Raw genomic sequence first — 111,997 nt, forward strand, 5'->3', positions numbered from 1 at the left:
GCCATCGCTGTTGCCATCTCCTCCTCCACCTGTTTAATTTGTTTAAAAACTCATTAAGTTAAAAAAATACAAAGAGGTATTGAGAGAAAAATGAACACAAATGACTCGATTTCACCAACCAGTTATTCCCCCTCTAATATTCTTTAAGAAACAGATGTGGCACGTGTCCCCCATGTGCTCTGGGTACAGAGACTCCCGGACCCCCACCCTGCCAGCTGCTCTCCAGAGGTAAACCCTGTTTATGATTTCCCATAATTCCTTCTAGAAAATGTTTTGCTCCTACTCCAGCATGTGTGTGTGCGTGTGTGTGTGTGTGTGTGTGTGTGTGTGTGTGTTCTTTTTATTTTCCCCGAAGGAATCCTAATAACAGCCTTCATGTATTCCCCATTCTTGTCTCAAGCCATGGTGGTGTTTTTGTGGGCATAACGCCCACATCACTTGTTGCCAGCTTGAATTTCTCCTCTGGGTTCCAGACCTACATATTCAACTGCCTGGTTGGCATCTCCATTTGGGTGGCTTCCAGAGCCTCACACTTTTTTTGGGGGGGGGGGGGTGGTGTCTAGCATCTTCCCTCACAAACCGGCTCCACCTCTTACTTCTCCCGGCTCCGCCCACCCCTGTTTCCCCAAAAGGCTCTACCCCTCACCCAGGCTAGCAGCCTGAGAGTCACCCCTGAAAGACTAACGTCACCTGTAGTCTGTCTCCGAGTCCAGGATGTACTCAGGTCATAGAGCCCCGTGCTTCAGATTCCTGGGGAGTTCTTGTTAAGTGATAGTATCTGCTGGTGGTCAGAGCCCTTCCTGGCACACAGTATCCTCTCAGCAAATGCTGGCGGTGGTTATTAGTGTTACCCATGACCCCTCCCTTGCCCAACAACCTATATTCAGTCAGTCACCCGCGACTGTCCATTCTCTCAGCCTCCTGGCCAGCCTCCCCCAGTCCTCACCAGCCCCTCCGTTCTGTTCTGCGCTTGGTATCTGGTGTGATCCTAAATCCACACTGTCACTCCCCTGGCTTAGGGCACAGCAGAGATCCAGCAGGAATGTCCCAGCCGTTTATGACCAGTGTCTTTTCTGATTGGTTGGTGCCCGGCTGAACTGGCCCGTCATATTTTTGACGGGCCCGAGGTTCTGTGCAGTCCGCCACCAGCCTCCTCACCAACCTCTTCTCTCTTTGGTCCCTTATGGTTCATATTTCAACTGGAGCCAACATCTTACATGTCTCCAAACAGGACACTTTCTCCCTAACCTCTGGGCTTTCACACATACTGTTCCCTGGCCTGAAGCTCTTCCTTCCCTCCTCCCCACCTGGCTAATTCCTACTTACCCGTCAGGCCATGCTCCGGAAAGACCCTCGCTCATCCTGCTCCCATAACAGCCTCTTGTAAAGTTGATCACACGCGCAATTTCTTGGTGAGGGGTTTCTCTCCATTTCTGGCTTAAAATTCATTCTTGCCTATGGTTTTCCTACCACGAAAATGCAAGCCATCCAGGGGGCGAGAGGCCTTTCACCCAGTTTACGGCTGTGTGCTCAGCTCCTGGCACCGAGGAGGGCATGCAGAAAACATTTGTTGATTCACTTATTAACTCAGCCACTCAACAAATATTTGTCAATCACCTTTCTGCGCCAGGTACACCGGTGAATCAAACCGTCGTGAATTCCTATCCCTGTGAAGCATATGTGCGAGTGAAGAGAGAGGCCCAACAATAAGGACGCTAAATAAGAAAACTGTGTGTTAGAAAGTGATAAACGCTATGAAAAATCAGGAGACGGGAGAAGGGGGTTGGCAGAGCCTTGGAGAGGGGCTGCAATTTTAGATGGAGTGATATTGGAACAAAGATATTAAAATGGTTGGGGAGGGAGCCCCGCAGATGTCTAGGGAAGCACATTCCAGGCAGAAGGAACAGCCAAGGCAAAGGCTGTCAGGCAGGAGCACGTCGGCTGTGCTCAAGGAACACCCAAAAGGCCAGTGGGCTGGAGCAGAGAGAGGGAGAGGGGGGGGGGGGGGTGGTGAGGCCAAAGAAGCCGGGGGCTCAGATCCTGTAAGGCCTTGTAGAAATGCTGGCTTTTATTCTCAGAGAAATGAGAGCCATTTCTTTTGACAGCTTTACTGAGATATAATTTACATACTATAAAATTCACTTGTTGTAAGCATACAATTCAGTGATTTTTAGTAAATTACAGAGTGGTGCAGCCGCCATCACTATCCAGCTTTAATGTTTATTTTACCCCAGAAAGATCCTTTATGCCCATCCGCCGTCCGTCTCCATTCCCACTGCCGGCCCCCGCCAACCACTCATCGGTTTTCTCTATATATAGTTTTGCCTTTTCTGGACATTTTACATAAACAAAGTCATATAATATGTGCTTTTTTTTTTCCATCTAGCTTTCTTCATTGAGTATAATGGTTTTTGAGATGTGTTCATATTATAGCATATATCAGCAGTGTGTTCCTTTTTATTGCTTAATAGTATTCCGTTGTGTGGACATATGTTTTCGTTTCTCTTGGGGAGATACCTAGGAGTGGAATTGCTGGGTCATATGGTAAATTTATGTTTCACTTTTAAAGAAACTACCAAACTGTTTTCCAAATGGGCTGCCATGTGGAGAATAGTCTACAGCGGAGCAGGAATGGAAGCTGAGAGACCAGTTGTTTAATTAACATAATTAATTAAATAAACCCATTGGGTTCGAAGAGGAAGGAGTTAGGATTGTCACCAGGTTGGCACCAAAGACCCTCATGGGGAACCCAGGCCAAGGAACCCCCACCTGCAAACCCAGCCTTCCCAGCTCCCGAAGGCTCAGAAGGCCTGTCTCACCCCCACCCCGCCCTCCGCACCACCCAACCCCCAGACAGCTTCCACGCAGCCGAAGCGTGAAAATCCCCAGTTTGGAGAAGAATCAGCATCAAGCATGACTGTTCGAAGCTACTGAGCCCTCTCCCCTCAGGGAGATGACAAAATTTTCTTTGCAATTAAAATTCCTTTGAAACTGGGACCCCGGAAAATGCAGAGGAGAAAGCCTTTTAAACCAGGGGAAATACTCTTCTTAGCAATTACCATGTGTGCATTTCAACAAAAGCAGTTTCTCCTCCCCCCTCCTTGGGAACTGCCCCTGCCTGGGTTCTGCCTCTGCATTCACAGAGGGCCCAAGGGCCTCCCTTGGCTTTCAAAACTTTTCCATGGCTAGTCCTTGCTTCTCTGCCCACTCTTAGCTCTTAGATTCTTCATACATTCCAGCCTTCACTTCAGGCGATTACTTACAATGTGACTTCTTGTGAGTCCTCCCTTCCCAACCCAATGGCTCTTCCACTAAGACGCAAGTCCAGCCCTAACCGGTTTGGCTCAGTGGATAGAGCGTCGGCCTGCGGACTGAAAGGTCCCAGGTTTGATTCTGGTCAAGGGCATGTACCTTGGTTGCGGCACATCCCCAGTAGGGGGCGTGTAGGAGGCAGCTGATCGATGTTTCTAATTATCCGTCTCCCTTCCTCTCTGTAAAAATCAATAAAATATATATATATTTTTAAAAAGACACAAGTCCATCTTTGTGCTCACTCTAGTCCTCTCCACTACCTCTGACCATTGTCCCTCCCCACCTCACAGGGCTTTTTCTGTCCTCTGAGCTCACAGCTCAGCCTCTCTGCACAGCTCACTGGACTCTGACCACAGTGCTTTGTTAGAATCTTGGCCTGGGAATCTGATGTCCAATGCATTAGGAAGAGCAGGGATGTTGGAGACCTGGGTTCACTTCATTCAATCCACAAATATTCATTGAGCCATACATCTGCTAAACCCTAGGGATTAGCAATTTCTATGCTTAGAAATAGGAGGCTACGTTTTTTGGACCAACACTTCAGCTGAAAAGAGCTAAGACTGCTGGATAAAATAGAAAAAGCATCTTATTAAAGCATCAAAGAGCTGACAAGTAGGCTGTTTGTAAGGAATTACCAGGAATTATTAGGTCAAAACTGAAGGGAAAACAGAAACCCAGAGAAGTTAAAGAACATGGAATCTGCTTTTGTCCTGAGGGTGTTTGCTGAACTTGGAGATTTTGAATTTGTTTTTGATGATCTCACAGCAAAAAGGGAATCAAAATCAAAGTCCATGGCCTGCAAACAGTATGCAATCAAGTAGGAGACCCTCGATGAAATAGGTTGGGACTCCAGAGGACTTCACCCTTAGGGTAAGGGTGAACCAAAGGTAACCCAGTCTTGAATCATGGATTGGCAGCCTCATCCACACTACTTGAGTATGTCAGGAAACCTCAAGCCTTGAATTCCTTTTTTCATCTTCAACCTTGAATTTTGTTTAAATTTTGTCCAAAACAATAACCCCACAGCCAAGTGCAAATCCTTGTTAGGAGAAAATACCTTCATCCTGGGCTTGCAAATCTTCCTAAACAAATAAATAATCCAGGAACAATGGCCAACACACAGTCAAAGATAACCAGACATTCCAGAAAACAATGAGCTAAGCACTAGAGGTATATTGTAAGCAAACAAATGACATCCCTTGCTTCATGGGGCTTCATGGGCCTTGTATCAAGGCCACTAAGAACCCCTGCATTGCCCAGCAGAGTCACTTCTCCGTCTTTAGTTTACTTGCCTCTCAGCAGCTTATAACATGTTGACCTCTAGTTCCGCTCTTGGTTTCCATGACACTGCAGTCTCTTGGATGGCCTCCAACCTCTCTGGCAGTTTCTTCTCAGTCTTTCTGCTTCCTTCTCCTCCTCTATTTCATCTTGACGTTGGAATGCCCCAAGGATCACTTCTGGGCCTGCCCTCTATCTCTCCCCAAGTGATCTCATTCATTTCCTCAGCATTAAATATCACCTACAAGCTGATGAACCTCAGATTTATATCCCCTCTCCTTGGAATTCCAGACTATGGCATCCAACTGCTGTGCCGAGCTGGCACGGCCATGAGTGAACCTGAGAGGGGGCGGTGAAGGATGGAGAAAAGACAGACAAGAGCACAAAGCTGGGACTAGGTGGGAACGCTGCCTCTCTGATGGAGAGACAGTACCATGGCCTGCAAGCCGAGTCTTTATTTTATAGCCAGATTCCACGAGGCAAAGTAAGGGCATGGTCAAGATGTTTACAATGTTCTTGCGGGTTTCGAATCTATTCAATTACATGCACCTGATCAAGCTTTGTTTACTTGCTGCACCTCCCGAAGCCTATTATCACTCAGCCACTTGGGGCCACAGGTTCGGACCATAAGGTCAAGCTTACAACTATAGCCTTTGGCTATAATTGTGCTGGGACTTGCACGTGGCTTTGCCACGAGAGGATCGTGCCCTCTCATTAGTCCCAGGCTTGAACCTGTCCGAACGCTGTAGCCGCTTGCCACAACTGCCTGCTACACATCTCTGCTTTCATGTCTCGTGAATGTCTTAAACATAACATACCTGAGAAGGTATTCTTGTTTCCTCCCCCAACCTTTCCTCCCCTAATTCACTCCATAATGGTGTCACACCATCCAGTGTCAAGTCAAAAATCTGAGTCATCCTGAATCCCTGGTTTGAATTCGGGTAGTGATAGACATGATCCATAGTAGTCAACGTAGAGAGTTATTTAAGAATTAAAGTGAACTAGACCTAATAGATTGTCCATTGTGGGATGCAGGGTTGAGAGCTGTCAAGCATGACTTCCAGCCTCTGGTTGGACCATCTGACAGATATGGTCAGTGAGATGGGCACCCTAGAGAAAAGGCAAGTTTTGAGGAAGAAGAGCATACGTTTGACTTTGGATATGTTGGGTTGGAGGTTTCCCAGAGGCATCTGAGTGGGGGTGTTGAGGGGATAACACCTGAGCTTCAGAAGAGAGGTTGAGACTAAGTTTGGGAGTTACCATAGTATTGATAGTCATTGAAGCCATTGGCATGGCTGAGATTGCCCAGGAAAGACTGAGGAGTTTGTAGGTGGGATAGGGGAGGATGAGCCTACAAAAGAGCTACAGAAGGCATTATTAGAGCAGTAGGAAAAAAAACCAGTTGTCTAGTTTTGTGCTTCAAATGCTGCTGAGAGGTTGAGGATAAGGAAGAGTGGAGAACATCCATTGAGTGTAGCAAGATGGCAGTCATCGGTGACCTCTGTGAGCCATCTTGATGCCGTATTGGGGATGAAAGCCAGGTGGCAGTGGGTTGAGAGAGTGGGGGCAAATAGAAGAGATAGTGAGTGCAATCAGTCTTCGGAGAAGTTCTGCTGTTAAGAGAAGGGGCTGGGAGCTGTCAGGAGGTATGTGCTTCTTTTCTGTTTTGTTTTGTTTTGTTTTTTTAAGATGGAGTCTACATGAGCACATGCCAATTCTGATGCTCAGGAGCCCATTAGAGAGAGGTGAAGGTCACGCAGGAGAAGGAACAATCTATAGTGTGAGTTATCTCGGATGCCAGAAGGTGTCCGCGGGCTCCTGAGCGCAGATAGGGGACTGTCCTCAGACAAGAGGAGGGACATTTTCTCTGTGGCAAAGGGCGAGAATGGAGGCCGGACACAGATGTGTTTCCTCATCTATAAAATGGGGATAATAGTGCGTGCTTCAGGCGTTGGGGTAGGGATTTGATGAATGGATGCTGATAATGGGCTCAGCCCAGGGTGATAATCACAGGTGGTAAAAGCTCTACAAACAGCAGCTGCTGTTATTATCTTTCATTCTCACAGCTCTGATCCACTCTCACTTGTGGATCATAATAATCAAGCCTCACCTGGTTACAGCACTTGATTCTATCCAGAGGATTACTTTCGCATTCGTCATCTACCCGAGCCTCACAATAAACCTGGGAAGATTTATTTTCCCCGTCTTATGGACGAGAACACTGAGGCTCAGAGAGGGGAAGCGCCTTGACCAAGGTCACACAGCCGGTAGCAGGAGAGTCGGGAGTCCAGTCCAGGTCCCCCTCCCAAGCCCACGCTCTCCCATGCCTTCTCCGTAGAGGCGGATGCAGAGTGCAGCCTCCCCACCCCTGTGCGGCCCCTGCGGTACAGCCGGTATGTGATCTCCATTTTCCTCAATATTCGCAGTGTCCCCTGGATAAAGGGATGGAGGGATCCCAGACTAGAAGCTATAGCTTTAAATTCAGGAAGGAGGGGATTACGGTTTGCACAAGGTGCTTGCCTTCTTGTTCCAGCCTGAGGCGGGAGATTAGGGAAGAAGTTGCCCTACCTGCCAGCTCCCTTGCTTGTCAGGAGAGAGAATAAAAGCCTGCCAGCAGTTGCTGCCTATCTGTCACCCAGACAGGGCCCTGCTCCGTCTTGGGGGACAATTTGGCCAAACGAGTTTGCAGTCTGCAGCCCCAGCTGTTCTGACCTAAGGATGTAAGACCCGTGAGGAATATTCTCTCCCTCCATTCTCCCATCTATTCCAGCAAAACTAGGTCATAATGAGTGTTCCCACCTCCAAGTAAGACCTAGCTTCTACCCAAGGTGCTCAATATGGCCGCACCCTCCTTTCTACCCGCTTCCCCATCTCCCTTACCCCCTCACTGCATCCACTTGCACCCTGAATATGTCTTCCTCCAAAACTCAGCTCAAGCAGTTCCCTCAATCTGGCATTCCCTTCCCCCTTCGCTCTATGTGGTGAGCCCCTACTCACTTTTCCAGGAGCAGTTCAAGTGTCACCTGCTGCAGGAAGCCCTACTGACTCCCTGAGATAAAATCAAGCCTTTATTGAGCACCTACTATGTGTTGGTCCCTGGGTTAGGCTCTGGGGTATAGCTATGCATCAGATCCTGGCCCTGACTCCAGAGGTTCAGGATTGCAATCCAGGAGGAAGAAGTGACCAAGCTGGAGGCCCCTTGGGGATGTGGATGGGAAGCTGCAGAGGAAATGGGTAGTGATAACTCCTGATGGGCAGGCTTGGGGCAGGGCAACTGCTGACCTCTGGCCCCAGACCCAAGAACACAAGTGACAGGCAGTTTCCCTGGCCGCCCTCATGTCTCCCTGGTTTGTTAACTTGTCTTGAGTGTCTTCTGTCTGCACATCTAAACAAGACACATGGGCTGGAGGGAGACAGCATGGAGCAGGGGAAGCACTGAGTTAGGAGCATGGCTGTGGATAATAATAATCAAGCCTCACCGGTTACAGCACTTGATTCTATCCGGATTGCCTGTGTGACGTTGGGCAAGGCACCTGACCTCTCTGTACCCTATCTCCTCCACAGAATGTTAACAGAACTAAGACCTGCCTCATTTGGGTTGCTCGTAAATTAAGTGGACTATACATGTGAGATGCTCAGGATGGTGGTACCAAGCATTCAATAGAAGTTAGCTATTTTATTACTATGTATTAATTTACTTGGCAGAAGATTTGGGTCCATTATCAGCTCCCCTGTTCACTAGGAAAATTCATCCCCTCTCTGAGCCTGTCTCCATCAGAAAATGAGGCAAGTAGTAGATTTCCAGCTCTGATATTCAGGGACAGGAATGACTGGGGGTGGGCAATTGTAAGGTGGTGGGGAATGATATAAGAAAGAACCCCATGGCAAGGATATGGAGAAAAGGGAACCCTCGTGCACTGCTGGTGGGAATGCAGATTGGTGTAGCCACTGTGGAGAACAGTATGGAGGTTCCTCAAAAAATTAAAAATGGGACTGCCGTTTGAACCAGTGATCCCACTTCTGGGAATATAGCCTGAGAAATCAGAAACACCAATTAGAAAGAATATATGCACCCCTATGTTCATTGCAGTGTAATTAATGATAACTAAGATCTGGAAACAGCCCAAGTGCCCATCGGTAGATGCGTGGATAAAAGAGCTGTGGTACACTACACAATGGAATGCTACGGGGCTGTAAAAAAGAAGGAGCTCTTGTCCTTTGAGCAGGCGTCCTCAAACTACGGCCCGCGGGCCACATGCGGGTGTTTTTGCTGTTTTGTTTTTTTACTTCAAAATAAGATATGTGCAGTGTGCATAGGAATTTGTTCATAGTTTTTTTAAAACTATAGTCCGGCCCTCCAACGGTCTGAGGGACAGTGAACTGGCCCCCTGTTTAAAAAGTTTGAGGACCCCTGCCTTTGAGACAGCATGGAGGGTATTATGCTAAGGAAAATAAGCCAGTCAGAGAAAGACATGATCTTACTTATATGTAGAATCTAATGAACAACATAAACTGGCAAACAAAATAGGTCTAGAGGGATGGATGCATGGGACAGAATAACTGACCTCTGGTTGGGGGACAGGAAGAGATTAACCAAAGAACATACATGTATATATGCATAACCCATGGACACAGACCACAGTGTGGGGAAGGCCTGGGGTGGGGCGGGGGTTGGGGGACAAAAAGGGAGGAAATGGGAGACATCTGTAATACTGTCAACAATAAAAAAGAGGAAGAAGGAAAGAAAGAAAAGAAGAGGGAGAGACCCAGGGCAGAGCTGGGCACTGAGCAGGAAGGAGAACCCCACAGCCTGTAGTGTCGATGAACCTCAGAAGGTCCGTTTGTAGAAGGGAGTTAGCAGCTGCATCATGGAGGACCTTCAATGACAAAACCACGCTTCTGAGGGATGACAGGGCTGGACCAATTATTCACAGATTGTGTCCAATCACTAGAGAGATAATGGGCCCTCTGCAGAGGCAGTGACCTCCCCATCACTGGAGGAATGCACGCAGAGGTTGAGGCCCAAGAGAGAATTCAGACATCAGCTGGGTGGACCAAGGCCTTAGGGGGTCTGAAACCCTCCAAGAGACTCTAAAACCCTCCAAAAGCAGCAGTTGGAGGAAGAGGCAGTGGCTTAAATGGGACTTAAGTGCTCCGGCCCTGAAATCAGCTGCTTCCTCCGTGTGTGACCTTGGAGGTTGACCTTGGCCCCGGTTTGCCCATCTACAACGTGGGGCTGATGACAGTGTCTGCTTCATGTTGAGTGTGAGGAATAGATGTGACAGCATCGACACGCTTGTTATCGCTGGGGTTACTATCACCTCTCTGCCTTGGCCTCCGGAAACCCCTCCCTCTGTCTTAGCCTCTCCTCTCTCCCATCCTAGGAGGAAATGGACACACTGGAGTCTGGGGCTCACGAGGCTCCAGCCCAAAGCCTCCCAGAGGAGCTTGCCATGGTTACCAGCCTGAAAGGAGAGGCCATAAATCCTGGGCCTGGGTGGCGGGAGGGAGCGAACCCGTCTGAGGGGCGGGAAGTGGGGCAGCTAAGTGGAATTGAATCTTATTTAAGGAGGAGGCCCACGCCTTCCCGGGGTCTGTAATTTACTGCGAGGTTGACAACATGAAAGCAGAATTTTCAGTGGCATAATCGCTTGGACCTCAGGGAACCGTGGGAGATGAGCTGCGAGGCAGGCGGTGGCAGCCAGGCTTTCAGCCGAGATCCCGGAGCTGATCGGCTGTGATCACAGCAGGTGGCAGCCAGGGGCACAGGGCTCAGAGCAGGGGCCAGGGCCTGGCTCGCTAAGCCCAGGGCTCAGGCCTCAGCTTGTCTGCTGTCGTCTCCAGGGCCAAGGTCAGGCCCTGATTTTTCCAGCAGATTTTATGTAGTGGAGCATGCTGCCCGCTCTGAGACGGCTGTGACAGTGGCTGCGGACAGCCCTCAGCCGACCCCTTCTCCGGGATTGCACTCAGCCAGAGTGAGCTGTCTCAAGCAGGGCACGCCCCCTGGATGGGGTGAGGGTAACCTGGTTGGGGAGGGGTCTGGAAGCTGCAGGATTCAAAGGCTGGGCCCCTTGCCTCAAACGTGGGGCCTGGAAGCTGCAGAGCGCCCCCCTGGGACCAGCTGAGGCCTCACAGCTCAGCCTCTCCCTCTGCACAGCCCTGCCTCCCTCGCCCCTTCCATGGTGTGGCCCAGCCTCTTCTCAGTGAACCCCTGGCAGGCAGGTCTCTGTCCAGGAACCTTTTCCAGGGAGCCAGATGGAAGGCCTCCCATCACCAGGAAGCTGCTGTTGTTAATCCTCACTGGAGGATATTTTTCCATTGATTTTTATTTTTATTTTTGTGGTTTGTTTGTTTGTTTTTTATAGAGAGTGGAAAGGAGAGGGAGACACACAGAGAGAGAAACATCAATATGAGAGAGACACGTCGATTGGTTCCTTCCACACGTGCCTGACCAGGGCCAGGGATCAAACCTGCATCTGAGGTACATGACCTTGACTGGAATTGAACCTGGGACCCTTCCATCTGCAGCCGATGCTCTATCCACTGAGCCAAGCCAGCTAGGGCAGGAGGCTTGTTTTAAAGCAGCATTTGCGTGTCATGCTGGGTTAGGGTCACAAAGCCTTCCCTGATGGGGAGACTGAGGCCCAGAGAAGGAGCCCATGATGTCAGGGGCAGAAGCAGGGATGCCAGACTCCAGCCCACTAGTCCAGCTCCTCCATTTTACAGATGGGAAGACCAAGGCCCAGAGGGTTGGGGAGGGGTGTGATTCACCATCTATGACAAGGTGCAGGGCAGAGGAGGTAATGAAGGCAGTGTGCTGGGGTGAAAGCTCACAGCTTTGGAGTTGGATCCCAGCCACGTGGTCCTGGGCCTCTGTTTTTCATCAGTCACTGGAGAGACTACCAGACAGGCCCATCTCAGGAGGATGGCGTGAGGGTTGCCTAAAATAATGACAGTAAGACCTCTCGCTGGCTGTGTGTGGAAGGAGCGCTTCACATACCTCTTGATGAATCACTATGAAGACGGATCGCTCATAGCAGGGGCCCAGTGCTTGATCTCCGTTTTACAACTTCCTGACCTCCTAGTCTAGGGGCTCCCCGGCCGCATGGGAGTCTGCGAGGGAGCTCTTCCAGACTCGGGGCAGGCTCCGGGGCCAGACTTTCCTAGTTCGAGTCCTGGACTCCCACTTCCTGGCGGTCACCTTGGTGAGTTACTGTACCCCTCTGTGCCCCCGTTCCTTCATCTGTAAAATAAGAAGAATAAAACAGACCGTGACGCAGACGGAACAAGGTAATGCCTGTACAGTGCTTAGTGCTGTGGTTAACAAGCACAGCCTCTTCCTTTGAGCCCATCAGATGCATGAGTCTTGACACCAAGAAGCACCTATAAACGTGCCTGTTAGTATTATCATTGCTACTGAATCGGGGCTCCGGGGACCTGGGGACATGCGTTTTGAGCAAGTCCCCCTTGCGATGCTGCCCGCAGGACCCTGGTCCTCTGACAAGCCTCGGGAACCACGGTTTGACCTCCCATTGTACAGAAGCCCAGTGAGGGAGGGGTCTGGCCCAAGGTCACCCAGCATGGCTGGATCAGAGCCAAGCTTCAACCTGTCTCCTTGCCCTCCAGCCTAGAGAACTTTCTCCTGTACCGCAAAGGGACAGATTCCTAATGTCATCTGCTCAGGTTGCAATAAAAATTAACTACCCTGAATATGAGCATCATCAACGCAGCTCCAAGAGAAGGGACTAAGGGAGACAAGTGAAATGTGTCACACATGCTCCTGGGGTATCCACGCAGGCTCGTTAATGACTCTTTGGAGGGCCCCCACCCTCTTAGGACCGCCCCCCCCCCCAACCTGCTGGTGTTCTCTGCTGGGGCCTGGGTGAGACCTGATGCTCAAGACGGGTGCTCCACGAGACTTTGAGTGAGCAGGGCTGAGGGTGGGGCTTGGCCCTTGTCCAGCCCAAGTTCCCGTTTCCCTTCCCCACTCATTTGCGCATCTAACAGATGGCTGAAGGGCCACTGGAATGTGTTTTACCCTCTGGGGTAACGGTGAGGGGTGAGGCCTTCTCCCCAAGGTTGCTAAGGGCAAAGGGCTCTGCTGACGACCCCCAATCTCTGTCCCCAGGGATCCTCTGCACGGATAAGCTTTAATACACTCAAGTCCGGGGGACCCTCCCTCTGGCGGGAGCTATGTATTCCAGGAGCTGGGTCAGGGAAGAAGAGACCCAGGGGGGCATCCAAGAGCTAGAATTGAGAGCGTGTGTGTGTGTGTGTGTGTGTGTGGTGTGAGCAGATGCGGCAGACAGAACAATGGGAGACAGACCAACCAAGGAGTCAGAACAGGGGAGAAGAAGATGGAAGGAAAGGAAGAGACTGACTAGAAGGAAAAGCAGGAGACGGGGAAAGAAGAGGAAAAAGGAGAACGGATACAATAGATACATCAATTGTGGTGTAGTCATGCAATGGAATACAACACAGCAGTGAAAAGGAATGCATGCACGAACAAATCCCAATCTCAAAAGCATAATGCAAACAAGATGCAACAGAATGTATGCAATATGGTTCTAGCTATATCAAGCTCTAACACAAGCACGACTGTATTAATACTTTAGGAATGCATAACTATAAAGAAAGGCCAGGCAATGGGTAGCATCAAAGCCAGGATGGAGGGAAGCAGTGGGTTATGGTCAAGAAGGGACGTAGTGGGGCACCTCTGAAGAGGAACTGATTTTCAGTGTTTTGATCAAAGGGTGGATCCATGGGGTTCATCTTGTAATTATTTGTTAAACTCTGCATTTATGACTTATTCACTTTTCATTATGAATGTTGAATTTTACAATTCTAACTGATTACAAAAAAAAAAAAGTCCGGAAAGAGGAGGAAGGGGAGGGGAGGGGAGGGAGTCGTGAGAGGGAGAAGGGCCTCCTGGGGCTCTGCTTGGCTGGCAGCACAGCGGGCCCTGCCCCCCATTCGGCCACGTTTGTAAAATGGAATAAATATTGACACGGCCAGGATGGTATTCAATTTGTCCTGATCACTGGGCTGCGGTGAGTTCTGACAGGGCGCGGTGTAAAACAGCAGCTCGGGATGTAATTTCTACTGTCAACATGATGTACAGCGGGCTCTGCCTGCGGCACCAGCAGGCGGGCGGGGCGGGGGCAGGGCAGGGAGACAGGTACAGGCTGGGGGCACCTGGGGTGCAGGGCTCCAGGCGGGCCACCTCTGGGCAGGTGAGCAGTGGCAGCCAAGGATGTGCGTGTGTGTGTGTGCGTGTGTGTGTGTGCGCGCACACACACACACGCACATGCATACATGTGTGTGTTCATAACTTGCGTGGGAGGTCAGGCCCAGGAGCAGTGTCAAGAGGTGTTGCAGGAGGGACATGGTTCATGCTCAGAGCCAAGTGCAGGCTGTTCCTTCCCAGCAGCCACTAAGCACCTCCTTGCTTATCCTCATTGCCCTCCTCCTGCCGCAGCCTGTGTGAATGTCAGAGCCACCGCCAACTAGCTGTGTGACCTTGGGCAAGTCCTGCAACCTCTCTGAGCCACTGTCCCTTCTTCTGTAACAGAAATGTGAAATGTGTTGTGAGAATTCAGTCAGACCTTTGATATAAAGCGCCCTGCATGGAACTAAGTGTTACCTCTTACTATGAGCTAATTGGATGGCACCATGCCTGGCACACGGCAAAGGCGCTATAAATGTTACCTATCTCACTGACGCAGAATCGGCTCAGTATACGCAGCTTGCCTCCCTTTCCTCCTTCTCTGTTCCTTTGATCTGCCAAGGCTGTTCCCCAAAGGAACAAAGCTCGGGACAAACCCCACTGTGTCCCATTGCCCCAGCATTCTTATTCAAGTGAAATGGAGTTGTGAGGGGGTGACAAACACGTACCTTATGGGGCTATAATTGTGAGGCATAAGCAAGGCAAAGCACAGAGAGTGCTCGAACAGTGCCTGGCTCTGAGCAGGTGATCAGTCCATGTCAGCTAAGACCAGCACCCAAACGAGGGCGCCATTCTCGATGTCACTCCCCCTCATTCCCTACCTCTGATTCATCGCCAAGTCCTGTCCATTTTGCTTCCTAAATATATCAAACCTGTCATCTTTTCTCCTTCCCACAGCGGCCTTCCTGATCTGAGCCACCACCACTCTCTCTCCCAGACACTGCCACCACCTCCTCACTGGCCCCTGCCCTGCGAGTGGCGTCTGTTCTCTAAGTGGCAAGCACAGTGATCTCCTTAAAACACAAATCTGATCACCTCTCCTTTGCTAAAAACCCCTCAATGCCTTCCTACTGTTCTCGAGCCAAAATCTGAATCTGTAAGCCTCTTTGTAACAGCCGCTCCCCCTCACACTCTGAGCTCTGGCCCTCGAACTTTCAGTCCCTTGAGTGTGGCTTTGCACATTCCTTACCTGTTTCTCTCATCCTTTTGGTTTCAGTTCCAAAACCCTTTCTCAGGAAATTGCCCCTCACTGACCACACTCATCCCTCCCTAGTGAAGTGTGTCTCCTATTAAGTCTGGGGTCCCTGGTACTTTCTCTTTGTGGAACTTGGCCAGTTGGTAATTGTACATTTACTTGTGATGTTATTGGACTAATAAATGTATCCCCCTCTTGCGTGTGCTCACACACACGCGCACACACACACACACACACACACACACACACACACACACAGAATGGAAGGCCTTGGGGGCAGGGACTGCTACATCCTCAGCCTCTAACACAGTGCCGGCATACAGTAGGTGCTCAATAAATATTTGATGAGTCAATAAATGGAACAAGCAGGAGGAAGTGATACCAGAGAAAGACATTACAGTTGCAGTAACCAGGCAACTCCATCACCTGTCCTCCATCCATCCATCCATCCATCCATCCATCCATCCTTTTGTCCATTACTCACACATTCAGTAGCACGCACTCTGAGCACGGCATGGACGTGTGAGCTGAAGGCAGAGAGCAGCATGGAGGTGCTCACAGCCAGCACCTCCATGCTGGGTGCTGAGACCAAGCCCAGGGAGAGCATGGTTCTGAGCCATGGCTCGTGAGTGAGCTCACTGGGGTCATGGGGAGGAGGCAGAGAGACTAACGGAGGAGAGGGCAGTTGGCCTGGGCCCTGAGAGGCGGGTCAGGGTTAGAAGTGGGGCAGCAAGAGAGAAGGACATTCATGGCAGAGGGAACAGCAGGAGCAGAGGCCCCAAGGCATGACAGTAGTGAACAGTCTGTGGTCCCATCTGCCCAGAGAGATGGGTACATGAAAAGATGGGGTGACAAAAAGCACAGTGGGCAGGCCCACATCTTGCAGGGCCTTGAGCAGCCGTGTGGGTAGTGGCTGAAAGCACAGGCTTTGGCACTCCACAGCCCAGGATTCAAATCCTGGCTCCACAACTTACAACTTGTGTGACCTTGGGCAAGTCACATGAACTCTTTGTGCCTCAGTTTCCTCATCTGGAAAATGAGGGCAAATAACAGTACCCACTCAAAGGACTGTATGTGGAGTCATTGAGCGTGAAAAACCCTGTGCTGCTCTGAATGGTAACTAAGGAAGGCCAGGTCCAAATCTGGACTCTGTCTTGAAGCTGAAAGGGAGCCGGGAAGATTTTAAACAGGAGAACATTACAGATCAAGCTGGGCTGCGTGAAGGCACACCTGGCAGCATGCTCAGCATAGACGGGGCAAGACTGGGAGCCTCGGACCAGCCTTTGCAGGTGGGATAACCGTGTATATGGGCTGTGTATGGCCCCAGTCTGCACATCCCCTCTCCCCTGACCTCTCCCACCTTTGTCTCCCTGGGTAGGGGTTCAGCTACCAAGCTCATAAGCTTTGGCAGATATATCCTGACCGCACACACAGACACACTCAGAGATGTAAAGCCCATATGGAACAAGGCCCAAGCAGATACTCTACACTTACTGAGCACCTACTATGTGCAGGGAGTTGTTCTAGGTACTGGGATACAGTGCACATGTGTGCTGCCTCTACACACATCTCTAGTGATGCAAACACACACGTGCTCAGGTGCACATGTGCTTGTGCATGTTGAGGCACGCCCAGGTAGTGACTGGGGGCAGGGCAATGAGAGGAGAGCAGAGACAGGTGCCTCTGCCCAGCATCCCTCCAAACCTCCACAGATCCCACATGGGTCCATTCTGGCCTGGAGGGAGAAAGCATGTTCCCCCAGGGAGAAGGCAGCAGCCGAGCACAGTGAGCTCTGGGCTCAGGATCCAGCGGGCACAGTGCCCTTGGGGCTCAGATGGGACAGACAGGAGCCAGACTGCCAGGCACGGCTCCCACTGGCAGACCTGGGAGCCAGGTGAGCATGGAGACGTGACCTGTACGTGCCAAGCTAGTGTACAGGGAGGGAGTGAATGAACAAATGAATGAACAGATGAATGAACTGCCTCTTCCTGCATCACCCTCCCCCCCAGGCACCAGCTCAGCACCAGAGCAGGAGGCAACCACAGGGTAAGCCCTGCACAAGTCTTCACTCTGCTGGGATGAGGTGCACTCATGTTAGATAAATACATGACTGGATAAATGCATGACTGAGTAGACAAATATCTGTGAGCCCCTTTCACCTGGTCAAAATACTTTGCACATGTTATCCAGTAATATTTGTGATCAGAAATAATAATAATACCAAGAATCATTATCATTCCAGCAGCTAACATTTATTGCCAAACACTGAAGACTCCCTCACACACATCATCTCCTTTAGTTCTCACATTGGCCCTAGGAGGTGAGCACTGTTATCCCCGTTTTTCAGGTGAGAAAACTGAGGCTCAGAGAAATGGAGCCAATTACCAAGGTCACACATACAGTCAAACAGTGGAACTTGGACTCAAACCCTGGTCTGACTTTGGACCCCATCCCATGGTCTTAGGTCCCCTGAATGTTAAATTCTGCCCCAGAGATACAGCTAGGAAGATTATCAGGAAGTTGGCAGGAGGCAGGGAGGAGACGCTCCAGCTCTACCGTAAAGTCTCTCCTGCCTGGGGGTTCCTGTGCCCAACCCCTCTTCTTGGTCTTGGCAGAGAGAGAGGCTGGGAAACCAATGTGGAATGGCTAGGATAAGAAGCCCTTCCTTTGTCCCCAGGGAGACAGCCAAATGACAAAGGAGGGCCTGGAGCCACTGAGCTGGCAGTCAGACAGCCTTGGCAGCGGTGGTACCAGGGCACCGAGAAACCAAGAAAGGACATGCTGGCTATCCAGCCCAGTCTCTGGAAGGACACAGTGTGGGCAGTGGCGGTGATGCCCTGAGCATGGGCGGGGCCACAGCAAGTCGGCAAGGTTGGCAGCTGCCCGGTGACAGGGAAGACATGTTGCCCAAGCAGCTTCCCAGATCTGTCCGAGGCAGGACTGTCCTGAGTCCCTCACCGGCCCCAGCTCTGCGCGCGGCTCTGCCAGGTCTGTGCGGGAAGGAGTGGGGAGAGAGGGAAGAAGGAAGAGGCGTGGTCTCTGTCCTCTACAAGCTTCTCATCACAGATGACAGGGGCCCCAGAGGAAGACCCAGCCAGGTCTGAGGCCGCTCAGAGGAAAGAGAGGAAGAGTCTGTAGGAAGTGGGGCCTGAATCTTCAAGGCCCAGACTGGGTCATTTCAGTTGTCCAATAGCGTCATCAAGGACACAGATGGTCCATCTTTTCTTGGTAGGTTCCTTTGGCCTCTTGGAATGGCTCCCTTCATTGTCCCCAAATGGCTGCTGTAGCTCCAACTGTCACCTCCTCACACATGAAAAAGAAAAAAGTTTCTTCTCAAGACATCTCTTTTTAAAAAGTAGAAAACTTTTCCAGAAGCTTCCCAACAATTATCCCTTTATATTTCACTAGAGGCCCGGTGCACGAAATTCCTGCACTGTGGGGGGGGGGGCAGTCCCTCAGCCTGGCCTGCGCCCTCTCGCAATCCAGGAACCCCCGCGATTGATCGCCCTAAAGAGGTAAGCCCTGCCTACCCAACCAGGGCTCTGTGATGGATTGCCCCCACAGAGAAAGGCCCTGCCCACCCACCACAGTGCCACCGCAAGGTAGCCTGGTCCTCCCTCTTTGGGGTGATCGTGGAGCACCCTCCCCCCCCTCCCCCGTTTGATCGCCCTGTCAGCCAGGGGCCTGGGCCTCCCTCTGTGGGGCGATCATGGGGCAATGGTGGGGCCCCCGACCAATCACATTGCACCCTCCTTGGCTGGCCTGATGCCAGTGGGTGTCATAGCATGGTCATCCAGATGGTCGTTCCGCTGTTCAGCCATTCGGTCGATTTGCATATTATGCTTTTATTATTGTAGACTAGTGGCCCGATGCACGAATGAAGATTCGTGCAAGAATGGGCCTTCGTTCTCTGGGCTGCCAGCACCGCCTTCGCTCTGGCCCGAGCAGCCTTTCTGCTACGTCCCAGAGCCGCCTTTCTGCCTTCCCACACTGCCCAGAGGCCCGGAGCGGCTGGGGTGGTGCGGAATGCCTGCGTCGTTGCCATGGCGACGATGCAAGTGTTCCGCCCTGTGCTCTGAGCCTGTGTATGCAAATTAACCTGTCATCTTTGTTGGGTTAATTTGCATACTCGCTCCTGATTGGCTGGTGGGCATCGTGAAGGTACGGTCAATTAGCATGTTACTCTTTTATTAGGTAGATTGGCCAGAACTGTCACATGATACTTTCTAATCCAATCACTGGTGAGGAAAGGGGAATGGCTCTTATTGGTTTAGATTAATCATTGTTTACAATGGAGGGGCTGAGCACATGACTAAGCTGAGGTAGAATGAACTGAAAGGAGAAAGAAGGATGGGTGATGAATTGGCAGTTTGCCAGTCTTTTATGTTTCCCATCACTCTCTTTTACACACCACAAAAGTCAGGCTGTACTATTCAGTGCTCCTGTTCGTGCCCTGAGGTTTCCTCTGCTCATGCTCTGCTTTCCTCATGTAATTCCCTACCTCATCTCCCCATGTCCAATCCTCCTCACCTTTTAAGAATCACCTCATGTGCCCCTCTTCCAGGCAGCCCACCATGGTTACCCAGCTAGACACAAGCTCCTCTGAGTCCTTGTTCATGGTTTTCCTATACTTCCCATGTTTTCATACTTTATTTTGGTTGGTTTGTTTTTATATATTAGTTTCTCCTGTTCATCTGTGGGTGTGTGCATTTAATTCACGGGGCCTGGCACACAGTAGGTCTTCACTAGATGTTGGTCCACTGGGTAAATGGGTGACTTCAGAGATTTCTCTAATTAGAATCTGGTGACTTTGCCACAGGCCTTTTAAGAACAGGGCAGCAACCTTGGCTTATTAGAACACCAAACCTGCCCACGGCCCAGCACAGGGCTTGGCACACAGTAGGAGCTCAACAAATGTTAATTGAATAGATAAATAGGTAAATGGCACACACCAGGTATGTAGTAAATCCCAAATGAATGTTGCCACTCTCTATCGGGTGGGGAACGTCCCAAGAAATCATTTGGTCTGGCCCTGCCAAGGCATTAGGGGTGAGTTAATTAAATGTTCGACCAAATATAGCAGGCTAATTTTTAAGTTGATGATTTTGTATGGCCCACAACTGATGTATAAATATCCAAATGGCCCTTGGCAGAGAAAGGGTTCCCCACCCCTGCTGGATGGTGAGCTCCGGGAGGGAGGAATTATGTCTTCACATCTCTATCACCCCCAGAGTATCTCCTCCTTGTCTGGCCCAGAGTGGATGCCCTGTAAGGGTTTGTGGAATGAACGCATGTCTCCACCCTAGGCTGTGAGCACCTTGAGAGCAGGGATCACATCTGGCCTGCTTCCGGGCTGGTGAGCAGCACTTACACGTGGCGCTGCTGCCATGCATACGGACATGTGACATCACTAGCTGCTCAGTAGCCACCGCCCCAATTGCCTGAAGTCCATCCAACCCTGGTCACCCGACGCCCTGCCGCAGGGACCCCTGGTCATCCCCAGGTGCCAGCACCCAAAGGGGTGATCCCTGGCTCAGCAGGGGGCCTCTCAAACCTGCTTCTGCAGCCACGGTGGTTGGTGTCCATGCTGTACCGAGCTGTTGTATTTCCCATATTGTCCCTGCACATTGTGTGTACCCACCAGAGCAGCAGAGCCTCAGTGGGACCCAGAGCACAGCAGGTAATCGAGGACTTCCTGAAGGCTGACGCTGTAGGGAATTCTCCCTCGGGCTGTGTGGGAGCTGGGAGGCAGGTGAGCACAGCCCAGGTGGGGCCTGGAGCTGAGCCCTTCTTCTCAGATCCACTAGCAAAACGAGTAGCTTCGGGCAGCAGCACAGCAGAGCCTCACCTGTTCTGCTTGGGGGCTCAGGGTCCAGTGGTCCTTGGAGGATGGTGGCAGCCCTGTCACAGCCCCAAGGCAGGAGCGATGAGGAGGGTGGAGGAAGGGGTTCCGAGGTGGTGTCTTGCTCACTCATCCAATGCAGCTGGTAGCATTCCTTGGACACCAATGCGTGTCCTGCGCCTCGGTCCTGGCCCTCCCTGCTGGGTAGGGGTGGGAGCCAGGGAAGCAGGCAAAACAAACCTTGACAAATCCCTAGAGGGCCTGGCACCCACCCACACATGGGTCTCCACCACTTTCCTCCCAGTCTCTCTTGATCACACTGCAGTCAAAATGGCACACCCACCACTCCACCAAAATAGCTTTCATCAAGGCCACTAACGACCTCTGTGTTGCTAATGCGATGGCCAGTTCAAAGGCCGCATCCGACTTGATGTCTCGGGAGGGTGACCGTATAATTTATCATCCAAGCTGGGACTAAAAGGGGGTGGGACACTCTTAATAGTTATGCCAGACAACAGATGCAAAGTGGAACCGTCACAGGCAAAGCTGGACACCCAGTCCCCCACCTCACAGAGCACTCAACACAGCTGGTGACGTCCTTCCAGCCCTGTCCGCTGCTGGCGTCCAGGACAGCTCCTCTCTGCTCCCTCCCCGCCCCCGTCTCCTGCCATTTTCAGTTTCCTTCCCCCTTTCCTCCTCACCCCACTGCCCATGTCTATAAGCTGAGGTGCTGGGCCTCTTCATCTACGCTCACTCCTTGGTGAGCTCAGCCCGTCTCAGCTCCAAATACCACCCAAATCCCCAGATTCGTATCTGCAGCCAGGACCTCGCCCTTGAGCTCCTGACGGTCGGCTCTGTGGCCTGCTTGGCATTTGAATGTGGCATGTCCAAAACTTGATTGTAACATGACCAAACGAGTCCCTGGTCTCCTCAGATCCTCTCTGCCCGCCGTTGTCTTCCGCTGGGCAAAAGGAAACCCTGTCATTCCCATTGCTCAGGCTGCAGGCATGGTCACTTCTGACCCATTAACACATACTTCGGTTCAGCCTCACTTCTCAGCACCAGCACAGATCCCACTGGACCAAGCCACCATTACTTCTCACCTGAATTATTGAAATAACCCCCTCACCCCCATCCAGCTCCAGCCTCCCTCTGTTTTGAACACAGTAGCCAGCCAGAGTGATCTTTTACAACAGAAATCAGATCATGTCACTCCTTTGCTCAAACCCGCTTGGGGGTCCCATGTCACTTGCAGAAAAACCCAAAGGAGACCCTGCAGGTTCTGACGCCCACCTCCATCTCTCTAACCTCATCTGCTGTCCCCTGCACTCACTCCACTTCCACGGCCCCGTGCCTTTGCCGTTCCTCCTGCACGCCAAGCATTTGCTGACCCCGGGGCCTTTGCACTTGCGGTTCCCTCAGCCGGGAATGTGCACAGCTCCCTTCTTCCCTCCCTCCAGATCGCTGCTCAAATGTCATCTTAACCATGATGCCTTCCCTGACCACCTTATATAAATCCTCACTTACAACAGATGATTGAGAAAGAAAACCCCCCATGTCAGCATTTCCTATGCCCCTCGCCCTGCTTTGTTCTTCTCCATAGCTCTTAGCATCTACTGACATGTTATTCATTTATTTGTTTGTTACCTGTGTCCCTCTCTAGACTTTCAAGGTCAAGGACTCTTCCTGTTTCCACTGTTCCTAGAACAGCACAGAGGGGAAACTCACAAATAGCTGTGGAATGAGTGAATGAGCACCAGGCACACACACATGCACATACACATGCTGACATCTGTGATTGCAGGCACACGCCAGCATGCACATAGGAACCACATGAAGATACATGGACCTGAGGGCACATGGATTATAGGAGGTGAGGCTGCAGAGTGGGCAGGGCAAAAACCAACATTTACTGGTTTGTGCTGGGACTCGGTTTGTAATCCCATTTGGGATTAAACAACTATGTGGTCGGTTGAGACCTGCGGCCCAGAGAAGGCCACCAACATGCCCAGATCTCATGGTGAGGCCCAGCAGAGCCAAAGGCAGCGCAGGCTCCACAGCTGCATCCCCTGAACGACCCAGAACTGAACGTCAGGACTGGGTCCTGTCATTGACACCCACTCAGGAAAAGCGGCTGGAGCAGGAAAGGGAGGAAGGGAAGAGAGAGGAGGCCGAAGTGTCTGCGGCAGAGCTGTGCAGAGCGGTGAAGAGTTGGCAAAGGGCCAGGAAACCTGGCCAACACGCCCGAGGGAGGACCTGGTGGGCTGCGGCAGGAAGGCCTGAGTGGGAAGGAGAGATGGGGGCTGTGAGGGCCCCGCCCTCAGACCGTAGTGCGGGATGTTCCCTGTGCAAGGGCGCCTGGCCAGGGGGGCAGGTGGGGCTGAGATGCAGCCCCTTTATCCTGCCAAGCGTGTCCCCTGGCACCAGGCTGCATTCCCTCTGGAGGGCATCTTTTCCCATTCCCCAAAGGGTGCCATGCAACCTTGGACAACACTCTTGGACTTTGCCCCTTTCTAAAGTGGGCTTTGACCGCAAGCCTTTGCCCTAGGCAGCCCCCTTCCACAGAGCCCTCCCTCTCCTCCCCAGCACCCCAAATTCCATGTGTCCAAATCCTTCCTGTGCTTCCACATCATGAAATCCCCATTTGGCTATGTACCATTTCAGTCTCCTGTGGCTTTGTACAAAATTCCTCCAAGGGCTTCTCTAAACACAAGAAAATGGAAACTGCCTTCCCTCCTCCAGGTCCTGCCTGATCTGCCCCAGACCCCTCTCTCCTGCCTCGTCTTCAGCCACTCCCATGCTCTATACCAGCTACAGGGGCCTCCTTGCTGTTCCTCAGCTTGCTCCAGCCTCCGGATCTTTACCCAGGCTGTTCCCTCTGTGTGTGGAACTATTTTGTGCTCAGCTCCTCCTCATCCTTTGGGATCTGCTAAATGTCACCTCCTCTGAGAGGCCCTCCCTGATGTCCTGTAATATCACACCCACCCCAGCCCTTTCATCACTCTCCTCCCTTTTTCCTGCTTTATGTTCCTTCTTAACACTTATTACTCCCTGAAATTATGTTGTAGATTTCTTTCCTTCATTACCAGAAAATCAGCTCCATGAGGGCCAGGACTTTATAGTGTTTATTGCTTTGTCCCCAGTGCCCAGCACAGTGGCTGGCATCAGGGAGGTGCTGGTAAATATTTGTAGAAAGAGTAAATGAATAACAAAAGAAATGCATCTCTCTCCTGATATAAAGCTGATGGCATCTTGCTGTCTTTCACAGAGAAATTATTTTTAAAGTTGAATAAATGAATGAAATGGCATTTCTGTCTCCCCAGTGGTAGAATATGATAATGTTTGATGAATGAATGAATGATTGAATCTTAGTGTGGTACGTACCCCCTCCCCCTTGTAAAAGGTGCCACAAAGAAAAAAGAAGGAAGAGAGGGAAGAAGAGAGAACAACAACGGGTGCCTGCAAACACTGGGAGGTTTCCTCTGGTTTCCACCTCCTGCCCCCCCCCCCCCACTCCGCCCCGCAGCCCCCTTCCCATCAGCCCCTCCCCTCTGCATCCCTGCAGGGCTGTGATGAGCCCTGGAACTGCCTGACAGAGTCAGGGGAACAGTTCCCGCTGCACGCAGGGAAGTCATAAGCTCCAGGAAATGAAGGCTCCGGAGCAGTGCCTCCTCCTCACCCATAACTCCAGCCTCATTATGACCGTCCCAGGCCATAATGTGGAGAATCAGAGCCGGATCCCTGGAGGCCCCAGCACAGCCCCAGGACTCTGACAGGGGCCACCAAGGTGGGGGAGGGTCTGCCAACATGCCTTGGTTCTGTCATTTCGCCCAGGCCCCTCAGAGTTGGCAAGGGGAGCGGGGGGGGGGGCGGGGGGGAGAGATGGACAGGGGTGATGGGGATGCTCACAGCAGGGTCGCAGGGGGCCTGAAGGGAAGGAGGGGACAGGCTGCTCAGGACTCCTCCCCTCATCCCCACGGACTGGACTGTTGGTGTTTTCTCATTGTCATTGCCCTGAAATGCAGGTTTAACCCCTTGACTTCCAACAGATGACTCCCTACCTCAAAACCCCTCCCATAAAGAAATTCTGGAGCCACTACTGGGAAAGAGCACTGAGTAGTCACACATCCACAAAATGGGTACAAGACACCAACTTTCAGCTCTGACTCACATGAGTTAGTGAGTTAAAATAGTCAAGAGAATTGCCCACTGTGGCATCTGGTCCAAGGAGGTGACCTGAGTTTCTTCTGCCCCCCAAATTCCACCACTTCCTTTGTCCACGGGAGGACCTGGCTGGGGCCAGGTCAGTTCCTCCCACATCCTCTGCCCAGCCGCACACCTCATATGCCCAACGGGACTCCTCAAACTGGCCAAACTGCTGCACATTCCTTTGCTGGACGCCCAGGCCTTTCTTTCCACCCACTCAGGTGCCCCTTCCTCAAGAGGCAGCCCTGATTCCCTCCCACCCACCTGTCTCTTCCAGACACCTGTGCCCACTCTCTTCCCTGAGCCCTGTGAGTCTCAGGTTGCACTCCCTTTGATAGCCCTGATCACTCGCCACCTGGCGTTTAGGTTGTTATTGGGAGTCTTGTCCCCCATCCCACTAAACGGAGCTTCTGTATCTCTGTCCTAGCATCCTGCCCAAATCGGCCACAGAGTCAAAACTCAAGGGAACGGAGTTGTTGAACTGAGCTGACCTGGCGTGGGGAGAGGAGGAGGGGAATTGAGCCCCTCACCTCCACTCTTCTCGGTGCCTGAAATTCCTCCGTTAGAGCAGCGTTGCTGTCCCCTGTAAACACCCACATGAAGCTATTATTCATCATTATTGCTTGAGTAGGAGTTAGTCCCTCAGATCCTTGCTTGCCGAGAGCAGGATCTGATGGAGGGAGGGGAGGAGAGAGATGGATTGATCTGGGGCCTGCGCGCTGGTCCGGGAGAGAGGGGAGGAGGGGTGTCTGAGGCTCTGGGAAAGGGTTTCTGGGAGAATGTGGAGACACCAAAGGCAAGTTCAGAGGGGCTGTGACCCCCAAAGTCACATGAGGTGCCTCCAACAAGGCCCTGCGGGACCTGGGTGCCTCGCCCCTGAGGGGGGGGTGCGCAGGGACTCACATGAGATCCGAGGGGCCCCCTGGGCTCCGTTTGGGAAGGAATGACCTCTCCGAGCTGCCTGCCGTGGGAGGGCACCGAGGTGGGCGGCAGGCTGTGAGCCGGACTCTGTGCACCCAGGAGCCTGGTCCGGGAGCCCCTGAGGACCCCTTCTAGAAGGGCCTGCTCCTTCTCGGGGGTGAGGGGCTTAGCGGCTGGGCTGGGCTGGAGAGGCTCGGCCAGAGGCAGGGGAAGCAGCTCCTAAGGTCCCTGCTTAGCGGGTGGGCATGGGGCTGGTGGGGGACCCCTGAGAAGGAGCCGGCCAGGGGGCTGGAGAAAGGGGTGCGGGTGGGAGCTGGGAGAGGGAGGGGAGGGGAGAGGTGTGTGATGGGAGCTGAAAGGAAGGATTGGGGCTGGGGTGGGGGAGGAGGCAGGACTACCTCACTATGGTCCCAAGAAGGCAGGGCCCATATGGGTCTCCTTTGTGTAGTGTTTGTCCCCCTTGCACAGTGCCAGGCACACAGTAGGTGTGTAATTAGTACCTACGGACCAAATGTAGGCCCATCTGCCCTGCCCTCACATAGAGCCTCCTCTGATGGTCTCGTTTCTCTTACAGGCTCCTGGACGGGACGGCCCCGAGTCCTCTAAGGATCCTCGGATCTGCGGGCCCCAGCCGGCACCCCTCTGCGCAAGGAGCATGGCGCACACCGGACTCGGGAGCTGCGGAGGCACTGCCTGGTGACCCCGCCTCGGAGGCTCCAGGGGGGCGCGGGCGGGACCCTGGGGACCGTCCATGCCCAGGGTGCGGCCGCGCCCCCTCCCCCTCCAGCCGGGCGCCCCCCGCTGCTGGGTGGCGTTCAGGGGTGCCGGCCAGTCCGGGTGCCCCGTTGGGGGGCGGCGCCCCGGAGGCCTCGCTGAGGCCACCATGTGATGTGGCCCCGCTTGGTGGTGCCACCCGAGCTGCGTGCCTCTGGTCGTCCATGCTCCTGGGCCCCCGCGCAGGCCAAGCATGAGGCCGCGTCCCGATGGCCGGGCGCTGGCGGGAGCTGCGCTGCCGCCCGCGCTGCTGCTGTTGCTGCTCCTGCTGCCGCCGCCGCCGCCGCTGCTGGGGCGCCTGTGGGCGGCGGGCACGCCCGCGCCAGCCGCGCCTGGGGCTCCGCAGGAAGGTGCGCTGGGCACGGGCCGCGTGAAGCGCGGCTGGGTTTGGAACCAGTTCTTCGTGGTGGAGGAGTACACGGGCACGGAGCCCCTCTACGTGGGCAAGGTAAAGTGGGACCCTGCACCGCTGTCCCGGGCCCAGGACCCTGGAGACACCCCAATTCCCCTGCCCCCTAAGTGCCTGGTCTCAACTGCCTTAGCGGGGTGCTGCGGCGGGGGAGGGGGGGTACGTGGGAAGGGGGAGTGGGAGGGGGGAGGAGGCAGACACCAGGGTCCCGCACTCTCCTTTTCGTCCCTGCCCCACGCCCTTCTCTAGTCCCTCTTCCTTGGAGTCTTGGAGCACAGAGTGCTAGTGGGTGAGCCCAGTCCATCTTGGAGCTAGCTGTATCTAGAGTGTAGAAACACATTTGCCAGTCTGAACATCCCACACATACTCTCCCCACTCTGCTTAAAATTCTTCAAGCGCTTCCCATGCATTTGGGGACAAACCCACATTCCACCCCACTGACTACAAAGATTGGCTCCCCTCTCTGAGATTCAGCCCAGGGCCCTGGTGCCCCAAACACTCCTGACACACCTACACCCCCCCACCCCCCCCCCCACTTCCTAGGATGCCTCCCCTGAACTGCACCACCTGCTGCTCCTACTGATAACTGTGTACTCACACTCAGCTCTCTGCCCAATGGCCACTTCCTCAGAGAGGCCGCCCCTCCCACACCAGGCGAGGAGAGGTCCCTGTAGGTGACCATCCCTCCCTGTTCGGTGCCCTCCCACGTGAGGTATCTTTCCTTCATAGCACTTCATTATGCATGTGTTTGTTTGATTATGCATTTAATGTGCGTCTCTCCTCTTGGATTGTGTTTGTTTTGCTCCCCATTAAATCCCCAGTGCTTAATGCAGACATGGCTCACAAACCGTTGAATGAATGAATGAATGAATGAATGAAAGCTATTTTCTCAAACTCTGATGGTTAATGTGGCTGAAGATCTGTGCCCAAGGAGTATAAGGAGCTGAGGTCTTCGTTCCCCCATTCAATGCCTGAGCCTCTCATACTATTATGCTGGAGAGGCAGAGGCAAGTAAGATCCAGCCTCTGCCATTTGGGGGCTCCCCTGAGTGGCAGAGACAGCCTGGTGCCTAAAAAAACTTCACAGGGCAGCACCTGGCACCGAGTAGGCATTCAATAAATAGCATCGGTTGGCTGGCTTTATAGAGGAGAAAGCCCCTGAGCTGGGTTTTGATGTACAGGTAGGAGTTCATCAGCCTGCTGGGAAAGAGGCCATAGCCTGTGCAAAGGCTTGGAGTCCTGAAGGAGCCCAGCTTATTCGTCCTCTCAGTTTGGAGACTTGTCCGTAGCTGAGGTGTTGAGGTGGAGGGTGCTTGTAGGGCATGAAAAGCAGAGTGGTACCCAGGGAGGGTTCTCTGGCCTCTGCTAAGGCCAATCAGCTTTCCAGGAAGTTTTGGTCAGCAGAGATTCGGGGGGTGGGGAGGGACCAACTCTGGAGTTTCCTGTGTGTGGAGATATGGGTCTGAGAATTGGGAGACTGACCAGGCCGCTCAGTTCGGGGTTCAGGGTTCAGGGATCGGGAGCCTAGACAAGGACGGGAGGAAAGCCTTGGTAGCAATCTTTCAATTTGCCTGGCAGGAAACCCAGATTGCCTCCCCTCTTGACAGTCATCGCTGGCCCTTGGCTGCGTTCCCTCCCCATACAGGGGGCTGGAGTTGATCCGCGCAACTCAGCAAAGGAGGATCTGACAGATAGAGCTCAGAGAGGTTCCTGTCCTTGCTCAAGCCAACTAGTGGCAGAACCAATGGCTCCTGACTCCTAGCCAGGGCGGTGAAATGGTGGGTCTGGTAGCATGGGGTGAAGGGATGGGGAAAGAGGAACCGGTGCCGGCTAGACCATCGCTGATGGTGAGGCAGCCAAGAATACAGGCTTTGGAGCAGACACCCCTGACGCCGAGGCCTGGCTCTGCTAACCCGTGAACCACATTACCTTAAACAAGTCACTTCACCTCCCTAGACCTCAGTCCCTTCACCTGTGAGAGGGGGGCTAAGAGAGCTCAGCTTCCTAGGGTTGTTGAGAGGATTAAAGAAGCAAACTGGGAACATAAAGTGTTTTGCCTGCAGCCTGGTTGCTTGTCTATTGTTTTTTTTTGTTTTTTTTTTTATCTTTTCTATATGAAGCACTTAACTCTTGAACTGCAAGATAGAAATCATTGTTCCCTTATGTAGGCAAGGAAACCGAGGTTCAGAGAGGGCAGCGTCATAGAGGGGCCAAGTGGCTTGGCCAGGATTTGTTGTGTGTTGGAGGCCAGTCCCAGCTGGATTCTGCAAACCTCTCAGAAACCTCCAGGCCTGGGAGAAGGGCTTCGGGAAACCCCAGAGAGAAAGGGGAGGAGTCTGACACATCTGCCTAAATGTCAGTGGTGGTGGTCTCAGGCCCCCCCCCCCGCCCTGTTGTCTGCCCAGCAGCTGGGGCTCTGAGAAGGCCTCCCCAGCCCAGCTGCCCACATCCTGAAAAGATCAGAGAAACCGCTGACTCACCGCTGCATCCGTCCAGCCATACCGTCATCTCAGCGGCATGGGCCAAACCCCACCCATCTCTGAGAACCAGTTTGTCAGCGATGGGGGGGCCCTCGTAAGTTCCTTCATTATAAAATGGGGAAACTGAGGCCAGGGGCAGGGAATATCATGCCAAGGCCACAGCAGCACAATGACAGAATCAAGCCATGGACCAGATCTCCTGACACCGGCTCCTGGCCCCATGAGGTTTAACTATTCTGTATGAACGTCTATTATGATGCAGGCATTGTGCCCAGCCAGGGGGGTCTTCGTCTCACAGCCTCTCCCAGCGTCCCCGCTGCTGTCAGGACTTTTCATCCTCCCCCTTCCTCACCTGCAGCCAGAGCCCCTCCTCTCTTGCTTTCAAGGCCACCTCCAGAAAAGCACTCTGTGCAAGGAGGAAAGAGAACTTTCCATCTGTTGGCAAACAGTTGCCCAAAGCACACTTTCTTGTGGAAGGTGGTATAGTGTGTGGTTCCGGGGGGGCCAACGGGAGCCAGACTGCCAGAACTCAAACCCAAGCTCTGCCGCTGGTTATCCCTGACCGTCGGCACGTTGTTTAATGTATCTGTGCCTCAGTTTCCTTACCTGTTGAGTGAGGGCCTAGCCCCTCCTCAAATGGTTGTGATGAGGGTTCAGTGAGTCAGCATATGTCAAGATCCTGGCATGTGCTCAGTATGCACTTTTATCATCATAGGGCTCAGCCGATATTTCCCCGACATTGAGGAAACCATCTACACGGCCACTACGAACCCTGCTCTACACCCTGAAAGCCTCTTCGCCCCCTGATGTTCTGGTTTCTCACCAGAGCAGGGGCAGGTGGTCTCTAGCTCACTCCTCGCTCAAGGAATATGAGCTTGGGCTTTTAAAAACCCACCTGCCCCCTTTCTAGTCGAATCCCATGTTTGTACAAGTGGTCGTGTGCATGCATGCGCGCATGCGTGCGCACACACTCACACACACTCATGCTTACGCTCTCTCGCTCTTCAGGGAGAAAGGACTTCTCCACGGTTTCAGTTAATTCACTGCTTCCAGGTCCCCTGCCCCAGGGAGCCACTGGGAGCATCTGTCCTTGTCGAATTCCAAAGGTAGCTTAGCAACAGCACCATCTCCAGTGAACCCTGGCCCCAACCGTAACCTGTTTTACAACCGCCTCCTCCATCACTCACCGCCAGGCTCCTGTCAGCACCCGCAGGAAGCACTGGGCGCCGAGGTTGACACCAGAGCCCCACGCAGGCCGCTCCCTGTCCTGCCCCCTCGGCAGCCTCGCCCACCTCTTCCATTCACCTTCTCGCAAGACCCACCTTAAAGCAACCTCCCAGCATTTCCATACAATCTGGGTACGTTGACTAATCCCTTTTCCAAACTGTAATTTCCCCGGAGGCCTCTTGTCAGTTGCATGTGGATTTTGTAGGATTTTTAATTCTTTTTTTTAAAAAGCTAGAATTATGGGGTCAGCCCTTACGACCAGCTCCTGTGGGCGGTGAGATCTATTTTAGATATACGGCAGGATTAAAGTGGGACGGAGAGCAGATTTAATTAAGTTGCTAATATTTAAAGAAAATTGATGAACTCCTGGTTTACGAGTAGCACAGGCGTGAACAGACCCCTTATTCTGGGAGAGGCTTTTTATTTGATTTGCTTTCCGTTTAAATCCTGGACTCGTTTTATTTGCGTAGCTGCACTGTCCATTTAATTGTCTTTAATAAGGAAAACGTACCTCTGCTCGCATTTAATTTTGATTTAATTAGGAGGAAGTAATTAATGGCCTCATAAATCCTGTTTTTCAGCCTCCCCCCCGCCCCCGGGTGAGAAGCACTCACTCTTGTGTTTTTGTGTTGTTTATGATCTGAGGCAGGGATTGGGGAGAGGCAGTCTCCTCCCAGGCTATCCACACTGGATGCAGTGGAAAGAACCCAGGATGGGGAGTCCGACAGGCTGCCTCTTGTTAGCTGTGACCTTAGGTAGAATATGGGCCCTCCCTGAGCCTCAGTTTGCCAATCTATACAACGGGGAGAGAGTAATCTCTTAATTCACAAGATCGCTATGAGATATCAATGAGGTCATGGTCAAGGGTCTGGAAGTGTGCCCGGTGACTCCCCTCCCTAGTCTAGCTCGTGCGTGGCTGCGATTTAATGGAGTGATTGGACCTTCCAGAAAGCCCAGAAGACATCGGGGAAGTCTAATGACAGCTGTTTATTTCATTATTCATTTATTGAGTGTGTTTGGTGCTGTGCCCTGTGCCAGATGCTGGGGAGCTGGAAACAAAGCCATATGCTTGACCCTCAAGGAGCTCGAAATCTCACACTCTCATGTGCATGCACACTTACACACACAGACACATTCCACTTTCCCATCTACCTGTATTTTCTCTGCAGGCATTGTCAGGGCACTAGTGTGTGCCAGGCCTGGGGAGTTCAGACAGAGAGTAACCAGTTAGTCCATGCCCCTGAGGCCCATGACAGATGGGGAGACAGATGTGCAGCATTGAGTTGTTACAGAGGAGTGTGCATGGGACAGGGGACCTGGCAGGGTGAGGGTTCTGCAACCAAATTGGAGGGCATCTGAGAGGACTGACTGAAGGAGGAAACAAGCTGAGTTTAAAAGACTCCAAGCAGATATTGCATGATGGCCCCTGTATCTCCAAAGGGTCAGGATTTGAGCGACCCTCAAATCCTCCTGAGACTATAGGGTGGGGAAGGGAAAGGAAGTGAATTTGCATTGAGCACCTACTATGTGCCAGGAGCTTCCACATATGATCTTAAGAATCTTTGAAATCTATGGGAAGATTAAATCAGCCCAATGTACAGATGGGAAAACTGAGGCTCAGAGAAGGATTGCCTCTTACCCAGGGTTATGCAACAGGTCAGTGACAAAGCTGAAGCTGGCACCCAGCCAATCCTGAAGCCAAAGCTTGTCACCTTTCCTGACTTGTGATTCGAAGTCCTTTTCCAAATGACGAAATAGAGGCTCAGACTGAAGAGGCCACCAATGACTGTGGCCTGCCGAGTACAGGGCAAAAGACTGGCGTCCGGGCCTTCCCGCAAGCCGTGCAGCCCAGTGACTGCCCTGCAGCCCACTCCCTCCTCCTTTGCCCCTCTTCCTCAGCCAGAAACATTGTACGTGGACTCACCAGACCCCCAGAGGCTGCAGAGGGACCAACCTGTGCGTAGGAGTCAAACAGATCAGGGCCCATGTCAGTCTCTTCGCCTGGAAAGCGGGGTACATTTATGTACACCATGAAGTTAAATCCCATTACTGCGGAGGCCTGCAACACGTGTCTGACATGTAGGAGGTGACCAATAAGTGAGAGCACCATCCTCCAGCCTCCACTCCCAGCTGGAAGTCTTGAGAAATGTCCTCCTCGGGTAGGGCCCCGGGCACTCCCTCCCGCTCCACTGCAGAGCAGGGCCGGGGCAAGCAGGGCAGGCAGCCCAGACCAGCCCGAATCCTCAGCTCCTAGCTCCTGCCCAGGCCGACCAGCCCTGTCTGACTCTGCAGTCCCCAGTGGGTAGCCCCTGGGCCCCAGCGTGAACTCTGTGTCATTCTTCATGGAAAAACATTGATGACGTCACCTCTGAGTTCCACTGATCCCTGTCCGGGGTCTGAGTGAAAATGTCAAGGGCTGCAGGGACATGAGGCAGACCCAGGAGAAAGAAAGAGAAGAAAACAGCCATTTATAGTGTTTAGGTCATTACAGGTTCTCGTTTAAGCGTCACCACACCTGCACCGGGAGGGCTGGATCTGATTTCTCAGGGGAGGGGGGAACGGGCTCAGAGAGGTAACAGGAACAAGCCCGTGGTGGTCACAAGTCATGGGATCAGGAGCTGACTCCCCCTGTCTGTGCCTCAGTTTTCCTATCTGAGAAATGGAAGGATAATGGTGTTCCATGTGGCGGTGATGAAAACGAATAAGAGAATAGCTGTTCAGCATCCCCCCAAATGGTAAGGAACTATAGGCACACCTTGTTTTATTGCACTTCGCTTCCCAGATGCTGGTGTTGGTGGGTTTGTTGTTGTTGTTGTTTTACAAATTGGAGGCAAGACCCTTCACCAGCAAAAACAGATGACTTGCTTTATTGCGACACTCACTTTATTGTGGTGTCTGGAACCGAACCCGCAACGTCCCCGCGGTATGCCTGCATTCTGCACACTGCTCAGAAATGTTTGCTGAGGAAGTAAGCAGATGCCAGGTCTGACTGGAAAGTGGGTGCAGGCCCTCTCAGATGGAACAGGTCCACCCTCTCCTGTGGCCAGGTCCCCCGGGCCGATGTGGAGGAAAAGCATAAACAGCAACAGGAGAGACAGGTCTCCTCATCCCAGCACTGCCGATGATTCAGGGCCGCCGTTGTGAGATAATTTTATGGGGGGCATTAAACTGAGTTATGAGGTTTTTACAATCCAGCCACTTATGAGAAATCTATTAACAGTAACTGGACAGGAAGAAGGCTTCTTGGTGGAGCCCAGGACAGGCATTAATTGGGGCAATCTATAACAGGATGGGGACCCAGAAAGGTTCCACCAGCCGCCTCCATTTACTCCCCGCAATTTCTGCTGAGAATCAGCAGACTCGCCAAAAAGAGAGAGATGCCCATTAATCGGCTAATGAAATATGAAAATGTTTATGGGCCATTCAATCTTCCAAATGGCACTTCTATAATCCACCTTTCAGACACAGAGTCCCACCAGCAGAATTTATTCCCCGGCTCCTCCTGCGTGGCCCGGCTTTTCGTCCCCCTCTGTGATGACTTGATCCGGCACCTGTTATCCCACTGAGTGGGCTGGGGGACACGGGGTCCTGGCCAGAGAAGGGACTTGGGGGTTCTCTCCTTCACACCCCGTCTCTGTGGAAGCTCAGAGAGGAGTGGGGACCACCCAAGGTCACCAGCTTCCTGGGATGCGTTTTCTTCTGCTCAGCGCTGCCTCGGGGAGTGGAGCACGGGAGGGTGCGGACTTAGGCGTTTCTGTTTGGGCGAGCAGCCTGCTGGCTGGTGGCTTGCCCAGGAGATCTCCGTGCAGAGAGAAGAGCCTGGGATCTGGAGCCTCAGAGGGCCTGGACTACATCCCAGTTATATATAGCCAGCATTTTGTAATAACATAATAATACGATAGCGACCATTTACTGGACACTTATTATGTCTCAGGCAGGGCTGATTTTCAGTTCGCACAGGCCAGCGTGGTCGTGTGGCTGTGGAGACAGTGAGAAAGCTCCCTGCCTGCGGCAAACAGTCTCTCCTCTCCCTCGCCCCAGCTCCCTCAGCCCCTTGAACCTCTCTGATCCAGCAACCACGCGGTTCCTGCCTGGCCCAGCAGGGCCCTCCTGTGGTACCATTCCTTGGACAGTCCCCCTGCCATGCTGACTGTTAAATACTGTGTCATGTCTTGCCAGGCAGGTGCTAAGGGCCTTGTGTGATTTCAACTCACTATCCCCAACACCTGTAGGAGAGAGGTGCTATTACAATCCGTGTTACAGAGGAGGCAACTGAGGCCCAGGGAGGGGCAGTGGCCACACAGGGAGATACTGCTGCAGGCAAGGCCAGGCTGTAATGCCGCTCCTCCGCCCGGGCTCCTCCCTGGAGGCTTGAGGATGGAGTGAGAAGGCCAGGCTGTGGACCAGGCCAGTTCCTCCAAGGAGCACATCATCCCATTTCTCTAATTCTCTATGGGAAACTAAAAAAAAAAAAAAAAAAATCTATAATATCTGTAGCAAAACCTACTCAGGTACTATTTTTTTAAATAAAGAACCCTGAACTAGATAAATATGTAAATGGCTTAGCATGGTGCCTGGCACATAGTAAGTGCTCCTTCAATTTGCATCCCCCTTTCTCCTCTCTCCCTTTGTGTCCTGTCCCCATCCTGTGCCACGCCCTGAGGCTGGCTCTCCAGGGGTGAGTAAGAGGAGTAAGATAGGAGCCCTGACCTCTGGGGGCTCAGAGCCTAAGGAGATTGGACAGCAGCTTGGAATCATATTAGCAATGCAAACTGAGGCCCCACTCCCAGACCTACTGAGTCAGAATCTGCATTTTAACAAGATCCTCAGGTGATCTGCATGCACATGAGGTGGGAGAAACACGGGCTGCAGCCATCCCACAAGCTGAACATGATAATGATGGCTGATGTGCTGAACTGCAGAGATCATGGAAGGGGACGGGGACGGGGATCCAGAAAAGCGTAGGGAAGAGGCGGCATTGAAGGGAGCCTGCGGGAGGGGCAGAGCTTAAGTGAGCAGAGAAGTAAGGACAAAGTGCTCAAAGCAAGAGCCCGTTGGTGTGGAGGTGGCTCTGGAGTTCTTTGTCAAGGCAACGGGGAACCATGGGAGAGTTGCAAGCAGGGAAGGCTGAGAGTTCCAGCTGCAGAGCAAAAGGTGGATGATGGGGGCAGGGCTGGAGCAGGGAGAGCTGTGGAGGGCTGGTGAGGCCCAGACAGGGGTGAGGCATGGCTTCCCAGGACTGTGTTTTTACTGAAGGATGGGTGTGTTAAAGAAGGGACATGCTTAGGAACAGGCCCCTAGCGGGATTCCCAGGGGGAGGCCGAGAGGAGCTTCCTCCCCCACCTCCACCCTGTCTTCCTCCCTGCCTCTCCAGATCCACTCGGACTCCGACGAGGGTGACGGGGCCATCAAGTACACCATCTCAGGCGAGGGCGCGGGCACCATCTTCCTGATCGATGAGCTGACAGGTGACATCCATGCCATGGAGCGGTTGGACCGTGAGCAGAAAACCTTCTATACGCTGCGGGCCCAGGCTCGGGACCGTGCCACCAACCGCCTGCTGGAGCCCGAGTCCGAGTTCATCATCAAGGTGCAGGACATCAACGACAGCGAGCCCCGCTTCCTGCACGGCCCCTACATTGGCAGTGTGGCCGAGCTCTCCCCCACAGGTGGGCTGCGGGATCCTGGGGGGCCGGGGGCCGGGGCCGGGGTGAGGAGGGAGGGGAGCTGCCAGGTTCTGAGTGAGAGCCCGCTGTGGGGGGAGTAGCTGAATCTGTGGGGAGGAGCAGGAGCGACAGGATCTGCTACCCCAGGGCAAAGGGTACTGGTGTGAGCCAGGTGACCACACAGGCTCAGGCATAGACCTGGACAGTCACAGAGGCATGCATGCATGTGACCTCAGGCACATACATGGACATAGTCCCCACATGAACATGGGTCTCCATGTGGACTCAGAGACACACTCGGACATGGTCTTACACCCACACATAGACCCAGCCTCACGTACAAGCTCAGCTGTCCACCCGTACCCAGCCCTTCACCAGAGTTGAACTCCACACACACTGTACAGCCCTTGGTCCCCATCCCCACCCAGACGCAGGTACAGCAGGACACAGGTACACCTACAACCAAAGACAACGAGAGGGAGACACAGCCGAGACAAGGACCAGCCACACAACCAGGCACAGCCCAACACCCAACATAGCCACATACAACCCCACCCAGGGAACAGCCCTTTACACAGATGGAGCTTATGCACAGACACAGTCACCTACACAAACACAAGGAACAGCCACACCGAGTATTACCATCTGGGCCCACTCCACCAGAGGGTGGCTGTGGACAGGCCTGGCACAGCCGGGTGCAGCAGCATTCAGACAGCTCCCTTCACTGCCCTCAGGAGGCCCCAACGCACCAACATGCAGCCCCCTGGGGACACAGTTCACAGAGACGCTGAGCCCCCAACACAGGTTCAGGTGCATGTGCCTGGCAGGCTGCAAACACCCAGGGCGCTGGGTACGTGCGGAAAAGGGAGCACACACATCAGAAGTCCCACCTGCAGGAAGACCTCAGACTTGGCCACACCAGAAACGCGCATTTGCCCAGCAGGGAGCACTGACGCTAACGGTTGGATGGATCTGCCCTCTCCCTCCACGGGGCCCACATACAGTTGGCTGACCACCGAGGCTCCACGTGGCCTAGGGCTCCTCGTAAAGCCAGTAGCTGCCATCTCCTCCCCTACCGTGTTAACCTAAGCACCTGCCAGCCAGGCTGGGCCCGGAGCAGCGACCCTCGGTCCGAGACCCTGGCCCATCCCTGAGCGCTGTGGGCTCGGTGCTGCTTCTCTCTGGGCCTTCCAGCTCCACGGCTGCATGTCAGATGCCAGGGGTATTTGAGTTCTTGGAGGAAAGTGCAGTCAACCCCAGCTTCCCCAGATGGAGCTCAACTGGCAGATTGGCAGAGAATGAGCAGGCAGCCAGGAACTGAAGAGGGGGAAGTGAACCAGAGAAAATGATGGGCACAAAGGGGTGGTGGGAGAACAGGGAACAGTGAGGGTGTGGATGTGGGTGCCAGCAGGGATGCACACACACAGTAGGTCCACATGAGTGCCTGGTGTGCACATCCATGGCTGGTCAAATGGCACTTTAAGACCTGTGCACCCATGTGACGTGCTGTGTGTCTCTTTGAGTGTCTTCTTTCATTCATTTAAGAAATATGTGTGAGGATCTGCTATGTGCTAGGCATTGGGGACACAGCAATGAAAAGGCAGTCAAGCCTCCCTGCTCTCAGTAAGCAAATAAGCAAGTAAACGAACAGGTCTCTGATCTGGGAAGGCTTCTCTGAGGAGACGAATTGAGGCAGAGACCTGATGGAAAGCATGGGCCCTGGGGTAGAGCATGCCAGGCAGAGGGGACTGTACATGCAAAATCCCTGAGGAGAAGTGGAGCGGCAACCAGGTCTTGCAGCCATGTAGACCATAGTCAGGGCTTTGCCTTTTATGCTGAGCAAGCTGGGAAGTCAGCAAATGGGCTTGTTCAGAAGAGTGACATGATCTTAGTTTTAATAGGATTCCCTGGCTGTTCTGTGATGGTTAGGTGGGTGGGGGCGGGGGGGAGCGCGAAGAGGGAGAGGGGAGGGCAGAGGCAGAGTGGCCATTGAGGAGAATATTGCAATTACCTAGACAGGAAATGATGGTGGCATGGAACAAGGTGGTACCAGGGAGGGTATTGCAAAGAGGTCGACTTATGGATAGATTTTGAAAGTAGAGCTGAAAGCATTTGCTAATGGATCGAATGTGGGGTGTGAGAGAAAGAAAAGTCAAGGATGACTACTGAGATTTTGACCTGGGCAATTAAATAGATGGAATTTCCATTTACCCAGATGGAAGGGGCAGATTTGGAGGGTGGAGGGAGACCAGGAGTTTGGTTTCAGACGTGCAAAGTTGGAAGCACTCATTAGCTAACCAAGTGGAGATCTTGAAAAAGGCAGTTCAATATACAGGCTCAGTGAGAGGTCTGGGCTGCAGAGATAAATCTGGAAGTCGTCAGTAACAAAGACCCCCTGGACTCTCAGAGCCCAATGAGTACTTAGAAATCAGTTTTGCAAACGGGGGAAACTGAGGCTCAGAGGGGCAGTAATGTGTCCAAGGTCACACAGCAAGTCAAAGGTGGCTCAAGCCCCTGACTTCCCAGGTCCAGCAGCTCCTACTACTGGATTCAAACTCTGGCCAGGAAGGTATATGGCCCTGTCGCTCTTCACCCAAAACTGACCTGCTCGTTCCCAAATGGAAAAGACCATAAAGGAGGCTGGAGAAGGAAGCAGGAGCCATATCCCAAGGACCTGAGGGAAGCACGGAGCCTGGGAAGGCTTAAGCAAGAAAGTAACACGGGCAGACTTGCATTCTAGACAGCTCCCCAGCTGCTGTGTGGAGAATGGATGGGGATGGTGGGTGGGGGCTCCAGAGGGAGGCCCAGCCCCATATCCACCGGGATGGCTCGTCCATCATTGCTTCACACTCTCTTCAACTCCAAGACGTGGCAGGACGGATGGTAGCATCCCCATTAAACAAATAGGAACCTCAGTTTCCCCCATTTGCAAAACTGATTTCTAAGTACCGAGGCTCAGAGAGGAGAAAAAGTGCTCACAGTCACATAGCAAGGCAGTGACCGAGCAAGTCGCTGAGCTTGGCTCCCAGACGGTTGGAGTGGCGAGGGTCCTTGTGTCACACATGGGGAAACTGAGACCAAGAGAAGGGCAAGGACTCGTTCAAGGTCGCCCAGCCCGTAGGAGGCAGAGCCAGCCCCCAACTTCACAAGCACCGACCGAAGGAGCCCCAGCCCTGCCTCACCTCCCTCTCCCAGCCCACTCACTCTGACATTCCACTCGGGAAAAAGTCAGGCAGGGGACTCGACAAGCCAGGAAACCCAGGAGGGGGAGGGAAGAAGCAGAAATTAAATGCGTTTATTTCATTTGAGCAACTTTTTGAAGGAGAAGCGAATTTGACACCGGGTGCTTGCGGAAACTCCAGGCGGCTTTGAAAATCAGTCACAATTACTGAGCCTCCTGTTCTGGGCCAACGGGGGCGGGGCGGACAAGCGGCACCGGGTCTGGGCAGCTTCGGAGATCAGAAGGAGCAGAAACGCAGATTGGGACATGAAAGGCAGCAGAGCTCGCAAATTAAACCACTCACAGCTTAAAAGGGAAGGAAAGTGTGCCGGGGGCCTCCAACCAGCCGCCACACTTCTGCTTCCAAGGAGGGGCACGCCAGCCAAGCTGAGCCCCCGAAACAGGTCCTGCAGCTGAGTCAGGAGGCCTGGCTCCCCTCATGGCCTTGGCCAAGTTTCTGCCCCATTCTGGGACCCCAAGTTTCGTTCTGAGCATTGAGGGATTTCATTCATGCAACAGATATGTATTGAGTGTCTGCTATGTGCCAAGCACTGTGCCAGGCATGGGGAGAGAGACCCATGCCTATGTATAGAGCAGGGAGAGAGACCGTAAACAAGCCAATATATTATATTCCCACTGGTATAAGTGCTGTAAAGAATAGGGGATCGGGAATTACACAGGGTGGGACCAAAGTAGATTTAATTAATAAATAAGAAAACAAGAATAAATTCTGTGTTTCAGGTACTTACAGCTGCAAACCTACTTGTGCCCCATCCTGTACTGGGAGAGTGCTATTTTAGAGCGAGTTAGGGAAGGCCTTTATATCTATATCGATATAGATATAGATATTTCAAAGAGGAAGGGAGAGGGAGAGAAATAAACATCAGTGATGAGAGAGAATCATCGATCGGCTGCCTCCTGCATGCCCCATACTGGGGATCGAGCCCAAAACCAGGGCATGTGCCCTTGACCAGAATTGAACCCAGGACCCTTCAGTCCGCAGGCCAACACTCTATCCACTGAGCCAAACCAACTAAGGCAGCCCTTCTTTTTATAAGATGACATTTGAACAAAGATCTGAAGGAACCATGGGAGTGAGCCAAGGAGCCAAGTGAAACACTAGTTTTCACACTGTATTGTGCATCCACATGGCCTGAAGGGCAAAACACAGCCGGCTGCCTCCTCCCCAGGCTTTCTGATTCAGTAGGACCGGCTGCCTCCTCCCCAGGCTTTCTGATTCAGTAGGACTGGGCTACTAGAAAGGTGCGCATCTTTTAAAACAAATCCCCAGGTGATGCTGGTGCTGCGGGTTTAGGGACCACACTTGGAGAAACACTACACTGGGGGAAGAATGTTCCAGACCGTGGACAGCAAGTGCAAAGGTCCTGAGGCAGAGTATGTTTGTCATGTTTAAGGAATAGCAAGAAGGTCAGTGTGGGCGAAGAGAGGAATAAGTGAGGAGGAGAGTGTCCAATGAGATCAGAAGAGGTACCAGGTCAGGGTCGCTTAGGACGTTGCAGCCACTGAAAGGTTTTTAGTTGCACTCTGAGAGAGAGAGGGAGTACAGCAGTGACATGATCCAGCTTATATACTTAAATGATGGGTGTTGGCCACCATGTTGAAAATAGACTGTAGGGAGCAAGGTTGGAAGTGGGAAGATTAGTGAGGGGGCAATTGCAGTCCTGTGGGCAAGAGGTGATGGTGACTTGGACCCGTGTAGGTGGTGAGAAGATGCGGGTTTATGGATGGATGTTGAAGGTAAAGCCAACAGGGTTTACGAGGGATTGGATGTGGGGAGTGAGAGATGAGACAAGGGTGATGCTGACATTTTTGGTCTGAGCCTCTGGATGGATGCAGCTGCTTTGCTGAGGTTGGGAATGCTCCAGGAAAGAGCAGGTTTCCAGCGCAAAATTCAGAATTTGTTACTGGACAGGTTAGGATTGAGATGTCCGCTAGAAATCCGAGTGGAGTTGGGTCTCTGAGTCTGAAGGTCAGGAGCGAGATCGGGGCTAGAGATACAATGTTGGAAGTCATACACACACACAGGACATTTGAGGCTTCAGGCTGGACGAAATCAACAAGTAAGCTTTGAGGAGAAGAGTTGGACTAGATAACCTCTTGATGTAGGGGCACCAGACCCCTTCCCCAGAGTGTCAGAGCTGACCAGTGGGCAGCAAGAGTATTTCATAGGGCTCCTGTGCCCAGCTCCACTCCACCTACTTATTAATGCCAACTGTGTATAAGACAATATACTTGGCACTGTTGAGGATACAGAAATGGGAAGTTCAATCCAACACACATCTATTAGCTACTACTTTATTCTGGGCACTGCCGGGGATATAAAGATAAGTAATTGAATTAAATCCACGGATGTTTATTAGCACCCATTATATACAAGGACCCCCATGTACTTGGCCCTGTAGGGGTTGCAAATATGAGTCACCCAACTTAGCAGACATTTATTAGCACCTATTTTACATAGAGCCCCAAGGGGATAAAAACATAAGCGGTTGCTTTCAATAAACACAGATCCGTGCCTACTATGTGGGGGTGCAAAGAGAAGCGCGACACGGCTGCTGACCTCGAAGTGGTGGCAGATCAGTTTTATTTCTGGTGACAACTCTAATCAATTGGTAGTGACTTTAGGGCTGTGTTAAGAAGGAGTCTGCAGGTTCATTCAGGCTCAGCAGAAAAGAAAGCCGCAACTGATTAGTGATGTCTGCTGTGAGCAAAGGCAGGAGAATGTGGTGGCTTATATGCCATAGGCTTGACATTGCTGGACCGTGGAATTGGGGCTCAACAGACTGGAGATGGGCAGGGACCCTGCCGCAGCCACTTTCCCGTGAGTTCCAATTCCTCTGTGTGCAGCATCTTTAATAGATGGGAAAAGACTGTTTTGTGGGAGAGTTTGCACTGGGGTATTCACTAAATAATAGCTATCAGCCAAGGCTGCTTTCACGGAGCTATTTTCCTTTATTCTCACAATCCTGGGGAACGAACAAGGCAGATATTATTGTCCTCATTTTACCAGTGAGGAAATAAATTCAGAGAGAGAGAAAGTAACTTGCCTGAGGTTCCAGGGGAAGAACTAGAGCCAGACCCTGAAACCAGAATCTGAGCTACTTCCCTTGGCCCGCCTCACAAATAGCCAAAACTATTTCTTTAGCTGGCGCAAGACTTTGCAGCTTGCAAAGCACTTTCCCATCCCTCATCTCATTTCACCCTCCCAGGAACTCTCTTGGGTTAAGTGTTGACACCCCCATTTTACAGCTGAGGAAACTGAGGTTCAGGAGAGGTAGAGAAATAACATTGGGATCGCGTACTATCTGATTGCTAAATCCAGTGCTGGGGCCGTCGGGGCAGAGAGGACAGGAGGAGGGCAGGAAGCCCTGTGTTCCCAAGGGCCCCATTTGGGGAGGGCAGCAGCAGGCTGGGAGCTTCCAAGTGTCCCATCTGCAGCCGAGAGAGTGTAGCTCAGCAGCCCTCAGGCCCAAGCCAAGAATCAATCGCTGGCCTCTGCAGAGACAACTTCTAAAGATGTTTTTAATTAAAGTCCAGGAAGATCTATATGTGCAATATCTCCTTGCCTAGCAACGGCACTGGCTCTCTCCACCCAGATGGGGATGGGCATAGGGGGACAGGACAGGAGGTGCCTGGTGGGAAGAGGTGGCAGAGAGGAACAGAGGCCCTGGCCCTCAGGGGCGCCCCACAGCCCAGGTGGTCTGGACAGGAAGGAGTGTACCAGTGTCTTTCTTTGTCTTTTCCATCAACAAATCACTCAACAAGCATGAGCACACTCTCTGTGCCAGGCCCTGTGCCCACTGTGGCAGGGGGTACAAAGGTGATAGAGCCACCATCCTGCCCTCAAGGTCCCAGCACATAAAGGGTGCTCTGTGGATGTTGGGGGACTGGATGGAACTGAATTATAAGCAAAGACAAATGTTCGCTTTCTGCAACTGGCAGAGGGACGCTCTTGCAGAAACTTAGAATGTCACCAGACAACTTAACAGAGCGCCTCCTTTAAATGTGGAGAGCACCGAAGGGTGTACTGGTCTCAATTTAGGGTGGCAGGAGAGACCTTTCTCTCAGGGGGACGGCTTGGACACACACACACTCACTCACACACACACACCAGTTGCCTACACGGTTGAGTCCATGGCTGGGACCCATGAGCAGAGAAAGAGTAAGGGGACAGTGTTCCAGAGTCCCCTGGAGACTCTGGAGAAATGTTTGTGACATGGCGGGGGGTGGGGGGCGGGGGGCTCACCCCATCAAGCCAGAATCTCCTTTCTTCTCCTTATCCCCTTCCCACTCTCTCCTACTCTCCTCCTGCTTCATATGTATCTCCGTCTGTCTCTGCTTCTATATAACTTGACTTTCCAACTTTATCTCTGTATTTCTACCTCTTTCTGTCACACTGTCTCTGTTCCACTTCTATCGCCGCCTCTCCGAACCGAACCTCTCTGTCTCTGTCCTCATTTCTCCCTCTGTGTCTGGGTATCTCTGTCTTCCCACTTTTTCTCTGTTCATCTCTCTGAATCTCTGTCCCTCTGTCCCTTGTCTCTCTGTCTCTGACCCACTTTCTTGTCCCATCTCTTTGTGCCACTTTCTCTGTCAGTTGTCACTGGGCCTGCCTCCTCCCCCTCCCTGCTGTGACCTCCCCCTCCGGTGCAGTCACTTCCCTGTATCTCCAGTGCATCATTCATCTGCATTAGGCTGCCCTGGCTGAGCAGCGGAAGTGGGGTTGGGGCCTGCCCAGCAAGTGCATTATAAGTGATGATCAGAGGTGGAGTTGGGGGGGTTGAGGGGGGGCAGTTTGAGAAAGGCCTTGTTTCCTGTGTAATCTGAGCATTCCCAGGGACTTGACAAGTGGTTTTTAATTTTTAATAGAAAGCATTCCGAGCAGTTCTGGCAGCAGCAGGGGGTGGGACTCATTTTTTATAAATGTGAGCCGAGGGTTTCCCAGGCCCAGCAGGGCAGTGCAGGGAGGGAGGAGGAGGCAGGATGATCATAATTACAAACATCTTCATAATAATGACACTCGGTCATCTCGGTTGAGGACTCTGTTCTTTTCCAAAGTGTTTCATCTCTTTCATCTCATTATGGCATCTCCCTCATCCAGTGAGGCAGGAAGGATAAAGCCTTATCTCCATTTCACAGAAGGGGAACTGAGGCCCAGTTAGGTCAGACGGTTTTCCCATAACCGAGGACAGGGCTGGAAGGAGAGTTTATGTCTTCAATCCCTGAGCTCCACTCCCCATAGCACTACCTCCTTCCTCCTCCCTGAGCCACCTGGGGCTTCTCCTGAGGGTCCTGGAGCACAAGTTTGGGTCTCCGTTGGACCCCACAGATAGCAAGGGTTAAGGGACAAGAAAGGAAATAATTCTGGCCTGGGAGACAAGACATGGGTTGCAATTCTGACTCCATGAGGAGCTATGTCAGAACCACCCAGGTAAACCAGAGATGAGGGGTGGGCAAGCCCCCGCCCTCCTGAAACTGGTGCTCTGGGATATCCTACTCATGGCCAAAGACATGGCCCCAGAGACCTTCTGACCAGACAAAGAGAGGTGAAGGGAATAACCCTGATTGAGCACCTACTACATGCCCGGCTTCCCCAGGTACTTAAATCCATCACTCTAATCCTCATAGCATCTCTGCACATTTCAGGCAAGGAAACAGGTCAAACAGAAGGCAAGACTTGACCAAGGCACAGAGTGAAGAAGTGGTGGGATTTGAACCCAGGGCTCTCTGATGCCAAAGCCCGTGCTGTTTCTTTCCATGGAGGTGTGAGGGGCATCTCCTCCCAGGATGTCCAACTTCTCCTGCCGATTTTGCCTGGGAGGAACACAGCGTCATCCTTGCTGCTCCCTTCTGGTGTCAGTCTCAGCACAGGCACAGTGAGTCGTGGAGGGTGACATGCTAGCTACACAGAGCAGGTTTGAATATCTCCCTTCCACATACTAAGATGTAACCTGGGGAAAGTCATTCAGCCTCTTTGTGACTCAGTTTCCTCACCAGTCCAGCCTGGAATTATGTCTAGGGCATCAGTTCGTAGCCTTGGGTGCTCTTTAGAATCTCTGTGGGAGCTTTTTTAAGTACTTTGTCTGTGCTCCACCCCAAGAGAGTCTTACTGAATTGGTCTGGGGTGGGGCTCAGCATCTGGTTTGTTTTACAGCTCCTAAGAGGTTCGCGTGTGCAGCCAGGCTGCGAACCACTGGTTTCTGTGCTCTCCCAGGACCGGCCTTTCTACATCTCACATTCCACATGGAGCCCTGGGCGCTGAGATGCTGTTGGTCCAAGAATCACTTTGGCAACCCTGCCTATGCCAGCCTAGACTTAGGCTCTCCAGCGCAGGTAGCAGCAGGGCTGGCTGGCAGCACCATGGACAGCGGACACTTCATCCTAGCTTCTGGAAGTCTGGGTTTGAATTGAACTAGCTATTGGGGAGGGAGAATGTTCAATACAACTCCCTTCTCTTTCCTCCCCTTCCTTTCTCTTACTCTTCCCTCTCTCTTGCTCTCTGTCTAGTTCTACTCTCATAGACCCCCCCCCCCACTTATCCTACATCTAAGGTAGGACACATGTGGGTTTTGACATCAGGTCGACCTGGGTTTGAATCCTGCCTTCCCTATGTCCTTGCCAGGTGAATTTAGCCACACACTGTCCTTGGTTCTGAAAATAGAAATCTGTTTGAGTTCTCAGAACAATCCTGAGAGCTTGGTTGTACTATTACCCTCACTTCACCAATGAAGAAATTAAGGTACATGGTGTTTCATTGCTTTATTTGACCTCCATTTCCTGAAATGTAAAGTGGAAATTTTAATAGAGCTTACTTCAAGGCTTTATTATATAAATCCCATAAGATAATATACACACAGGGTTTACCAATATCCAACAAGAAGCAGTCATTCAATAAGCACAACATATCATTATCATCGAATAATGATATATAATGATGGGTTTCATGTTTACTCATTATTAATGCGACATTTTCACTCTTCACTATGCATAGCAGTTTTCTCATCTGTAAAATGGGAATGATGCAGGATTGTACTGGAATCATCTCGTATCAGCTCACAAGAGCCAAGTATTGATCTTCAGAAGTTTTGTGAGCCTCTTGATATCACATTGGTAGCTTGAAATTGGCCATGGTGGGAGTATTTACACCATGAAAATCAGCAAACACTACAAAGTAGGGCATTCCTTCCTGCCCCTCCACCCCCTGGAGCTGATGGTTAAAGATGAACCAGCACACCACTGCATCACATCACAGAGGACGTGGGGACTGAAGGAGGGAGTGGACATGATGGTGCATTTTAAACTGCAGGCTGCTGAACCTAGGAGGGATGACCTGAAGGTAGTCCCCCAGCAACTACAAGCCTGGCACCCTCTGTCAGTTCTGGGGAGCTGCTGACTTGCGAAGAAGGTGGGAGGAATGTGGGTCCTGGGGAACCAGTTGTGAATCACTGACCCTTCACTATCCCCACATGTTGGCATTAACTGTAATGGCTGCAATAAAGAATCCCAGATTGGGGAAATGATTCTATCATCCCCGTGGGAGTCCCTGGGATGCAGCCAGGGAGAGGGAAGGAGGGAGAGAGAGAGAGAGAGAGAGAGAGAGAGAGAGAGAGAGAGAGAGAGAGAGAGATCAGCCATATCCATGGGGAGTCACTTGCCCAGAGGGTGGAGGGAAACATGCAGAGGGGAGGGACAAGGGGACCCTCTCTGATAACAGTTACAACAGCCAGTGTTTATTGAGCACCCACCATGAGCCTGATGCTTTCTGTATCTTCTTCCATTTCAGTATGTCCGCGAGGGGGGCATAATTGTGCCATTGTGTACTGGCATGCCGTGCCTCCTGACTCGGCAACAACCTGCATTTATTGAGTCCTTAGCATGGGCCAGACACTCCGTGCTGAAAAATTGAAATCTATTTGAATTCTCAAACCAATCCCAAGAGCTTGGTAGTACTATCACCCTAATTTCACAAATAAGAAAATTGAGGTACAAATGGTTTTGTGCTATACCCAAGGTCAAACTGGTAATAAGTGGCAGAGTCGTACGGATTGTGATTCAGTACATCAGGCCACCATCCCCAGAGTCACCGTGCCTGCGCTGACTCTGACAACCAGAAGGTCTTTGGCCTCCAAGAATCCTGAGGTCAAATCTCACTCCTTCCTCAGTCTGTACCTTCAGTCACGTCTTCTCTGTTCTTTTACCTGTTTTCTCACCTGTAATTATGAGGGGCCCATTCTGCCTCTCAGAGATGCCATGAGAATTAGAGATGATGAATGTAAGTGGCTGGTGAAGCCAGGCATGTAATAGGTACTCAATAGTTTATTCCTCTCTCCTCTCTGTAGAATGGGGTGGAGGCACCTGGGACCATGCTCTTGGCCCTGAGCAGGAAACCCCTGAGCACCAAGCATCCAGAGGGAGGGGGCTTGCCCAAACCCCTTCCCCAGCTTCTCCTGGGAACTCTGACATGGTTGACGTGGAGCTGGAGCCACCAAAGAAAGAGGCGCATTGCAGAGCAGGCTTAGGAGGCTCGTGGGCGGGAGGACATGAGAGGGAAATGAGAAATGCAAAAGAGTGAAAAATAAATACACGTGTCTGTCTGGAATGATCGAGGGCCCCAGGCTGGAGGCGGGGAGGCCGGGCTTAGCAGAATTGCTGCAGTAGCATTTCCAAAGCCTCCCTCATTAGCCAGGCAGTGAGCTGGCCTCCCCTCCCAGCACACTGCCCTACTGGCCCAGAGAGCCGAACCCAGGCCCAGGAGGACCCTACTCAGAACCCCAGGAGGCCTGGGCCCCTTCCCCTCACCAGCATGGCACTCAGAAGAGGGCATCTCCTTGCAGTGAGGTCTGAGTCTTATCCCCCTTGGGTCATATCCTGGGCCCCCTAGCCTCTCTCTTGGGTCTTTCACCTCACCCCCTCTTTCCTGAAAAGGTTCAGATAGACCAGATGGCTTTTCTGTCTCCCCCCCTTTAAACCTTCCCCCCACCCTAACCCTCAACCCCCATCCTGTCCAGCCTCACGTCCCAAGCCCTGCTTTTGTCAAATTGAACATGATGTCAAATTAGAGCCATCTCTGGGACAGGCCAAGAGAAGCTCCCAGTTTAATGAGGCAGCGTCGAAAATCAATAACTTAATTGCCACTGTTTGATGGACTTTTATCCAATTTATACTCTCCCCAGCAGCCTACGTGCTGAGCATGAGGAGAAGTGTGTGTGTGTCTGGGGGTGGGGACCATCTGCGCGGGGGTTGGGGAGGGGCAAGGAAGGCACCAGGGCCCACAGCCAACTATTTCCCAAGGGGAAGCTGGGCACTGCCATTCTCCTTCCACAGGGACCAAGGGACAGACACTGGCCTCTGAGTCCCAATGAACTTGGTTGTCCTTCTGAGCTGCCCCCTCATCCTGCCACAGGATGGGGGATGAGGGAAGTGGGGGGGTGAAGGCATGGGGAGGAAGGAGGCAGGGTTCCCTTGAGAAGTACGGAGTGTGTAAGAATCAGGTGCCTGGTTTCCAGTCCGAGCTCTGACTGACTGCCGTGACCTTCCCTGGTGACAATGACCGTGACCACACCCCCTGAGAGACAGCTCTGAGCTGTTCTGCACTGGGAGTTTAGAACACATTCCTTCATGAACCAAGGACTAGAATGTCCCCATTTTGCTGAAGAGGAGACAGATTCAGAGGGGCTGGCTGCCTTCCATTGCCAAAGCCCCACAGCTGGGAACCAGGGAAGGGAGGTTTGCCTAGAGATCTGACTCCATGTTCCTTGTGTCAGTCACTAGGGAGGCCCTTGATCAGGAAGCAGGTTGGGACTCAGTGAGGGGATGGGGCCTGGTTTCCATGTTCCCCAGCCTGGGCCTCCTCTCCCAGCTTCCTTCGGGGTAGGAAAAGGTGGGCAGGATGAGTTCAGCGGCCCCCGGTGACCCCTGTATCGCTTGGTCCCCCGGGCCCAGGCACATCGGTGATGCAGGTGATGGCCTCGGATGCGGATGACCCGACGTACGGCAGCAGCGCTCGGCTGGTGTACAGCGTGCTGGACGGAGAGCACCACTTCACGGTGGACCCCAAGACCGGTGAGGGGCGGGGCCTGGCGGGACCAGACGGGTGGGCCTGGGCCGAGGACCACACCCTGTTGTGTGCTCTCTGCCTTCTAGCCTCAGGGCGCTGAGGGTGGGATGGAGGGCACGGAAGCATTTTGCTCGCTCCAGGAGACCCAAAAGAGGGGGAAGGGGCAGCCAGACAGGAAGAAACAGAAAAGAATGGGGCGCAGGGCACCTGCAAGACTGGCAGGAAAACAAAGGCAGGAGGTGGCCACTGGGCGCCCTGAAAGGGCTTGGGAGGTCTGAGTTCCTTGTCCTTGGAGCTAAACTGAGGCAGGCGTGTCACAATGAATGCACTTTGGGGGAGGTGGGCTGGTGAAGGGCACCTTTTCAGCAGGTAGGAGAGCTCTCTTCAAGTGGCAGTCATTAAGGATCTGACGGAAAGACAGAAACGCACTGTTAAGGAAGAAAAGGCTCTCTGCCATTTACCCTCCTCCCACCACACCAGACGATGCCCCGCTTCGCTCTGAGGTCAGAGCCTGGTTCCTTCTCTGAGGGGCCTGGCGAGTGGCACGGGGGACAGAAGGAGGAGACTGCGGCTCCGAGAAGGGAAGCGAGGTGGCTCCCTGGAGGTCCCACAGCTGAGAGTGGCTGCCAGTTCCAGGATTGGGGCTGTCACTGTCCCTGGGATAGGAGGGGACAAATGCTATTAGGGGGCTGATAGTCGGGTTGGGGCAGGGGCACAGGCATATGCATGGGCAATTAAGATTTAAGATACAGGGTTCTTGGAGGCGGTAGCAGCATCTCCAAAGGATAAGAAGGTCTTGGCCAGACGGAAATTCGGAGAAGGGCATTCCAGGCAGAGGGCATGGTGCAGGCACAACTCGGAGGAAGAGAACAGCCTGAGGCATGAGAGGAATTGTAAGCAACTCCGGATTGAAGACACGGGCGGGCGTGTTGAGAAGTGATGTGAGAGGCTGGCAGGGACCTGATGGCCCCGTGTAAGCAGGTTGGAGAGCTGGAATTTTAGTCTCAGGGCAATGGGGAAGAGAGGGGTATTTGATGGATTTGCATTTTGGGTTTTGTTGTGTTGTGTTTAAAGAGGGGTTGAGTAGTCCAGTCTGTGAGCACAGTTATAATTGTATTTTCTTACACATAACATCCTTATTATTTTCCTCCTTGCAAAGCTAGTACATTTTAGAGAACATTCAAACATTAAAGAAATGTTTTAAAAAAGAAAGTGCGTCCTACCCCCAGCCCCAACAATTGCAGCCCCAAAGGAAGCCACTCAGTGTGTATACCCTACAAGATCCTGGACTCGTTCTTTTGAAAACGACGCTATTTTTTAAATAGAAAATATATGTCAAGGTTCAAAATTCAAAAAGTCCAAATGGATATTTAGTGGAAATTCTTTACCCCTTCCAGTTCCCCAGCTACCCAGTCTGTGTCTCCAAGGCAACCAATGTAATTTTCTTGTGTATCTTTCCAGAGCTATTCTATACATGTACAAGAAAATAAGTACATGGATTTGTTTTATTTTTTTTTACACAAATGGTAGCTATAACACACTATACACACTGCTTGCCTTTTTTGCGTACCAATACATCTTGAAGATTATTCCGTATCAGTACATAAAGAGCTTTCCCATTCTTTTATTTAACTCCTGTTGTGGATACACAAAAATTTGTTTCACCAGTCCCCTCTTGATGGACACTTATGCTCTTTCCAATCTTTTGCTACAACGAATAATGCTACAGTGAATAACCCCACACATACATCATTCTGGGAGCAGGGGGTTATCTGCAGGATAATTTTCGGGAAGGGGAAAAGCTGGGTCAAGGAGCGCATGGATTTATTTGGGATCCGGCTAGATAATGCTAGCATGTACCAGATTGCACTCCTGAGAGCCACATGCAAGGGAACTCGGCTCCCCTCCTCCTCGCCAACACTGTGGGTTCATTGATGACTTTGAAGCAGGGAAGTGACATGCTCAGGTTTTCATTTTAACAAGATCCCTCAGGCTGCTGCTGCAGAGCGTGGCTCGGAAACAGCGATTGAATTCAGGGAGACCCAGGAGCGTGGGGTGCCCAGCAGAGAGCCCCGAAGCACAAACCCCAGAGCCTGCACCCCTTCTCAGCATTCACCCAGACTCTTTAACCGGCTTCATCTAGTTATGGGGCCAGAGATGACGTAGGATTGGTTGTGAGGGTTAGTTGAGGTGCCGAGGAGGGAGTCTGAGAGTACGATCCTGAGAAGGGCAAACCTTGGGGGCCTAGAGATTATAAGGGACTAGATTGAGGGGGGAATCCAGGGGTTCCTAACTTTGGAGCCTGAGATGGGAAGGGACACAGAGGGAGGAATGTGGAGTAAGAAAACTATCTAGAAGCTGAGGAATCATTGGATGGGCACTGCGATCCAGGGCAGAGCTAATTAATTCAGTTTTAACCATATTGGCTTTAAGATGAGAGAAGAGGAGAAAAGAAACATCTAGAACCTCTAGCGGGTTGTCTGAAATATGTACTTGAAGATCCAAAATGGTTGGGGTTCTGTAAACTTTGATTTCCCCATGTCCACAAGAGGAATAATAATACCCATCTCACATGATTGTTGTGAGGATACAATGGAGGAGTTCATTCCTTCATTCAACAACTCTTTATAGAGTGCCTGCTGTATGCCCTGCTCTGTTCTAGGCTCTGGGAACACAGCCATAGGCAAATCCAAGAGCCTACCCTCATGGAGCGTTTATTCACATTGGGAATACAGAAAACAAGCATATAAACATACAACATAACGCCAAGTAGCAATGAGTGCTAGCCGGGTACGGGGAGAGACTTAGCTGAAGAAATCAGGACAGGACTTTCTAGGGAATGACCTTGGGGCAGAGACCTGAACGAAGTGAGGGTGGGAACCACTCGGTATCTAGGAGAGAGCTTGCAGGCCAAGGGAACAGTGAGTGCATGAAGAGCTCAACGCAACACTTGGTACATAAATGGAAACTAAGGGGATGAAGAAGACGATGCTGCTGATGATGGTAAAACCTGAGGAGGTGGAGCCCTTAGAATTTATCGGGGAGGGGAGGAAGAGGACAAACATAGAAATAAGGGAAGGGCCAGGTCTGAGTCTGGGAGGCGGCAGAGGTGGGCACATGAAGAGTCAGAGTCCAAGAGACTGAGGAGGATGGCCAGGTTCTGAGGAAGAGCATCCCCCGCTGCAGAGGGTCTGGAGGATGGAGCACAGGGGGAGCCATGGAGCCTGGAAGGGCAGGAGGAGTTAGTCCCCAAGAAGCCAGAGCGTGGGCACCAGGCAAGGCAGGCGAAAGTGTCACTGGGTCCTTGTTCGAGGGTCCCTCCGCTGCCCTAGCCTGAAAGGGTCTTTGTGGACATTTCCTAAGAAAGACCGTATTTGCCCTCCCTTTCCGTTAGCCCCACTGCAGGAGCCACTCGGTGTCGTTCCCAGCCCAGCTCCATTTCCCCAGCCAGGAATATTCCGCTGATGCGGGTCTATATTTAGCAGCTGCTGTGAGGTACAGTCTGTTCTCACTGTGCAGATAGCAGGGAGCAGAGCCTGAACGGGCCTGAGAGGAAGGTGTGAGGGACGGGAGGGGGCGGGGTGCCACGAAGCCCAGTGCCGGAGGAGAAATTAATGTGTGTTTTAAAGGCCAGGCCTGCCAGCTAGCCCCCCACAGGGGCGACAGGGATGGCATTTGCAGTCTAATGAGGCATCACTTGGGTTCCAGGGCCCCTTCTGTAGCATTTGGAGGGGACAACAGGGTAGAGAGAACAACAGCTGGAACTGGGGGTGAGCAGAAGGCTGCAGGGAGCCGTGGCCGGGTTCTCATTACCAGCCCCACCCGTCACAGCCCCAACAAGAATAGAAAGACTTGCTTAGAGACTTGAAGTTTTCATCTGCTGAAAATTCTCAAGTGGGCCAGAGATGTCCGTTTTCCTGGGAAGGAATGAAACTAGCCTTTGTTGAGCACTTGCAAGTGCCAGATGCCTGGGTCAGGATGATGAACCAGATCTGGTTTCTGCCCTCATGGGGCTTTTGTTCCAACAGAGAAGCCAGAAACAAATAGACAGCTACACCCAGGCGCCACGAGGTGGGACCGAGAGTCTATGGGAAGTCAGAATTGTATTGAATACCTACTATATGCCAGACCCTATGGATAAGGTGGTGAAGAAGGCCATTATGGATTCCTGCCCATATGGAAGTTATTTATGGGACAGCCAACCCAGGACCAGAGGCGGGGATCAGTGAAACATCCCCAAAATGTGAGACCTGCTGCTGGAAGCTTCATCTCATTTAATCCTCCCAACAGCCCTATCAACTGGATATCCGCATGTTACAGAATAGGAAACTGAGGGTCAGAGAAACCAAGAGCTTGTCCAAGGTCAGATAGCATGTAAAAGATGGAAAGAAATCTTGAACCATATCTATCTGACTCCAAAGTCCCTTCTTTTTGCACTACCTCATATCTGACTCTGTAGCCCCTGCACATGGTAGGCCCTCAATAAGGGTTTAATAAATGAATTTGCAGGGTCAGAAGGTTCCAAGAACAACTTCATGGACTGATTTGGGAATTTCCCCCCAGGCTCCCCAGGAGTGCACCAGCCTCCAGCATGCTTCTCCCAGCATCAGGAGGCATATGGAGTAGATAGAAAATGATGTCAACTCCTCCCATCCCTAAACTGGCCTCAGAGTGAGTGACTTTGCCATTCCTCCCACTCCTTAAACCTGGGTGGGTTTTGGCCAATAGAATGTGGCAGAAGTGATGTTTCTAAATTCCCAGAGTGGGCTTTGAGAGCCCAGGAAGCTTTCACTCTCTCTCCTGGAACATGGTCCTGAGGCCCCCATAAAAGGAAGCCAGCCCAGCCTGCTGGGGAGTGGAGAAGGTCGCGCCACAGCCAGGGTCAACTGCCAGGCATGTGCATGAGGCCATCTTAGGCCTTCCAGCAGCTCACCCCCAGTTAAATGCATGAGCCAGGGAACTCAATTTCTCTATCAGCTATCTCCTGCTATATAACAGACTGCCCCAAAATGCTGTGGCTTAAAACAGCAATGGTTTATTATTTGTCATAATTCTGTGGGTTTGCTGGGGTCAGTCAGGGTGGTGAGCCCCTGGTGGCCACCCCATTGTCAGTCTGTCCATCTGCTCTCTCTTTCCCTCCCTCCCCTGACCTTTCTTCACTGCTTCCTGTCCCTCTGCCTCTCGTCGTCTGGTGGTCTCAGCGTTCCAAGAGGACAGGCCCAGCACACAGAGCTTATCAAGCCTCTGCTTTTGTCACACTTGCTGATGTCCCATTGGCCACAGCAAGTCAGGTGGCCCAGGCCAGAGTCAGTGTGGGAGGGGATGACCCATGGTGTGGATTCCAGGAGGTACGGTTCATTGGGAGCTGTTACCATAGCAACCTACCACTGAGGGTAACCCTGAGGCAGGGCCCAGAGGCACCATGGGTACCCACCTCCCAGTCACCGAGAGATGGCACCTGATCATACACTCAAGGCTTCATCACCAGTTTCCAAAAGAGGAGCGTTCATATCCTCATTTCTTCTGGAGCTGCAAGTGGCAAGGCCAGCGAGGAGGCCAGCCCCGTGCGCGTGGCTCCTCACCACAGGTGTGGACCTCAGCCGGACCCCGGCTCCAAGCCCCTTGCTGACCTTTTTGTAAACAAGCTCATGGGTGAGAGCCCAGATGAGAAGTGACACTCCCAAAGCTTAGCAGACAGTGCTCCGCTGCTCAGCTCCCCTCCCTGCCTTTCCACCTGGTTCACTCAGGGCCCCCCTGTGTCTGGCCTGGTGGCCCCTCCACTGTCAATCTGTCCATCTGCCCTCTCTTTTCCCCCCTGCCCCCGCCTCTTTTCACCGCTTCCTGTCCCTCTGCCTCACTATTGTCTGTTTCACTATCTCTGTTTTTTTCTCTCTCACTGTCTCCTCCTGGGTGTGATTTCTCTCTGGCTCTACTGCTCCCCCCTGTCTCTATAAGCCCTTCACCTCCCCTTCTCTACCTCTGTCTCCGTGTGTGTCCTTTCCTCTTGTCTCTCCCTCCTGCCTCTCCCTGGGTTTCTGTCCATCTCTTTCCCCAGTTCCCCTCTTCTTCTCTCGTTCTCCCCCTCCTTCTCTCTCTCTCTCTCTCCTTCCCTCTGCTGCCTTCATCCTTTATCTTCTCCTCTCTTGTCCCCTCTGCTCTTTCCCTCCTTCCACCACCCCCAGAGGCAAAGGACACAACAGCCCCTCACGATCAGTGTTGAGGTGCAGGAATAGGAGAGGAGGGGGAGGACAAGAAGGACCTGCTGCATGATTGAAAAAAACAGCTTGCCTGGTTGGGACTGAGAAGAGCAAGAGTGTTCCAAGGGCTTAGACAGGACCACATAGATGGCATCCCTCTGTCAGAGGCCTGGGCCCTACCCTTGTGCCATGTGTTGGAGAGGGGAACGGGGGGGGGCAGGGAATGCAAGGCAGGCTGGGTAGGGACCCTCCTTCCTTACTCAGTGCCAGCAGAGCAGGTCAGAGCATGGACGCGAGCCCCGGAGTTCCTGCTTGAATCCTGGCTGTGCGCCTTCTCCATGTGAGGCCTTGGTCAAGTACTTGGCCTCTTTCTGATTCCATCTCCCCTTCTGTGAAATGGGGACAATCACAGCACCTTCCTCATAGGGTGCTGAGAGGATTAAATGGGACAGTTCACTTCAGGTACTTAGTGCAGAGCACATGCTCATCGATGGTAGGGACTGTCATTGTCACATGGAATTCTCAGGAGATGAAACTCCACACCCGTGATTCTCAACCGATTGTGTCCCCGGGACCATTGGACAATGTCAGAAGGCATTTTTGGTAGGGAGGGTGCTGCTACTGGCGTCTCGTAGGTGGAATTATCCTGCCAAAATGTCCATAGTGCCCCGAGGGGGGAGAAATCCTGTTCCCTAGGGAGGTTGTCCCACTTTACAGATGAGGAAACTGAGTTTCAGAGAGGTGGAGGGGTTTGCTCAAGTCACACGGCCCAAAAATGGCAGATCGGGGGTTGATCCCAAGCTCATCTGCTTCCAAGACTCCCCTCTCCTCAGGGAGACCTGTTCTGACAGAGGGGTCAGCAGGGGACCTACTGAGCCGTCTCCGGGGCCACGTAGAAAGGGTCTGTGTGACCTTTGTTAGAGAGAATACACAGACCATTTCTCCATGTGGTCCCACAAAAGCAGAGCAACCCCCAGGTGCCCCCCTCCGGTTCCCCCAGCTACACACACAAACACACAGACACACACTGCAGCCTCCTCTCCCGTTCCATTGCCTTTATTGGAGTCTGGAGGCTGCTTGGGGACATCAGGACTCGGAGATTGGGTTTTATGGGGCACATCATGGGGCTGCTGGTGCATGACTCCACCTGGCGCTCAGGCCCTGGGTACCACCTGTCACCACCTGGTGCTCGGCAGGTTGGAGTGAGTCATGGGGGGAGGCTCTGAATGCCTCATCGACTCCCCGCTCCACCTTCGTCTCCACTGGCAGAGAGACAAGAAACTCAGCCTTCCCCTCAGCAGAGTCCATCTTGCAGTCACCCCGTTCCTGCGCCCCTCTACCCCCGCATCCATTAACAGCTTGAAGGATTGTCTGTTCGGCCATTAGCTGGTGCCTGGACAGAGAATCTGCGGCCAGGCTGGGGGCCAGGGGCTGGGGCTCTGAGGATATAGGATGATGTCATCATGGAGGGTGTGTGTGAGAATGAGTGTGTGTTAGTGTGCACGAGTGTATGTGACCACGTATGTGTGTTTATGTATGCAGCACCTGAGTGGATGAGACATACCTAGTGTGTGACTCCATAATGAGTGCACCGAGTGTGGGGGAGAGTCCAGTTCACTTTGTTAAACACTCACCAAGCTGTTGCTCCGTGCCTGGCTCTGGGCTGGCTGCCACGCACAGAGAGGCAATCAGGCACAGGCCCAGCTCACTCAGGGAATAGCAGGGGTCACCCTCACGTGGGGAATCTGAGGTCCTGGGAGGGGGGTCACACAGTGGCAGGTTCTAGTCCCTATGCCTCTTTTTAGTAAACCAAATTGTCCATTCTGTTGCTTTTGTGTTGTGGTGAGTGTGTGGTTATGTATGTGTATGCTTATATGTGTGAGAGTGTGTTTTTGAAACTATATGTGTGTATGAGTGTGTGTTTGAAAGTAGGTATGTGAATATGTCTGTATATAAGTGTGTGTGTGTGTGTGTGTGTGTATGTATGTATTTGAATGTATGTATGAATCTGAGCTGTGTGTATGTGTGACAGTGTTGTGAGTGTGTGGAGTACAGAATGTGAGTTCACTGTGTGAGCTTGTGAGCATATCTGTATGAGCGTGTGCGTGTGTGTGTGTGTGTGTGTGTGTGTGTGTGTGTGTGTGTGGCTGTTGAGCTTGCACCTGGACTGTGGCCAGGACTGTGCCTTCTGCACTCCCTGCTGAACTTGAGTGCGCCAGCCTCTGCCTGTGGAGGCGTCTCCATATCAGCTGGCAGCCGATGTGGGCATCCTGGGCCTCACCCTACCGCGTCCACAGGCGTGATCCGGACTGCGGTGCCTGACCTCGACCGCGAGAGCCAGGAGCGCTACGAGGTGGTGATCCAGGCCACAGACATGGCAGGCCAGCTGGGCGGCCTCTCGGGCTCCACTACCGTCACCATCGTGGTCACCGACGTTAATGACAACCCGCCCCGTTTCCCGCAGAGTAAGTAAGGCCTTCCCAGAAGGAGGCAATATCTGTGCGTCTGTCTGTTAGCTCGTCCAAGCCACCCACTGACCCCAAGTTCCCTTTTGGCTTCCCACCAAAAGAGGGACTCCCATCTATCTGTCTGTCTACCCACCCAAGCCAGCCACTTGCCCCAGACCCCTTCCCATCATGCTTTGTGCAGAGGAGGGCCCCAAAGATGTCTGATTTCCCATACATCCAAGTAACACGGTGACCTCCTCACCCCTCACCTTGGTTCCTGCCGGCAGGGAGTTCCCATCTGTCCACCCACCCAACCCCTCACGGCCCTTGCACACACCCTATCCTGATTATTGCACACGATCTGCCACTGACCCAGGCTTGCACAGGGGTGGGGGCAGACCTAGGGATATGGAAAGAGGCTGCAGCCATACCCAGGCCACGGACATAGTTGTGCCTGGAGACCCTGAGGTCTAGGGTGGCAGGTCTTCCCTCCTCCTCTGAGCCGGGAGGGCACCATTCTGTGCTTCTGAATTATGAGGCCTTCTCACTCTCTGCCTCTCCTGGCACAGCAGGGGGTGGGGGTTATCTGGCCCAGTCCTCCCACCTCCCCATCAGCCCAGCGAGCCCCTCTGTCCCAGGCTCAGGCGGAGAGCTATGCCGGGGAAGCTGGAGGCTGGCAGAGACTAAATGCCGCAGGGAGCTGGGCTGATTCCTATCTGGCGAGTCATTACTCAAGGTCTGCTGCTCTCACATTAGGCCCCGCCACAGGGGACTGACCCCCAGGAGATAAGGGAATCCAATCCCTTAGCTGAGAGTGTGCCGGCGGCATCTCGGCCCAGACGTGGAGCGGTGGGCACAGTCACCAGGCAGCCTGGCACAGAGCCCAGCCCCACCCTCTATGGGGAAGCTTCGAAGCACCAGGTAGAGAGTGGAAGTCACCCAGTCTTCTGCCCAGTTGTGCCAGGCTCTGTGCCAGCGCTGAGCTGGAAGGGGTGGAGCAGAGAGAAGAAAAGGCGCCAGGGCCCCAGGAAAACTCCTGTTTATTCATTCTTTTATCCATCTTCAGCATTTCTTTATCGGGAAATAGAGCACATAAACAGAAGGACGTAAAATGTCAGTGTAAAGCAGACACTCCTGTAACCACCAAGCAGGACCCCCCAACCCCCACATGCCCCCTCCTGATCATAATCCGCACCCCACCCCCCGCCTCCTCCAGAATTAACCAGAATCTATCTGCTCGAGGTCTCCATCGCCTCACTTTTCCTTAGGGTGAGTGCACCTATGTGTGCATCCCCTAACATCAGAGTTTCATTTCACCTGCTTTTAACCTTACATAAGTGGGATCACACCATACAAAGTGTTTGTCATGCTATTTGCCTCTCGAAATTACATTTATGGAATCATCTGTTGTTACTTATAGCTGTCCTTCATTCATTTTCATTGCTGTATGGTAGTCCGGAGTTTCGCTGCTCTACTGCTGATGGACATTGGGGATGTTTTCCGTTTGAGGCTGTTATGGAGGATGCTGCTTGGAACATTGTTGCACAGCTCATAATGCCATTTTGCACACATGGCTCAGTGAATCTACAGAGGAGCAGAATAGCTGGCTCATGAGATATGCTCATCTTCAACTTTACTAAATAAATCCAAACTCTCTTCCCCATGAAGAAACGCCGCTTTGGCTCAGTGGATAGAGTGTCGGCCTGCTGACTGAAGGGTCCCAGGTTCGATTCCAGTCAAGGGCACATGTTTGGGTTTCGTGCTCAATCCCCAGTAGGGGGTGTGCAGGAGTCAGTCAATCAATGATTCTCTCTTATCATTGATGTTCCTATCTCTCTCTCCCTCTCCCTTCCTCTCTGAAATCAATCAATAAAAATATATTTTTTTAAAAATGCATGTGTCCGTTGTACCACATCCTCGCTAGCCCTTTGTATTATCAGATTATTTCATTTGTGTTAATCTGGGGAGTAAATACTGGTAACTCACGCTGCTTTTTATTCATTCACTCACTAGTCACTCACACATTTCTTTTATGTGACAGTCTGGTGTTCTGCCAGGTACTGAGAATGCCTGATGAATAAGAGATGTGGTCCCTGCCTTCTGAGAGATGAGAAAGAGAGAGAGAAAAAAAATATGAGAATAAACAGAGAGTAATAAGTAATAGGGAAATGTGGTAACCCTTACACTGGGATAAGCTTGGGGGCCTGGGCACATAGGAGCAGAACCTGGAGGTCTGGGAATGTTCCCTGGAGGAGGTAACATTCTATGAGACTAAAGGGAGAGTGGGAATTGAAGAGGCAAAGGCAGGGAGGAGAATACAGAGTGGAATGCCCGGAGGTGAGACCGAGCAAGTCATATTTAAGGAATTACAAGGACCGCCGCCTGGCTGAAGCTAGAGTTGGGGTGGGGAAGCAGGGGGATGAGGCTGCAGGTGTCAGCAGGAGCCAGCAGCAACCTTCTAGTGGGGCCAGCCAAGGGACTTGTACAACTCCATCCCGAGGCAGTGGGGAGCTATGCGAGGGATTAAAGCAGGGAAGTGGCATGGGCAGCTGTGTCTTAGAGAGAGAGAGCCGCCCCCTCCTCCCCCCACCCACCAGCTACTGTGTGAGAATGAGAGGCACCCAGTTTACACGAGGGGTATCCAGACCTGTGTGGAGACCTCAAGAGATAGTGCCCACCTCCACAGCCCCTGCTTCATCTGCACTGGCCCGTCATTTAGCAGATCACCCTCACCTCCACCTCAGCTCTGGGGAGAGGTCAGGGTGCTGTTTGCATTCCATCTGACCTCGTTCCTTCTGGTTTTCCATCTGCTTTGCTCCTGTAGCCACAATGGTCATCTTGCCATTCTTCAAGCATCCCAGGCATTGCACCCACCTCAGGGCCTTTGCACCTGCTGTTTCCTCTGTCTGGAATGCTCTTTCCCAAATATCTCCTCGGCTCGGTCTTTTGCAAAAATGTCATCTTCCCAGTGAAGCCTTTCTTGATCACCCTGTTTAAACATCCACGCTCACCCTCATCAGCCCTCCCATCCCCTCCCGCTGCTTCATTCTTCTCCTACGTACCCATCACCATCTGACACATGCCTGTCTTGCTGATGTGTTTAGTGTCTTTCTCTTTCCATTAAGAGGAAAGCACTGTGAGAACTGGGATGTTGGTCTGTTTTATTTGTTGCTGTAAACCCCAGTGCCTAAAACTGCATCGGGGACATCATAGCTGCTCAATAAATAAGCAGAAATCAATGTCAACAGAAAAACCAGCATAAAGCCTCACTGTTCTAATATAATTTGTTCCATTTATTGAGTAGCTACCATGTGCCAGGCAGTGCAGTACGCATTTTGCAGGCATTGCCATCTAAGTTAATCGTGATCACAATGCTGTTAGGAAGACACTGTTATTCCCATCCTACAGAAGAGGGATTCAAGGTTCAGGACTACACAGCCAGGACTGGCTCCAGAACTTTAGCCTTGACCATGGTTCTCCTCTCTCACCCTCACTGGGCAGATGGGGAAGCTGAGGCCCAAAGAACTGCAGGCACATTCCCAAATTAATCAGCAAGCAAACCCAGCGTCCGATTGAGGACCCTCCTCTTTGCACTGTCTCCTGCATTTCTGCAGAGGACATGCCCCTGCCAGCACCTTCCTGGCCAACCTGGGAGCCCCTTGCAGACATTGCCCTCCCTGGAGCCCATCTGGGCCCCCCTGCTCTCCCCTAGAGCTGGTGGAAGCTGCCCCCATCCCTGCTCACAGCCGTATCCCCTACAGAGATGTACCAGTTCAGCATTAAGGAGTCGGCCCCCATCGGCACAGCCGTGGGACGCGTGAAGGCCGAGGACTCGGACGTGGGTGAGAACACGGACATGACTTACCACCTCAAAGAGGAGAGCGGCACCGGTGGCCATGTGTTCAAGGTCACCACGGACAGCGACACTCAGGAGGCCATCATCGTAGTGCAGAAGGTACGGCTGCCCCAGGAGGGATGGGGGAGGCAGGCTGCAGGGCAGGGGTGGGGAGTGTCTAGCCCGCAGGCTGTATAAGGCCCGAGAAATCATTTGGCCTGGCCCTGCCAAGGCATTAGGGGTGAGTTCATTCAATGTTTAACTAAACATAGCAGGCTGATTTTTTGAGTTGATAATTTTGTATGGCCCAAGGATGATGTTATAAATATCCAAATGGCCCTTGGCAGGAAAAAGGTTCCCCACCCCTGCTCTAGGGGATGGAGTCAGGGAGGCCGCTGACAGCCAAATACTCCCACCCCAATCCACTCCAGGGATCAGGTCTTTACAGAGACCCAGGACCAACCTGGGAAAATGCTGATGGTTTCCTTCCCATTTTACAAATGAGAAAATGAGGCACAGCAAGGTTAAGTGATTTGGCCAAGGTTGCACAGCTAGTTGTCAGGGCCAGGGTTCAATCCAGATTTGAATCAGTGCTTTTAATCACTACTAAGTGCTACTTCATGTCCACACCAGGACCTTTACCTGCATCATTTCCTTTAATCCTGGCCTTTCTCGCTGAAGGAGACATCATTAATGTGCAATTTTGCAAGTGAGAAAACAGGCTCAGAGGGGTAAAGGGGCTTGTCCAAGGTCCCACCTAGAAGGGGTAGAGCTGGGATTTGAACCCAGGTCTTGTGACTCCAAGCTCTTTCCCGAGTCTAACCGTCTTCTTCTCCCATTGGCTTGTCCAGAAACCAGAAGTCAAAAGTATACACTCAGTGAGTCCTAGAGGAAGAGGAAGGTCAAACAAAGAAGCAAAATCCATTTTCCAAGGCATGGTCATGGGCGTGGCAACGCAGGCTTGTGCAGGCCTTTGAGACTGTCCACTCCAGCCCTGCTCTCCCGCAGGAGGTCTAAATCCCCCGCACTGGCTCTTGGATGGTGGCAGACCTTTGTACACCTTCAGGGACAGGACGCTCACTCCCTGTTGTTGTCCAGCTCTTCCTCCTCCCATTAGCCAGAACCTGTCTCCCTAAATCTATTCCTGTCAACCTGGGCTTTGCCTTCTGGGACCCACAGAAACATCTGCCCCTGACAACCCTTCACTCGCTCAATACGTTCATTCAGACCCACTCTCCAGCCAACCTTGAACATGGAGAAAGCGGCCAGTTTCTTCAACTACTTCCCAGAGGATAATAATATGATAGCGGGTATTTACGATGAAATGTTTACAATGTGCCAGGCACCCTTCCCCTGCTTTCCATGTATTAACTCATTCCATCCCTACAATATCTCTCTCAGGTACTATTATTGTCCGTTTCATAGGCCCTGAGGAGTTCCGTCATGTGCATCCAAGGTCATGCATCTTGCAGAGCAGAGGAGGGATGTGGGCCCAGGCAGTGTGGCTCCAGAGTCCACCCTTTTAAACACCGTGTGGTTTTCAGTCTTCTGATCTCACTGTACAGTGAGTATCCTCACTGTAAGATGAGCCCATTTCACAGATGGGGAATTGGAGGCCCAGAGAGGCACAGGATCACAGAGCAGTAGAATCAGGCTCCATCCCCAGCCTTGGGGCTTCAGCATATCACTTGCTGGCTCTCACCCCCAGTGCTGCTCCCCCGTACCCTGCTCCCCCGTACCCTACTCAGGGCCCCTCCCACCAGCTCCAGCACTGGCGCCTAAGGTGTCCCTGTGGAGTCAGTGCTGGCTCAGGGAGCGGAGCCCTGCCTGATTGATGACCTGGCTCCAGAACCCATCGCTCACTCCCAGGCCAGGCCACTGCCTGCCTCCCTGCATCCTGATTTCCCAGGCAACAGGAAGGAGGGAGGAAGGAGGTGACAATTTTTGCTGCTGGAAAAGGTGGGGGTGGGAGGTTCTGAGAGGAAAGGCGGGTCCCTACACACAAGGCTAATCTCCAGGAAGGTCACCCTTGTACTCGGAGAGCTCCCCCACCACGCAACTGAGGTGCCTGCAGCCGCCCCATTGCAGTTTCTCTTCCCACCATTGCAATTTCTCTTTGCTGTAAGGCAGCGATTTTCCACCTTTTTCATCTCATGGCACACATAAACTAATTACTAAAATTCTGCGGCGCACCACACAACATATTACAATTTTTGCCGATCTGACAAAAAGATAGGTATAATCTTAATTCATTCACACCGGACGGCTTGTGTTGGCTCTTGTCATGTTTTTCTTTGACAATCTAAGGGAAAAGAGGTCAGTGCCCCTGACTAAACAGTCAGGTATTGCCGGCTTTAAAAATTCTTGCGGCACAGCGGTGGAAAACCGCTGCTGTGAGGCATCGTCTTTTAGAAGGCCAGAGCCAACACAGCCACAGAGCTCATTCATCAGAGGGTCACCCATCAGCACTCCCGATGAGAAGCGGGGCTCAGTGCGGGCTTAGCCAGATCTCCGGGAAAGCTCTAAGGCAGCCTGGCTTAGCCGGCTCAACTCGCATTAGCTGCTGCCGCCTATGTACCAGGGACTATGGCATCTAATCCTCCCACCTGAGGCTCAGAGAGGCTAAACATATGCCCACAGACACACAGCTGGGCAGCGGCAGAGCCACCGCCCTTTCCTCTTGTGGGGTAAGGACTGGGGAGCCGCACTGCCTGGGTTTGAATCCAGCCTCGGCCAGTGACTGCCTCCGTGACCTTGGGCAAGCTACAGACTTCTGGACCTCCATTTCTTCATGTGTGAAATGAGAGAACAATGCAAGCCTCTAGGGGTGTTGTAAAATGAGATAAGTTAATATGTTTAGAGCACTGGCACACAGTAGGTGCTTTGTAAATTAATAAGTAAATGAAATGCCCCAACATACTGTGCTGAGTCGTGAAAGTGAGGATGTTAGTACAGTTTAGCCCTGAGTGGCTGTGTGTCCCTAGGCAAGAGGGTCCTGCAGGGACCTGTAGCCAGAGAGCGTGGGTCTGCACACGGCCCGCTGCGTCCACCTGCGGGGGCGGGGGCTGGGGGAGGGGGGTGCCTCCGGGTCAGTCAGGGCGCCAGCGGACCCCACCCTCTCACTGGCCCACCGCTTCCTTCCTCCTCCAGCGCCTGGACTTCGAGTCCCAGCCGGTGCACACGGTGGTCCTGGAGGCCCTCAACAAGTTCGTGGATCCCCGCTTCGCTGACCTGGGCACCTTCCGCGACCAGGCGATCGTGCGCGTGACGGTGACCGACGTGGACGAGCCCCCCGAGTTCCGGCCGCCCTCCGGCCTCCTGGAGGTGCAGGAGGACGCGCAGGTGGGCTCCCTGGTCGGCGTGGTGACTGCGCGGGACCCCGACGCCGCCAACCGGCCCGTCCGGTGAGACCCCCGCCCGGGGCCACGCCTGCTGCCTGCTCTCCAGCCACCGCCCCTGCACTCGTGGGCCGCGTGGGAGGGGGGCCGGGCCGGGAGGGAAGGAGGCGCGCTGGACGGGAGCGGGGAGAGAGAGGGGCACAGCTGGAGTTCGGAGACAGAGGAAGCCCTGTGAGGTCGGTCACAGATAGGCAAGGGACTCAGGACCAAGTGGAGCTGCCCCTGACTCCCAGCTCCACGGCCTTGCCCCACCTCTCCCTCTCAGCAGCTCCCTGGATCCCCCCCTAGACACCGCAGACTCCAGTTGGGAACTGAGCTCTCGGCTGCTCCCAGGGAAAAACTAACAACAACAAAAAACCCACTCCTTTCTTCCAGTTCCATCAAAAACGCTGGCGACACCCTCAACTCCAGTCTTTCACATCGCCCTCCAAGCCATCAGCCGACTCTGTCATCTCCACTTTAAAAACATCCAGAATCTGACTACTTCTCACCCCCCCCCTCACCCCCCTCGCTACCCCTGAGCCTGGCACCTCTTCCTCTTGCCAGGATTATTGTCACAGTTGCCTGCGGGTCTCCCTGCTCCGGCCCTCACCCCTCTGGAATCTAGAATCGGCACAGGGCCAGATTGACACAGCTCAGATGTAAATCAGAGCATGGCCCTCCTCTGCCCCACGCCCTCACCTCTGAGGCTCAGAATCAGAACAAGCCCTTACAATGCCCTCCAGACCCTGTGGGATGTGGCCTCGCGGTAAACCTCTCAGACACCCCCCCCCCACACACACACACACACAAGCCTCCTTCCCCTGGCTCACTCTGCTCCTCCACGCTGGCCTCCTCACGGCCCCGCAAACACACCAAGCTCCCTCTACCTCAGGGCCTTTGCAACTGCTGATCCCTCTGCCCGGAATGTTTTCACCTTAACACGGCCATGACTGGTCCTCTCACTTCCTCCAGGTCTTTGCTCAAGAGCGAGGCCTTCTCAGGGAGGCTTCCCCTGACCTCCCTTGTTAAAGTTTCAGCCCCACCTCAATCCCCAACCCCAACCCTTCAGATCGCCTTTCCTCATTTTCCATGGTCTTCATTCGCCTTCTTCACCACCTAACACACCACCTGTTTTCTAATTATTTTGTTTGTCTCTCCCATGAGAAGATAAGCTCCATGAGGGTGAGGATGTATGCCTGTGTGTTCACCACTGTATCCTCAGGGTGCTGCCCGAGGCCCAGCACCCAGTGGGCACACACTGAATGTGTGCTGAGTGGGCGAAACGTAAAAACAGACAGACTGAGGAAAGAGACAAAGAGAGAGACACTCGTGGAGATGTGGGAAGGTGAACAATGAGAGGAAGAGGTCTGAGAGAGAGGAGAGCCAGTAGAAAGAGGACAAGAGTAGCTGAGAGAGACGGAGGGAACTCCCTGGCAAGATAGAAACAGACACAGGTCGAGAGAGAGGCAGAGCAGGGATGGAGACAGGAGGGGAGAGGGGAGGGGAGACTGGGGTTGGGGAGCCCCTGGCTGTGGCTTTGGTTGGAAGAAGGTCAGATGGACTAGAAAGGGGAAAGGATTGTAGAAGAAACTGATCCAGTGGAGGAAGTCAAGGGTGGAGGGAATGGCGACCATTAGACAGATGAGAGAGAGTTTCTGGAGCCCCCTGCGTCCTCCCTACAGCCCTTGTACACAGTCCGTGAATGACCTCTGAGCCCACCATATGCCCAGCTCTGCGCTGAGCACTGGAGAGAGTGGGGAGGGAAGTCAGTCTGACACGAATCCAGATGGGTAACATGCCCTCGTCATCTGTGTGAATGGCTGCCTTGGAGTTGGACGGTGCACACGCAACCTGTGCAGCCTTCTGTGGCAGCCCCAGGGGAGGACAGACACCATCCCACTAACTGCCCAGGGGCTCCCAGACTGGGAGGTACCCTCAGGGCTCTGGAACCGAGTCCCCGAGGCGGCAGGGATTGAGCTGGGCTGAGTAGCTGGGTCTGGTCAGATATAAACACCAGGGGACGAGCGTTCCAGGCAGAGGAACAGCGTGTGCAGATGTGTGGAGGCAGAGGAGGGGTGTGTGCCTGGGGAAGAGCGGGCTGTGATAGATAGCTACCGTGGACTGAGGAGTGAGGCAGCGAAGGTAAAACCTGACGGGCCTCCAGGGCAGGCTGAGGAGCTCAGACTCTGTCCCTGGGCTGGCTGTACCTTTCTTGTGGCCAAAACTGTCCTGCCTTTGAACTCCTCCACCGCCCTTCTACCCAGGCTGTTGGCACAGTCTTTCAACCTCCCCCTCAGCCTCTGGCTGGGCCCCAGACCTTGGGGCAGGTGGGAGGGGCATTATCGCCATTTGCCAGGAAATGGAGGCCCAGAGAGAGGAGGAGGCTTCCCTGGCTCTCACAGTGAGTTAAGAGCCAGGAGTAGGAGCCGACTCCTTGCCCCCCAGGTCAGTGCTCCAGCCCGCCTGCTCCCCTCCTCTCCAATATCGCTCTCTGTACCTCAGTCATCTCCCTCCTCCCGCCCCTCCCTTCCCTCCTGCTTTTATCAGCACTGAAAGGGCCAACTTTGAAACCTTTCTTTCATCTCTCCTTCTGGCCCCTTCCCTGGGGCTCCTCAGATGTGGAGGCGGTGAGAACCTTGAGACAGGCCCAATTTAACACCACAAACATTTACCCAACTCCTCCTCCGTGCCAGGCCCTGAGCCAGGCCTGGGGACACCACCGACATGACTCAACCAAGGGCAGAGCTGGAGAGGGTGCCCAGTCTGTAGAGACAGACGTGGAAAAGGAGGCCCGTGAGAGGCTGGGGAGACAGAGACGGGTCCTCAGAGGCCACAGGTGCTACCGAGGGCCTGGCTTACGTCCCAGCTCCCTAGTTCCTAGGGTCATGGATTCAGCCAACACCTATGAATTGAGTCATATCCAGCATTATTCCAGGAAATGCAGAAATGGTGATGACAAGACCCTATCCCTGCCTTCTCCTGGGTGGAGACAGTCAACAAGTGATTACGTGGGATCATTGCTTATAAGAGCTTTGAAGAAAATAAACAGAGTAGTAGGCTAGGGGGTTTGCAGGCCACAGGGAGTTACTTTGGATTGACTTGTCAAGGAGTTGATAAATGCGCTGAGATCATATGGTAAAGAGAGCCAACTATGCAAAGATGTGGGAGAGCGCAAGTGCAAAGGTCCTGAGGCAGGAACAAGCATCGGGTTCCTGGAAATGAAGACATGAAGTGGTGTCCTGGGAGGTTTGGCCCAGCACAGTAGGTGCCTGGGAAATGCAGAACTGCATGTGTACAGAATGGTTTCTCTGAGTCCCTGCACTGGGGAGTGGGAGATGCCATATAGGGTTGCATTTGTGCTGCAGAATCCATTTTACTCGTTTTACAGATGAAGGAACTGAAGGTCAGAGAGGAGAAGTGACTCATCCAGTGTCACTCATCTTGAAAGGGAAAGGAACGGGCTTTAACCCACGATTGTCCCTTCTTGAGTCCAGCCTCCTGCCATTTCCCCTGGCTTGTTCCTCTCTCTGTGGTTAACGCAGTGGCCAAACTTGTGCCGTGCCTTCCCCAGGGCATGAGGCACAGAGATGAGTCAGACATGGGTCAACGGGAAGACTGGGCTGCCACGTATATGAATGCGGTGCTCTAAGTCTGAGTGGGTTTGGGCTGAGACAGGGGTCTGAGGACTAAAGAGCTCCAAGGAGGGGCGAGTTCTCTTGCACCAAGGAGAGATGTGAACACAGGCTTCCCCCAGGTGGCCCCACAGGGCCCAAAAGGATGAAGTTGGAATCGGAAGAGGGCACTGCGGGGTGGAGTGATGGTGAGGGCCAGGGGGTAGGGACAGAACCATGGAGCCAGGAGGTTAAGTTCAGGAGCAGGAAGATCCGCTAGATGAGCTCACGTGAGAGGGGTTGGGAGATGCGGACAGAGGGACAGGCTGTGAAGGATCTTGATGTCAGGTGAAGGAGTGGGACTTTATCCCTAGGCCCGTGGTCAGCAAACTGCGGCTCGCGAGCCACATGCGGCTCTTTGGCCCCGTGAGTTTTTAGCAAAGGCCAGCTTAGGAGTACCCTAATTAAGTTAATAGCAATGTACCTACCTATATAGTGAAGTTTTAAAAATTTGGCTCTCAAAAGAAATTTCAGTCGTTGTACTGTTGATATTTGGCTCTGTGGACTAATGAGTTTGCCGACCACTGCCTTAGGCGGTGGGCAGTCTTGGATAAAGCTTTCGATGGAGGAAGGAAAATGTTCAGATGGGCCCAACTCTGGAACAGGCAGCCCTGCAGATAGACTGTCCGTTTATCAGCCCAGCCGCGGGAGTCTCCTTTGAACATCAAAAACAGGAAGCCCACACCGGTCCCGAGGGAGAGAACGCTGATGCGCTCCCAGCACTCCACAGTGGGTGCGGCAGAACGTGCGTGGGCTGTGGGATCACGAAGACCTGGTTTGGATCCCAGTTCAGTTGTAGAATCGTGGGGAAATCACTGCGCCCGCTCCCAGCCTGTTTTCCCATCTCTGAAACGGGCTTTGTGATGGTCCCTGCCTCAGTGACTTATTCGAAGAATGGTATTTAATGTCTGCTAGGTTCCAGGTGCTGTGCTTGGTGCTCCAGGGCTGGAGGGAGGGTTATGGGTTTGGGTATGACCATTTTTTCTTGGTGGCCTGGACACTTTCTCCCCTTCATTCTGCTACCAGTACTAACCACATACCAATGTCTAGGCATCGTGTGTAGGCTTTGAATGTGTGCCTTAAGGGTGATGGGGCGAGAGGGAAAGAGTCACAGACAGGATGGAGTGAGCAGAGAGAAATCCCTTGATTTGGGGAGGCAGCCCTCTCATAGCTAAAGAGTGCCCCCCGCTTGTAGCCCAGGTAGGGTCTGCATGGTTCAGCCTGCTGCGTGTGTATGTACATGAGCCCACACGCAGGCGCACCGGGAAGGCTGTACACACCAGAACCTGCAGACTTTCATGTTTATTATGTCTGTGTGCGCTATCTATCTATGCACATATGTATGTGGTGTCCTTGCCTGCATGCGCACCCAAGCCAGGAAGCAGTACCCTCCCCACCTCCCCACCCTAACCTGGGCAACCTGTTTGTGGCATGTGGGCGCTGGCAGGTGTACCTGGGTGGCCCTAAGGAGGGTCTCCTAGACCTGGGGCTCTGGACAGACCTGGCCTAGGAACTTGACTCTGCCACTGACCAGCCCTTTTGCCCCAGGGCTAGAACCCTGGCTTCTCCGAGCCTCAGTTTCCTCGTCTGTAGAATGGGGGTGATGACAGTGCCTGGGAGGATTTGAGGAGCTTAACACATAAAGCCTTTACACAGGCCTGGCACCAAGTCTTGCTTGGCAAATAAAACGAAGAGCCCGTTGGTACGTGACGTGGCAGGCGCCCGCTGCTGTTATGTGTTTTATTGGTAGCTACTTGCCTAATCTCACAACCAGCCTGTGAAGTGGGTACCATCATCATTATCACCATCTCCATCTCCAAGAGGAGGAAACTGAAGAAGAGAGAGGTGAAATGACTTGCCCAAGGTCACACAGCTAGGTTTCAAACCCAGGCAGGTGGGCGCCAGATCTGCACTCCTGCCCCCTCCCCCCCCCCCACAGGCCTCCCTTGCACACGTGTGCGCGCACGCACTCCCTAGCTGACATGCCACATTCTCTCACTGCACTCTCCCACCCCCGCCTGCTCCGGTTCCCCTTCCTGCTCTCCGGGTCCTGGCTGACCAACGGGAAGCAGGATAGTGAGATTTGAACAGAATCTTCTAGACCCACTGGGGCCCCCTATCTTCTCAGGCCACTTGGCAATACTCCAACGTCCATACATGGCGTCTCCCAGTCCCAACACGCAGACCACACGCTGGTTGGAGGGACTTCTGTGTACCCCTTGCCAGACATTTCTGAATAAAAATTAGAATAACAATAATTCTCACTCACGAAGTAATTTTCCTGGAACTCCAGCTCGACATTTAATCCTCCCAACTGGCCAGGTAGGATTATCATCTCTATTTTGCTGAAAATTAGGCTCAAAGGAGGAAGCGACTTACCTGGGTCAACCTGGGCCTGGATCCTGACTCAGGGCTGAGCAGCCGCTTCTTAAACCTTTGCTCTTCCCACTGTAACTCAGTATCTCACACACACAGACACGCACACCACTCACCTAGGCAAGTCACACACACACTTTCCACCCACCACGCAGACCAGACACACAACGCGTGCCCCTGCACGTGTGGCACACCAGCCTCTGCCCGCCCACCCTGCCCCCACGCTTGTCAGGCCACACTCCTTGCCACACGCTGTGCCCATCCCCCTACCCTCCCACTCACTCCGCTGGCTCCCTGAGCTGGAACAAAACCACCTGGGCCCGGCCAACCACAGTGACCTGCAGCCCCCAGCCTTTAGCTGGTTAATAGCGGCCCTCCCCCTTGGCCTTGGGAACAGCTGCCTCCACTTAGATTCCAGCCCCCCCTCCCTTCCCCTCTGGGAAGGAACAAAAGAGAAAAGCTGGGGAGGGGAGGAGGATTGGAAGAGGGGAAAAGAGGAGCGAGTGAGCAGAAAGGAGAGGCGAGGAGAAGCAAGAAGGAGGCAGTGGGCATCCTCCCACCAGCCCTGCCTCATGCCCAGCCCTGACCCCCCATCAGGAGCCCCAGGTGTGTCATTCCCCTGGCCCTCCCCTGGACTCTGTTCTCCTGCCTGAAAATCCAGGAGGGGTCTCCATCGTTCCTTCCAGCTGAGCCCACACGCAGAGTCTGGTCCTACCTCCTCAGGATGCAAACATGTGACGGGGCCAGGCTGGGGCAGAGGGACCTGGGACTCCACATGCTGCAGCTTTGGATGGGGGACACTAGAAGGAGCTCTGGGTCTAGAGGCCCAAATTCGGGTACGAATTCCAATGCTGGGACAGTCCCTGTGCGACCTTGGACAGGGTCATCCCTAGCCCGTACGGCACCTTTGAGAAGATGCTCCCTGGGCGAGGACACGTGACTTGGCAAGCAGGACACTGGCTGGACTTCACCCCACTTTCCCCCTTCGCCTGGCACCTTTGTCGGGACACAGCCTTCCTAACCATACCTGGCAGTCTTACGCTTGGCAGGTTTCCTCTCTGAGCCTCAGTGTCTTCATCTGCAAAACAGGGAGATCCTACCAGCCTTACGGGATGCCAGGCGCGACCTCATTGGTCTCGTGTGCCCCTTCATCCCCAGGGCCCAGCACAGAGCAGCACAGAGAAGGCACTCGGTTCGTGGTTGGGCGTAAAGGAATGAATGGAGGGGTGGCTAGAGGAAAAGCAAGCTACAAACTATTTGAACCTTCCCACACACACTCACCCACGAGGACCGAGGCTGGTCAGGGGCAAGGCCGGTGTTGGCTTAGCCGTTTAGGGATGGGAAAGGCACTAAATGGGACTCAGGAGACTGGCTAAACTGCCCACTACGGCCATGTGCACAGCCCTTCAGTCTCCCACAAGCCTTCACCTCCAGTACCACAGGAACTATGAAAAGACTAGCGCTGGCCGGTGTGGCTCCGTCGGTTGGAGCATCGTCACATAGACGTGATGAAAGGTTGCTGGTTCAACTCCCAGTCAGGACATGTACCTAGGTTGCAGGTTCGACCCCTGGTTGGGGCCCAGTACAGAAAGCAACTAATCTATGTGTCTCCTCTCTCTCTCTCTCTCCCTCCCCTTACCCCTCTCTCTAAAAATTAAGCATATCCTCAGGTGAGGATTAATTAATTGTTTTTAATAAGGGCTGTCACCTATGCCCAGTTCTGTGAATCACCTCCTACAATCCACACCAGTGGGAGGTATTAGTCACACCCTTTTCCAGTCAAGCACATAGAGACCGAGGAGGCCCAGTGACTTGTCCGAGGTCACACAGATAGAGTAAGTAGCAGTGGGCTCCTCTCAGACCTGTGCAGTCCCACTGGGTGTCATTATCCCCATTCAGCAGATGAGGAAACTGAGGCCCATAGAACTTCGGTAATGCAGCCAAGGCCCCATTGAAGGGTCATGTCAGAGCTTTGGGCCCCCGGCAGGGTGTTTCTGGTGGCCTCACCCCCCTGGGCCTTGGTTTCCCACTCTGGGAGGTGGGGAAAGGGCCCCTCTTCTCCTGTCAGGGAGGGCCAGAGCCTCGGGCTGAACCCTGCCCACCGAGCTGCTTTGTCCTGCCGCACAAAGAGCCCTTGCTTGGCATTCGAGGCCTTTGTGGGCCACGCAGCCTGGCGGCACCCCGCCTGCGTTATCAGCTCAGGAAGCGTCAGCCAGCGCTGGCGGGGCCTCTCTGGGCTGCCGCCCGAGACATGTGTTGGACACGGGCCTTTCAGGCCTGGAGCCGCCACACAAAGGCCCGGGAAGAAGGCAGAACAAAGGGCTTTTTCACTGGGCAGCTGAAAGCCGCAGATTAGTTCCTGCATGCTGTGCAGGCAGGGCGGGGGGCGGGAGGGGAGGGCAGCCAGCGGCTGTTCCCCCAGACCCACCAGCTACAGCATCACTCGCCCAAGTCCCTGATCTGGGGCTTCCAGGCCCAGGCAGCCAGAGAGAGCCTCCTGACGCCAGAGCCCACCCCTTTTCCCTGCTCAGAACTCCTCTTGGCCCCCAGTCCCTGTCCAACCTCTGAATCCTGTGCCCTGCGTGTTCTGGTGCCTAACTCTCCTCCTTCCCGGTTCTAACCATTTGGCATCATTTTCCATTTCCTGAATAATTCTCACCACCTACCTTTGTACCCTCTGCTCCCCCTGCCCCATAAACAGCTCCCCCTTCTCAAGCCCAATTCCAGGGTCCCTGCTTATAGAAAGGTAAGAATCGTATATCCAGCGAGTGTTACCTCTCTGTCAGGGACTCTGCCTCCTTCCAGCCCTTGCAACACCCGTTAGCCCAGTTACCCACCCGAAGAGACTGAGGCTCAAACGCTGAGGGCTGCCTGTGGTCACACAGCAGTTGCCCAGGGCAGCTGGGATGCAAACCCAGACCCTTTCCACTCCTCCTCTATTGGAAAGGCTTGCTCTGCTCCCGTGTCTCCCAAGCAGGGGTCCTTCTTTGCGATAGGGTGGGGTGGGGTGAGGGACATGGGCACGGGTTCCATCTGGTGCCAGGGCACCTTCAATCAGCCCCGCCCTGCCTCCATCAGGTATGCCATTGACCGAGACTCAGATTTGGACCAGATCTTTGATATCGATGCGGACACAGGTGCCATCGTGACGGGCAAGGGACTGGACCGTGAGACCGCCGGCTGGCACAACATCACGGTGCTGGCCATGGAGGCAGGTAAGCTGGAGGGAGGGGGCAGTATGGAGAGAAGGGTGAAGGCTGAGGGGCAGGGCTGAGGCGGGGCAAAGAGGAAGAAACCCTGCAAAGATGGCAGGATGGGAGGAAGGCAAAAGTCAGTGGGCAGGCCCAGCCACTGTGGCTCAGTTGTTGAGTGTTGACTTATGAACCAGGAGGTCATGGTTTGATTCCCAGTCAGGTCACATGCTCGGGTTGCAGGCTCAATCCCCAGTAGGGGGCATGCAGGAGGTAGCCAATGAATGACTCTCATCATTGATGTTTCTCTCTCCCCTTTCCCTTCCTCTTTGAAATCAATAAATATATATATTTTTAAGTCAATGGGCAGGAACAGAGAAATGTGGGAAGGATCTCAGGCCAAAATAGCAGGGCCAGTCTTGAGGCTGGTTTTCTTCCCTCAGCATTTATTGAGCACCCACTGCATACCAAACCCTGTTTTAGAGGCCGAGAATACAGCCCTGAACAGCACAGACAGGCTTCTGTCTTCATAGGGGAAAGCGAGCCTGTGAACAAATGGAGAGAAAAGGTGTACATCAAGTCAAGGGAGAGAATAAAGCAGGGGGAGGCGGCGGGGGGGGGAGGGTGGTGGAGGGAAATGTTGTTTCTCTTAAGAGAAGGTCTCTCTGGGAAGGAGGCATTTCAGTAGAGACCTCAATAAACTGAGGAGTCATGCTGGTATCTAAGGGAAGAGTGTTCCGGCAGAAGGCACAGCCAGTGCAAACGCTCTGAGGTGGCAGTGTGCTTGGCCTGTTGGAGGGTCAGCACGGAGGCCAGTGTGTAGTGAGGCGCAGAGTGGTCCGTCATTGTAGGGTCTTTGGCCTACAAATGAGGTGGGAGTCGGTGGGGAGAGTTGAGCAGAGAAGGGACGAAGTCTGACAGCAGCCTCTGACTGCTGCATTGAGAATGGAAAGCAGGGACTCCGCTAGCCAAATGCCATGGTGCAAGGACGACACGCCGGTGGCCTGGCCCAGGGCAGGAGCTATGGAGGAGGTGAGAAGTGGTCAGCTTTGAGAGGCAGGGTGAAGAGAGAGCCAACAGGACCTGCTGCAGGGTGATGTGGAACTAAGAGGTGGAGAGAGGTCAAGGAGGACTCCCAGGTGCTTGGCCTGAGCTTCTGGAAGAGTGAAGAGCGTGTGTGTGTGTGTGTGTGTGTGTGTGTGTGTGTGTGTGTGTCACAGGCACACTTTGGTGCAGCTGGGAAGGAGTGTGAACTGGGAGAGAAAGGCGGGGGAGGCCTGAGACATGGGGTCCAGATAAGCAAGGCCATTGAGGTGAGGAGCTAAGAGCAGAGGGATTCACGGAGCCGCAGGAGAGGGGCGAGCGCAGCTGCAGGCCTCCGCCATAGCCACACGAGGCTGCGCGGACCTGCTCTCCAAGCTCCCACACCCTGGCAGCTCTCAAGGTCTCAGAAGCCAGCAGAGCCGCCAGTCAGCAATCATGACAACAGGAATCCTCGGTCTCTGAGCCTCAGGCGACCGATTTTCCAACTCCCCTCTGCCCCTCCTAGGCCCCAGCCCCTCCTGGCCCTGTGAGCCCTCCTGCCTTCTCCTCCTCCCCCTGCTGCCCTCCCACTTTGCAGGCCCCGCCAGCCATCCCAGGGCTGGGGCCGAGGAAGTCCCTAGGCTGAAGTTCCCTTCGTCTCTTTCAACTTCAGTTTAAAAGAAAATACAAAGCTGGCTCAAACCTCAGTGCCTGCTGCTCCCAAGCCTTTGAATCCACTCTGCCACCACATGAAAGGCAGATAACAAAGGTGGCTGGAGAGGAAGTGGCGGCTGGGCTGGGGGGAAGACGGCTCCCCCCCTTTGCCTCCCTGAACCTGCTCCCTGGGCAGCCAGGGGACTGGCCAGGCTGCTGGACCGAGATGCCTCCTCTCCTTCCCACAAATACATCTCCTCCAGCAGCCGTCACCACTTGACGGCCCACCACAGCACAGCCCCTCCTGGGGTCAGTGTGTCCCTGTCAGAGAGCAGCTAGAGCGGCACATAAAGGCTGCATCGCTGTCGCTCCACCGGAGGAAGAATGTGGGGGACTCTCCCCCATAAACATTTTACAGTGTTTACCTAATACATATTCAGGACTCGTCGCTTTCTAGCAATTACTTTTCCTGAATCATAATCAGTCACAGATCAGCACCCATTTTACTGTTGGGAAAATTGAGGCTCAGAGGGTTAGGAGACTTGCCCAAGGATGTGCAGTGACAGAGCTGGGATTTGGACCAGGTCTGCCCGGCTCCCAACATAGTATTGCTGTGTGGGCACCCTTCCCCTGGTACTCGCTGCTCTCTGCGCCCGCCCCGTCCCACCCACCAGTCCCCAACAACTGACCATGGGGAAGAGGAAGACTGGTCACTGGGCTAGAGACACCCCCACCTCCGAGCTGCATTCCATGACCCCTGCCCAACCCTCACCAGGATATCAATCCGTGGGGAAATGAATGGCTCCCAATGCACAGTGCTGGGGGGGTGGAGGGGGCGTTCAGCAGGGAAATGCAAGGAGAGAACTTAGCCCAGTGCTTCCTGAGTGCTCAGTTAGTGGGACCTATTGACCTTGACTATGCACGTCCCTGAAGCCCCGACTCTGGGCCAGGCACTGTGCAGTGACGTGCTCACTGAGTCTTCCCACCGAGGAGGTGTCGAGTCTGCTGTGTCCCCAGGGTGTGGATGAGGACACGGGCTCAGAGAGGTGAAGCCATTTGTCCAAATCTCCAGCCCCAGCCTGTCTGACTCCAGAGCCCAGTTCTCACCCATAGCCCCTCAAGTCATAATTCCTTGGTGCCTGGCAGAGGTTCGGCGGGGAGCGGGGCGGGGAGAACAGCAATGGCCCCAAGGTCACAGAGCAAGTCCATGTGGGGCCAGGGCTCCACCCCAGGCCTGTGCTGGCAGCCTGCGGGAGCCCGGTGCAATGCCGAGGGGTCTGCCCTCCTGCGCCTCGGCAGAAGCATCCATTTGACTTCCACAGAAGCAGGGGATGCTCAGGGGTCACCGTGGGCCCCGCCCGCTCTGAGTGTAACAAACATAAGGTGACAAGGATCAGAGGGGAAATATTTATACACAGCGGCCGAGCTCCGCGAGCCCCTCGGAGAGTGCGGCGTGGGCGGGCGGGAGCGCCGCCTGTCACACCGGATTACCTCCAGACTCCCAGGCCACTTAGTATGCCGTCTCCCCTCTCCATTCCGCCCATGCCCACGCTCCTTCCCTGACATTATCTTTAACGTTTTGTAATCATGAAATATTAATGACCGATATTGAATTTAAAGTACAATTTGTGTCTGAATCCCTCGGTGGAAAGGGCAGTTGTAAAGGGACAGCTTTCAAAGAGACTGGGGGTGGGGGTGCAGGGGGCTGCATCCGGCTCCCTCCTCCAGGGTCGGCAGGCCCTAAGCTGGCCTGGAGGGCAGGCATCCATGCCCAGGAGAGCCAAGCCTTCACCAAATTAGCCAGACGCTTCCCCATCTGAGTCACCCCAAGCCAAGTCACAGCTTACGGCACCCCGGTTTTTCCTTCATGCCATAGAGCATGTGTTGTGATTTCTAATGTACTCTCGGGAGTGTTTAGTCCATCTCTCTTCCCCAGGAAGCAATGCCTTCTACCAGGGCAGGGTCTCGTCTGTGTCTGCAGCATTCACACCAGGCCAGGCAGGCAGTAGGCGAGTGTAAATATTTAACGAATGGGTGGCTAAATGGGCGTGCCCACCAGTTAGGACGTGATGGAGAGGAACTGGCTCCCGCTGCTTGCTTCCAACTGTGTGAGTTTGGGCAGGTCACACCCCTCGCTTTGCCTTCGTTTTCTCATCTATAAAATGGTGCTGCATTGATGACGGTAAGGGTAACTACTAGTGATAGCCGTTTCTATTTATTTGAAGCTTACGATACGCCAGACGGCATGCTGTAGGCTTTATCATGCCGAGTGCTTTATGTAAAACATCTCGTGCCATGTGCATTAGCAATCACGCACGGAAGGTACCTAGCACAATTCCTGGCACACAGCAGGTGCTTTCACAGCCAGAGAAAGACTGAGGGGAGAGGGATGTTGGAGATGATGGTTTCCAGCCTCCTCACCCCCAGCCCATTTCATTGCTGGGGAGACTGAGCCCAGGGAAGGGAAGCAACTTGCCCAAATCCACCGATGAGGTGGCTGTCTGACTCCCAGGCCAGTGCTCCTTAGGGGCAGGAGGAAGGACCAGGGATGGGGTGAGGGGTTGCAGTGGTTTGAGTGGCAGAGAGTACTTTTTCCTCCAGGGATAACCCTCCCACGCCATGTCTCCCCTCAGCCAGTGTTCTCTCGGGGCCCCTCACCCCCCTGCCCAGGCTGGGCACTGAGATCTGGTGGTCCACAGGGCCACTGACCTTGGGAGCTCACAGTGGGCAGGGGAGAGACATGTCAACAGTGAGTGGAATCAGGGGGCAGAGGGCACTCAGGAGGAGCAGGGAGGGGTGCCCAGCCAGAGGGAAAGAGGCAGGAAAGCTTTCACAGAGGAGGGGACGTCTGAGCTGGGTCTCCAAGGCAGAAAGGGGGGGGTCGGTGCTCCCAACAAGAGGCCCCTGGGTGCACAGGCCTGGAGGCCTGGCAGCCCAGTGCCCCTGCTGAGAAGGAACGCCCTGCGTGTGTCCGGAGGCTGGGCTGGCGGAGGCTGGCGCAGGCCGGGCGAGGGGCACGCAGAAGTCACTGGGTGTCCTGGGAGCTGGACAGCTCCTGGCGGTGGCAGGGGGTCAGTGCAGGTCCTTGAGCAGAACGCTGACTAGTCAGATGTGCGGTCCCCAGCATTCATTCGGGTTCAGAGGGGAGGGCAGACAGGAGGGGACCAGTGAGGAAGACCCGGCTTAGATGCGGGCAGGGCCAGGACAGGTGGAGGAAGTGCCAGGGAGGCGGAGCGTGGAGAGGAGGGTTGGCACAGCCCTGCATGGAAGGGGCCGCTTTGGGAGGCAGTGACCTCCCCATCACCAGGGGGGTGTAAATCAGGCCTGGGCTCCTCTTGGACTAGGGAACTTCTGGGATCCTCTGCCACCTTAACTGCCTAACATGCCGACAGGAACAAAGATGTGGTATCCATAGAGTCTCCACAGGACTCCCCAGAACATCAGGACCAGCTCAGCCCTAGGGAGGAAACCTTTCCCACAGCCCCGATTCCAGGACCCCACTTCACCCAGACGTCCTCCCCTGCCCTTTGGAGCACTGAACCGCCCCCCCCCCCTCGCAATAAGATCAAAGCCTCCAATCTCCTTGGGGAAGCCAAACAGACAGTCAAAGTCCCCGAGAGACAGAGAAGGGCACCCGACCTCCCACTTCCACTGGAGATGAGTGGGGACAGGGCGGGGAGTGCACGGGGTCCACTCGTGACAGCCCTGAAGCCCCCTCCCCTGGAGCACCCCCACCTGCTCACCCAGCCCCCCTCACCGTCCCGCCTGCTTGTCTTGGCCGGCTGGTAATTGGGATGATAAATCTTCCTGCCCAGCTGGCCAGCTCTAATCAGAGCCTGGTGTTTTTCGATGCAATTTAATTCCTCTGGGAGGAGGAGGGGCTGATAGATGGTGCAGAAGAGGGTCCAGCTCTGCTCCTGCCCCCACCACAGCCAGTGAGCGGGAAGGAGGTACCTCAGAGCTGCCCCTCCCTCCCTCTCCCCACTTCTCATCTCCTCCTCACTCCCACTCTTGCAGCCTCGAGTCTCTCTCTCTCTCTCTCTGGGCTTCTCTCTTTCTCTCACAGCCACGGAGAACTTCCAAGTCCAACTCCATTTGTTTTACTGATGAGAAAACCTTGGTCCAGCGATAGAGGCAGGAACAGGGTCACGCAGCACACGGGTGCCGGGGTTACAGCAGTAAACAAAACAGACAAAAAGTCTGCTGACTCCCTGGTGGGGGAGGTGGGCGATGGGCAAGTTAAGCAGGTAGAAACATTGGGGGTGGGGATGTGTGCTATGGGGGAGCGGGTGTCTGGTGGGCGAGTGAGGGGCAAGTTTAAATAAGGTCATCAGGGCAGGTCTCGTGCCCTTCGCCTGATTGGCTTAACAGTGTGTTTCACATTACTTCCTTTACTTCCTAGTTGGATCTCAACCTAAAGGTCACTTACTCCAGAGAACACGTCCCTGTACACACACACCCCCAAGGGCGGGACCCCCTGCTCCATGCCCTCACAGCTCCTGAACTTTTACCCCTCAACTTTTCTCAGGGTCTGCAGTAATGTCTGTCCCTGCCGCTAGACTGAGAGACCATGTTGGTCTTGCTCGCTGTTGTGTCCTTGGTACACGGAAGGTGCTCAACCCGTAATTGTCAGCAAAAACCAGAAGTCTCAGCTCCAAATTGCTCCGTCCAATCCTCCATCTGTTATGCATAAGGGACTCGGGGCGCAAAGTGTAAGAGACCCACCCACACGGCACAGCCGTTCTCTGCCCCCAGTCTGGTCTCTTCCTGAAGCACCCACTGAACCGCTGGGCCCCTCAGCCCCTCGGCCCCCCAGGGCATCACCTGCCACCTCCCAGATTAATGGGGAGCCAGCACAGGGAAGAACCACCCGGCCGAAGCACGTTTAATTTTAATTTAGGAATCGCTAAGGCTGCAGGCCTGCTCAGCTCTGGGCTGTCAATCAGCCTTCCTCAAGGCTGCATCAATTAGTTTAAAAATATTGAATGTAATTTTGCCTGACACAACATATTGCAGCTACTGCAAAATATAATTTATTTTAGAAGAAGAAATAATTAAACTAATTTGCATGTCAGTCAGCTGAACTGAGATGCCAAAAGGGGAGGAGGCACGGGGGGGACCTGGCCCCTGGAGAGGGCACCTGCTGCTGGGCATTGGGTGAGGTCACTGTGGGCTTGGGTCTGAGCAGTCGGAGCCGCTGGATGAACAAATATCCAGGCAGCTAGAGGGCCCACTGACAGTGTATCTAGACCAAGCACTGGACTTGGAGTCTGGAGACTTAGAACCCAACCCAGCTCTGCCGCTGACTTGCCTGGGGCTTTGGATAGAGTCCTGCCCCTCTCTGGGCCTCGGTTTTCTCATCTACAAAATGGGTTTAACAAGACCTCCTTAACAGGGTGTTTCGAGAATGAAATGAGGTCATAGATAAGAAAGTTTGTTATAAATTGGAAAGTCCTGCACAGAGGTGAAGATTAATGAGTGGATGGATTCCTTGTTTTATACCAGAAACATTTAAGGTGGTGAAAGTATGAATCATTATTAACAATTCTTACAAATGATGTTAACCTTGGAAGAAGGCAGTCAGAGGTGAGACATCAGGCTGCACTCCCCCACCTGCCAGTCACGCCAGGGCAGTGGTTGGCAGCCCTTGCTACACATTCGGTTCCTGGGGCTGTTAAAAAAAACGCCAGTGGCCAACCCTTGGGCGTCTGTGTTTTAAAGGCTTCCCAGGTGACTAATATGCAGCCGGCTGGAGACTGCTGTGATGTCAGGGGCACTGGGTCTTGATTTCAGGGTGGCCCACAAGCCCTGGGGGTTCCAGGCCAGCCCCCAATTTCGGGGTGCCTGGGGTAAGCTTTGAAGGTGGCGATGTTGGCAGAGTAGAGGCTCACCTCCTCATGGCGTATTCAGCTGCCCCGCCTCTTAGATCTGAGACCCTCACTCATGCCCAAGGGTTCAGGGCTTTCTCAAGAGGTGACCTGTGACATTTTAAAAGAGAAGGCAGAACAACAACAGAATGGTAATGACGTGGGAAGGAGGATGTGTTAACGAACCGTATCGTGTAAACATTTCCCAATCTATACATGCATCAGAGCATCACACATTGTACACCTTCAGCTCACACCATGTCGTATGACAATGATACCTCACAAAGCACGAACGTTTTAACAACAAGAGGGAGGAGATACCCAGCAGAAGCTAAAGAAATGGTGCCACATGGGGGTCTCTGCAGCTGTGGCCCCAGTCCTCCCGCAGGGTGGCTGCCCGCGGATGGGGACCTTGTCCTGAGGGCTCCTTTCTGCGTGCCCACAGGACTCTGTCTCCCTCTGGTCCCTGTGCCGCCCCCACTGCAGGGGAGGGTGCCCCCTACCCTCTCTCTGCCTCCGCGAGTAGAGAGGTGCCTGTTCCTGGCACAGCCTCACCCTCCCCGACTCCAGAAAGCACCACCATCTGTCTGTTTAAGTTCTCCAACACCGCGCTCTTAAAAATAACGGCCCTCCCGGCATTCCCAGTCACGACTCCCATCTCCCGCCCCTGGAAGAGCCCCCTCTAATCACTGAAGCGGCAGGTCCAAGTGGCTGAGAAGATAAGGTGCCCCCGGCTAAGGGGAGCTCCAGACAGGGATCAGGGTCTGAGTTAATGAAAGACTCACCCCGCTTCCTTTGAGGTGGCTGCACCTGCCTCCCCGTCTCCCTTTCTCTCTGTCAACACGCAGGCACCTGCAGTCCACATCCGACGGGCCCTGCGTTCAGAGGAAGAGGCAGCCAACCAGTTCCACTCCCCCCAAAACTCACGGGGTTCCTGGCTGCCTGGAAGCTTGCAGGTTGCCCCCAGAATAGCTCCCTGCCAGGCAGGCCGGAGACCCAGCCGTCGGATCCCTGCTTGGAAGAGGGTAGTTTCCTGACCCAGAGGATGTCCTTGAAGAGGGATGAACTCATGGCTGAGGCAGCGGAGGACGGGGCACCAATGAGCACTCAGAGGTCTGGGGTGCAGCGAGAAAGGGCCAACATTCTGGGTGTTGCTCAGAGAGGATAGGCTGGGTGAGGTGTCCCAGCGTCCTAGTCACTTGATGTCACTGCTGAACAGCCCTGAGAGGGTGTTTGTTTATTCAACAGACCCTTATGTAGCACTTGCTGTGCTGCATACACAGTTTCAAGGGCTTTACAGATAGTAACTCAGTCTGTCCTCTTAGCCAACCCATAGCTACTAACCCCCGTTTGCTGGTGAGAAAACTGAGGCACAGAGAAGACAAGTCACATCGCATGGATCACACAGCGGCTAAATGACAGTGTTGGGCCCTAGCTGGTTTGGCTCAGTGGATAGAGCGTCGGCCTGCAGGCCAGAGGGTCCCAGGTTCGATTCCCGTCAAGGGCACGTACCTTGGTTGCAGGCTCCTCCCCGGCCTGGGCCCTGGTCGGGGCACATGCAGGAGACAACCAATCAATGTGTTTCTCTCACATCGATGTTTCTCTCTGCCTTTCCCTCTCTCTTCCACTCTCCCTAAAAAAAATCAAAGGAAAATATCCTCAGGTGAGGATTAACAACACAACAAAAAAGTGATGGCGTTGGGATCGGAACCACTTGGCTCCAGAGTTCTAGATCTTAATCACTATGCTCTGCTTGTTTTCTGGTGTGGAAACTGATACCAGAGAAGGAAAGGTCTTACCCAAGATCAAGCACTGGGTCCAAGGACAGAGCCCTGCCGGGAACTCAAACCTCTTTCCATCTGAATCCTTCCGGGTTTCATTCATTTGCTCAACAAATGTATTAGAACCTGCTCTGTGTCGTATCCCACAGTGTTGAAGTAATTCGACAGAGGCCTTGACCTCAAAGACATCACAGTTGGAGGAGTGGGGACTTTGTGGTTTTGCTGAGGACCCAGGCCAAGACCGGAGGTGGTCTTGTCATGCCCTCTCAGGATCAGGTCTTGAAAGAGCAGAGATTTGGGGCTCAGTTGCCAGCTGCCCAAGTCTTTAAACTTTTCCACGTTGGAGTTTCTCTTCGGCAATATGGGGATATAAATTGTACCAAACCACAGGGTTCCTGCGAGGATACCTGCAACAATGGGCATGACTGCTCCAGGTGTGTTCTGTTCACTCTGTGGTGAGGGGGCAGAGCTGGCAACAGTGCTGGTAGTGCTGCCGGAGGTGGGAGTGGGGTAGTGATGTGATGGTGACATGGGTGATGATGGGGGGACTGATGGCGTGGTGGGGGTGAGGTGGTGTTAGTGATGGCCTTAGTGTTTGTGATGGCGGTGGAGATAATGAAGGTGGTGGTGGTGATCATTCTAATGGTGATGGTAGAGCTGGTGGTGACCTAACAGTGATGGTAATAGAGCTGTGGCGATGGCATTGACGAGGGTAATAGTGATGAGGGTGGGGTGGTGGTACTGATAGTTATATTGGCAGAGGTGGCGATTATAATACTAATGGTGGTGGTGGTAATAGTAATGGTGATATTGGCAGTGGTACTGGTGGAGATGGTGATGGTGTTGGTGATGGCGATGGGTGGTATTGGAGATTACTGTGGTGAAGGCTGTGATGATGATGCCAGGGGTGCCAATGCTAATGGCAGTGGTGATGGTGACCGTGACAGTAATGGTGATGGCTACGGTGATCTTCTAATGGTGGTGATGGTGATAGCAATGGTGATGGTGACAGTGACAGTGGTGATAATGGCAGATGTCCTCAGTCCTCATCCTGGTACCAGCTTGATCACCCCTCACGTCTCTCTCAGTGTGACTCCACTGCCTGATCTTGTCCAGCAGCAGGTGGGGGCTGTCTAGGTCTCATACTGGATACCTGTCACCTTCCTCCTGTGCTCTTGTTACAGACAATCATGCCCAGCTCTCCCGGGCATCCCTAAGGATCCGAATCCTGGATGTGAACGACAATCCCCCAGAACTGGCCACTCCCTACGAGGCAGCCGTGTGTGAGGATGCCAAGCCAGGCCAGGTATCACCCAGGGGCTGGGTACTGCAGGTTGCTGCCGGGACTGGCCAGGGGCTCCTCTACCCAGGCCCCGAGGGGGCTCGGCCTCACATCAGCCCCCTGCCCCTCCTCATCCTTTAGCTCATCCAGACCATCAGCGTGGTGGACAGAGACGAGCCCCAGGGCGGGCACCGCTTCTATTTCCGCCTGGTGCCTGAAGCTCCCAGCAACCCTCACTTCTCTCTGCTCGACATTCAAGGTGAGTCACTTCTGAGCCCCCAAGTCCTAGGGTGCATGGAGGGAGGAGCCTCACTTAACTGCCTTCTTTCCACATTATTGATGGGGAGACTGAGACACCCAGAGGGTCAGCGTTGGGCCTAAGATCACACAGAAAGTCTGGGCCAAGCTGGAGCTGTTGTTACCCAGGCCGCTGGCCAAACCCTGCAGAACAAGCAGGGGGTGGGTGGCCCAGTGGAGAGGGGCCATCTCAAGGGTAGAGAATGAGAGATGGAAATATACAGAGAGGCAGTCCATGAGGAGTGGGTGGGTCTGAGGCCAGGGCATAAAGAGCCCCTAAGTGAAGGTTGAAATAAGCCATATGCACACCCCCCCACCCTTCAGCTTAAAAAGCGCTTTATGTCCCTCACGTTGCTCTTTGCATCCCCACGGCCACCCTAAGGTGGGTTCCTTACCCCTCCCTCCATTTTGCAGGTGATGAAACTGAGATTCTAAGAGGATCAAGGACCCACCCAGGGCCCTATAGGAGTCGGTGGGGAGGCTGGGACACAAACACGTGCTTGTCTCAGATCCAGTGTACTTCCTGCCTTAGCTCACTACCTTGAAAGGAAACTGCCCCGCCCAGCCTGAGCTGATCCCACTATGAGACCTGCCCCAGCAAGTTCCCCAAGAATCTGCAGTTTGAGCCTTTGAGGGATAGACTGGGTGATCAATGGACTGGGAGTGAGGGACCTGGGTTCCTGCCCAGGCTCAGCTGGCGGCTCTCTATGCAACTCTGGCAAGGTTGGCACATCTGTAAGCCTCAGTTTTCATCATCTGTAAAATGGGGGCTGACCATGTGGGATGAGGGCCGCTGAGGTATATTGTGAGTACCTAGAACATGTTATCTCCTTCATTCAGTAAGTATTTATTGAGCATTTGTGTCAGGCACTGTTCTAGGCCCTGGAAATATGTGGCAAACAAGATAAAAATCTGCCGAAACCGGTTTGGCTCAGTGGATAGAGTGTCAGCCTGTGGACTGAAAGGTCCCAGGTTCGATTCCAGTCAAGGGCATGTACCTTGGTTACAGGCACATCCCCAGTAGGGGGTGTGCAGGAGGCAGCTGATCGATGTTTCTAACTCTCTATTCCTCTCCCTTCCTCTCCGTAAAAAATCAATACAATATATTTTTTTAAAAAAAAAAAAGATAAAAATCCCTGCCCTCTGGAGTATATGTTCTAGTGAGGGGGAAATGAATCAAATAAATAATATGTTGGTGATATAAGTGGCTGTGGGAGTGGGAGAAACAATGTAATAGCCATAATAGTCTAGACTTTGTTTTATTCAGTGCTGGCTCCTAAGTGCCTACAGCAGTGCCTGGCACATAGTAGGTGTTCAATAAAATGTATTAAACAAAACAGGGCGGGGGGGGGGGGATAAAACAGGCTAATTTAAATAAGACGGTCTGGGAAGGCCACCTGAAGGAATCAGTAGTGAGTAGGGATCTAACGGAAATGAGGGAGTGAGCCATGCAGATATGATCCAGGTGGACAGAGCAGCAAGTGCCAAGTCCCTGAGGTGGAAACGCCTGGGAAGCTCCAGGAACAGGAGGCCTGCCTGGCTGGAGTGAGTGAGCGACAGGACCAGGAGGAGAGGTGCCAGGGGCCCGACCCTGGTGGCTCCTCTGACCCTGGAATGAGTGTGGGACCATCCCCAATACCTTCACACCCTTCCCTCCAAAGGGAAAGACCTCAGGGCCTCTGAGGCAGACCCGTCTGTATTTCCAGGAGTTGGTTAAAATATTTCACTCCTAGTACACTCCGGAGAGGACACTGACCCTAAACCACCTGGAGCAGGAGCCGGGAGCCCTGCTGGGCCAGGCTCTCACCCCTTGGTGGCTTTGATTGTGTCAAGGTAGGGAGTGCCTGGGGGAAAGGCTGAGGCCTCAGGGAAGGACTTGAGGGGCTCAGAGTTGTGGCTCTTTAAGCCCTTTTGGAAGTATTTCAATATTTTAACAACCGGAGTAGCCCTGCCCTCTCATCATTCCAGTGGCATCCTGAGCAGGAGACACCAATAGCCCTGGCTTGACCTTTCCAAATCCATGAGTCTCTCCAACCCACGGGCCTGGGGTTCTGCCCCAGATGCCTCTCTTTGCCTGGAGGCTACCAGAGCGTCTACCTAGTGGGACCCCTGGTAGGAGCAAGGGAAGGTCTTCTCCTCCTGTCCCCCAGTCCTTCCCGCGGTGTGCCGAGCCCCCGCCTCCTCACAGTATAAATATCCAGGGTGACAAACGGCTACCCCAAACCATCTGTTTCTTTGTACACATTTGTAGCCAGTTTGGGAACGTGATTTATAAATATTGCTTTTGCAGCCAGGGACTGACACTGATGTATGTCAGGCCAGATGGATGGATGCGGTGCTGGGCGCCGATTCCACCTAGAAGTTTGGGGTAGGGGCCTGGGCTGGCCAGTGACTTCCCCAGCTGGAACCAGCCACTGCCCGGGAGGGCAGCTCAGGGGGTCAGGGACGATGCTCAGGGAGTCCCTCTTTATGGGGTGAAGGAGTGGCAGGGACCAAAGCTCTCAAAACATATGTCTCCATGGCCAAAGACAGCAACCCTGGGAAACAAATATCCCTCCTCTCCTCTGTTCTTGCTTGGAAATTTGAAGCTGAGCCAGAGCCAGCCACTCATTTTTCAAATCTGTCTAATTCTCGGTGCCTCCACTACCGCTATTATCTCACACCTGAAGCACACAATAGCTTCCTCACTGGTCTCCTACATCCACTCTTGTATTTGACATTAGAAACTTCCTTGTCTGGAATAGAGGCTCAGCAAGGGCAGGGACCATGTCTGTGTTGTTCATTACTGTATCCTCAGGGGCTAGAACAGTCCTGATATGTAGCGGGTGCTCAGTTAGTATCTACTGTTGAAGGAATAAATGACATGTCCCTAGATCACTTCTTTGCTTAAAACCCACCAATCCAGGGCCTCCCATTGCTTTTAAGAAATTAAGCCAAATCCCTTACCACGGCCCCTAGTACTTTCCATGGTGGGTCCCTGCCTCCCCTTCCAGCCTCGTCTTGACTCGCTTTAGCCGTCACCCTCATCCCTCCAGCCACAACGAACGGCTTTCGGCTCCTTGAGTCTGTTGTGTTTGTTCCAACCTCAGGTCCTTTGCATGGCTATTCCCTCTCCTTGAACTCATCATTCAGGGCTCAGCAATAATATCACTTCTTCCGAGGAGACCTCCCTGACCTTCCAGACTGAGTCCAGTCCTCTGTTAGGTGCTCTTCCTATACTTTTCCTCATTAGCCCTCACCATGGTCCGTGGTTTGTAATTGTAGACTAAATTGTCTATTTGATTAATATTTGTCTCTCACATTGGAATTTAAACTCAGATTCAGTACTATTGGTTTAGCTCTCCATTATTTCCCCGCCCCACGCCCCCCCCCCCGCCCCCCAGTAATAGCATAGTGCCTAGCACATAGTAGTTACTCAATAAAGAGGTATTGGATGGATGGATGGATGGATGCATGGATGGATGGATGGATGGATGGATGGATGGATGGATGGATGGATGGATGATGGAAGGATGGATGGAGGAGCAGTGGATGAATGTATGATGGATGGATGGATGGATAGAGAATGGATAGATGGATGGACGGACGGATGGATGAATGGGTAATTTGGGGTGGATGGAAAAGGTAGCTATGCCAACAATTCACTGGATACATTCAGATAAGTCACCAATTTCCACATATATAAAATGGGGATAATGTCAACTCTTGGTTGTAAGGATTAAACATTACTATGTGTTTAAAGTATCCACACAGTCCTTGATGCATAGAAAGCATTCGGTACATGCAAAGGAGTCCCACACCATTCCCTCTTTCCCCCATCTTGCTCTTGAGCCTCCTTTCCTCCCCAGGGAAGGCAGATGTTTTCACAGCTGGGGTTAACCAAGCCTTAGACAGGAGGGCTAGAGTTCAAGCCGGAGCTCGAGGAACTAACCGAGGACCACAAACGTTACCCCGAGAGTTGTGGTTCATTCAAGCGTCGCTGTTCAAGTCTGGCTCCGTGCCAGGCCAGAGACAGGCACACGCTGCGGTACCACAATGTGACAAGTGCTGTAACAGAAGTGTGCACGGCACCTCCGTAGTCAGAGCAGGGAGAGGGGAGTCATAAATCCTTCCTTCCCAGGGAAGCGGAGAAAGGAGGCCACAGAAAGGAGGTGACATTTAGCTGGAGCATGACGGATGAGGGATTTGCCCAGGCAAGGAGGTGGAGAGGGTGTTGCAAATAGCGGGGACTTGGTGAGTCAAGGACAGAGCCGCCTAAACAGGGAGCGGGCACTCCGTTCAGCCCCAGGAGCATCGGGGTGGGGCTCGGAAAAAAGAACCACCAGCATCTATTGTGAGTTTCTGTGTGCTGGGAACTATTCTAAGGGTGATGCATGCCTCTTACCATTTAATCCTCACACCCACGTGCTTCTATTTTCCTCAGTTACAGATTAGGAAACTGATGTCCAGAGAGGCTAAGTTTCCCAAGCTAGTAAATCGTCAACTTGGCATTATTTTTAACATTTTATGTGAAAATTTTCAAATGGGTGTAAAAGGGGATAGAATCATATCACAAACTCTCATGTGCCTATCACGTGAGCTTCAAACGTGACCAATCGTGTTTCAGCTGGATCTCTAGTCCGCTTCCTAGATCTGCTCAAGGTCACACACAGCCCTCCAAAGGCTCTTTTTCCCGCTCTGTATCCATTATGGGGAAGGCCAGGACGGGGGCCCTGGATTGGGGGCTGCAGAGAAGAGGCTGGTTAACTGAGGCCACAAAGGCTGGGAGGGGGACCCAGGCTGCCAAAGTCCGAGGTCGGTGAGACCAGCTGCAAGACTTGGAGGGCAGGGCCCCCTCTTGTAGAGTTGGCTGTGAAGTGTGGGGAGTGGCCAGCTGGGCTCTGAGTACTTCTGTACCACCCCGGTTGGCAGCGATCAAAATGATGAAGGCTCAGGGATGGCCTGACCCATCCAAGAGAGGTGTAGAGGAGGCAGAAAGGCCAGGGGAAGTAGGTGCCACACGCCACGTGAGCCCTTGTTCCAAGACCAGACACCCACCCCCAAGTCCTGCTGGCATTCCTAGCAACAGGCTACAGCAAGGTAATGTGTACGTGTGTTAGTTCACCATCCTCTCTGGCCACTTGTGTTTTTAAAAAAGGAAAGAGGTGGTTGAGGGAGCTTTGGTGTGATCAGGTCCTCTGACCAGGCCCTGGGGCCATGCCCCAGCCCTCTCGGCTCGGGCTCTTAGACTCCTGACAGAAAGCTTCTTCAGCCAAAGGCAGCTGCTAGCCAGTGTCCCCAGTCTCTTCTGATGACCCAGGACTTGTCGGGGGCCAGCAAGCCACAATCCAGGGACCACAGTTCCCCAGGGTCAGCATGCATTGGACCACTGGGGTGGAAGCTGGAACAAAAACAGGCTGTTGAGACAAATGGAAAAAAACCCATAGCCAGGGACAGGACCTTGGCCCAGCTGGGGACAGAATCCTGGAATAGCTCGAATAAGAAAAAGAATCTTGAGATAGCTAGGAATAGAATCTTGGGACAGCTAAGGACAGGACCGTGGGCTATCTGGCTGGGAACAGGATCTTCGGGCAGCTGGGGACAGAATTTGGGGACAGCTGGGGACAGAGTTTTAGAAGATCGGGAAATAGACCCATAGGTCAGCGGGGAGGCTGGAGCCTGGGGCACAGGGAGGCTATTCCGGAGGTGAGATCCGGAGGTGCCTGGGACAGGGGAAGCTGACCCTGGACCCCAAGTCACACGCCCCTCCCTTTTTCTGGCGCAGACAACACAGCCGCGGTGCACACGCAGCACCTGGGCTTCAACCGGCAGGAGCAGGACGTGTTCTTCCTACCCATCCTGGTGGTGGACAGCGGGCCGCCCACGCTCAGCAGCACGGGCACGCTCACCATCCGCATCTGTGGCTGCGACAGCTCCGGCGCCATCCAGTCCTGCAACACCACGGCCTTCGTCATGGCCGCCTCCCTCAGCCCTGGTGCCCTCATCGCCCTGCTGGTCTGTGTCCTCATTCTAGTCGGTGAGTCCACTGAGAGCCAGCCCCCTCCCCGGTGGCCCCCATCCTGGGGCACTGGATTTCCTTCCCTGGAAGTCCCCATGGGGCCTCAGTTTCCCTCCCCATACAAGGAGGGGCTGGCTTGAATGGTCTCCAAGCTCTAACATGGAGTTCCCTTGAAATGTCTTCTCAGTACGGAGCAGCCACCACCCCCACCACCACCCCAGACGGTGTCACCCCCACCTGAGACTAAGTCATGCTGCCCCACCCTCTACAGTGTAGCGTCTACACAGTCCAAACGTTCCCTGATTTTGAAAAACCAAGCATGTTTTTAAAAATTCTCTCCTCTGTGGTCCTATTTTAGTCTCTATGTAGGGCTTTTAGTAAAGGGCTCTCGTGAGCCTCACCACCACTCAGCCAGGTGTATTATCCCCATTTTTCAGATGAGGAGACTGAGGCTCAGAGAGGTTTAGTGGCTTGCATAGGATGCACAGTTAGCCCTCCGACTTGAAATCACGTCTTCGCACCCTGTGTTCCCTGCTCCTTTACCCCACCTGCTATGAATCTAAACCGGGGGCAAAACCTTGGGGCAGCTGGGGCAAAATCTTAAGAATGTGGGGTCAGAATTTACTCTGGTGTCAGTTCCACCGGCGGCCCATTGAACCCCCACCTGTTCCCAGTGAAGAGGTCAAGTTCCAGGAGCCAAACTGATTCAAGTGACCGTAATGCCGCCTCTCACCCTGGGAGCAAAAGGCCTCATCTCAGCCCTGACTGCTGGGCTTCGTGGAACAGCAAGAGCTAGAGGGACGCAAGGGAGGTCCATGTTGCAGATACCGGCTTTGCTCAGTTCCCCGGGAGAGGTCAGCTGCCCCCCACCCCTCATTGCCTACCACTCCTATGGCCACTGCCCACCCCTCTGAGGACCCGCCTGTGGCCACGCTGCACCTCCACAGGTCCCTGCAGAGGCCCTGGACAGGCTCCTCCTAGCTGGGAGGCCCCAGGCCCTCCCCTCTCCCCTCCCCAGCCCATGGCTCAGAAACCCTTTTCCAGAGGGTGCACTTTACAGCGGTCTCATTTTCCGAGGCAGTGCAAACAAATTTCTGCCTAATTGCCCACAAACGAAGAAAGTGCACATCAGTGCTCTAAAGGTGACGCCGGAATCGCTGATCGGGCCTGGCACATCTGTCGCCCGCCCCCTGCGCTCCCCGCCATCTGCTCTCGCGGGCATCCCCCTCCGCAGCTTCCAGCCTCCAGCTCCAAAAGCCATCCATCCATCTTCCCCACTTCTCTCCTGACACCTTCCCTCCCTCCGGACCTCTCCTTGGCCCCCAGCCCCTTCCCTGTCATGAGCCACCTTGTTAGGCCAGGAGCCAGCACCCTGCTTCATGGCCCTCACAGCTGACTCTGGCCACTGGCCCTGCTGGAGCTGTTTGGAGCAGCAAGAAAAATCCAGGGCGTAGTACCCAGGACATCTGTCCATCCATCCACCCACCTATCCGTTTAGTTCTCCCCTTCGTCCATCAGTTCCTTATTTATCCATCCGGTGAGCTCCCCGCTGTGCTAACCTGTTCTAGGCGCTGGAACTCATCAGCGAACAGAAGAGACTGAAAGCCCTGAGTAACTGGCAAGTCGGGGTTGCCGTCACTGCAATGAAGGAGACTGCGGAAGGCGGAAAGAGTGTTATTAGCTCACGTGTGGGCAGTTAGACTTGAGATTCTCTTGGTCAATCCAGAGGACTGGTTAAATAGGAAACTGGACATACAATCTCGATTTCAGGGGAGAGGTCCAGGCTGGAGTTCGCAATACAGGATTTGCCAGCCTCTAAATGGAGCTTTTATAAAGCCGTGAGACTGAAGGAGAGCGCTGAGACAGGGATGGTGGATGAAGGTCCAAGGACTGAGTCCTGGGACATCTGAGGTTAAGAAGTCGGAGAGGAGAAGCCTGCTTAGATGGTTGAGTGACCAGAGACATGGGAGGAGGCAGAGAACCAGGAGTGCTGGAAGTCGAGTGCAGACAGCCAAGAAGGGCTGATTCATTCATTCACTCATCCTTTCACTCACCCAGGCTTCCATCCACCTCACTCACTCATTCATTCAACAAGCATGCTTCACATGCTCACTGCACGCCAGGCAGCCGGTTGGGGGAACATTGCCCAGGTCCTCCAGGGTAGTGGAGCATGTGTATTTGGGGGTTGGCGGGGGGGAGGGGGGACTGACATGTTAACCCAGCAGGGCCGATGGTATGATGGAGCAGTGGCTCTCAAACTGGTAGGTCTAGAGTGGGACCTGAGCATTCACATTTCTAACGAGCTCCCAGGAGATGCTGGATGCTGCTGGTCCAGGGACGGAGGTTCGAGAACCCGTGTGATGGAGGGAGGAACCCCTCACCAAGGGAGCTGGGAGGTGATGGCCCGGAGCTCTTCCCGGAAGGGCTCCTGCAGGAGGCGTCTTGACCTGAGACTCCAGAGACTCAGAGGGTGCTCAGGACTTCTGGAGTGGACAGAGGAGGGCGAGGGTGAAAGAGAGGTCAGGGCCAAGGACATTTTTCACTCCTCCAGCCCTCAGCTGCTCCCTCCTAAACCCCCAGCACCTAGACCTCGGGGTGTATCTCTTCATAGAGTTGAAGATGAAGACCTCAGAGGTTGGGTTCATCCCTCGACACCCATGAAATCTCTTAACACTGCCCTCTGTGCCCCCACAGCCTGGGGTGGTCTGACCCCATCTGCACACCTCCCAAGATGGAGATAGCTCCCTGCTTATCCAGAGAGCCAACTGGGCCGGCTCCCCGGGGTGGGCGGGGCGGCCCTGGGCGGCCCTCACCCCCCATTCTGTCTCCCACGCAGTGCTGGTGCTGCTGATCCTCACCCTCAGGCGCCACCACAAGAGCCACCTGAGCTCCGAGGAGGACGAGGACATGCGGGACAATGTCATCAAATACAACGACGAGGGTGGCGGCGAGCAGGACACCGAGGCCTACGACATGTCGGCGCTGCGGAGCCTTTACGACTTTGGCGAGCTCAAGGGCGGCGGCGGCGGCGGCGACGGGGGCGGCGGGGGCCCGGGCGGAGGCAGCCCCCCGCCCTGCCTACCCTCCGAGCGCCACCCGCTCCCGCAGGGGCCGCCGAGCCCGCAGCCGGACTTCTCGGTGTTCAGGGACTTCATCAGCCGCAAGGTGGCGCTGGCGGACGGGGACCTGTCGGTGCCGCCCTACGACGCCTTCCAGACCTACGCCTTCGAGGGCGCGGACTCGCCCGCGGGCTCGCTCAGCTCGCTGCACAGCGGCTCGTCGGGCTCCGAGCAGGACTTCGCCTATCTCCGCAGCTGGGGCCCGCGCTTCCGGCCCCTGGCCGCGCTCTACGCCGGCCACCGCGCCGACGACCAGGCCCCGGCCTCCTAGCCCCCTTCCCACCCTACCGCGGGCCGCGGCTGCGGGCCCCACCCAGGACCCCATGGGGCCCGAGGACACAGCATTTCCCTTGCTCACCCTCTTCCCCCACCCTCCCACCCTCCCAGGGCGGCTGGACGGGAGGGGGACTTGCTGGGGGCGGATTCCCAAAGCCCCCAGCCAGGGGCGTGGGGGTGCAGCTTTCGGCCCAGAGGTGCGAGAATCATGATCAACGTTATAAAAACTGCCGCGAGACCAGGCACTGCGTGGGTCTGGGGTTAGAAAGGGAGATCGGGGTGTCGTTGCTGCGAGAAGGGGCGGGTTACTCACTCCGGGCTTGGGGGAAAACCCTGGGGGGGGGGGCGGGGACGCTGCCAGATGCCCCCCACAGGTTTCCCCCATAAGAGTTAAGAGGAAAGAAGGGCTGTTCATTTACTAAGCGCCTACTGTGTGCTGGGATACTGGAGAGTCATCTTAGTCGTCACAGAAACCATGAGGTGGGACCCTGCGGGAAACAGATGGAGAACGCCACCCAGCACAGGGGCAGTGAGCTGTCCAAAGACACCCAGGCCGTGAACAGGGGGGCCTCTGGGACTTGCCAGCTGCCTGGCCTCGGGCACGTGACCCCACTTCTCTGGACCACAGTTTCCTCACCTGTCAGCTGAGGCTAATAACAGAACCGACCTGGAAGGGTTCAGAAGTCAAGGGGTTAGGACAGTGCCTGGCACATAGTAGGTGTTCAATAAATGTTAGCCTTTGATACTATTACTATCTTTGTCGTTATTAGAAGCCCAGCATGTCTGCCTCCCAGGTCTGAGCTCACTCCCTCGCCCCAGGGGCCCTCCCCCTTTTCCCACCATCTCCAGGGGAGGAGGAAAGGCCCCAATGCCTGCCGTGCTCCTGCCCTGACGGGAACAGGGATGTTCCGGGGACTGCAGAGAACAGCCAGGAACACTGGGACAGGACACCTGCCGGGGTGCCAAGGGAGGACAAGCTGGTGGCTCTAGGACTTGGATGAGGTGGGCTGGTGGAAGATGAAGGGATCGGAAGCCACTGAGTACAATGGGGAATTTATCTGTCTGGTCCCGGAACCCATCAGTCTCCCCATTCATGGACCCCCAAGTTAAGAACCGAAGGGGCTAAGTCATCTCTAAGCCTACAGCTCTAAAACCATTTGATTATAAGATACAGGCTATTTGTCTTCCCACCCTACTCCCAAGCGATGCATTCATTCCACATTGATCTGCTGTTAATGCCACCTCCTGCCTGGGCATCCTTCATCTCGGTCCTCAGCTCCTGAAGCCTTGGTTTCCTCACCTATAGAGCAGGGCTGATGACAGCCCCTCCCTTAAGGGACTGTTAAGAGGCTTAAAAGAGATCATAAGTGTTAAGCTCTAATCTCAGTGCCTTCTTGACACATTATTGAATGTGATCAATAAGTACTCGTTAGCTTTATTTCTTCCCCCTCCCAGCGAGCATTCACTCATTCCCTCCACTGTGACAGATCCAGAGATGGCCGTTATGTCCTGAGGGCCTCATCTGTACTACTTCATCTAAGTTAAATACTGTCAGCCCCTGTTCACAGGTGAGGAAACTGAGGCTCAGAGAGGAGTAACTCACCCGAGTTACACAGATCTTGTCATTCCTGCCTTCCAGCAACTCAAGGCCCAGCTGGCCGGGGTGAGGAGGCAGTGGGCAGAAGTAGCCAATAATAATGCATTTGGTAAGAGTTGTAGCAGAATTAACAGAACAAGGTCCTAGAAACACTGAAAAACGGTTAAATGATTCCTGGAGTGCTTCCCAGCGGAGGTGACCCCAACTGGATCTTAAAGAATGAGTATGAGATGTATGAGTTGGCCAAGCAAGCAAAAGCATGCCAAGCAGAAAGAAGAGGATCTGCATAGGTTGGGGGGGTGGGGGGAGTGGCGAGAGGCAAGAAGCATGTGGTGGCTTTAGGAATGGTGTCGGTCCCAGGCAGGGGCGGGGTCACTGCATGGAGGAGTGGTGAGGTGTGAGGCCGGGAAGGCTGGTTGGAGGGAGGTTAGGGGAAGAACTTGAAGACCAGGCCAAGGAAAACTTGATGCTTTGCTCAAGTTGAACCCGTCTCCTAAAGTCCACAGAGGGTGGCTAATGGCGGGGCTACGAGGTGTGTGTGGTAGGCCCACGTCAGGGGCTATTGGGACCCTCCTGGTTCCTGTAGCTCGTGCTATAACTGGGTATGGTGGGTTAGGGACGGATAGGGAGATAAGCGATCTCCTCTCCCACCCATGTGTGCCCAACTCTCACATAGGGAATCCCAACAATGATTCGCAGTTGGTCATGACATCTCCATTTTAGAGGGGGGATCGGGACCTAGGGGAGTGACGTGACTGGCACCCATGGAACAGGCCTGGGACAGCACAGGACTCCTGATGCTAAGACTGTTCCTTCCACACCTGCCAGTTCCTTGGCAGATTCTGACGCTGCCAAGAAGCAGGTTACAGGCAGGTTAGGTGTCCAGGACATATAAACACGGGGTCACAGGACACTTGAACATGCTGTCCAAATCCCACACGCGGAGAATGACTTTCCCAAGGCCACACTGAGGTAAAGACCTTGCCGGAAATAAAGAACATTTTTCATCCAGATTCACCCTCGGAGCCTCTGGCTCTCCCGTTCACCCGCTGTGTGACCTCGGACAAGTGACTGTGGCCCTCTCTGTCTACACTGTCTTCTGCGTGAAGTGCACGCGCTCAGAACACCTCCGTGGGGCTGTAGGGAGGACAGAGTGCGACGGTAACCACTGACACTGACGGGGCATTCCCCACGTGCCAGGCACTGCTCTAAGCACTTCGCACGAATTACTCATTTAATCCCTCAACGACCCAAGGAAGTGGCCCTCATTTCAGAGGTGAGAGAATGGAGGCCCTAGCCAGTTTTACTCAGTGGCTAGAGCATCGGCCCTCAGACGGAAGGATCTCAAGTTTCATTCCAGTCCAGGGCATGTACCTCAGTTGCAGGCTCGATCCCCACCCCGGACGGGGTCCATGCGGGAGGCAACCAATCAATGTGTCTCTCTCACCTTCATGTTTCTCTCCGTGTGTCTCTCCCCCTCCCTTCCACTCTTCGTAAAATTCAATGGGGAAAAGAAATACCCTCCGGTGAGGATTAACAAACAAAACGGTGAGAGAACAGAAGCACAAAGAGGTTAAGTAACTTGTCCAAGATCAAACAGCTAGTAAGGGGCAAGGCCGAGATTTAACCAGGGCGCTCTGGCCCCCCATCGTATGCTGTGAGCAGCACGCACAGTGTCTGGCACCCAGGAAGCACTGAACTCGTGGCCTGGGTGTGTCCCATGTCACTGTCTGCGCCCGGGAGCCCTCGCTCCTCCCCTCACCGCCGCACCCACAGCCTGTGGGGTTTCTGCCAATCCCGGGGCGGGGCGTGGGGGGAAAGGCTCCTGCCCTCGCCATGTCCACTGGGTCCTGGTCAGCCCAGCAGTGCAATCCGCTGAGCCCAGCCCCTTCGCGGAGTTTTGTAAGGTGCCCGCTGATGCCAAGCACCGTGCGAGCTTTTGTACACTTTTCTGACAGTTTGGGGTCACAGAGAAGGGTCTTGCGGAGGACACAGGCTTTGGCCATCTGTCTGGCTGGTTCGCGTCAAATTCCCCAAACTCCAAATCCCCTCCCTGTGCTATGCAGAGAGCACGGCCACCCCTGCTCCAGGCTCTATCTGGGCACCCCCAACTCCATCAAGGAGCTCAGAGGACACAATGTCTGCCCTCCTTACAGGGCATCTGGGACGACAGAAAGAAAACATTTCCCTCGCCGTCATCATGGGATAAAAGAGTATTCGGGTCATGGGTCAGAATTAATGTCTCATTGGCCAAACGTTTAGAAACAGCGATACTCATGGCCATGACATCATGCTAATACTGCCGGTGATGGGGACAGCACACCTACAGAGGGCTCGCTGCGTGCCGGGCGCTGTTCTACGCACTGTACGTCATTCTTACGCATCCAGCCAAACCCGTGGAAAGTAGGCTTGATGTTTACTGCGTTGAGCGCTTTACATAAGTTGCCTTGTTTAATCTTCAGCAGGAAAATCACTTGCCCTATTTTGTAGATGAGGGACCCAGGCATAAGAAAGCTTGTAAGGGTCACACCCCCCACACGAGTCTGCACAGGCCCAAGATGACTCTCTATATATTGACTGATTTTAGAGAGAGGCAGAGAGAGGGAGAAAGAGAAACTTCGATGTGAGAGACACATCTATCCGTTGCCTTCCGTAGGTGCCCCAACCAAACCCACAACCCGGGTATGTGCCCTGACTGGGAATCAAATTGGCAACCTTTCCGTGCACGGAACAACGTTCCACCACCTGAGCCCCTCTGGCCGGGCGACTCTGCTTCTGAGTGGAGTTTCTGGGCGCGTGTGGGAGGCAAGAGGAGCAGTTGGTGAGAAGGGGAGGCACTCCAGACAGAAGGCAGAGCTGAAGAGCAAGGTGGAGGTGGGGCCCAGGCCTCTGCCCAAGCCGGGGTCTGCGTGTCTGCTGTGTACCCATATGCAGGCGCCTGCACATGGCTGTGGGCACCCACCGGGAAGTGGGAAGTCAGTGCGGAGCACACAGGTCAAGAACTAACCCCCCACGTCCCACTTCAGGCAGCTGAGAGAGTCGGCTGCTGTCACAGGGGGCGGCCAAGCTCCGGCATCCGTCAGCCAGCCATCACTGCCGCCCACCCCCGGGTCACGAATCAGCAGCGCCACTTACCTCCTGCCAGCAAGCACTCAGGCCAGCTCCATCACTGGTCGCTGAGCCTTTGGAAAATGTAACCCTGTCAGCCCTCACTGTGAGGCAAGAGGGCTCACGCTTCAGTGCACGCACAGCGGTGCCCAGCACGCCCACATGCTCATGATGCATGCACATGTGTCCCCTAAGACACGTTCCCGCCTCGTGCACAGCGCAGACACATGCGTGCTCACAGCCATGCACCCAGAGCATATCCCTGCAGGCCTGCAAACGTGCTCACACATCTGCACACCATGCCTGTACTAGAGGCAGGCTCTCACGTGTGTACTCATATTTGTACACAAAGCATATACATGCCACCCATACATGCATGTACGTGTGCATCCAGTGATACGTTTCCATGAGCCAACACATTTCCCATCCAAGCATGCACTTATGAACATGTGTGGGTTCCAGACACTCCCATGCAGGCATACAGTACATGTGTGTGTATCCCCTCAGATGTGCTTATGCACATGAACTCATAGCTCCATGCACACATTCCTAATGTATACACACCCTCATGCACAGGAAAGCATCTGTAGCCTTAGGAACAATCAGTTACAAACTCTAATCCCAAGTGCATGATGCCCACAGGTGTGTTTGCACATGGGGGCACCCGGGAGGTCTGTCTGTGTATAATGTACATGAGGACTTACAAGGATCTAAACAAACTAGGAACAGCCAACAAGCATCTCCAAGAAGCGCTCACACACATGTAATGACACACACACCCACGCATCTGCCTGTCTGAGTACTTCCACTTCCTCACCGCGTGTCCTCAAGCACCTAACCACCCCTGTCCACGTGCTCCTTCGGGCAGGCCCACCATGATTCACCCGCAGCCCTGTCACGTGTGCCAACTCCACACAAGCATGCATGCAAACAGGCACATGCCCCTGAAGCTTGTCTCCCACACGCGTGTGGGGTCAGAGCTCTGGCACGTGGGTGTGCGCACGCCCCCAGGGTGCAGCCTGCCCCAGCCCCCGATTGTCAGGTGTGCTGGGGACAGCAGGAATGGTGCCCACACGCAGAAATCGCCACTCGTGCAGAATTGCATCCGCGGCAAACTTCTCATTTGCTGTGCAAATGATGATTAAATGTTATTGTGCGAGAGAAAACAGCAAGGAGGATTCATTAGCTTTATTGTCAGGGAGGACTCGCGGGCTCCAGCTCCCCACTCCACGGCCGGCTTAACCCCCTGTGTGCTGGGGGTGCCATACTCAGATGTGGGCTGTGGGTAATTAAGGCCAGGGACATCGATCCCAGCCCTGGGACCATGTGAGCGAGCCGGGATGCAGAGAGCACTGCGGAGGGAGTCAGGAGTCCAGGGGCCACTCCAACCTTGCCCCTTGTTTGCTGAGCAGTCATGGACTTGTCATTTCGTTGATCAGATCATCCCTCACCCCTCTCACGTCACAGGAACATAGAGGCCATGGTCCCTCCTGGACACCTGGGGCTTTCAGAGGGGGAAGGCATCCCAGGCTGCTGAGACAACTCCAGGGGACACAGCCGCCGTGCGGGGCTTGTCAGGGAAGATGGGTTGTCAAGGGCCCAGAAGGCCCTTCCAAAGAACTTGGACCTTTTCCCAAGAAAATGAGGAACTATGAAAGGTGCGTGGATAGAGCTGACAGATAAAATACAGGGTGCCCAGTTAAATGTGAATTTCAGATAAATAACGAATAATGGTTTTAGCATTAGTATCTCCTAAATATTGCCCAGACATACTTATACTAAAACACATAGCCATTATTTATCTAAAATTCACATTTAACGGGGAATCCTGTATTTTTATTTGTCACATCTGGCAACGGGATGTATGGATTTGCATTTTAGAAAGATCGCCCTGGCTGCTGAGTCCGGGGTAGATTAGAGAGTGAGAGGAGGGAGAGAAACCAGCACAGAGATAAGGAATTCATAGCCTCACCTTTTTAAATCAGAGAACCCCTCCGTTTTTAGCAGGGCACATGCCATTTAGTACAAGGACCACATTTTCCAACCTCTATTACAACTCCGTGTTCCCAGGACCGCGTCCCAGCCCATGCGAGCGAAGCAGAGTTGTCGTGTGGCAGCTGCTAGGACACCTCCTTCAAAGACGGCTGCCCCAGGCCTGTTGCTTCTTCTCCTGCTCCTTTCTCCTTTCTGCGGATCGATCGCAGCTGAGATGGCTGGAGTCCAAGCAGCCCCCTTACACCACGAGGACAAAGGCTGGTCAAACAGTGAACTCGAAATAGTCGTGGGTCCTTTCAATCTCATGGAGTCACCATACCAGACCCCAACGGCCCACCTCCACACTTGTTTTACATGAGAAAGAAACTTCCAACTGTTGAAATCACTGTTATTTTGGTTTTCTGCCCTAAGCAGCCAAGCCTAATTGTAAGCTGATATGAGAATCTGATACAGGAACCTCAGAGAGAGATGTTCAGGCTTAAACTGGGTCACAACAGTGGATTGGAGAAATGTTTAAGAGGAAGACCCAGGAGGAGTCAGCAATTGACTGGTTATGGGGAGGGTGGATAGAGAATGTCAAAGGCTTTCAGGCTTGAGTGACAAGGACGGCGAAGCTGGTAATGAGCCAGGAGACCCAGAAGACACTTCAAATCTGGGATCATGGGAAGTCAGTTTGATTGGGGGCATGTTGAGCTTGAGGGGCCTGCACGCCATGTGCACAAGACGTGGGAATTCAGGACTGGAGCTCCACAAATCTTTGCTGGTCCCCCTCACCTACAGGGTAGCTAAAGTCATTAAGAGCCAGGGAGGCCCGAGGAGAGGGGAGACTGATGGGGTCACAGGGTTAAGGGTGAACTCTGAGGAAGCATCGGGCACAGGTGGAGGGAGAAGAGCCACTTGGACCTCCATTTCTCCAGCTGTAAAATGGGGGCAGTGAGAGGGGTGACCTAACTGATCCCTAAAGTTCCTTCCTGATCTAACGTTCAAGAATGCCACGGTGTGACCTTAGAGCACTTATTTCTCCTCCCTGTGACTCAGTTTCCCCTTTGGAAAAATGGGGCTAAAAACAGTACGTACCTCCTGGGGTGGTTTGCAGGACAAGGTGGCCCAGACTAGCTTTTCGCTCAGACCCGGCCTAGAGTAAGAGCAAAATAAGGGGCAGATGTCAGGTCATGGTTGCAGGAGCTTGGCATGCGTGAAGGAGGGTTGGGGTGAGTCCTCTTCCCCACTCCAAGCCCAGAAAGAGGCTGGAAGCCGGGGGTCCCTCACCGAGACCTTCCGAGGGCCCCTGCCGTGTGCAGAACACAGAGTCAGATGGGGAGAGGAGAACATGGGGAGGAGAAAGTGTGCTTACTCTTGAAATGGTGATAAAGCGCAGCCTTGCCAGAAGAGTTTGGAGAAAGTTACAATTCGGGGGCAGGAGAGGGGCTGGGAAAGGGGCAACGGTGGGAATGTCTAACCCAAGGAGGGGCTGACGGATTCAGGTCGCGAGGGCAGAGTGCTCCGAGCTGGAGGGAGCCGAGCGGATGCCATGGGGCAGAGCGAAGGGGCTGCAGCCTGCTGATGACAGCCCAGGCGTCCGTGAAATGGGTCTTCTGGGAGCAGAAGGAGCTAGAAGGGCTTTAACACTCCTCATTCCCGGCACCAGTTTGCTCAGGCTGCCGTGACAAAGCCCCAGAAGCTGGGTGGTTTACACAACGGAAATGTATTATCTCTCAGCCCTGGAGGCTAGACGGCTGAAATCCAGGTGTCAGCAGGCTTGTGTGATTGTGGGAGGGCTGTGAGGGCAGGATCCGTTCCAGGCCTCTCTCCTTGCTTGTCGATGGCCGTCTTCTCCCTGGGTCTCTTCACATTGTCTTCCCTCTCTATGTCTGTGTCTCTGCCCAAATGTCCCCTTTCTAGGACACCAGTCATATTGGACTAGGGGCCTACCCCAGTGGTCGGCAAACTTGTTAGTCAACAGAGCCAAATATCAACAGTACAACGATTGAAATTTCTTTTGAGAGCCAAATTTTTTAAACTTAAACTTCTTCTAACGCCACTTCTTCAAAATAGACTCGCCCAGGCCGTGGTATTTTGTGGAAGAGCCACACTCAAGGGGCCAAAGAGCCATATGTAGCTCGCAAGCCGCAGTTTGCCGACCACAGTCCTACCCGACTCCACTGTGCCCTCATCTCAACTAATTACACCTGCAATGACCCTATTTCCAAATGAGGTCCTATTCGGAAGTATGGTGGGTTAGGGCATCAACATGGATTTTAGGAGGCCACAACTCGGCCCATTACATCCCCTGTTTCAGTCCCAGCACCAGCTGTCACCACAGAGCCTCGCCAGGCTCCCTTCGGTGGGAGCTTATACAGTCTGAGGGAGGAGGCCTTCGGGTCCAGATCACCAGCTGGGATGGGGTAAGAATGGGCATAGCTTTCTCTCTTCCTTTTCCTTCATACCCATTGATTCCCTTAGACCCTCACAGTTAACCACACACACACACACACACACACGCACACACACACACACATTCTGTTCAGGAAAAAGCCCAGTGACCCATCCATATACATGAAGGCAACACACCAAGACGCCCATGCAGAATCCTCACACGCAAAGATACATGCATACACATATATGCACATGCTCACAGTCATGAGGACACACACTGATACAGAACACAACTCACACACACACTGCCCAGACATACAGATGCATGCTAGCACACTCACACAGGCACAATGACAGCCCCACAGTAGGCACACAGACACCTCTATAATCACACAATCACACATGCTACATGTGCATTACCATAGGCCTATAGGCCCACACACAAAGATACAAAATCCAGGGACACGGGCATTCACATGCACACACCCAGACAGACACAGGGGCCATCTGCAGACACAGGACTTTTTAATCCCGTTGTGGTTGGCAGATCCTGGCAGGCACACACCATCCCTCTGGCCTCACAGCTCACTATTCACTCCCTGGTAATTGGAGGCAATTTAATCCCCATCCCGCCCAGCCAATCACAGGCTCCACAGAACAGGCAGCCATCAAAATCCCCCCATCAGGAGGCAGCGAAGCAGAGGCCCCCTTGCCACCCCAGTTTCCCCTTCTACTTTCATAGTTGAGATAGATTTACACACAGAGACACACACACACACACTGAAGTCCTGAAATTGCATATACACACACAGTTACATGTACCAGTACACAGAAACCCACACTATAGCACATGCACACACAACTACACACAGAGGCCCAGGAAGACAGTGTACACACAGATGTAAAAGGCATGGTGAGATTGATGGTGTCTGTATCTACACAGATACACATAGTCTCATGGTCAGTTAATGCGAATGTGTGTACATCACTCCAGGAGTTCTACTGATGTGTGTGGACACACAGACATATGGTGACACGTGGAGATGGAGGACACATATACGCAGCCACACACAGATCTCAACCTGTGCTCACTGAACGCCTCCCCAGAGTGTCTGAGCACGCACCCACCAGCCCACAGTGACAATGAAAAAGTGCACAGGCACCGAAACACGAGAGCACACAACACCCACAGAGGCCCACAGTCCCAGCCCACTGACCCCAGAGGTGGCCCAGTTCCCTCCCCAGCCAGGGTGATTTCCCAGGAGAGGGGGCGCCGAGGTCCCACCTGCCCACCTGCTGTTTCTAGCTCTATCACGGCCGGTGCGCTGACATTCAGAGCCTGCACCAAGATGATCGCTTTCGCTGTAATGTACCACAGATTGCACTGACATTTGGAAAATATTCCACCTCGGGACCCATTCAACTTCAAACTTTTTTCTGGAAGAGGAGAGAAATGGCAGAGAGGGCAGCGAGGGCCTGCAATGTTCTGAAAAGGGACTGTTTCCCAGCACACACCCCCGGAGCTGAGTCCTCGGGCCTCTCGGCCTCTCCTCCCAGAGACCAGGGAGCACCGGCTGCCTCGTTGCCTCTACCTTAGGACCGGAGACTGGGAGGAGGAATGCACGGCTCAGAGCAAGTTCCAGAGCACACAGCAAGTCTTCATAGAGGATCGGCTGGGAGTCCCTTCATCAAGTCTGGGACCCGGCGATAGCTACCTGCTTATTAGACCACCTACTAAGCGCCAGGCCCTATTTTAAACATGTTGCAATACATGAGCTCATTTGCAATCCTAACAACCTTGTGAGGTAGGAATGGTTATCGCCTCCATTTGAATGATGCGGGATCTGAAGCTCAGAGCGGTGAAGTGACTTGCCCAAGGTCACACAGCCAGGGAAGGCTGGAGCTGAGATTTAAACCCAAGTCTGTCTAGCTCAGAACCTGCCCTTTTGCCACCGGCACATGGTGAACTTGTAAGATGTGTCGTGGAGTCAGGCAGATGCTGAATCCTCTCCAGGCCTCTCACTGCCTTTCCCCTTCTCTGCTTTCCCTTCTCGTCCCCTTCCTCTCTCTGGCTTCCTTTCTCTCCTCTTTCCTCCCCTTCTCTCCGCCTCTCTAAGCAGATCCAATGTTCCCAGAATGATGGCACAGTTTGGGACGCTTCCTGGAAGGGAGGAGGAGGGCCTGGCTGCACCTGGAACTCAGTGGATGGGTAGGACGACATCTGCAGAATCAATGTGCAAGCCTCGCAGAAAAGCCTGTGGAAGCCGCCGCCTGTTAGTGAATGGAGTGGTTGGACCCTTCTTATGTGACAGCTGCAGAGAGCCAGGGCTTGGATGGGGGAGACTTGCTCGGGGTGGCCCAGCCCTCGCTGAGGCTGTGCCCAGACTGGGACGTGGGCGGTGAAGCCATCCGGGTAAACTAATGGCAGCCAGAGATGTGCCCACCCATTCTCCAAAGCGGACCCTGCAGAGGACCCTGCTTAACTGAACTGGGCAGTCATGGTGGGAATGCAGGGAAACAGATATTTTGAAGGCAAGGTAGGAATGACGTGGTCCCAGCTAGTCCACAAAGAGGAGAAGTCAGAAGACTGTCTGGTTCTCTCATGAGCTGATTAATCTCCTAAATAACCTGGAGTCCAACTTCCCAAAAGGCAGCAGAAAGTTAGGTTAATCTACTCTAAACGATTCCTGAGCTTCTCCGGGGTGGCAATCAATACGCACACACACACACACACACACTTTCTCTCTCCATAAGTAATTCTCGGTAATTGTAAGAAAGAGGTTTTTGTAGAAAATGACATTCTAGCCACAGAGAGAATCCTGGGCAAAGGGATCAATGGGGCTCCAGCTGGGGAGCCAGTCCTACTAGCGGGGGGAGTGGGTGGAATAGCCACCATCACATCACGTTCTGGGCTGCAGGGTCATCCCAAGGCCTGTGTGCCTGCGGGAGCTTTAATTGATTGGGGGAAGGGAGGCTGACTGGGGAGGGTGGACGGAGGTCTTCAGCAGACGCAAAGAATGGTCCCTCCCGGTGCCCATCACTGATGCCATGGAGAGCACCACTACTACTCTCACCAGTGCCCACCCTTGATGTCCTGGGAGCACCACAATGGCCATTACCAATGTCCTTGGGAGCACATCAGTGCTTAGCTCCAGTACCCTGAGGACACCAGCAATGCTCATCAATGGTGAGTTTGGGGGCACCACCAGGGTTCATCACCAGTGCCCTTGCAGGTTCACCACCTATATTCTCAGGAGTACCCCTCAGTGTCCTCCCCCAAAGCCCCAGGTTGGCTTCCTTACAGATGCCCTTTGAGCTTAGGGACTATATATCCTCTAGCCATGGTGCCTGGTACATAATAGGAACACAGTAAACACCTTTGGAATAGATGAATAAGTGAGTGAATGCTACTGGGAAGGACACACCAGCCTGCCAGCCTACCCTCAGGACCTTAACCAGTGCCGGGCAAGGAGAGTGCTCCATAACGATCTGTTGGACAGACGAGTGAGTAGGTGGATAGATGGATGGATAAGTGGATGCATGATAAATGGATGGATGGGTAAGTGGATGCATGATAAATGGATGGATGGATAAGTGAGTGGATGGATGGATGGATGGATGGATGGATGGATGGATGGATGGTAATAAGTGGGTGGTGGGTGGATAGGGGATGGATGAATGGATGGATGGTGGGTGGATGGATGGTGGGTAAGTGGATGCATGGATGGATGGATGGATGGATGGATGGAGATAAGTGGGTGGTGGGTGGGTAGTGGATGGATGAATGGTGGATGCATACATGCATGGTGAATATATGGAAGGAAGAAAGGATGACCTTGGGATCACAGTTGATGCCATCTGTAATTCCAGGCAATCAGCCTCCAAAACCGGAGTTCAGCATGATGTAATCCCGAGAGGGAAGAGAAGGCTGTCTGCTGCCTCACCCCTAGTAGTTCTGGGCCCCCTTGCGGCCTGATGGCTTCACCTGCTTCTCTCCTTTAAAGTGGGGATGGGGTGGGGGATGGGGGTGGGCAGAGGCAGGGAGAGCCTTTCTCCTACTGGTCCTACTTCCCCCTCCCACTTTCCAACCCAAATACAATTTTCTCGAGTGTCCGAAGGTCCTGAGGGAAAGCTCATACCTGTGATACGCCATGTAAAAATGTCCGTAGCTGCCTGCTGTTTGGAGAGCCAGTTGCCATCAACTCAGCCTGGCAGCAGGTGGGCAGGTAGGCCAAGGTAAGAGTGCCGGGGCTGTGGGAGCCAGCCCGCCTCTGTAGGCACCAGCTCTGTGGGACGCAGCCATGACCTGCAGCAGAGCTGACCCCCCAACACCTCCTAGAGGGCCACCCCAGGATAGGGAATGCTCAGTCCACCTGCCACTGATTCCACACCCACTGTGTGCCACTCACTCCCCTGAGCCACCTCATCTTCACCCTCAGGACAACCCTGGGATTCCGGTCCAATCTCAAAAGAGCCCCATTTCACGGCTGAGGGAACTGAGGCTCAGGGAGGTGAGGGAAGTTACCCAAAGTCACATTGCAAGACTGGCAGAATCGGCCCCTGAACCCAGACCGATCTGACCGCAGGGCCTGCCTGGTTCCTGTGAACGGTAGTTGGCAGCATGGCCACGCAACAGCCTGGCATGGGAACAGCCTCACTCAGGAGGGGATGACCACATGGTAACAGAGTAGCCGCCATCTCGGCAGCACCTAACCTCTGACCTCTGCCAATCACCTGGCTGTCTCCAAGCTATGCCAGCCCCATGGGATTTGTTTCTGTCAGAAGGAAGAGGCAATGGGACCTTGCTGGGGCGCCTGCCAGCCCACAGCACACTTCATGTGAATTAGAAAAAACCATGCCTGCATCCAGGTGAGGCCAGGCGGCACAGCCCTAGCCTTGTTTTGAGATGCGTCTGCTCTTAAATCACAGAACCTTGAAACCTCAGTGCTGAAATATTATTGAATCCATCAGTGTTTTCCCAGTTTCCGCCACTGAGATACCATATTCACGACTTCTGCTGTATCCAAGTACCAGCGCACTATTATTTACAGAATGTTTTTCTTCCAATAACCCCCTCTTTATACTTAATTTTATTTTTAAAACGAAACTTACATCAGCACATTAAATGGAAAAACAGTAACCCAGGACATAGATGGTGACCTGAAAAAAAACACCCTCGAGTATAACAGTGGTATTAATGCATGCTCTCATACCGTTGCCTGCTGAGGGCTGCAGCCTGAGTCTTGCACCCTTTGTTCCAAAGGAAGATTACTAAGTCTGAGAGAGATGTTAAAGGCTCACTGGCACCAAACCCATCCTTCCTCTCTGACACAGAAAAATGAAAGAGAACTGAGTAGGAGTCACCTTTCTTTTTCCTTTTTTTAAATATATTTTTATTGATATCAGAGAGGAAGGGAGAGGGAGAGAGAGATAGAAACATCAATAATGAGAGAGAATCATCGATTGGCTGCCTCCTGCATGCCCCCCACTGGGGATTGAGCCCGGAACCTGGGCATGTGCCCTTGACCAGAATCGAACCAGGGACCCTTCAGTCTGCAGGCTGACGCTCTATCCACTGAGCCAAAGCAGTGAGGGCAGGAGTCACCTTTCTAACCAAGTGACAGTTCAGTGTTATTTAATGCTATTTATGGGTCCTTGCGGCCATGCAAACCGCAAGTTTGGAAGCACCAGGCTTGATGCTAACTCTCAGGGTTTCCTAGAGTTGACCCGCCTGGCCACTCCGACCGTCCAATGCAAATGCTGATGATTCTCACCTTTATTCTTTCACCACTTGCTGGGTGTCTTTGGGCAAGTGCCTTCTACTCTCTGTGCTTCTGTCAGACAGAAAATATCCTCTACGGATGCTTTCAGCTCAGAGATTATAGAATTCTGAGATCTAAATGGAGGACGAGTCTATTGTAGGATAAGGCTCGGCAAACTTTTTCTGTAAAGGGATAGATAGTAAATACTTTTGTCTTTGTAAATGAGTGGGCATGGCTGTGTTCCAATACAAGTTTATTGACAAAAACAGGGGGGTTAGTTTCCAACCTCCTGGTCTAGGTCAAAAAGTATGAAAGAGGCCCCAGGGTCAAGGACAATTACCACTAGTTCCAGGTCTGAGATGGGTCAAGTGTTGGAACGACCCCACCCCCAGTGCCTCCAGGCAGCCATGATCCACCTGCTCTCTCCCCTCCTCTTTCTAAACATGCTCACAGGAAAAGATGCCAGTCTCTGTGGTGAAAACCGGGGACTCCCTCCGAGCTGGAAGGGCCTTTGAGGTCCCCCCAGTTCAGTCTGGTGGAACCCAGACACACACAGGTTTCGGGAGTCGAACAGATCTGGACTTGAAATCTCACTCCGCATCCTGCACCAGGGTCTCCACCTAAAAAAACAAGGACTTTGGGGTTAGGGTCCTCCATGGGGGACTAGCTTTAGCTCTTCAGGCCTCAGCTCCACTCCTTGGGGCTGCCCTAGGCTCTTAGGGTCTAGACTCCAACCTTCCGGACTTGGCTCCATCCTTCGGGGCTAAGTTGGGCTCTTCGGGGCTGAGCTGGGCTCTTTGGGGTTAGCTCGGCTTTCGGGGGCTACGCTCGGCTCTTTGGCACTAGGCTCAGCTCTTAAAAGTCGAGCCTACCTCTCTACTCCTAATTGCAAAGATGAAGAAGTTCACGGTTACAAAGCACTCGGCAAGTACCTATTACAGAACAAGCCCTGAATGCGGTGCCTGTTATTATTATGAAGAACAACATTGACAACTCAGGGTGGGCACCCTTGGCCGGGGCACCTCCTGGCCCACCTCCCACCACGCAGCCCAGCCCGCTGTCTGCCAGGGCTTCGCCCACAGCACATCCGCTGCACAAATCGCTGCCATTGATTTCTTGCAAGGCAGCTTTAGGGTTTCTGTGATTTTCTTTTTAGCTTGATTTTAAATCCTGATTTATTCTTAGCGCCTTAAAAGAGGAAGTGGAGGTTCGGAGGCAGGTTGGATCCTTCCTGACTCTTGAGATCTTCCTGCTCTTCCCCCCAAACCCAGCCCACCTCTACTACCTTGAGTAACTTGTCTCTTCCCCAAAGGGGGCACCAGGACCTCTGTTCACCCAGGAGGTGGGAGGGTTGGATGGAGACGGTGACTTGGAGCCCCAGGCACTGTCCCCTGTTCTCCTGGTTACTGCCCAACCCGAGCCTTAATCAGGATATTTCTGGACCTCCCCTTCCTACCCCCCTCCAGGCTTGACCCCAGGTCCTTGGGCACGCTACTAGAAATCTCAAGAAGTCTGTTGTTTCCTCTGCGAAATGGGTATAGAGGTTCGTCTCCCAGGACTGCGGGAGGACCCATGAGTTAACCAGGGTGTGGGGCTTTGTGAGTGCCCCGAAGTATGAGGGGTCTTGGTGGTCAGTGCCTCGCTGGGAGACGGTCTGCTTGCCTCCCTGAGGCCCCCGGTTCCGGGTGGAGTCACGCAGAGAGGCCCTCCCAGATGTGTGTTTCAAGCTCAGTCTCTGGAAATGTTGCAGCTGCCACTCTTCTACGACCCAGCTGGGACCCACTGACAGCATCTTAATTTCAGCCCAAGCTCTTTTCCAGACGGGCTGCTAATTAGGGCTAACGGGCACCTCTCCCAGCTGGCTCCGCTGCCTCCTCCTCCTCCTCCTCCTCCTCCTCCTCCTCCTCCTCCTCCTCCTCCCCCGCCTCCGCC

General features: G+C 53.5%; 1 protein-coding gene across 1 annotated transcript; it reads left to right on the top strand.

The window, feature by feature from the left end:
* Positions 1-26,947: 26,947 nt before the first annotated feature.
* On the top strand, positions 26,948-95,272 carry CDH22 (cadherin 22). Its single transcript, XM_008158992.3, has 11 exons — positions 26,948-27,202; positions 36,244-36,538; positions 49,719-49,838; positions 58,328-58,495; positions 62,239-62,432; positions 65,463-65,716; positions 74,818-74,954; positions 85,440-85,561; positions 85,679-85,796; positions 91,599-91,850; positions 94,669-95,272. Exons 1-11 carry the CDS (start codon positions 26,948-26,950, stop codon positions 95,220-95,222), a joined length of 2,469 nt encoding a protein of 822 aa, XP_008157214.2. The 3' UTR covers positions 95,223-95,272.
* The last annotated feature ends 16,725 nt before the right edge of the window (positions 95,273-111,997 follow it).

Source organism: Eptesicus fuscus, chromosome 12, assembly GCF_027574615.1.
Source record: "Eptesicus fuscus isolate TK198812 chromosome 12, DD_ASM_mEF_20220401, whole genome shotgun sequence".
Classification (NCBI taxonomy): Eukaryota; Metazoa; Chordata; class Mammalia; order Chiroptera; family Vespertilionidae; genus Eptesicus; species Eptesicus fuscus.

Coding starts and splice junctions, on each gene's coding strand:
- CDH22 (XM_008158992.3), top strand. CDS start 26,948: ATGAGGCCGCGTCCCGATGGCCGGGCGCTGGCGGGAGCTGCGCTGCCG. Junction 58,496..62,238: donor CCCGCCCCGTTTCCCGCAGA/GTAAGTAAGGCC, acceptor TATCCCCTACAG/AGATGTACCAGTTCAGCATT. Junction 85,562..85,678: donor AGGATGCCAAGCCAGGCCAG/GTATCACCCAGG, acceptor CTCATCCTTTAG/CTCATCCAGACCATCAGCGT.